This window comes from Bubalus bubalis, chromosome 1 (genome assembly GCF_019923935.1).
Source record: "Bubalus bubalis isolate 160015118507 breed Murrah chromosome 1, NDDB_SH_1, whole genome shotgun sequence".
NCBI lineage: Eukaryota > Metazoa > Chordata > Mammalia > Artiodactyla > Bovidae > Bubalus > Bubalus bubalis.
The window spans coordinates 6,208,864-6,330,759 of NC_059157.1; the positions used below are offsets into that span (position 1 = coordinate 6,208,864).

The 121,896-nt window shown below is 45.4% G+C and overlaps 2 protein-coding genes across 3 annotated transcripts; one reads left to right on the forward strand and one right to left on the reverse strand.

Annotated features, from left to right (window-relative positions):
* Positions 1-27,128: 27,128 nt before the first annotated feature.
* Positions 27,129-120,973, forward strand: LRRC3B (leucine rich repeat containing 3B). 2 transcript variants are annotated; one of them, XM_045162117.1, is made up of 3 exons: positions 27,129-27,330; positions 31,722-31,824; positions 119,707-120,973. In XM_045162117.1, exon 3 carries the CDS (start codon positions 119,870-119,872, stop codon positions 120,647-120,649), a length of 780 nt encoding a protein of 259 aa, XP_045018052.1. In that variant the 5' UTR covers positions 27,129-27,330; positions 31,722-31,824; positions 119,707-119,869; the 3' UTR covers positions 120,650-120,973. The 2 variants fall into 2 exon arrangements, with proteins under 2 accessions (XP_045018052.1, XP_044803843.2); XM_044947908.2 differs by lacking the exon at positions 31,722-31,824.
* On the reverse strand, positions 28,112-29,432 carry LOC123466164 (MAPK-interacting and spindle-stabilizing protein-like). Its single transcript, XM_045166588.1, has 2 exons — positions 29,211-29,432; positions 28,112-28,612 (listed from the first exon to the last, which is right to left on the reverse strand). Exons 1-2 carry the CDS (start codon positions 29,430-29,432, stop codon positions 28,112-28,114), a joined length of 723 nt encoding a protein of 240 aa, XP_045022523.1.
* Positions 120,974-121,896: the final 923 nt, after the last annotated feature.

The following is a 121,896-nucleotide window of genomic DNA, read 5'->3' on the forward strand; positions in this document are numbered from 1 at the left end:
GCTTCATTGCCCCTCGGCATGTGGGACCTTCCTGAATCAGGAATCGAACTTGTGTCTACTGAACCGACAGGTGGATTCTTTACCACTGAGCTACCTAGGAAGCGCTGTGTTGAGTTTTGAATGATGAGGAGGTAACCATACAAAGAAAGAGGGAAGAACTTTATTTGGCCAGAAGAAAAGCAAAGATAAAACACAGAGGAAGTGACAACCTTCTCCTCTTCCAGGGACACGGTCATAGGGCTGGGATGGGAGGTGTGGTAAGGCAGGTGTGTTACAGTGAAGGCAAGATGGAGGGAAGTTGTGCAGGCCAGAGAAAAGGGTTTAAGTTTATTATAAGAGCAATGAAGGAGGAGATAGCACAATTTCTACTTTGACCAACACAGAAAAGCATGTGAGCTGGGCACTAAGGGCAAAAGCAGAAGCAGAAATGGTCCACAGGAAGCCTTTGCAGTGTTCCATGGGAGCGATGTGTCCTGGGCTGGATGGTGTACATGGAGACAAATGAATGGATATGAACTTTCTTTTAAAGTAGAGTGGACAGGACTCTAGACTGCTTACCCCTCACCAACCCATCAGTAACTCAGGTCTTACCCAACTCCTCACCCCCCTACATGTTTCACTGCAACAGACAAATCTCTCTTCCTCCAGCCACATCCAACCCCCACATGGCTCTAAAATAGACCTTATTCATCATTACTGCCTCTCAAGGCATCTCCCATTCTTCAGGGGCCAGTCAAATCTGATCTTCTCTCCAAAGACCTCCCAAATCCTCTGTTAGAATTTTCCTTTTTAAATACTCCCTTTGCACTTTATTCATAGCCATCCTGACTATCACTTTAAAGTGGAGGTACTAATATGACATTTTGTTAGCCTTGGAGGTACTACTCAGCTTTCACTGAGATTTCCCTTGATACTGCTTTGGGTGCCGTCGGCCCTCAAAGAGTGTTACGTTGCATTGAATTAAAGTGAATGACACGAAGAGTCCAAGTCCAGTGTTTGAGGGTGGGGAAACTCCCTAGCAATGCGGATGCCCTGATGAGGGCCATGATGATGATGATGATGATGCTATTGACAACTGTAATGATGACCTTGATCAGGACAACCATTCGCTGAGCACCTGCAATATGGACACTTTGCAAGGTGGACACTTGGCAAAGCACTTCAGACATTTCCTTCTCATCACAATCCTATGACACAAGATGTATTCTCATTCCCGTTTTCTAGATGAGGAAGCTGAGGGCTAGACAGTTTAGGTAAGTTACCCAAGTTCATACGCCTTCAATCGCAGAAATCCCTGCTCTAGAAAGATTCCTGTGACACAGAAGGTGAAATGTAGGGAGATGGGAACCGAGGCAGGAAAACCAGGTGGGAGACTCTCATGAGAGTCCTGGCAAGAGGCGGTGGGTGTGCACGTGAGCTGTTCCCACAGTGAAGAGAGAGTGACTCCGAGGCCCAGTGCTGATGATTAATTCCATACAGCGCGTGAGAGAAGAGTTGGAGATCCTCTCAAGGCTTCTGTTGAGGCAGTTGAGCAGCTGTTGGTGGCAATAACAGACTCCATGGAGAAAGCAAGACTTTGCAAAGAAAAATAGTTGGACATTCTCTGGTGTGATGTGTTGACACTGACATCTGTGAGGCGTCGGTTCTGCTCTGACAGTTATTTTGAAACTTGAGTTGTTTCCAGTGTTATCAATACATTAAGAAACAGTTTGAGCATAGCAGGAATTTTGTGTCTGTGCATGTGTGATTTCATCCACAAGAAGTGTTAGGTGAATGCTTAAAACGGCGCCTGGCTGGACCAAGCCGTGCAGGAGTATCAGAACTCTCTTTCTCTCTCACACACACGCACACACTTCACACACGTAACAGCCGCCTCAGGTCGCATGTGTTACGAGCCTCCCCCATCACATCTAGTGCTGCACATTTCTTTCTTCTTTTTTCTCTGTTAAGCCTTTGACTACATGGAGGCTACTCTCCAACACTTAGAATTTTCACCAATGCAGTGATAATTATTAATAATCATACAATTTGGTGTAACTGCAAGTTCAGAAGTATTTCCCAAGTTATCAGTGACACATCTGATATTCATTAAAATTTCACTAGTAAATGTATTTATTGGTTTTTAAATCTTTTGAAAATGCATATATATGAAATTAATTAATTAATTATAATATAATTAAATACAATAAACTCATTCAGGACATGATTTTATCCAACCATATTATAAAGTGTTTGATATAAATAGAAGAAAGTACCAGGACTAATGTTTTGTATCTACAATTTGTACCTAGTTAACTGGAAATTGCAACATAATACTGTTTCATGCCCTATTAATGCAATAAATATCTGACTGGGATAGAGTCAGCTTCTCTGAATGTTCACAGGAAAATTATATCCAGCAAGTCTGTCGTTTATGTATTTATGTATGCGTTTATGTATGGGTGAAACCATGATGAGCGATAATGTTTTGCGTGCTATGTTAGTCGCTCAGTCGTGCCCGACTCTTTACGACCCCATGGACTGTAGCCCACCAGGCTCCTCTGGCCATGGAATTCTCCAGGCAGGAATACTGGAGTGGGTAGCCATTCCCTTCTCCCGGGGGCTTTGTTTCCTACACCTTTCTGAATGACCTCACAGAAACCCTCTTTCTACCACTTTACAATAACTCACAAAATATTATGATTCCAAAGCACATTTCTACAGGCAAACTTCAGGTTTTGTTCAAGGTAAAGTGCTATATTTATTGTAGTATTGTGAACTTCTTAACCATTTAGAATGTGTAAATCACTTCCCCGGTGGCTCAGTGGTAAAGAATCTACCTGCCAACACAACATGGGAGACATGGGTTTGATCCCTGGCTTGGGAAGATCCTCTGGAGAAGGAAATGGCACCCCACTCTAGTGTTCTTGCCTGGGAAATCCCGTGGACAGAGGAGCCTGGTGGGCTATAGTCCATGGTCACAAAGAGATGCAACTGAACAACTGAGCATCTTAATTCAAGGAAGAATTGTGCCCTGAGGACTGGACTTTACAGGCAGGCCAACAAAAGGCTGTCAACTATTTTTGGCTGTTTCTCTTGGGGTATTTCTCTTCCCAAGCCACCAACTGTCTTTTCAGAAACTGACCTGACTCTCCTACTTTCCAATACCATAGACTACTTCAGTGAAAGTTCCAGCCCCATCATTTTCTGCTATTTGGGGGAAATTAGTTAACCACTCGCTGCTTCCGAATTGTCATCTATACATTGAGGATAGATGGTCAATAATCTGTATAAAGTTCTTAGAACGTGTCTGCTGCATGTTTTAAGTGTTCAGAAACTGTTATTTTAAATGCCTATTTAACTTTCCAACATACTTTCCCCAGAGAATATTTAGTAAAAGCTGAAAGGGGAGAAGTAAGAGTGACATCTTTTCCAATTAGAAGCAACTAGTTTTTTTTCTATCTTTCTTAGATCTTTGAAGTTAAATTGTGCCTCCCGTCCTAATTGGCATTAAATGGCCCTTCAATCACTCCTTTACCCATAAGAATGCTTTCAGAAATACTTTAGTCCAGAAGAAAGACAAGAGTGGTGACCCATATGGATGGACGTGCCAGGTCAAGCTGCAGAGTTAGCCACTGGTCCTACCAGGACTCCAAAGCCCATCTGGGTTTCTTCAGCCTTATTGACGGTTCTCATCCAGGAGCAATTTTGCCGTCTAGGGGACATTCGGCCATGTGAGGGGATGGTGGTGGGGCAGGGATGCCACTAACCTCTAGTAGGCAGAGGGAAGGGATGCTGGGAAACATCCTACAATGCCCAGAACATTATCTGTCCCTCCAGTTATCCGTCCTCCAGTTTTCCATCCCAAATGTAAACAGGGCTAAGGCTGAGAACCCTGGGCAAGATCATGTTGCCTCAGAGATACTTTCATTTTGTTTAAAGAAAATAAGTGAGAAGAACATACATGCATGTGATGAGACAGACTCGGACCTGGGACCCTCTGCTTCAGTGCTAGTACCCTGGACAAACATCTCCTGCAGCAACAAAGTATTGATGCAAAGAAACTAGAAGGGATTAAAAATAACTGCATGCACGTGCAGCTGGGCCGAATTATGGACAAGAAGATACAAAAAGACTGAAGACCCAAATGCTGCTTGTCTAGAGCCAGGAGCAAAAGAAGGGGATGGGAGGCAAAAGTAGAATACTATCCATGTCCCCTGCACTCAACACCACCAAAGGGATGAGCAGACCACCTAAGCCACCGCTCCAGCCCAACCCCTGGACATACCCTTACCCTCCTGCCATGTGAGGAACCAGCTCCCCGCCTCAGGGGAGCAGGCAAGGAAACCTGTTCCTTGTTCTCATTCCTCTGTGTGTAGCAGGGGCCCCAATAAAGCTTTGCCTGAATTTCTTGTCTGGCCTCTGATCAATTTCTAGTGATCGAGCAAGGCCAAGGGCCCTTGTTGGTAGCCATAATATTTCTAAAGAACTTGCTGAAATGGTTTCAATTGATTATTATTCAAAGCTGCTGATGAAATGGGACTCTTTTTAAAAAAATCTTTAAGTTAGATGATTTAACATCTATTTTTATAACCTCTTCCACTGCTGTCTGAGACTTGTTAATATGGCTTTTCTGGAAGATGCGTGGAGCATTTCAAGGAGAGAAGGAGATGTTATTCAACATTGCAAATACCATGTGGACATTGCCCTACATCAGCAGAATACCCTGAGAAGAAACTCAAGGGACCCAGCATGATTCTTAGGGCACTGTGGATAATGCTGTGGCCAGCAGGCATGCTTAGAGGAAGGGCTCTGGGGAATTCCTTTAAAAGCTCTGATTCATGTCCCTCTGGGACTCAGGCAGACAAGAAGCAAATGCTGCTGCTGCCTCATCCCAGTCCCCTCACAGGATGGCACATCCAGCTTCTGTGATCAGTGACTGCTGGGGTCACGGCTGACCCCACGGAGGTTATGTGCCATCCTGTTGAGCAGAGGCCCAAGACAGACTGGTTACCAACCAGGGTCCTTGGTCTTCTCCAATCACTAGAAACTGATTAGAGGCAAGACAAGAAATGCAGACAAGGCTTTGCTGGGGTCTCTGCTGCAGCAGGAGGAAGGAGAACAAGTAACAGGCGCCCTTGCTCACTCCCTGAGGGGGAAGGTTTGGGAGGGTTCCTGTATGAGGCGTGGATAAGGGTGGGTGAGGGGTGGCTTAGGTGCCTGCCCACCCCTTTGATGTTATTTGAGTACAGGGGGCGTGCCCAGTACTCTGCCTTTGCTCCTGGCTCTTCACAACTGACAGTTGTGGTTTTGTCTTTTTGTATCTTATTTTTCATAATCTGGCCCAACTGCAGCACGCTGGCAGTTACTTTTAGTCCCTTAGGGTTTCTTAGTATTTTGTTGCTGGAGGCGATGTCTGTCCAGTTGCAGGCTCTGCACCAACGGGTCCCGGGTCCCAGGTCCCAGCCTGGCTCCGACTGACAGAGGGATGAGAGGATGGCGCCCTTGCCTAAAGGAACACCACCCCGGGTACTCCAGAGATCTTCCCCTGAGATCTGCTGGAGGCCAGACTCCAGCTCCGATTCCTGCCCCGTCTCCTGAGAGCAGCCCCCAATATACCACGTTCCCAAAAGGACCCGCTGGGGCTCTGGGTCAATAGTACCTGGCCCCAAAACACGTGGGGTCAGCAAATCCAAGGGATGAGGGGTGCACCAGGGTGTCCTTCTTGGCAATACACTCGCCTCCCTCCCTGAGGCTCCTCGGCCCTGGCCGGAAGCAGGTGTGGGGGCCGGAAGCAGGTGTGGGGGCCGGAAACTGGTGTAGGCCGCCATCTGTAGCTCAGGCAGGTGTGGCAGGAGAAGATGCCAGGCTCTACCTAGGCAAAGCCCTGTTGGAAGGCTCTCTCCCAACTCTAACTTTTCCCTGAGAGAGCCATTTGTCTCTTTGGCCCGAAACTAGGCCCAAGGTAATCGGAGCTTTGCCAGACACCCAGGTCCTATACAAGGTAATGGGGAGGAATTTTTCTTACTTTTCCCATTCAGTTTACTCATTTAGGATTATCCACACAAAATAGCCCATGAGACTGCATCCCTTAACAATACTAGTAGTCATATCTTACGTGAATAGATCTAACTGAATGTTATTCTTTTCTTCCATGATTTCTGAAGTTCTAGAGAAATAGAATAGAGAAATTGAGAAACAGCTTTGACCTATTTATACTACTCTGTTCACAAAGACAGGTTATGGTCACCATACACAGCCATCAGGTCCAAAGGAAATTTATGCTTTTTTTCCTCTTTATCCTTACCAACATCCTCTGGATCATTGAAAAAGTAAGATAGTTCCAGAAAAACATCTATTTCTGCTTTATTGACTATGCCAAAGCCTTTGACTGTGTGGATCACAACAAACTGTGGAAAATTCTGAAAGAGATGGGAATACCAGCCCACCTGACCTGCCTCTTGAGAAACCTATATGCAGGTCGGGAAGCAACAGTTAGAACTGGACATGGAACAACAGACTGGTTCCAAATAGGAAAAGGAGTATGTCAAGGCTATATATTGTCACCTTGCTTATTTAACTTATATATAGAGTACATCATGAGAAACGCTGGGCTGGAAGAAGCACAAGCTGGAATCAAGACTGCTGAGAGAAATATCAATAACCTCAGATATGCAGATGACACCACCCTTATGGCAGAAAGTGAAGAGGAACTAAAGAGCCTCTTGATGAAAGTGAAAGAGGAGAGTGAAAAAGTTGGCCTAAAGCTCAACATTCAGAAAACGAAGATCAAGGCATCTGGTCCCGTCACTTCATGGCAAATAGATGGGGAAACAGTGGAAACAGTGTCAGACTTTATTTTTTGGGGGTTCCAGAATCACTGGAGATGGTGATTGCAGCCATGAAATTAAAAGACACTTACTCCTTGGAAGGAAAGTTATGACCAACCTAGATAGCATATTGAAAAGCAGAGACATTACTTTGTCAATAAAGACCCATCTAGTCAGGGCTATGGTTTTTCCAGTAGTCATGTATGAATGTGAGAGTTGGTCTGTAAAGAAAGCTGAGCACCAAAGAATTGATGCTTTTGAACTGTGGTGTTGGGGAAGACTCTTGAGAGTCCCATGGACTGCAAGAAGATCCAACCAGTCCATCCTAAAAGAGGTCAGTCCTGGGTGTTCATTGGAAGGACTGATGTTGAAGCTGAAACTCCCAATACTTTGGCAACCTGATGTGAAGAGCTGACTCATTGGAAAAGACCCTGATGCTGGAAAAGATTGAGGACAGGAGGAGAAGGGGACGACAGAGGATGAGATGGTTGGATGGCATCACCGACTCAATGGACATAAGTTTGGGTAGGCTGTGGGAGTTGGTGATGGACAGGGAGGCCTGGCGTGCTGCGGTTCATGGGGTCGCAAAAAGTTGGACGCAACTGAGTGACTGAACTGAACTGATCCTTACCACACTCACATTTCCGGATGGATTTTTTTCTAAGTAAACAGACGCCACACATGTATTTATCTATTTCTCACCAGTCAGTGGGCCAGGCACTGTTCTATGTACTGAAGATACAGAGATGTGTAAAACAGACAAAACCCTGCCCTCTCGGAGCCCAGTTTCCAGTGGGGAGACAGGAGACACAGTGCACTGATAAATATATATTTTACTATGGTATAGATGTCGATAAAGGAAAAGGAGAAACATTTAGCAAAATAGCATCTCGCCTGAACAAAGGGGATGCTAATTTAGATAAGACTGTGACGCTGTTTCTCATCAGACAACAAGTTAGCTGAAACCTGGATGAAGTGAGAGAGGGAGGCTTATGGGTTTTGGGGGAAGAGCTTTGAGGCCAGGAATGACTGGTGCCAAACCCTTGAGATGCCAATAAGATTGGCAGATCTAAGGAGGATCAGTGGTGCTGACCGCAGCACAGTCAGCCAGATGGAGAATGGGGTTGACAGGGAAGCCACTGTGTTTTACCAGGGATGATAAAGAGTACGAGCAAGTCAGTTCTTTTTAAAAATTATTTCTATTTTATTATTTTTATTGACGTATAGTTGATTTACAATGTTGTCTTATTACTGCTGCACTGCAACGTGATTCAGTTATACATACACATATATTCTTTTTTATATTCTTTTCCATTATAGTTTATCATAGGATATTGCACACAGTTCTCCGTGTGGACCTTGTTTATCCATCCTATATCCATCCTTTATCTAACATCTGCTGACCCCAACCTCCCACTCCAATCAATTCTTCATAATCCCTTCTAGTAGAGAACATTCAGCTTCCTCTGTTCCCATTACTAAAGGCTAGCAGTGCCTCACTTGTCATGACTATCAAAAACATGCCCACTCATTTCCAAAGGCACACTGGGATGTGGGATTAGTCCCAGTGGAGACTAAGCTTTCCAGCAAGGAAGTGACATGATCAGTTTCACACAATTAAGGTCACTGTGCATAGGACAGAGATTGAACTCCTGGAGAGTTGAAGAAGAGAAAACTTTAGGAGGTTATTGCAATAGTCCAGGTGGAAGACAATGATGGCCAGGCTAGGAGGTATCAGTGGAGCTGGTGAGAAGCAGCCTGTTTGGCAGCAGAAGGGGAAAGTGGAGCTAAGAGGATATGCTGATGTTGGGAGTGAAATGAGGGAGAGAGAAATGCTATGGAAAGCATCAGGGTGGGCTGTTGCTATGACCATTCTTGTTTTGCTCATCATGTTAAAATTAATGCAGATGGCTGTTTTATCCTCTTCTGAATGCTGTGTGTGTGTGTGTGTGTGTGTGTGTGTGTGTCTGCAAGCCTTTACACTTGAATGTCACTTCTATCCCTGGGTTCCTAACCTCAACCATACCAGGTTGGAGAGGTGTTCTGTGAAGTGTAGGATGTTTGACAACATTCCCGGCCTTTACACACTGAATGCAAGAAGGCAATATGTGCATGGAGTACCTTCCTTCCAGCTTGACAACCAAAAATGTCTTCAGACACTGTGGAATTTTTCTTAGCAAAACGGCCACCAGTAGAGAATCACTGCTCTAAGCAAGAATCTCACTGAGGCTGTGACCTGGTTCTGCCTCTAATGGGGTGACTTTGGGCAAGTCACCCAGCCTCTTAGGGCTCTGTGTGTTCATCATAAGTGTGAGTTAGATGCTAGCCCAGGTTGGAAACCATATACTTTGGTGAACCAACTCTGTCTTTCTGAAAAATTAACTTCCACTGAATTTCAGATGCACAGTGTCTCAAAAATATCTTAGTAAAAGCATAACAGGTTTTCTTCTGGGAGCGAACAAAATGCCCCCACCAATTATAGCACTGATTTTCTCAATGTAGGCCAATATTTGAGCAGGAAAAATTTGCTAATAGACATTCCCAGCTTCTGAAAAATCATCTGCAATTTCCTTGTTTTGCAAAGGACAATTGAGGACTTGTAACCTCAGCTGTCCATATGTGGTTTCTTGCGATTCTTACTGGGTAATTTGGTCTAACAAAGTTTAGCTTTCAGCTGACAATATTGAATTATGGCAGGTGCTGTTGGGGGTTCTTTTGTTACATCACATCTATTTTTTTGCCCAATTAGAGCTCTAGGTAATAATTGTGTATTTTTCCTTATCCACCCTGAAATTTGTGGCTGAGAGGTGTTCATCATCAAAAGGATGGTACTCATTTGAGTAAATTGAGACTGAGATGGGCTTGTGTCTCCCTCTAAGCAGTAAGGAGTTGGAACCACAGACTGGATCTCTTCCTCAAAGGTCTGGGCCTTGTTCAGCATACCTGCAGGCTCTGCTCTTTTGCCAGATGTTGAGGAAGCAGGTCAGCACACAGATTCACCATGGGTTCTGAAGGTGTATTTGCAAAACTGTGGCTCCAACAGGAAGTCAAATCACATTATTATATATTTGTGTATGTGTTGTAAGATGGCTGAAGGCTACTCTCGTGTGTGTGTGTGTGTATTCTCTATTTGGATGACCTATATGCAGGGTTTCTACTTTTTGAAATCTATGGATGCCTTTTATTAAATGAAAAAGAGAAATCAATTTTCTATATTTAATCCCTGCATTTGAGCTTCTCCCAGCTTGGCCACTGCCAGAAACTTTTAAGGAAAGCAGCATCAGCTGAATGTGTCTGCCCTTTTTGGCTTTTCCTGAATTCTAGATGGCCAGGGATTTCCTTCCTGGCTGTAGTCAGTGGTCAAGGCTTGATGCTAAATGGTGGATTGATTTTTGGCATTGATTACTTTTAATTAAGCAGCATATGTACAGAGTGGTCCCAAGAGGACTGAATCTGGTGACTTTGATGGGGGTAACCTTGAGATGACTTTCATTATTCCAACAACTAAGCTCTTCAGAGATGGCAGTGATGTGGTCCAACATGGGGAAGACCCAATATTATTTGAGCATCTGGAACCCTGAAGAGCTCTATCAATCAGGGTTCTACCTGGAAAACTGGTCGCATAAGAAAACAGAATACATTATAGCCCAAGGCAGGTCATCAGCATACCTGAGAAGCCACTAGGTCTGCTTGTTGGAGGTTCTAAAATTTTTGTTGGCTAGAGGAATTGCAAAGAAATGATTACTTCCTTTATTCTTTCATTCAACAAATACTTGAACATTCACGGAGCTTAATACTAGGCAAAGACAAAGTTCAGCAGGACACAGGGCCTTCTGTTAAGAAGTTTGTGAAGTTGTACGGATCAGACTGTCATGGATAGTTCTAAATGGATGACATACACATGACAAAATAAAATGCACCCTGTGACAGTGGGAAAGCAAAAATGTAGAATAACAGAAAAAAGTGCAATTGATTATGATTATGAAAGCTGTATTTAGTATCTTAATTTAGATTCTTCAACCACGAGTAACAGAACACAGTTTGCAATTAAGAATGACTTATACTGGTGCTGGTCATCTTGTTAAGATGCAGATTCTGATTCAGCATTTCTGGGGTATTGCCCAAGATTCTGCTGTTTTAACACGTTCTGGATTTTGTTGATATGGTTAGTCCACTTGCCACCCTTTGAGCTGAAAGAACTTTCAAAACAAGATTTTCTATTATCTCCTATAACAAAAGTTTACAGGTAGTTAGGTAATGATAGGGCTGATTTAAAAGCTCAAACCACATCAGGATGGACCCAGGTGCTTTCCAACCTGTTCTCAGCCTTCTGGCTTTGTCCTCAGGCTTCTCCCTCAAGGTCTCAAAATGGCTGCTGGGATTCCAGGCATCACACACAGGCATGAAAAAGTGCATGAGAAGTAGAAGACAAATGTATCCCTCTTTTTATTCTTTCCATACAAAGAAAGTCTTTTACTAAAACAATTCTTGGCAACAAGCATCCACTTAGTTTCCATTGACTGAAATAATGTCTGATGTCATCCTTCACTGCAAAGCCTTCTGGGAAAGCAAGTATTCAGTCTCTACAATGAGATATAGGCTCTGTTAGAAGAATGGTGGGAAGGAGAATGATCATTCTGTTGGACAGCCAACCACATTCGTCAGTGGGGTTAGAGTTCTTTTGGCTAAGGAAGTCTTGCATGGCTAGGAACACCCTGCTGAGTTGGCGCAGGGCAGGGAAATTGTTAAGTGTCACTTAGATGATGCCAGAGCCATCTTCCTCTCTAGGTGCGCACCTCACCGCCTTCCATTGTCTGGACTCAGAGCCCGAACGTTTCTTACCTAGAGGATTTAATAGGGTCCTAAATGATCTCACCACCCCATCCCTCCATTTACACCTCTCATCTGCTCTGCATAGAGAGTCAGAGACTTCTAGCATGCAAATGTGACTGTGATATACCTTGTTCAAAAAATTGTAAAGGTTCCTCATATCATTCATGACAGATATTAATATTAAAATGTTAACTCCATAGTATCGTACAGTCTTCAAATCTCATTATAATTTCCTCTCTACCACTTATCCTGTCTCCCCTCCCAACACTCCCCATTAAAAATCCATGTCTTCAGGGAGTTCCCTGGTGTCCTAATGGTTAGGATTCTGGGCTTTTACTGCCATGGCCCAGGCTCAATCCCTGGTCAGGGAACTGAGATCCCAGGGGACAGAGATCCCACAAGGCTGTACAGGGCGGCCAAAAAAAAGTCAACACCTTTGATGTTACAGAGAATACTAATTTTGCTAGAACCAACTCTGGGTATAAAATCATCTACTTAAGAATTTCTTTCAATATCTCTGCAGATCATGAAAAGTGATTACTGGGATTCCTCTGATTTGGAACATCGACATTTTTCTGATCTACTCCGTATGCTAGATGCTTAATTATCAAGGTCATCTTCAAATATGCCAGAAGGCTTTAAGGTCAGGACTCCAGGGCCTTTTCACTCCCTGAGGGAGTCGAAGTCATTTGGAGTGCATGGAGTATGCATGTGTGCTCAGGTGTGTCTTTGGACTGTAGCCCGCCAGGCTCCTCTGACCATGGAATTCTCCAGGCAAGAATACTGGAGTGGGTTGCCATTTCCTCCTCCAGGGAGGATCTTTCTGACTCAGGGATCGAACCCACATCTCCTGCATTGCAGGCAGATTCTTTACCTGCTGAGCCATCCTAAAAGTCTTGGAGCCAACGTTCTTACTTCTTTAACACTCCCCTTAATATGTTCTCCATTTCATGAGTAAGTGCTGCCCAAGACTGGAGGACTTTCCCACTTACTGACTTTTCACTAGGCATGTTTTTTCATTATTAATGTCTCTGCCCATCCTCTGATCACTCTTTTATTCCATCAGGTGTGGGTCATAGACTGCTTCCTCCCCATCCTGTCCCTCACTGCCCTCCCCACTGCGCCAAACCCAGCACGGAGCTGGTCACGTCTTAGGTGCCTAGCAAACACCCTTTCCATTTTCTTTTTCTTTTTTTCCCAAGCTCAAAATTTAATTTAAAAACATACAATGGGAGTTTCTCTGTTTTCCTCTACATGTACATTTTACTGAATTGTGTGTGTGTGTGTGTGTGTGTGTGTGTGATTTTATACTGTTAAAATAAAAAACAAATACACACCATGGTCATACTTTATCAACAATGAACTAATGTACTTACTAGACAGAACAAGGGAGATCAGTCCTGAGTGTTCATTGGAAGGACTGATGTTGAAGCTGAAACTCCAATATTTTGGCCACCTGATACAAAGAGCTGACTCATTTGAAAAGATCCTGATGCTGGGAAAGATTGAAGGTGGGAGGAGAAGGGGACGATACAGGATGAGACAGTTGGATGGAATCACCAACACAATGGACATGAGATTGGGTAAACTCTGGGAGTTGGTGATAGACCGGGAGGCCTGGAGTGCTGCAGTCCATGGGGTTGCAAAGAGTCAGACATGACTGAGGGACTGAACTGAACTGACTGAACTGAGACAGAACAAAGTTTACATAAAGAAAATAATACTGTAATTCAATAGTCATAAAACTTTTGTTTAGTAAGCTAATTTCCTAATAAAAGAAGCAGAGAGCTTTTATTTGCCTTTTTACTAATTCCTGCCTTGTTGCATGGACACCTCTTATCTGTTTGATGCCAGGGACTTAAACATCTGACACATGGCTCCAGCCTTGAGATGATCACATGTGTGCTCTCCATGACCATGCTAGTTTGTTGATCACCACCTTGAAAGAGTTTCCATGGAGCACTGACAGTGGGGGAGCGGAAATAGCCCTTGGGTCTTCCTGTGAGTTAGGAAAGACAATCTGGGGAGGGTGTTGGTGACAGAAACCTACAAGCAAGGAGACCCTGGCTTCAGAGATGGAGATGCCAGGCAGGACCTCACTGAGGGCCACCAGTGGGTAAGGAATTTGACGGAACCCTGAGCAGCTAAGCGTGACCGAACCAGAAGAAGGGGGTGTGGCAGAGGGCGAGACTAATGACACAGGCAGGAGAAATGATAATGAACTTGGAGGCTGTACAGGGAAGTCAAGATTTTTAATCCTGAACCACTGAAGAATTCTGAGCACGTATGTCTCACATTTGCAGGTTCAAGGGTCATTTCCAGCTGCTGTGCCGAGAAGAGAGGAATCAGAGAGTGAGCCTTTCAGCAGGAAGTCCAGGGTTCAGGTGAGAAATGACCGTGTTCTGAAATCAAGCCAGCAGTGGAGGGGGCCTGTTAGTGTGGTGGGGACTGTTAGAGAGCCACAGGGAGGTACACTTGGTTCAATCAGGTGATTCACATGCAAGAGAAGAATATGCCTTTCAGGGTCTTTCATTTTGAAAAGATCTCCCTCGCTGGAATTGCTGCCCGGCTTCTCGTGTACAAAGGTGTGTGCCAGGCACACCCCGCAGCCCACAGCTTAACTCAGGCTTGATTGCCAAACTCTCTAGCAAATGCTTCTCCACGTTTGACTCTTAAGGAATCGAATACCATCGCTCACAGAAGCAGAACATTGGCCACGTGTGAATATTGCACTCTTCCTCCTGGGTATGATCTCTATTTTTATTGAACAACTGTCAGTAGACCATGCAGCATTGCCAACAACACGCTGAAAATAGAATGAAGGCAATTACCTCAGCAAAGATTAACGCAGAAAGTAAAATTGCACTTATGTAACGCTCATCTTCCAGGCACGGAGACCAGCCCGCCTCTGGTTTCCCTGTCTCGGCATCAGCATCGTAATCCAACGGCACCACCCCGGACCACACCGGAAGAACCAACTGTCTCCGCCCTTCCCTCTTCCTGTGTTCGCTAAGCCTTTTCTCAGAGCGGCCCGCGGAACACGGTGCTGCGCTCAGGGATGTTCCCCTCAAGACGCCGCCAACAGATGAGAGAGAATATTAGCTAAGAAGGCAATGGCACCCCACTCCAGTACTCTTGCCTGGAAAATCCCATGGATGGAGGAGCCTGGTAGGCTGCAGTCCATGGGGTCGCTAAGAGGCCGACACGACTGAGCGACTTCACTTTCAGCTTCTAACACCATTTCCGCACTCTTCTGCTGCTTGGCAATTACTTGTCAGTGAACTTCAGGAAAATACTTGTGTTTTGGAGAATGTCAGGTCTGAGAGGAACTTTGCAGATGACTTAGGCCAATCCTCTCAAGGTACAGAGGAAAACACTGAAGCCTGGGGGATTATATGACATGACTGTGACTTCCTTTGTGGCTTAAATTTAGAAGAGAGGCCTGAAACCGGAGCTGCACTCCAACAAGGGCATTTCCCCTATGCCCTTGGCTTCTTGCAAAGAAACAGGGATGGTAGGAAAAGCCTCCTTGTCAAATCCCCAACACCCCCCAGTGGGTGGAGGAGACTTGAATACAAAAGAAGAAAATCAACCCCATAATTCGATACAGCACTGATTCCAGACCAACTAGCGGAAATATTGTGTGGCTCCCATAAAGCTACAGAAGGAAGAAAACGAAGCCTGCATCAGCAACTTGGGACCCAGGTGTAGGTCTGACAGAACGATACCATTTTCATAAAAGCCAAATATGACAAAAATAGCTTTTATGGGATGCAAGAGAAACAAGGGCAACTAATTCCTAAGGATGGCTACTTGGGTATCAATTGTCAATGTCACCCTGCTTTTCCCCCCTGAATCTCTGACATTGCAGACTGAGCTGGCTCATTGCATCTATTGAATTGCAGTCATATTATAAAAATATTAACCTTGACTTCCCTGGAGGTCCAGCAGCTAAGACTCTGTGCTCTCAATGCAGGGGGCCTGGGTTTGATCTCGGGTCAGGGAACTAGATCTCACATGCTGCAACTAAAAATCTTACGCACTGCAACTCAGACCTGGCACAGGCAAATAAATAAATAAAATACTAAAGAAATATTAACCTCACAGTTGGAACTCTGACCACATCTTGTCAGGCCAACTCTTATATCAGAAAATCAGCAAGCGGACATGAAGGATAATGGAAATCTTGGGAAGAAATGGGGTACCTGAGACACAATGGTGATTCTGTCCTATGCACCCAGGTCTGTATTTAATTTTGCTCAGAGAGAGGCTGTTTGCAAATACATTGATGTCATATACTCTATCTCAATTAACTCCTACAGCCACCTGATGAGATGACCATTAGAATAGTGTTGCTTCTTATAAGTAGAAAAGGCTTCCCTTGCGGCTCAGCTGGTAAAGAGTCCGCCTGCAATGAGGGAGACCTGTGTTCAATCTCTGGGTTTGGCAAATCCCCTGGAGAAGGGAAAGGCTACCCACTCCAGTATTCTGGCTGTGGATTGGGTAGTCCAGAATTCCATGGACTGGGTAGTCCATGGGGTCACAAAGAGTTGGACACAAGTGAGCGACTTTCACTTCATTTCATAAGTAGAAAAACTGAGTCAGAAGGGTTTTGAACCTTCCCAGGTTTGGACCTTCTCAGGTTCGTGTGTATGCATGCTCAATTGCTCAGTTGTGTCCAACTCTCTGTGGCCTGATGGGCTGTTGCCCTCCAGGCTCCTCTGTTCATGGGATTCTCCAGTTAGGAATACTGGAATGGGTTGCCATTTCCTCCTCCACGGGATCTTCCCAATCCAGGGATCAAACCCACATCTCCTGTGTCACCTCTGTTGGCATGCAAATTTTTTACCACTGAGCCAACTGGGAAGCCCTCTTCTCAAATTTAGACCCACTTTAAAATTATTTTGCAATAGTTTCATCTTTATACAAGAGTTGCCAGTTTAGTACAGAGTATTCTCATAGACCTTTTACCAGCTTCCCCTAATCTTAGCATTTAGCATCACCAGGTAGTCCTAACTTTGACAGGTTTCTTGAGATGTGATTCATATACCATATAATTTACCTCTTTAAAGTGTACTTTCAATAGCATATTAGCACATATGGGCAACCAGGGCATCCCTGGTGGCTCAGACAGTAAAGAATCCGCCTGCAATGCAGGAGACCTGGGTTCGATCACTGGGTTGGGAAGATCCCCTGAAGGAGGGCATGGCAACCCACTCCAGTATTCTTGCCTGGAGAATCCCCATGGACAGAGAACACTAGTGGGCTATATAGTCCATGGGGTCACAAAGAGTAGGACATGACTGAGCGACTAAGCACAGCACACACATGTTCAACCAACACTCTAGTTTACTAGGACATTTTCAGGACCTCAAATAGAAACCTCATACTCTTTACCCATCACTTTCTCTTCCCTCCTCCATCCTAAAGAATCTGCCTGCAATTCAGGAGACCTGGGTTCAATCCCTGGGTTGGGAAGATCCCCTAGAGAAAGGAAAAGCTGCCCACTCCAGTATTCTGGCCTAGAGAATTCCATGGACCATATAGCCCGTGGGGTCACAAAGAGTTGGACACAACTGAGCAGCTTTCACTTTTCCCCATCCTAACCTTCACCTCACCTGCCTCTTGAGAAATTTGTATGCAGGTCAGGAAGCAACAGTTAGAACTGGACATGGAACAACAGACTGGTTCCAAATAGGAAAAGGAGTACGTCAAGGCTGTATATTGTCACCCTGCTTATTTAACTTATATGCAGAGTCCATCATGAGAAACACTGGGCTGGAAGAAGCACAAGCTGGAATCAAGATTTCTGGGAGAAATATCAATAACCTCAGATATGCAGATGACACCACCCTTATGGAAGAAAGTGAAGAGGAACTCAAAAGCCTCTTGATGAAAGTGAAAGTGGAGAGTGAAAAAGTTGGCTTAAAGCTCAACATTCAGAAAACAAAGATCATGGCATCCGGTCCCATCACTTCATGGGAAATAGATGGGGGAACAGTGGAAACAGTGTCAGACTTTATTTTTTGGGGTTCCAAAATCACAGCAGATGGTGATTGCAGCCATGAAATTAAAAGACACTTACTCCTTGGAAGGAAAGTTATGACCAACCTAGATAGCATATTGAAAAGCAAAGACATTACTTTGCCAACAAAGGTCTGTCTAGTCAAGGCTATGGTTTTTCCAGTGGTCATGTATGGATGTGAGAGTTGGGACTGTGAAGAAAGCTGAGTGCCGAAGAATTGATGCTTTTGAACTGTGGTGTTGGAGAAGACTCTTGAGAGTCCCATGGACTGCAAGGAGATCCAACCAGTCCATTCTGAAGGAGATCAGCCCTGGGATTTCTTTGGAAGGAATGATGCTGAAGCTGAAACTCCGGTCCTTTGGCCACCTCATGCGAAGAGTTAACTCATTGGAAAAGACTCTGATGCTGGGAGGGATTGTGGGCAGGAGGAAGAGGGGACAACAGAGGATGAGATGGATGGCATCACTGACTCAATAGACGTGAGTTTGAGTGAACTCCGGGAGTTGGTGATGGACAGGGAGGCCTGGCGTGCTGCGATTCATGGGGTCACAAAGAGTCAGACACAACTGAGGGACTGAACTGTTCAGTTCTGTTCAGTTCACTTCAGTCTCTCAGTCATGTCCGACTCTTTGTGACCCCATGAATCCCAGCACGCCGTTCAGTTCAGTCACTCAGTTGTGTCCGACTCTTTACAACCCCATGAATCGCAGCACGCCAGGCCTCCCTGTCCATCACCATCTCCTAGAGTTCACTCAGACTCACATCCATCGAGCCAGTGATGCCATCCAGCCATCTCATCCTCTACTGTCCCCTCTTCCTCCTGCCCCCAATCCCTCCCAGCATCAGAGTCTTTTCCAATGAGTCAGCTCTTCGCATGAGGGGGCCAAAGTACTGGAGTTCAGCTTTAGCATCAGTCCTTCCAATGAACACCCAGGACTGATCTCCTTTAGAATGGACTGGTTGGATCTCCTTGCAGTCCAAGGGCCTCTCAAGAGTCTTCTCCAACACCACAGTCCTAACCTTAAGAAACCACTAATCTATTTTATGTCTCCATAGCTCTCCTGGACATTGCATATGAATGTGATCATATAATATGCCATCTTCTGCGACTGGACCTTTCACTTACCATACGTTTTTCAAGGTCCATGCGTGTTGTAGCATGTACCACTGCTTCATCTCTTTTAATGGCCAAACAATATTTCATTGCATGGATACAATATATTTGCTATATTTTTCACTTGATGTATATTTGGGTTGCTTCCACCTTTTGGCTTTTATGAATCATGTGGCCCTATTCTAGACAGAATCTAAATGTCCACTATGTTGCTAGCAAAGCTGATGGGAGCACGTGATTTTAGATCCGTAAGGACCTAGAGGGTATCCTCATACATCACTCTTGAATTAAACTGATTTATCCATCCAGTTGTTAGTTAAAGACCTTCCCTTGGGGGCAAGACCTCACACATGGCAGGAGGCAGGATAAATATGCATGGCCTGTGGACTTGCTGTCACCAAAAGAGGGGCGGTAAAGGGTAATGCCCAGTTTCTCCTTTAAATTCATCAGTCAGGTAATCTGACCCTCTCCTTTAGGGACTTATTGTCCCAGAAGCAGTCTTGACATAGAGATGAGAGTTCAGTTTCTCTGGAAAGTTTTATTAGAGGTCTGGGAAAGTGAAACAAAGAAGCCAGTAAAAGCTTCCCTTTTGAGTGAGTTAGTGTTGTCGGTAATTGGGGCACAGTGATGTTGAGGGCCTCTGGGAGACAGTGTGGAACATGCCTTAGCATCATATCAGCAGAGTAGTCATGTAGACTTTCTACCCATCACCCGGCATGAGTCACTGGGGGAGGGGCAGTTGGTCCCCAGCGCTCCCAGGCTGCCCCCCATGGACCAGGCACGGAGTAGCAGGTGCTTGCAGTTGGGAGATGTGGGGTTGAGGATGCAGATGCCACCGGAAGGTGGTGGAGGGCCAGCAGTGACCAGGGACTGAGAATCTTCTGACAGCCCCTCATGGAAAAGCAGGGGGAGGAGGGAGAGGGCTTCCGTCCCGATGATGCTATTTCCACGGAGATGCTGATTAATGACTATGGGAGGCAGGATCGCAGACCTGCGTTAACTGGTCTGTAGAATGAGGACTCATTCTGTGCTCACTACCCCCTTGATAATTAGGGCTGAAGTCATATATGAAGCAATATTTCAATCCAATATTCCTACCCTCTTTCAGTCTACTGCAGATGTTTCTGCCTATAGATAAATAGGTTGGTACATGATTGTGGGATGGTAAAGAGAGCATACATTTCAGAGACTGATGCTCCTGGGTTCAGATCTTGACCCCAACACATATCATCTGTGTGTAAACTGAGTGAACAATTTAATCTCTGAGCATGAAAGAAGTTGCGAAGTTGCCCCCCACCCCCACGCCAAAGCGGGGTAACAAATTACATCAGACGTCTGATGATACTTAGCCCCATGGCTGGTTTATAAAGTAAGTTCAATACATGGTCATTTTTCTTATTTCTTCCTGGGAGCCAGGAAGAAATACAACAAAGAAATACATTGTCACTCAACAAATATTTATTAAACCCCTATGTATGTGCAGAATTCTATTTTCATCACTGCAGAAAATGGCAAAGAATCCAAACCTCTGCCCTCATGAAGCCACCATTCTAATAAATCACAGACACTCGGATCCCGTTTCTACATGTCAGGTCCTATCTTTATTGCCTACAAAAATAGGGTTCAATTTACGTTACTCACTGGGCTTTTAACTTCTCAAAACAGAAGCTTCATATCAAAGTATCCCCAACTGTTCTCTCTCCAACTTTAATCAAGTGTATTTTGGGAAGCATTTCTCAGATCTCTCTTTGATGCTGCATTGGTTGGAATCCTTTTTGGTCCCAAGTGACAGAAACCAAATTTGAGCTCGTTGAAGCCAAGAGGCACATTTATTGAAGAGAGGATGAACAAAAAGCTGTGGCTGGACCTCCAAACCGCTGGAACCAGGAACTCAATTGTTCTTCCTCTCAAATCTGTCCCTGGGGGGCAGCTTTATGTGGAAGTGTGGCTTTCTCCACGTGGCAGACAGTATCCCTACCCGTGGCTTCTACAGTTCACTAACTCTCTCCTAGCAATCTTCCTGTCCAACATTCTGATAATTCCAGCTTGGAACAGGGGTTCCCTCCTGGGTCATTGAGCTTTGTAGTCACATGACATTTCCTATGGTAATTGCATGGCTGGGGGACTACGAGGGTGTATCACTCACACGTGGAATCTTATTGTAAAGTGCGATACAAATGAACTGATTTACAAAACAGAAACAGATTTACAGATGTTGAAATGTATGGTTACCTAAGGGAAAAGGGGAAAGATGGGGGCGGGAGGGATAAATCAGAGCTTGGGATAATCAAACACACACTACTATAGATAAGATACTGAATGCATAAACAGTAAGGGCCTACTGTATAGCACAGTGAACTCTGCCCAACCTTCTGGGATAATATATATATGAGAAAAGAATCTGAAGAATAGATACATGTATAACTGAATCACTTCGTTGCACACCTGATACCCAACACTAGTTGGGTTTGTTGTAGTTAATCATAAATCACTAATTGTAGTTGATTGTAAATCAGCTACACTCCAAGACAACTTTTTTAAAAAGAGGGCACTCCTAGAACTCCATAGGTGCCCACACTACCTGCCAAGACATCGAATCCCCAGAAGGCTGGTTCTCACATCACAGTCACCTTCCTGGCAGGAAGTACGTATAAACAGCAACTCTGAAAGCTGGAGAAATGAACAAACAACAGAGCTAGAAGAAGCCACAACTTATTCAGTCCACACAAGATGTCTATCAATAGGAGTGAACCAACAATGCATTACCACCTGTACATTTATCTAGTATGTTCAAAAGAAACACATTAAAAAGGGATTACTCACTATTTATGTGTCAGGGAAGTAGTAATAATGTCTTTATTGCACATATTAGTGTTCTTGAGTGCTTCCAAAGTGTTGTGGAACTTGAAAACATTTTCCGGTTTCAGAGAATTAATTAGCTCCCCTGTGGAGCAACTCACGAACAGTACTGCCATGCTGGAGATAGACTGATTGAGTCAGAAAGGGGAGCAATACTGAATTATTCATCTTTGCAATAAGTGTACATCAAGCATCCACCCCATGTGTGGCTCTGGGCTGAGGGCTGTGAGCACATAAATGGATTGAAATAAAGTCCTTGCTCTCAAGGAGCTTGCAGCCTAGTTGGTGGGTGGGGCGAGTTGGGGGAGGGTAGTGAACTTGTCAACAGCTGGCTCTAATCAAAACAAAGGGCCCAGGTAAAAAGGATAAACATTGAGACGCTGGAGGAGGCTATGAAATAGTGTGTAAGAGGTCTGGGAAGAAAGTTAAATCGCAGAGGCTGATGAAAACCGTGATTAGGAATTTGGTCTTTTACTAAATGGAGCCATTATTAATGATTATGTATATATACTTACATATATATTTGTTGTTTTTCAGTCACCAAGTCATGTCTGACTCTTTGCAACCCCATGGACTGCAGCACGCCAGGCTTCCCTATCCTTCACTATCTCCCAGAGTTTGCTCAAACTCATGTCCATTGAGTTGATGATGCCATCCAAGCATCTCACCCTCTGTCATCCCCTTCTCCTCCTGCCTTCAATCTTTCCCAGCATCAGGGTCTTTTCCAGCGAGTCAGCTCTTCACATCAGGGGGCCGAAGTATCGGAGCTTTAGCTACAGCCTCAGTCCTTCCAATAAATAGTCAGGATTGATTTCCTTTAGGATTGACTGGTTTGATCTCCTTGCTGTCTAAGCGACTCTCAAGAGAGAGTGTGTGTGTGTATATTTAATTACTTTGAATTCATTTAAATGGATAATCTTAAAATTATTGTTGTTTTTTTGCTGCTAAACAATAAACTCATTTTTCCCACCCATCAACCCCTTCCTTTGGCAACCACCAATCTCTTCTCTGTATCTATGAGTCTTTTGTTTGGTGGATTCCACAAACATTGAGCTCATACAGTGTTTGTCTTTCTCTGACTTATTTCACTTAGCATAATACTCTCAAGATACTCCATGTGGTCACAAGTGGCAGGATTTTTCTTTTTCATGGCTGAGTACCATTCCATTACACGTATATACTCTACATTTACTTTATCCTTCTATCTGTTGATAAACACCGGTCGTTTCCCTATCTTGGCTACTGCAAATAATGTTGCAATGAACATGGGGGTATAAATATCTTTCCAAGACAATGATTTTTGTTTCCTTCAAATAAACACCCAGAAGTGGGACTTCTGGGTCATATGGGAGTTCTCTTTTGAATTTTTTTGAGGAACCTCCATTCTGTTTTCCATAGTGGCTGCACCACTTTACATTCCTAGCTAGTCCTCCAATTCTTAATGAAAAATCTCCATACATGGAAGGAAAATTGATCCACCTGCCTGAATTATTCAAATGATTATCTTTTTAAATAGTTTGGTGAGTTTCAGATCAAAATGTATACTATTGTGTGAAGACTGGATTGTTTGTAGAATGGGCAATACTTAGTTTAGATTTTCCACATTCACAGAAGATCTGATTTCTGTTGACGTTCCTTTTTTTGTGAATCAGATTGCCATGAAATGAGGAAATCTGTGAGAAGCTGTGGAGAGAGACACATGGAGAGGTGAATGCGGAAGGACAGTGGGGACCCCACCCTCAGCTCCTGGTGACCCCTGAGAGCCTGTAGACCGCCAGGCAGTGGGGTGAGCCATCTGGGAGGCAGAGAAGGTGTCCCTGAGTTCACACAGCACAGGCCAGAGCTCAGCCTTCCTCCCTGAGCCTCGTCCAGATTTCAGATTCAGCACAAGGAAGGATTGTTATTTTAAGCCAAGAAGTTCTAGGGTGGTTTGTTATCAAGAGCGGTTAACCGGCACACCTTCCACAAAGAATTCATGACAGTAACATCTTTTCGCCTTGATCCCATTCATTCCTTAGACGCCAGAGTTTTTGACACCCCAACTCTTCAGATTTCAGAAATTCAACTCAAGGGCTCAGAGAAATGCATTTCTCTTTCTGGTGAGAGTTTCAAAGGGAGACAATTCAAAAATCAAAGACTTTCCTTTACATGCAAAATTACTGAAATATATTCCTTTTAAAACAATTGACCCCTATTTTTTTAAAAAAGTTGCACTAAGGACACCAGTAAGTATTGTGGCCTTTACATTTCTGTAACATTTGTAATATGCTCAGACAAGTTTTACAAAAGCTTCACCTCCAACCCACAGGGACTACCGCTGTACACGTGAAGGTCACAGACACTCATGGCCCTTCAATGCCAGGCTTTGTTTCCTAATTCACTAATCAAAACTTACAAATATAACTTCTCTCTCCTCTTCTTTTATTTATGTGTTGGCTCTTAAGACAAGGCGGGAACAGCAACCAGTCAGCTCTTCATATTAAGCAGCATATTTTGCTGAGCTGGACTTGACTCCTGGTTGCTACAAAACAAGTCCAAGTTTATATGGAAGGTGACAAACTCCATGCCCTGTCATTCATCCTTTTTATAGCCTGGGTGACACCAGCAGCCAGCAAGTCCTGTTGATTATGTGAATCGACTAGAGCACAAAGCGTCCTAGTCTAGAGGTTTCCTGTGTCAATAGTTAGAAATTGTTTGTTTTAATTAAGAGAAAACTAATTCCACTGCTTTTGGTTACTACATAAATTTTTAAAAAGAAACCCATAATCCAAGTATTAAGAGGGATAAACAATGCTTATCGTTTCAGCTGCATATTTATTGTCTAGAGTGCATATTACTCTACACAGGAGTCTAAATGCATATATATGCAACAAAACATGTATTCAGCTCATCTTTAACAGTTAATAATGGCCAAAAGGAAAACATATTGAGATTTTACCATGCCTTAGGCATTGCACTGTTTTTCATAAATACTATTTAATTTAAAGCACAAAAACACTATGAGGTAAATAACAATCCGATCACGCAACCAAGGTATTAGAGAGGAACAGCACAGCTGGCAAGTAAAAATGTCTGACTCCAAACCGAGATCTGTCCGTTTCAGATTTTAATTTTCACTATTTTCTCATCTTCTGCATCTGATTTTTTCAACTAAAATTGTATTATAACCATCATTCTCGACCATATTCACCTATCCACTTACAACAACTGTTCAATGTCTGACTAATATTGAAGTAGTTATTCAAACTATTTCACCATTTCTTTCTTGTGAGATATGAGTTTGGTTTTGATATTGTACTAGGAAAAGCAACACAGCAATAAACATCCTTGTAGATAAATCTTGTCGTACATCCTCAATTATTTCCTGAGGATGAATTTCTAGAAATAGAGTCATGAGGACAATGACATGCGAATACTTTATGTTTTCAGTAGTAATGCCCAATTTCTCTTCAGAAAAAAACTATACCAAATTACACACCTGCCATCCATATTTACCTGTGACTTTATCTAAAAAACAAAACAAAATAAATAAATAAAACTTCAAACTACAACCTTTCCAATCACAGTATCATCTTAGAAAATATCATTTTATTTTTTTTTTCCCTCAATCTCCTACACATTTATGGACCCTTTTCATAGTGCAGCCCTGATCTGGGGAATCTGTCCTATAGTTGATAGGAAGTGAGGGCAGAAAATAAAGGATTATTTAATATATCCCTAAGCCACAAAGCACAAACTCTCTTGGCGATGAAATACTGCTCAGTTTGAAGATGCATCCAGAACAAGAGAGCCACACTGGAAATGAGGAAATCTTGGCAGGCTTCCAACAGACTTGACACGGGTCATGAAATGATAAAAATTGTCTGGTCCTTCTCACCTGGAATGGGTTTGCTCTAGGTGTTAGCGCTGGGAATGTACCTCTCACCCTATGCAGCTGTGCAACAGCTTGGTTTTCTTTGCCTTTGGAAATTCTGCAGACAGAGGTGGGGTGATCAGTGAGAGAAGATTATTTAGAAACAAGACTGAAGTACACAGTTGTACATTTCTAGCTCAGAGAGGTGTGAGTTTAACTGTGTCTTCTGTCCCATCCAAACTCTTACAGATTTCATCACTGAGTCCTTGTGATTCTAGATTAAATCACTGAGATTTAGCTGCTTGAAGGAGAAATCGACCTTCCACTGGTTAAGCTTTCCTTGAGAACCCTACCGGTTAGATACAACACATTGCTGGATGTTGCAGTGGAGAAAGAAAAATTAACAATACTCACAGGTGAATGAAGCCATAGAAATCTATAAGCAAATCTATAAATATGCAAATCCTGCAAGTGACTGGCAAATGCAACGGTGACAGCAAAGAGAAGGGAAGATTAATTCTGCCTGGGGTGAGAGTGAGGATGGGCTATAAAAGAAGGTGCTATCTGTAGACCCTGGGGAGGCCAGGTCCTCTGGCCCAATTTTTTATTTTTTCCTTTTGGTATAGATCTGATAAATAATTTACATCATGAAGCAATACCGTTATGAAAATCAGTAAGTAATTCGCTTTAATCTTACACACACTTTCTTAAGGGACTTACAGACTCCATTTCGGCTGCAGATACATGCACGGTCCTCCCCGGGAGAGGAAGGAAAAAATTAATTTTCTAACACCTTCTGCTTTGGGAAACTGATTGGACTGGCTGCGGGGGAAGGGCTCTGAGCCCAAAACTTTGGGCTTCCGGAACTGCAGGGGGCCTTTCTAGGGTATTATCCAGGAGTCTGAGAGGGGGCGGGGGTGGTATCCACTTAATCATCCTCCGGCAAAATAGCCGAGCGCGATGCTCTGCACCCAGTGGACCATCATCTGTCAAAAGGATTTCAAGCATCCTCCTTTCTTCCCATTTAGAGGTTTATCCACCCATATCCCCACGTTGTGTTGCTCCGGCCAGCTAAATTCGGTTCTGATCTCGAGAGTTAGAAAAAACAGAGGAGAAAGGATCGGGCCGTAGCAAGCTGAGAGTGGAGCTATGCCAGGAGGTGTGAGAGAGGGGGGCGAGGGCGGCGCGCCGAGCGAGCGCTCGCGCCCCAGCTCAGCGGCTCCTGCGGCGATCGCTCAGCCCCCGCCCCCTCGCTCCCTCGCGGACCCCCGCCCGGGAGGCGGGAGGGCAGCGCCCGCGCCGCCGAGGCTGGGCTCTGGCTGTCGCGCTCGTCCCCTGCTGCTCTTGCCGTCCCCAGCCGCCGCCTCCTCCTCCTACTCCCTCCTCCCCGGCCCGGCTTTGGAGGCGATTCCCCTCTAGCGACCGAGCCGATCGCTTCTGGGCGGGCGGCGCTTTGTCTGCTCCCTCCAGCGAGGCTCCGGGCCCGGCGCCGGGTCTGCAGCGACCGCCGCTGCAGCGGGAGCCCGGCGGCGCCTTCTCGCGCCCCCGGGGGCCGCGCCCTCTCCCCGCCGAGGCGCCGGGGGACGGCGGCCCAGCCACTCACCGCCCGCGTCCCGCGCACCAACGCCGCCGCCGCCGCCGCCGCCGCCGCCGCCGCCGCGGAAGAACCGGCCCAGCCGGCCCGCCAGGTTCGAGGCAGGCAGCCCGGCGGGCAGTCGGGCGGGGACGGCGGCTGCTGCGGGTCTGGCAGCGCGCACGCCGCCCCGCAGACGCACCCAACGCCTCCTCCGTGCGCTGCGAGGATGGAGCAGCCGCCCCGGCCGCGGACTGGCGCAAGGTAAGGTGCAGCCGCCTGTTGCTTTTCGCCCAGCGCCGCGTTGGCCCCTCTGCCCGGGTACCTAGGCCGTCCCTCCCCGGAACCCGTAGAGAAGAACCATCATCATCCCATTTCTGAGCCGTGTCCAGCCCCCAGGCTCCCTGGCGCAGATCCTTGGAGAGACCCCCTTCTTGGCGAGTGGCGGGAGAGGTGGGTGGGGGGGTGTCGACCCTCTTTGCTCGCTTGCCGCTGGCTGCAGTGCCACAGTCTGCAAACTTTTGTGCCCCCTCGCTGCGCGGCGCTCAGCCAGTGCGTGCAAGTTGCACGTCTAGTTATCGCTTGCGCCCTTCCCCCCATCTCCCCCCACCCCACCCCCCTCCCCGCCTCGCCGGAGGCATCTGTCTATTTCTCTGTGTGTTCTTGCCAGTCGACTTTTCGCTCCCTGCAGAGGGGCGAGGGTCTGGGACCCAGCGGTGCTCATCCTGCCTGTAGGGGTTGAGTAGGAGCCAAGAGGGTTAATAGAATTGGTGGGACGTGGCGGGGAGGCTGCCCCCTCCCCTCGCCCCGGGGCTCGTCCGGCGCGGCGGGAGTCGGTCGGTTCTCCCGTGTGCCACCCCCAACTCGGTCATGAAACCCTCGGAGTGGTTTGCGGCTGTGCGCCGTGGGAAGGCAAGTACAGATCCGGGTGGGTGAAGTAAGTGGTTTGGGGGGGCAAAGGTGGTCGGCGGGGTGTTGTGGGGGGCGGTGGGAGGGAGCTGAAGGTGGAGACGGATCGGGTTGAGGGGAGACCCAAAAGCTCGGCTCAAGTGGGCGAGGGGCCGGCTCCCCAGCCGTCTTCTGGGAATCTGAGTGTGGAGGGCACCGACTGGGTGTGTAAATACGGCTGGGGGAGGGGGCGGGTACCCGGGGAAGCGTCTGGGGGCCGACCCCAGCCGCCGAATGCTGGGCCCGGGGTGGGGGGCGTGGGAAGGCCGGCTTCTGGATGCCTGGACTGGGGCGATCTCCGTCTCCGGGTGGAACAGACCGTGTCGGTTGGCGTCTTGGGCGGTGACTGAGTGGTCGGGGGACGCTTTCCCAGCTCCAGGAGGACCCCGCGTCCCCTCTCACCCAGCACCCGCGGCTGCACCTTTCCCTTCCGCAGCCTGGCGGGCCGGCCCACGCCCACCCTCCAGCCCGGCGCCCGGGAGTTCGGGGTGTTTCCGCAGCCGCGGGGTGGGAAGGGGATTCCGGGACTCCGGGGGGAGGCTTGTGTGCTGCTTGGGGAGTGTCCCCGGAGCCTGGGCTTGGAGACCCGGATCCCAGTCTGTGGGAGGACAGCGCAGTGGCCGCGGCTGCAGCGCCAGCCCCCTCCCCCGTCTCCCGCACCACCCCCCTAGGCGGAGCGAGCGACCCGGGGAGCCCCGAGACCCCCGGGCAGCTCCGGAGCGCTGCTCCCGGAGGGGATGCGGCGAAAGGCGGGGCGCGGGGCGAGGGGGTGCGGGCCTCAGGAGAGGGGAGGCCTGGCTCCCAGACCCGGGGACCCGGGCAGAGGGAACTCGGTCCACCTCTCTGCCCCCAGGTAGACCCTCTGGGCTGTTTCAGACGTCTTGGCAGATGCGGGAAGGAGAGCCCCTCTCCTCCTTGGCACCCCAGCAATCTGGTGGGGAAGGCCATTGGGGGGGGTCCCTAGAGTGCTGTGAAGAAGAAAGGGGAGCCCCCCTCACCCCGCGGCCCCGCGGAGGCCGGCGGGGAACTCGCTAGGCTGTCAAAGGCCTGGCAGCTCCTGGTTTAACCCTTCCTCTCTGAGGAGTGCACGCCCCTCTCAAAGTGGCGCTTTTGGCTGAGACTCCGGTCCGGGTCGCTTCCTCCTGGCTGCAGAGAAGAGGGGTTTGAACGTTGCCTGGGTCTAGAGCGCCCGAAACCCTCGGGTCGTCCCTGCGCAGCTCTCCCACGTGCAGGCTCGGAGGGGGACCCCCGTCTCGTCCCTGCGGTTCCCCTGCAGACATCTCTGGATCCGAGCTGGGAGAAAGCAGAGCTCCGCGCAGACCCCTCTTTTGGGCCCCAGGCTTTGCAGACCCTTCTGGAAGAGACATCGACTGGCCCGGACTCAGGGAGGAGTCCTGAGTTGGGTCATTCCCCTCCATCCAGATTCCCCTGCGGCCGCGCCCTCCCTGCCTCCCGAAGGCAAGCTCCAGAGCCCCAGGCAGCTGTCGTGGGGCGGCGGGGGGTGGGGGGGGGTGCCCTGGGACGAGGCTGGGGTGCAGCTTCTGAGCGCCAAGGCCACACCCCACAGGCCCGCTTTGGTCTCTTCAGAATTCCCCAGCTCTCCAGGTAGGATCCTAGAATTAAGTCCCTCGCTCAAGCTCACCATTGAGCTTTTGACTCCCAGGGCCTGCTTCTCTCTGGATGCTTATGGCCTGGTTTGTGTTCTGCTCACTTGCTTTGCTTGTAGAAAGAGATGGAACGTGTCCTTGGGCAACTCTTTTGAAATTGTTCCTTTGGTTGCTGTGGGTCTTGTGGCGGGCAGGCTTTTTCTAGGTGCAGGAGAGTGGGGCTACCCTCCCTAGGTGCCGGGTCCGTGGAGCCCTCAGACTTCAGTAGTTGCGGCGCCGGAAGCAGTTGTTCCCTGGCGTGTGGAATGCTCCCAGACCAGGGGGAGGACCTGTGTCCCCCATGTTGGCAGCCAGATTCTCAACCCCTGGACTGCCAGGAAAGTCCCCTTGGCAACTGCTGACGGAGGACTTAAAATTCGCACCAAGGTGTTTGTGCAGGTTGCTGGGGAGCTCTTCTGAGGGGCTAGGTAGCAGGGACAGTGGTCCACACCGGCCTTTACCCTGTGCCAGGCTCTGATGGTTTCCTGGGCACAACCCTGCTCACAACCCTGCAGGAGAGTTATTTTGAAAACTAAGCGGTGGAGAAGGTAGTCGGTTTGCTCTTTGTCACCCAGCCAGTAAGTGGCGGGATGGGTTAGTCTTGGGTGGAGGACGGTTGGTGTGTCCCTGCTTTGAACCCCACTTGCTCCCAAAGACCCTTTGGCCACAGGACGTGGGTGAGGCCCTAGTTTTCTACTGCAGCCCAGGGCTGTGTTGGCAGCTCCATGCTGGCCTGTGAGGCTCCTGGGGATGTGACACCGATCGGTCCCTTGGGGCGCACCTCGGCAGGGTGGGATCCTGGCACTGGAAGCAGATTTAGGGAATTGGCCACCGGCACTGGACTTCTTTTCTGATTCTTTCGGAGAGTGTGCGTGGTAAGTCGCTCAGTCGTGTCTGCCTCTTTGCGACCCCATAGACTGTAGCCCGCCGGGCTCCTCTGCCCATGGCATTCTCCAGGCAAGAATACTGGAGTGGGTGGCCATGCCCTCCTCCATGGATCTTCCAGACCCAGGGATCGAACCCATGTCTCTTATGTCTCCTGCATTGACAGGCAGGTTCTTTACCACAGCACCACCTGGGAAGCCCCTTTGTAAAAGTGAGGAGATATGGAAGGGGGGATATGAGTGTGAGCAGGGTCTGCTCTAGAGACAGAAATTGTAGGCACTGGATTCTGCAAGAGTCTATTTCTCATGACTGAATCACAGAATACCAGAGCGAGGGCCTTCTCAGATCTGCCCCTCCCGGCCCAGAGGTGGAAGGATGTTCCCTGATGAAGGTCATTTTTGTGTGTTTCTAGCGCCGCTAGTACTGGACCACTGTCTTCTGACCCTTGGTTGAAATAGCCCATGTTGATGCACGCATGCATTGGGTTCACTGCGGTTGTTTCTCAGCATCTTAAAATTAACTTGTGAAAAATTGATTAGGGAAAAACTTTATTAAAAAAGTAGAGCTCTTTGCTAATTTGGCATCAATGCGTCCATCTGCACAACCAGAAAAAAGCTGCTCTTGTAGAGTGGTTAAACCACCGCAAGTGTATGTCTTTCGCCAAAAATTGCAGTAGGCCATTTCTAAGTCTTCTGGTAAAAGACTAACTGTGCAGCCTTTTCAATAATTCTAAAGAAAATTAAAGGCATTCTCAGCCATTTTAGCCAGGTCCTTCTGTCCAGTGGAGTGGATCTGTCTTCCCCCACCCGCAGATATTCGTGAAAATAAGAGAAAATGTCGGACTTCAGAGGGAAAGATCCTTTTGCATTCTATGATACGATTTGGTATTATTTCTCCTGGATTTCTGATCATTGGTTTCTGATTTCTGATCCTAAACTTTAGGCTGCTGTCAACTTGAGGCAAAAACCACATCTTTCTGGCGGACATACTTGGGGCTCAGAAGTAGACATACTTGGGGCTCAGAAAAGGGAAATTATTCTTTGCCACGTCTCACTCACTGAGCCCCTTTAACAAAGGGGACTTTCTCTAGCAGTTTGGGCATTCCTTATGCCCCTCAGTGTTCTTGCAGGACAGAATTCTGATTCCTAAGAACATCCCCTGTCTTCTCCCCTGCAGCTCCAGTATCAAGATGCTCTTCCCCTGGAGCTGAATCAACAAAAAGTAAACAGAGAGGAAATTGGGAAAGCCTGTTTCTCAGACTCACACTGAGGCGGGGGAGGTAAGAGTTGCAGGCAGATGGTGGAGATTTGGTGCCTTTTATGTCCCCTGGAACAAGCTTTTCACCCCTGTTGCTGTGACAAGCCAGGATGGAGGCCCTTAGGCAGCAAGGACACCCACGTGGGGGTGAGGCAGGGGTGGGGGAGGTAGAAAGAGGCTTGGGTGACAGAGGGCTTTGGTGGGCCCTGCCCGATGCTGTCCTTCCTGCCTCCCCTTCTGCCCACCTCCTCAGTCTGCCCTTAGGGCAGGGCTGACTGATCTGAATCCCAGAGTCCTCGGTTATCTCAAGGGAAGCATTCACTTTCTAGAGAGTTCATTAGAAACGCATATTGTTTTTACTATAAGGAGGGAAAAGTAGGTCCCGATGCCCCAGTCCGCAGGGAGTGCCCTGAACCTCAAATCATCCCAGAAGGGTGATCTTCTGAAGGAGGGGCCGCTGCTTTAGCTGGATTCCCTCAGTGTTGGAGCAGTGGCTTTGAAATCAGGCGCGACAGCCTCCCAGAGAAGGGGTCTCTCTCAGGAACCACAGGAGGAAGACACTGCTCGCCCCTAGGCGGACATCCTGGTTTCCAGTTCCTAGCTTTTCAGGCGTGCCAGGGGAGTTCCTTGTCTCCTTGTCCCGTGTATGTGGTCCGTATCCCCTCTGCTGACTCACACACTCACTGCCCGAGGCCCACAGAGCGCTTCTACAGGGACAATTCATTGGGGGTATATTTATCTTAAACCATATAAACACAAGTTTGTTGACAGAATAACTATTATTATTGAGCAACATGCTCTGGGAAGAGGTTATGAAACACATGAAACCTTTTTATTTGGAACACAATGAATAACTATTGTTATACAATACATAGTAAGAATTAAAATTCTCAGTTTTGGTGAGATAGTTAAAAATAAGAGAATCAAGAACCACAGCATCTGAATTTGACCTGTTTTTATTAACAAGAGAATCCGAATAATAAGGATCTGTGGAATTTGAAGGTGATGACAGGAGGAAAATAAGGAAAAGAAAATATAGCCAAGTAGAACCTGAGAAGCTATTTCTTCATTGGCTTTATTTTAAATAAAAATATAATATCTTAATCTAGATTTAAATAATCCACAGGATTTATCTTCAGGTTGTAGCTATGACGAGCTTTATTCTACAAGTGGTTGGGAACCATAATGGTAGCTCTTAGATCTGACATACTGGTATATACCTATCTGTGCTTTGTAAAAACTTGGTGAATTAATGCATCACAACATGACATGAAATGGCCATTTGAGGTAAGAATGAAGTCTGCAACCTTCTCAAGACCTGACAAGTTTGGACCATATTTTCCCAAAGTGAGTAAGTTAAGGGTAAGGACTGTATAATATTTAAATTTAAAAAAAAAAAAATGAATTAAGTATTGAAAAGGGTTTTCCAGGTGTTGCCAGTGGTAAAGAACCCACCTGACAATGCAGGAGACTTAAGAGATGCAGGTTCGATCCCTGGGTTGGGAAGATCCCCTGGAGGAGGGCATGGCAACCCACTCAGTGTTCTTGCTTGGAGACTCCCATGGACAGAAGAGCCTGGTGGGCTACAGTCCATAGGGTTGCACAGAGTTGGACATGACTGAAGTGACTTAGCATGCATGCATGCATGTACAGAAAAAGAACCACTCTGAAAAGACTTTTTTCTTTTGGAGGATAAATTAACAGCTATTATAAAATTTATGGTTTCAATTTCTCCTAAACTCTCTGAGCTGCTTTTTATGTTAATACTTGTCCAGGGACAGGTTTTGAAAAAAGGATTTGAGACAGTGTTTGAAAAAGGATTTGTGCCTTTTAGTAGAAGTAAAATGGAGACAAATATAAAAAATAAAAATATATAATATTGTGAATCACTCTTAAGCATGGAGTGACAAAATTTAGATCGATTCCTTCTTTCTTTCTTTTTTCCTGCCTTCTTTTCCTCTTCTTCTTTTCTTTAGATCATTGATAGACTTTTCAATCTGCATATAAGTCAGTCCCTTGCTGGGGGAGATGGCTGTTTCAGGACACAAATTTCCCCTGGTGGGAGGAGGGAGAAGGCACAGGGCCCTTGTATATTTGTCCAGAGCTAAAGCACAAAGGTCCTTAAGTCACACTGACTTCTCGAGTCTGCCCTCGGTCCTGATCGAGAAAAGCAGTGCTTGTATAGGCCTGCATACAGAGGGCTCACCCGGGTAGCAGTGACTAAGCAGGATCCTTTCTGTGGCTACACTGGGAATTTATGCTCTGCGAGGAATCCTGGCCCCAGCTTGCTGACCTTCCCTAGACATCTGGTCATGAGGGATTATCAAGCAGGAATGCTTGCCATCCTTTCTACAGAGTACATTTAAGCTTGGGTTGTCAGAGTAATAGCATCTCCTGCCGTGGACTGTTTCGGAGTCATTTATTTGGGTGGGCAGTCAGTTTTTTAGTTGCTTCTCAAAAGCACTTCCTATCAACAGAATGAATACCCTGCCCCAGTGAAAGATAGTATGAGACCCTTGGTGCGCAAAGCACCTGCTACGAAACCTATGGAAAAGGGAAGGCTGAGAGCCCACCAGGTCAGGAGGCCCAGGAGAGAGGTCCGGGAGAAGCAGTGGAGGCAGGGGTAGGAGAAAACGGGTGGGGGTGGAGCAAGCGTCAGCGGAAATGGACCACCCAAAGGAAGAGGGCCCAGTGATCAGCAGCAGAAGATGAACAGATACTTGGTTTAAGCCAAACCCAACAGATAAAGAAAGGCATAAAAGTAAGAGAAGATGAAGAAAGCTAATGGGAATGCTCAAGGCCTGCAGAAGAGCTGTGCAAGCTGTCAGGGTGCACCTGCGTAATTCCTCAAGGTCTGGATCAACTCAGTGGCAGGCTGAGACCTCACCCAGAGGGCAGGATTTCTTTCCCACATCCTCTGTCCTTGGCGAAGGTGGCTTCTGCAACACCAGGCCAAAGCCTCTTAATCTATGCCATGGTGCCCCTTGGTGGTCTGACAAGTTTAGGGACCCTGGAACGATGCGTTTCAATGTACACATTGCAATGCGTAAGATTATAACACAAATCTTATTGAGACCATTTTACATTCTACATAAACCACTGTGAACTACCCGAGTCAGTGTAACCAGATCGGACATAGACCAATAACTGGGTGAGCGTGATGCTGCCTTGGGTAACTGCAGGCCTGAACCATGATAGGAAAACATCCCATTTGTATGTTTGGGTGACAGCGTCGCTGGTACCCGTACTCCGTCTAAAGTTTGTGGCCTGCATTTATAATAGAATGAAATGCTACATTGTAGCTCGTTGTTGGGAAGCACATTCATGACTGTTGTCATATTCAAGTTCATGGATTCTTGGAATTCTGTTGATAGACGCCTTGGAGAGGTCTGTGGCTAGAGTGACCACAGACGATCAGGTACTTTCGAGAATGAAAGGGAGCCTAGTTGTTGCTGTACAAAGTGGGTGTGAATTGGGATGGGCCTGGGCAAATGGTAACAGAAGGTCCCTCCTCTGCTATCCACCACTTCCCTGGTGGCTCAGATGGTAAAGCGTCTGCCTGTAATGTGGGGGACCCGGGTTTGATCCCTGGGTCGGGAAGATCCCCTGGAGAAGGAAATGGCAACCTACTCCAGTATTCTTGCCTGGAAAATCACATGGACAGAGGAGCCTGGTGGGCTACAGTCCGTGGGGCCGCAAAGAGTTGGACACAACTGAGCGGCTTCACTTTCTTTTCTTTCTTTCAGCTGCCATCACCTCCCCGGGGTCTCTCTCCCCAGATCAGTTTTCCCTTCTCTGGCCCAAGGGATTGTCATTATCTGCCCTGTTCCCAGGGGTCATGGTGGTGGCTACTGATGGGCTTTGGAAAGTGGAGAACAACTCTAGCTGAAAGAAGCCACGAGGCAGGTCGCAGCCAGGCTGGAGGAAGCCTTTGTAAGGACTGGACAATGGGCTTCCTTGGAATAGCTGCAGCCTCTGGGTCCTGGCTGGGTGAATGCTGGCCTGCATTTCAGTTCCCGATTGCTGCCTTGGCCAGATGTCCTGAAGCCTTGGCCAATTTCACCTGAAGCGAGGCTGAATTATTAGACTACGGTGCAATTCAGCAGAAAGTTTCACCTTCTCCAACAATCTTTTCTTTTTTTCCCCAAAGCAGAGCTGGCACAATGGCTTTGCAAGGTTCACTTCCTGTCCCTGCCCATCCTACTTACCAGGAAATGGCCTCAGTGCAGGCAGGTGGAGGGAGGCCCCGTGGGAAGAGCCCAGGACCTGGAGAGTCCTTAGACTGGATCATAAGACCTCGAGTGAGGTAGGTGGACCGAGGTCACAGCGTGTTCCCTGAGCAGATGGCTCGTGTTGTCCTGTGCTGGGGGAAGTGGCAGCAGGTCCCTGCTTCTGGAGATTGCCTTGTGTCTATCTGTTCCAGCTGGTGAAGTGGAACCAGCTCGGTAGGAAAGAAAGACTCTTCTAAGAAAGCCTTTGATTCTGCAGGGGGTACGCAGCATCTCAGAAACATTGCTTTATGTGCACCTAGAGTATTCAACTGGGAGCCAGGCAGCCTGGTTCTTGGTCCAGCTTTGGACCTTACCAGCTCGGGGTCTTTGGGCTGGCTAAGACGATTGCCTTCTGCTCTCCTTCCTCGGTGAGAGGGTGTTTGGAAGCCAGCTGGTTTCTAAAGCCCCTTTCAGCACTGTGGTCTGCGGTGGCATTGTTTCGTTTATACTCCGCAGACCAGGCTCCCTCTATAAGATGGTTCAGGCTCACTGCTTTGCGCTGCCTTCCTTAGATAGCACAGATCCAGCAGTGATAGCTAGAGACTCCCCACCACCCCGAGGGGCTGCGACTCGAGTGAGGGGATGGAGGAGAAGAAGCCGGCAGGCACAGGCATGGTGTCGGGAAGGAGCGGGACGGTTGATAGCTTTTCTAGCAAGAGTCATCACTCAGGAGAGACAGAGGAGGAGCTCCTGAAGTGTGGACGGTGTGCTCATCTGCGTCTAACCCTTCATAACCGTGGAGTCATGTCCCTCCCTGCTGAAAATGGCTCAGGCGCTCCTGGTTGCCTCTAGAAGAAGTGGATCCTTATGATGCTTTAGTGGGTCCTTCCTCACCTGCCTGTGTCTTCAGTGGGCATTTTCCACTTCTGTACCCTGAGGCATTCAAGCTGGAGTGCTCGTACTATTTAGTACCAGCTAGTAAGTGTGTTAGGCTTCACACCTCTTCTCTCAAGCTCTGCACTGGGTGGGTCATACGGCAGCTTGCCGTCAGCTGTGGTCAGCCATCTACACCTCAGAAATTGACTGACGTTCTAAAGCAGGGCAGTCTGCCCGGAGAGTCTACTGTTAAAAATGACTAGCTCACACCACAGCCCCTGCCCCCACCCGAAGACTTCAGTTCCTGCCACGAAAACGCCTCCATCTGCTGTTACCAACTCCTGACAGCTCATCTGTCTTTCCTTCTCTCTTGCTTTCCCTTCTTCTTTCCCTCCCTTCCTTCTGTCTAAGGGTCCATCCAATCCACCTTCTCATCCAGACGTCACCAGACTCCATTCTTTTGCCTCTTCTGCCGCTTAATGGTTGGGTCAGAGAATCTGGGAGGCTGTCCTAACTTTTAACACACCTCAGTTTTCTCTACATCAAATGGGTATAACTGGTCGTCGTGGGGCTAAAGTGAGTTAGGATGTATAAGGCACTTTGAATAGTCTCTGATGCATGGTAAGTCTTTCATTTTAGTATTGATCACCACATTGGGGATTGCTTACTCTGTACCCAGAACTGAATAGTGCATGTATGGTCCAATAAAACAAGCACAAGAAAATGTCGAAGAGACTTAAACAAAGCCTGGTTAGCTCTTCCAGGCATATCAGAATGGACTTTACGGAGCCAGGGTCATTTGAAGCGAATCCAAAAAAGACATGATAAAAGCCCGTGTAACCGGCAAGACAGGTGGCGGCCTCTCAGGAGAAGGAGGGTCCCGTGACCAGAGGCGCCGAAGAGAAGAGCAGCACAGTGTGTGAGGCTTTGTGTGGCTGAGCATGAGCCAGTGGGAGGAGTGGGGCTTTGGTCACATCTGGGTTATGGGCGGAGTGCCCCGCAGCCTCCTCTTAGCCCTGCCGTCCTCTTGCCCGCAGCAGCACAGGTCTAAGCTTTGGATTTTCCCCAAAAAGTCAGACATCTTGATTCACTAATTCAATTAAAAAAAATAAGCAAAATAAGCAAAGCAAAGCATATCCAGAGGCTGTATCCAATCTCCTGTAAGAGATGGGGACTCCAGATCCCCAAACTGTGTCCCCTAAGGTTGCAGTCGAACACGGGACCCCATTTTGAATGTGGTTCGGACAGTCGCATCCCTGGTGGCTCAGCTGGTAAAGACTCTGCCGTCAGCGTAGGAGACCCAGGTTCAATTCCTGGGTCAGGATGATCCCCTGGAAAGGGAATGGCGCTTCACTCCAGTATTCATGCCTGAAAACTTCCATGACAGAGGAGCCTGGAGGGCTCCAATCCATGGGGTCACAAGGAGTCTGACACAACTGAGTGGCTAACACGGACAGTCTTCTGTGGCCACAGGCGAGAGACCCTCAAGGTCTCGGAGCTCTGCCACGTGGCTCTGCTGTTTCTTGTCCTACCGGCCTTGGGGTGAGGAACCTTTTGGACTACAGAGATAAAAGCCCTTGCAAAGTGCCAGACACGGGTTAGAATTGGGCCCTGCATGCTGTGGGCAGAGCCCCGCCCTCAGTGCCCCCCAAGCCTGATCCCATCTCATTCATCCAGAGCTTCCTGGGTATCCTCACCTGCCTTTTTAATTTTAATGATCGATGGGGGAAGAGAAATGTAGGGGTGTGTTTTCTCCTTCATTCTGTTAAAAACTTCGCGAGGAGCTTGACATGCCATTTGGAAAGGCTGGATGTCACAGATCCAGCTGAGAGCTATTCATTGCTTCTGCTTGGATTCAAGACTGTGGGGAAGAGAGGGCACGCAGCCTCCACGCCCTGTGTGGTGACTGTTCCTTCGAGGTGCAGTCAGCCCTGTGAGGTGTTAGTTGGGGTCATGTCAGGATCTGCACTTACATTTGTGCAGTTTCCTCTCTTTGGAGTCCTTTCCATTCCAGGTTGGCTTTGACCATGCAGGCTTTTACGGAAATGATCATACCTTAAGAAGAGAGTAGAATTATTTCTAGCTGAGGGAGCTTGGTGGATGTTGGCTTCTGTACAGTAGAGAGGTGGACAGGCCCCCAGCCTACTTCATCAGGCCTGGTGAAAAGCACTCTCTCACTGCAGCTTTGTGAAAACTGGCTTTCCTGGTGGTCCCAGATGGTAAAGAATCTGCCTGCAATGCAGAAGCCCCGGGTTCTATCCCTGGGTCAGGAAGATCCCCTGGAGGAGGGCACGGCAGCCCACTCCAGTATTCTTCCCTGGAGAATTCCATGGACAGAGGAGTCTGGTGGGCTACACTCCATGGAGTTGCAAACAGTCTGACACGACTGAGCAACTAACACTTTCTTTTCAGGCTGATTATGTGCCTTGAATCCTGTTGTTACTCTGATTTTGTGTTATCTATATTCATTTCGTGGCATTTCCCAATTGAACTTGATCAGGAGACACTTCAGAGTTGCAGGCGGGCCTTGAAGTCAGGACAGCTGTCTTTGAAAATTGCATCAGGGCTAGATTCTGGCCCCACTGCAGAACACTGCCGCCTCTGCTCCAGGAGCTGACCTGAGCCTTGGTCTGCCTCAGTCTCCAAGCTCTAAGCCACCTGGGCCCTCAGGACTGAGGTGTCTGATGCTACTTTGGCCCTCACCCCCTGTCGGTGCCTTTCCTTACCAAACTCTGCAGGAGCCAAACTGCAGAGAAGCCAAGGGCTTACTCTTCTGAGGTGAATATGAAACACTTGCATGCGTGCGTGCATGCCAAGTCGCTTCAGTGTGTCTGACTCTTTGCAATCCCATGGACTGTAACCTGCCAGGCTCCTCTGTCCATGGGATTTTCCAGGTAGGAATATTGGAGTGGGTTGCCATTTCTTCCTCCAGGGGATCTTCCCCACCCAGGGGTCAAACCCACATCTCTTCCATCTCCTGCGTTGGCAAGCAGGTTCTTTACCACTAGTGCCACCTGGGAAGCCCTATGAAACACTTCAGTTCACTTCAGTCGCTCAGTCGTGTCCAACTCTTTGCGACCCCATGAATCGCAGCACGCCAGGCCTCCCTGTCCATCACCAACTCCCGGAGTTCACTCAGACTCACGTCCATCGAGTTAGTGATGCCATCCAGCCATCTCATCCTCTGTTGTCCCCTTCTCCTCCTGCCCCCAATCCCTCCCAGCATCAGAGTCTTTTCCAATGAGTCAACTCTTTGCATGAGGTGGCCAAAGTACTGGAGTTTCAGCTTTAGCATCATTCCTTCCAAAGAAATCCCAGGGCTGATCTCCTTCAGAATGGACTGGTTGAATCTCCTTGCAGTCCAAGGCACTCTCAAGAGTCTTCTCCAACACCACAGTTCAAAAGCATCAATTCTTCGGTGCTCAGCCTTCTTCACAGTCCAACTCTCACATCCATACATGACCATAGGAAAAACCATAGCCTTGACTAGACGGACCTATGTTGGCAATGAAACACTTAGGTCTATAGAAATTAACATTATGGGTCAAATAGCATATTTACTGTGAAGGAGGTGTTGGAGCCGCAACCCCTAATGTGATGTTGTTTGGAGATGAGACCTCTGGGCGGTGATTATGGTTGCGAGAGGTCAGGAGGATGGGGCCAGACAGTGAGAGTTCCCTTCCTCTCTTTCCACGGACATACACCCAGGAAGGGCCATGTGAGCATACAGGAAGAACAGGGTCTTCTGTGACCCAAGGAGAGGGCCCTCACCAGACACTGCCCATGCTGGCACCTGATCTTGGACTTCCAGTCGCTAAAACTGGGAGAAACAAAATTCCCGTTGCACCCAGTCTATCGTATTCTGTTATGGCAGCCTGAGATGACTAATACAGGAGGTTGCTGTAGATTAGCCTGGTATCTAGCCACCTTGTGAAACATCTCTTGGAAAAGATGTGCCTTTTTCATGGCATGATATCTCATGCTTACTGCCAGCTTGGCCCTTAGTAGGCACTCAGTAACTTCTTGTCAAATGCAAGAATGAATGAACACTAATGAATGGAGTGGGAAACGTTCAGTTGATAAATGAACATTTGGAAAACAGTTCATTTGAGTGTTGGAAATTTCCTGCAATCGTGGTTTTGGAGATGAAGGAAAAATAATTCTTGTAGAGAAGAAGCTGTGAGTAGTCTGAGTTTTTTCCTCGTTCACCCCATATAAGGTCTCCTGGACCGATTCTCCATAAGAAAATGCTTGAGTTAAGCTGTTGACCTACCAAAGCATCATTACCTTTAGGTTAGTCAAGTAACAAAGAAAAATCATTTCTTTATAAGAAAATCTTAGGACCTCAAAATTGGAAAGGACTTCCAAGGTCCTTTTTTACTTTAAATACCCAGTGGGCAGGTTGTCACAGAAGGATGTGATTTTTTTTCTGAGAACACGGTGGCTCTTGAGGTCTTTCTTGTTCCTCCGAGAGATTCCCTCAGACGCTAGGAGGACTTTGCTCCACGGCTTTTGCCATTTGAGCGTGGAGATGCTATTTCCTCAAGAAGCTCTTCATCTTTATTCATACCTGGGTGCAGATGAGTTCACAGTGTGTGGGTGTGGGGTTTGAAGAGTCTGACGTGCTTAGGTAACAGTTGGCGTGTCAGCTGTATAATGAAGAGTATGTATTGACAATGTTAAATTGTGGGCTGAATCTCGTTTTTGGTGCTTAAAAAAAAAAGAATAAAATTTCTAAAAGCAACAATGTTGTTTTTAGCCAGGGGTGTTTCTAAACGTTGGGACAACAGAGCCGAGAAGTGTGGGCTTCCAGCAGGCATCGCTTCCTTCCGCCCAGCCTGGTTTTACTGTGGAAGCCCCACTCCACTTTCTTTTTAATTGGAAGGTGCTGTACGGCTTCTAAATATACATTCATGTTGTACTCAACCGATGAAGGGAAGTAGCTTCAGAAATAACAGGTAAAATTTTAATGCGCTTTTCATATTGAGGGTGGAAGAGCCAGCTGGTTTCTAAGAACAATTAATGGCGTTTTACTGAATTACTAGGAAGTTACTGTTTGCTCCGCAGGCTCCAAAATCTCTCAGTCATCGTCAGCTTCCAGGGCTTTCTCAGGTGAAGCTGTGCACCATGGCTTCTGTAAACAGCCACGTGCCTTTCTCTACCTTTGCTGTGTGCTGGCAAGAATAGAGACTGAAACACAGAGGGACTTTCTGCTACTCATTTGTGGGCCGAGAAGGCAGTGTGAGGGTGATCCTGATGGGCGCTGGGTAACCCTGTGGATTCTACCAGAAGCAGGTGCCCTGAGTTAAAAACACGTGGGTATTTGGAGTCCTGTAAGGCTTGGGTGAACTCTGGGAGATGGTGATGGACAGGGAGGCCTGGCGTGCTGCGATTCATGGGGTCACAAAGAGTCGGACATGACTGAGCGACTGAACTGAACTGAAGGCTTGGGTAAGGGGGTTTTAACTTTTTTTCCTGGTATGTATTCTTTTGGCAGTCTAGTGAAATCTATGTACACTTACTATTTTTTTTTTTTACATTTTATTTTGTTTAAATAAAATTTAAAATATTAATGTTAAAATTAATACTTTTATTTGTTTAAATAAAATATAAAAAAAGTCAGGATGGGGAACACATGTATACCTGTGGCGGATTCATTTTGATATTTGGCAAATCTAATACAGTTATGTTAAGTTTAAAAATAAAATTATAAAAAAAAAAAAATATAAAAAAAGTCAAAACGTAAAAGGTATGTAGAATTACTAAGAACAAAAAAAATACAGAAACACACTGATTTTCCCAGAACTTACAACCTTATGCATGGTCTATATCACTGCCCAATCTGTCACCATATTTTAAAAATGACTTTAAATAACACGCTTTAGTTAGCTTAACCATCAGATGTGTTTGAATGTGCCTGGTAAAGACTTGTAGCTGACTCACCTATCATATTTCAAAAAACAATGCTAACTTACAAAGAGTTACAAATTCTCATTTTTGCAAAACTCTAACAAATAATTTAAATAGCTGATTTCTTCCCATGTATCCATGAATGACAAGCAAGTGTAGACAGGTAAGACCATAAAGCATGTTCCGTGTCTGGATCGCCAGGTGGAGAAAGCACCTCATCCACAGTGACCAGATTAGAGATTGACCAAGAGTTGCCTCTGTGTTATGAGGTGCTGCTATGCATGTGTGCGTGCTGAGTTGCTTCAGTCGTGTCCGACTCTTTGTAGCCCTGTGGAGTGTTGCTCGCCGGGCTCCTCTGTCCATGGCATTCTCCAGGCGAGATAACTGGAATGTGTCATCCTGCTCTTCTCCAGGGGATCTTTCCGACCCAGGGATCTAACCCGCATCTCATAAGTCTCCTGTACTGGCAAGTGGGTTCACCACTAGCACACCTGGGAAGCCCATGAGGTGCTATAGTCAGGAAGAATTAACTACCATAAAGTTATGATGTGCATAAATCATATTTCAGGATTTCTGAAATAACTGTGTTGTTATGAGAAAAAAAAAAAGCTGTGATTTTTATTGCTGATATCATAGGTCCTGATAATAGTAACGTAGTTTATTGCTTGCCTTGAAATTTGAAGTGAGGTGAAGTGAAAGTCACTCAGTCGTGTCCGACTTTTTGTGACCCATGGACTGTACACTCTGTGGAATTCTCCAGGCCAGAACACTGGAGTGGGTAGCTGTTCCCTTCTCCAGCGGATCTTCCCAACCTAGGGATCGAACCCAGGTCTCCCACACTGCAGGCAGATTCTTTACCAGGTGAGCTATTAGGGAAGCCCTGAAATTTGAAGGACATGCTAAATTTCAGCTGGAAATCAGTGGAGGAAAAAAAAAAATCAGAAAAGACCCTCCACCATTGTGGATCCCTTTTATTCTAGCCACGGCTGTAATATTGAGGAGTGGTGGATGGACCCTGAGTGAGAACCCTCTGCTCAAGGTGTGAGTAAACACCTGGTAACAAACAAAGCAGTTTTCAGGGGGATGAGACCTGTTAGAAGGAATTTTTAAAAGAATGTCATTTTCTGTTTGGTAGTTTATTTAGCAAACATGCCAGAATTTAACCTAAGGAGCGGTTGGCTTTGTAACTGGTCCCTTTGGAGAGAGATGCCATTGATTTTATTTAAAATACTGTTGGGTCTTCTTTGAGATCCAGTAGTATAATATTTTGAATATTCTTATCAGTGCTGGTTCTTGAACTATTTGGGCTGGTTTGAAATAAGCCAAAGGCGTTTGAAAGGACTGCTGCTGGAGGTAGAGGGTGCTCACGGTGTGTAGACACCAGACTGGGAGTTGAAAATCCCAAGGCTTCTTTTCAGAAGGGACTTGTCAGCTACCCTGGAGGCTGCTCCATCATGGGTGGAGGTGGGGTAGAGGCGAGATCCAGAAAAGATTGAGTTTCCAAAATGGTAGCATCTTTGGATTCAGTCTGTGGTCCTCTGGAATGACAACTTTATACATGCATTTCTGTCTATAGAGTAACGTTCCAAGATGGTTTAAAAATATTCAGTGACAACATTCGGGGTCACGGTTTACACAATCTTGACTGCACTGAACTGTCCAATATGAAATAATGCTAGCTACTTACTTAATTTCAGCTTCCCAGTAGCTATACTCCACATCTAAAAAGAAAACGGTGAAATTAGTTTTAATAATTTATTTTACTTAAACCCAATATCTCCAAAATTATCATTTAAACATAAAACCAAATTAAAACGTATTAAATGTTTTTCACACCGAGTCTTTGAAATTTCATGTGTATTTTATACCCCGCAGCCCATTGCATTTTGGACACTGAATGTTCATCAGACTTATTTGACCTACATTTACATTTCATAAAATGTACTGTTGAAAATCGGATTTGTGTATCCAAGTTGTTTCAAATATACCTAAACATCTTCCAATAGCTGAATGAGTGTTAGTTTTTGCGTTTTGAATAAATCACAATTAAAATTCAGCCTTCGGCTTCTCGGTCTTGCCATTTTGAGCGCTGGAAGCTGGTTACCGTATTAGATGGTGCAGGTCCAGATTATATGGAGCACCGTTGGAGAGGGGTCCCCAGACACAGAGCCCACAGGGAAAACTCGGTGGGAAAATTACAGAGAGCTTTGTCCTTCTGATTCTTTGTTCTTTCTGTGAATCCGTTCTATTTGTCTTTTTCTTAATCCAGTATTTTTCCAAAAGCTCCTGATCGTTTTTCTAGGATCTCTCTTGTAACCAAAAGAGACTACTGGTCACCTACATCTGGGGACAACCCGTACCTGTACCCTCGGCTTCCTAGGAGGAATGTTCGGGGTGGGGCAGGTGCCAGGAAGCTCACACCTCTGCCTCAGGGTCTCAAGACTGAGAGTCTAGTTCCTGACTCTCCACCCCGATGCCTATGTCTGTCAAGGTACCTCTGATTCTGATTCTGAGAAATTGGGCAGAGCCCAGGAAACTGCATTTTTATCAAGTCTTCCTCGCTCTCCCTACCTTCGCCCACCAAGTGATTCAGAACAGCTTTGTCTGAGAACTGCTGACCTTAGCATCCTTCCCACCACTGTGTTCTTTATGCTGGTGGTTCGGAGCTGTGCTCTGAGGACCCTCTTCCTCAGGAGCCCTTGTGTCTCCTTAAACTGGAGAGTTGTAGGCCCTGCTCCAAACCAGCTAAATCAGAATATTTGAAAGTGTGGCACTAGGAGTCTGCATTCTGAACAAGCTCCCCAAGTCATCGTTATGCCTACGAAAGCTTGTACAGACCCTCCTGCCTAGTAATACGGAATTCTTCAATTCCAGCTTTTCTCACTCAGCCTTTCCCCTCATGTCTGACCTTTAGAAATACATATCCCATTTTTATTCCACCTCCCCTGTCTTAAGGTTATTTCACGAATATGCGTTTGTTCCAGGCACTGAGGAAAGAAAAATACAAACCATGAGATCCTGTCTTTGACTGTAGAGAGCCTGCAGAACATGGAGTGGAGAGACAGATCTGTGGAAAACTGAGGTCACAGAGGAATGCAGGTGGAATGCTACATAAATGTGCTGGACTCCAGGGAGAAAAGAGTCATGCATATGCACCTGGGCTTTGAGTTGATGAGGATGGCTTCAAAAGGGCTTCAGGACCTGTTAACAACCAGGGCTTTTGGCCTCCTCAATCAATAAAAATTGATCAGAGGCCAGACAAGAAATTCAGGCAAGGCTTTATGGGGACCCCAGCTGCACAGAGGGGATGAAAACAAGTAACAGGGTTCGTTTGCTCACTCCCTGACGAGGGTGAGCAGTTCCTTCTACAGGGTGAGAGCAGGGGTGGATCCAAGGATCGGGCTGGAGGGGTGACTGAGGTGGTTTGACCATCCTTGGGTGGTACTGAGTGCAGGGGGCAATGCACAGTACCCTGCTTTCATTCCTGTCCCCAGCTCTTCACAAGTGGCACTTGGGTTCTTGGTCTCTGTATCTTATTGTCCATAATTTGCCCCAACTGCTCATGCAAGCAATTGTTTTTAATCCCTGATAGTTCCTTTGTATTTTGTTGCTGGAGGAGACGTTTGTCCAGGTGCGAGCACTGCAGCAAAGGGTCCCAGGTCCCGGGTCCCAGCCTGGCTCAGACTCAGAGTTAATTGAGGAAAGCTACCATTGAGGGGTTTTCCATCAGATGGAGGAGGGGGGCACCCTGATGACTTAGTATGAATTAGAAAGTGGGAAGGGGAGCTGGGCCATCACAAATGACACAGCCTAATGCATTCATCTCAGGAATCAGGCCTCATGGAGTCCTGGGAGAAGTTCAGCATGCAGATGTCCACAAGGGCACAGGAGGGAGCAGAGGAAAGCCACTGCGCAGGGCCCAGGGAGGGAGCCAGTGAGACCTCCAGAAAGCACAGTGCCTCCTGGTGATGGACCCGAAGTTGCTCTAGGTCGGCAGGGCTCAGAGGGGGAACCGGGAGGTGAGGGAAGCAAGGGCCACCGGAGCCTAGGAGAATGAACTGGAGCCCCTGCCCGTGGGAGAAGCTGGAGGAGCTGAACATGCACACTCAGAACCGTGGGCCACCTCCATGCTCAGCACGTGGGGAGCCACCGCCTGGGAATAGCCACGGGGCCATCCAGTCTGATACCGTGGCTTCACTTCTGCTGCCAGGGTTCACACGGATTTCTGCCGTGGCCAGTCTTCACTTGCACCCCCAGGCTAGGGAACTCCGGAGAACACGGGCAAATGAAGCAAAGTCAACACAACACAAAACCACTGCAGCTGGCTTAGGACACCTGTGTGGGGGTGGCTCCATGGAGGAAGGGAGTGGGCAGTGGGTGGGATGTCCAGCCTCAGTCAATCTTTGCGACCCCATGGACTGAAGCATGCCAGGCCTCCCTGTCTATCACCAACTCCCAGAGCTTGCTCAAACTCATGTCCATTGAGTCGGTGATGCCATCCAACCATCACACCCTCTGTCATCCCCTTCTCCTCCTGCCTTCAATCTTTCCCAGAATCAGGGTCTTGCATCAGGTGGACAAAGTATTGGAGTTTCAGCTTCAGCATCAGTTCTTCCAATGAATATTCAGGACTGATTTCCTTTAGGATGGATTGCATCGATCTCCTTGCAGTCCAAGGGACTCTCAAGAGTCTTCTCCAACACCACAGTTCAAAAGCACCAGCTTTGTTTATAGTCCAGCTCTCACATCCATACATGACTACTGGAAAAACCATAGCTTTGACTAGATGGACCTTTGTTGGCAAAGTAATGTCTCTGCTTTTTAATATGCTGTTTAGGTTGGTCATAACTTTTCTTCCAAGCAGCAAGTGTCTTTTCATGGCTGCAGTCACCATCTGCAGTGATTTTGGAGCCCCTCCAAAATAAAGTCTCTCACTGTTTCCATTGTTTCCCCATCTATTTGCCATGAAGCAACGGGACCAGATACCATGATCTTACTTTTCAAGGCCCTGCTAAATTCATAAGGACTTTACCTCTGGGTAGCAACGCCTCATACGTTGCAGGAATAGCATGATAAATGAATGTCTTTAAGAAAATAACTCAGGCAGTGGTTCTCAAACTTTTTGGCACCAGAAACCTTTTGGACTCTCAACTCTGATGGAGGATCTCAAAGAGGTTTTGTTTACATGGATTATGTTGTTCATATTTACTGAATACTGTAAATTAGAAATTAAAACCAAGACATTTTAGAAATGGTTACTAATGCATTAAAACTAACAACAATAAACACATTATATATTAGCGTAAAAACAATTTTTTATGAAAAAGAATTTATTTTCCAAAACAAAAATTCAGCGAGGAGAGTGGTTTCATTTTAGGTTTCTGCACACCATGTGAATATCTGCTTCCTCCACTTGCTCCTGGTTCACTGCTGTGAGAGCCCATGGCAGAGAGCCTTGGGAAAACCCCACATTCCACGTGTGACAGATGAAGAGCAGAAAAGATGGATCATGTCTGTAGTGTCCTGTCTGTAGTATTATGGAAACAGTCTCTGTCATATCTACAGTCAGGTCATGTCTGCAGTAGTATGGAGAGTCTCATCCCCCTTCATCCCTGGGAAGGGTCCTGGGGGGCCCATGGACCACACACCCACTGGTGAGCAGGCAGTGTGACCAGGATACTCCGAAGGAGACCTTGTAACAGTGTGTAGGGAGGTGAGGGCCTGCCTCAAGGGGTATCAGTGGGGATGAGAAGAGGGGTACTGGGGAGAGAGGCTAAGGAGACAGATGCCACAGAATGAACCAGCTGATGTGGAGATGAAGGAGGGGAGAGGCCCTGAGGGTGTCCTGGATCAATGGAGATCCACTAGCCGCCAGCCAGGCCTCTAGTTCACAGGGTCATAGAAGACGGGAGAAAGGAAGTGGCAGACCCAGCCCTGTTGTCTGCAGGTCTAAGGCTGCCTTCGGTAGTCTGATCGAGGCTTCCCTGGGGCTCAGTGGTAAAGAATCCACCTACCTATGAGGAGATGTGGTTTCAACCCCTGGGGCAGGAAGGTCCCCCGGAGAAGGGAATGGCAACCCACTCCAGTATTCTTCCCTGGAAAATCTCATTGACAGAGAAGCCTGGCAGGCTACGGTCCATGGGGTCACAAGAGTCAGACATGACTTAACGAGTAAACAACAACAAATATTAATAGTATAATTATACACTAGGGGGAACTCCCCGGGTCTGTAGGTGCCTGAGAAGAACTAAAAAGCCTCTTGATGAAAGTGAAAGAGGAGAGTGAAAAAGTTGGCTTAAAGCTCAATATTCAGAAAACTAAGATCATGGCATCTGGTCCCATCACTTCATGGGAAATAGATGGGGAAACAGTGGAAACAGTGTCAGACTTTATTTTTTTGGGCTCCAAAATCACTGCAGATGGTGACTGCAGCCATGAAATTAAAAGACACTTACTCCTTGGAAGGAAAGTTATGACCAATCTAGATAGCATATTGAAAAGCAGAGACATTACTTTGCCAACAAAGGTCTGTCTAGTCAAGGCTATGGTTTTTCCAGTGGTCATGTATGGATGTGAGAGTTGGACTGTGAAGAAAGCTGAGTGCCGAAGAATTGATGCTTTTGAACTGTGGTATTAGAGAAGACTCTTGAGAGTCCCTTGGACTGCAAGGAAATTCAACCAGTCCATTCTAAAGGAGATCAGTCCTGGGTGTTCATTGGAAGGACTGATGCTGAAGCTGAAACTCCAGTCCTTTGGCCACCTCATGCGAAAAGTTGACTGATTGGAAAAGACTCTGATGCTGGGAGGGATTGGGGGCAGGAGGAGAAGGGGACAACAGAGGATGAGATGGCTGGATGGCATCACCAACTCGGTGGACATGAGTTTGAGTGAACTCCGGGAGTTGATGATGGACAGGGAGGCCTGGCGTGCTGTGATTTATGGCGTTGCAAAGAGTCGGACACGAGTGAGCTACTGAACTGAACTGAACTGAACTGAATTATACACTGGCAGGAATATTAGATGGGCAGAGATCCTGAAAGTGTTCCAGGTTGGTTGTGTGGTTCACGGAAACAAGGTTACAGGGAGAGATGGTTGTTTGGTGAGTAGCAAACACAGTCGGGAAGAGGGGAGGTTTGGAGAATGCCCTTCTCTCTGGGACACCTTGGTGGTGAAAGAGTGTTCAGGAGGCATGCAGGAAGTGGGCACATGGTTTTACATAATGTAAGTATGCATGTGTATACATGTGTTGTATACATGTATATAAATATGGTTTTATGTGTGTATATGGTGTGTGTGTAGGTGGTTTTACATATAAATAGCTAGGTAGGCTTAGCATGACGAATTCCAGAGGGGTGAAATGAACTGACCCAGGCATCTGAATTTGTGGATGAAGGTCCTGATTCACCAGCAACTCCCAGTGTGGCGCTGGACAGCCCACCAAGCATGCCTGGGTCTCAGTCTCCTTGTCTGGGAAGGGTTGAGGGTGAAACGGCAAAAGTCGTGTGATCCAGTCCAGTATTTTCCACAGAAGAGTCATCTTCCGGAGGACACAGCGGCTGCATCAGTGTCAGGTCTGTGCGAGCAGCACTGTCCCAGCCTGTTTTCAGCCTTGTCTGCTGACAAGGCTGCAGAAGAATGGAGAGGCCATCCATCTGGTGTCAAGGGACAGCAGCTGTCTCTCAGGAGCGGCAGGTCTTGTCGTGTTTGAATGTGGCCCCCGGCTTGGCCTGGCAACCTTGGCGTCTTCTTATTTCCTTGGTACTTGAAAGAGCTTTTTGTGCTGTGTCCACACCTGCCCACGAGTGCTCACAGAGCTGTTTGACCCCACTCTGGTCAGTATTTCCCAGTGTACAATGGAAGTTGTAGATGTGTTTTAGATGTGCACAATTGTTTGGTTTTTGTTTTTTTTTTGTATTTATGTATGCTTCGATAGTATAGAAAAATAGAGCAAGAATGGCAAAACTATTTATATTGGTATCATTTCTTAGGATAAGAGTTTAAATAAACAAACTGAATTTTTTTAAAGATAGCATAAATGCTAGTACAGGTAAAACTGGATGTATTAGTAGCAAAATTCTTGATGGTACGATGTGAGTGGCTGATATGTGGGGAACACTAAATTGCCTTAATGAGCCTTTTAACAAATTCAGACAAGGAGACAGTCTTATCAGGGGATCCTTGACTCTGATACTTAAGCTGGAAGTGTTATTCATCATAGGTTTGGTATTTCAGCCTAAAAATTCCTTTTGGGGAGCCTCTTTTTTTTTTTTTTTTGGCCATCCTATGAATCTTGTGGGATCTTAGCTTCCTGACTGGGGGTTGAACTCAGGCACTCAGTAGTAAAAGCATGGCATCCTAACCACTGAACAGCCAGGGAATTCCTCTGGGGACCTGAGTTTTTATATCTACTTTATACTGGTCATGTTAGGTACTTAAAACATTAGACTTTAACCTGGATTTAACTAGAGGAGAAAAATCAAGCAACTTAAAATGAAGGGAAATTTTATAAAACAACTGGCCCTGTAGTATACAAAAATGTCTTGTCATAAAACACCAGCACCCCTCCCCCCAAAAAAACACATGCACCCCCAAAGAAGCATAGCTGGTAGCCATTCTAGAGTAAGAAGACTAAAGAGGAATGACAGCTAAACATAACGTGTGATTCTTGGTTGGACCCTGAATCAAAAATGAGACATTATAAAGAACGTTAGGACACTTGGGGAAATTTGGAAACCAATTGCTTATTAGATAATAATAGAGTTATCAATTTAAAATTTCCTGAGTGTGATAATCATCATATAGGGGACTATTCTTGGTTTTAGGAGATTCATGCTAAAGTATTGAGGGATGAAGCACATTAATAATTAACTCCCAAATAGCTCAAGCCAAAATATATGTACATTCACATATACTCATTTGCGCACATAATGCCCATACACACACACACATGCACAGATATATACACACACAAAACACACAGGGGCACACATAGATATAGACATGCACACATACACGCCCATATATACACACAGATGCAGAAACACAAAAACACACATATGCACACACATGCACATAGACACATACACATACATGCCCAGATGCACACAGATACATATGCATATAGACACTGACATGTACACATGCTTGCCCATACATAGACACACGTGTATACCTACATACACACTCACATACAAGGAGAGGGAAAGCAAACGTGACAGAAAATTGCCAGTTCATCCAGAAGGCCCACGGTAGCAATTCTTATACTCTTTGGTAGATTTAGACTTAAATATTTTTCGAAATACTAAGTTGGAAAAAATATTAGACTTTGTGAAGTAGGGAAATCTCAGCGATAAGCTCAGTCTTTCACGAAGCAGATCAAACAGTAAGTGTTGAGAATTTGGATAACATTTTCCCAGTCTTATTAATGTTACCAAACCAGACTTGCATGCACTCCCCCACACAGTAAAGCTGGTCCACTGACACTGGGCTGTGTGGAAGGAAAGTGCAGTCTTTATTGCAGGGCATGCGCAAGGAGGATGGGCAGCTCACACTCAGAAGCCCTGAACTCCCTGATGACTTTCAGGGGAGGGGTTTTAAAGGCAGTGTAAGAGAGGGACTGCAGGGTGGGCTGTCAGCTCAAGCATGGTTCTCAGACTAGTTGGCTTTAAGGTGAAGTTTCAAGCATCATCAACCTTCTGGTTTCAACTGAGTCTATGGTCTATGTTCTTGTGGTCAGCAGTTTTCATCTGGAGGGAGTCTGCTTCCTGTAAAAATAACTTAGGGACCTGTGTCAGACCTTTTTCTGTATCTTTCAGGGAACTGGGAGTGGTGAATCCCCCATCTGCCATGTGGCAGATTTATAGTCCAAATTGTAGCCAGTTCCCTAGCCCAACTGGTATTCTTGGTTTCTACCTATTTGCATTTCCCAATCATTAACTCTTGAGTCAGCTTTTTACTTGAAAAGACAGGGACACAGTGGCTTATACACAGTTTCAGTGAGGAGTAGTCTTACATTGTGCAGAAATTTTTTGCAGCTGCTCCCCAGCTAAGATTCCTTCCTCCAAGTAACGTTGGTCATAGTCCGTCTCTGGTCAGCAGAGCCAAGGATGGTTCATGGTGACAGCCCAGGTTCTCGTTTGCACAGGCTTTGCTACGACAGCTGATCAAACAATGCTGTTAATACAGAATAGCCTCTAATATAATAAGAATTTTGTGGATTCAGAAGTCCTTCAGTAAACATTCATCGAGGGCCTACAGGCTCTGGGCATCATTCCTAGGGGCTCATGGAAGACTGTGGAATCCTGTTCCTCGTGGAGATTGTGCTCTCGGTGGGGAAACAGAAGTATCTAGGTAAGGAATGAGATGAACTGAGTAATTTTAAAAAATCGCTAAGTCTTGGGAAGAAAAAGAAAATCACGAGGGAACATGACAGAGAGAGATGAGGCACGTGAGAGGATGGTGGTGACCTGAAGGCTTCTCTGAGGAGGTGACCCACTGCTAAGATCACTGGGAAGAATATTCCATTTTACACGTCTCCGTGATGGATTCCTTGATTCCTCATTCTCCCAGCCTTCGAGTCTGCCCCTGAAGTCAAGGTCAAGGATCTTCTGAAACCTGCGAGTCTGCTGGGCTGCATGGGGTCTGTCTCCCCGTTCATCCACACCCAGTGACTGCAGGGTGGGACCAACCCTGGGTGTGCCCATGTCCTCGTTCTTGGGTGGATGAAGGCAGATGTTCTCTGCGCACTTTTCATCTTTATGATGGACTTTTAAGAAAGTTAAATCTAAAAACTACAGAAAGCCCATCATTTGCTCACTCTGACACTCAGTGATCAAAGTGAGTTATCGTCCCCGAATAATGCTGCAGGAAGCCTTCCAACCAGCAATGTTCAGTAACGCCACACTGGCACCCCTCTGAATTACTATCTCCTTTTGCTAATTCACTGTGACAGGTTTCTAAAGCAATTTGAGTTCATGTAAAAGCGGTGACAGGGAGATTATTCAAACTTGCGTAAAGGAGGGTGGGGGACAGAATTGATATCATCTTCCTTGTAGCACCGAGCAGGATCCATTCGGTTTCATTTCCTGGAGGCATTAAATCTGTTTTCTTTTTTTCTTTTTCAGTCATCTTTTCAGTTTCATCTGATAATTATATTCTATCTGCAGTGCTTGAATTTATCCCAGAGCATAGAACCAGTCAGCTGATTCTCCAGCCCAGAGGCCGCCAAAGACAGGAAGTGAAGACGATATTCCTTAGCATTAAAGAAATTCCGACTTTTAAAATCCAGGCCCAAATGATGTCCTTCATGTGAAATCACTCCGGGGATAGGCCAGCAGGTAGAAGGGATTCAAAATGTCCATGTTCCTTTATGTGCCCTGTTTCCACCTGGGTGAACTGAAGCTGGCGCCCCAGATGGCAGAGTGTGGGCTGGGCAGGATGGCATGGCCTGGAGCCCTGGGCCAAGGCACAGCCTCCCTACTCACAACCCTGAACTTGGCTCAAGGCCTGGCTCAGAGTAAACACCCAGCAGACACGAGCCAGTCTCCTCCCCTCGCCCTGTCTCGCTTCCTTATGCCTGGTGGCTCACGCTCCAGCCCACCTCTCACCATCCTCCTGCTCAGCCCGGCCAGTCTGCTGGCTTTCGTTCTGTTTGCAGAAGACGCCGCTGGGAGTGTTCCTGCTTGGAAGCTGCCGAGCCTACATTTGCTGCAGCCCCATGTCCCTCCCTCGGGTCCCCAGTGGCTCCTCCTCACGCTCAGTTCTGAGCTCAAGCATCACCACTCAGAGTAGCTCCCATCCTTGGTCGCTGCAACATGGTACCCTGATGGGTTTTCTTCACATCTTCTCTCCCTCTCCTAAGTCAACTTGATAATTTCTTTGCTGGTTTTGATGCTCTGTCCTGTGCACCCTTGAACTTGGTGGGAACAGCGGCCTTGACTACCTTGATTGCCCAGTGCATGGTTACGTACAGTTCAGTTCAGTTGCTCAGTCGTGTCCAACTCTTTGCGACCCCATGGACTACAGCACGCCAGGCTTCCCTGTCCCTCACCAATTCCTGGAGTTTACTCAAACTCATGTCCATTGAGTCGGTCATGCCATCCAACCACCTCATCCTCTGTCATCCCCTTCTCCTCCCGCCTTCAATCTCAACAAGTGGCTCACTAAATATTAATTGCACAGGAGTTACGGGGGACTCCGCTAGAGATGGAAGAGCCTTGCGGAGCTGGTCTGCAGGTCAGATGGTATGAGGTTTCCTTTCTTGAAATTTTTATTTATTGATTTATTTTTGGCTGTACTGTGTCTGATTCTCTGTGGGTTTTCCTCTGGTTGCAGCAAATGGGGGCTACTCTCTAGTTGTAGTACTCAGGCTTCTCCACTCTGTGGCTTCTCTTGTTGCAGAGAATGGGCTCCAGAGCACGGGCTTCAGTAGTTGGGGTTCCCGGGCTCTAGAGCGCAGCCTCAGTGGTTGTGGCTCACATTGGCTTAGTTGCTCCGTGGCACGTGGGATCTTCCCAGACCAGGGATCAAACCCGTGTCTCCTGCATTGGCAGGCAGATTCTTAACCACTGAGCCACCTGGGAAGCCTGGGTGAAAGATTTCTGAGAAGACTTTAGAAGTTGTAAAACTCCATGCAACTAACGCATCGGTCAGTCTCCCCTCCCGTGGGAGCACTCCTTCCCCGGTGGGGAGCACCCAGACCCAGGCACCCTCTTCGCATTCTTGCAGAACTTTCTGTAAAGATCCCAGCAGTTCTGACATCAGCCTTAACCCCTGATACATTTCATTAGCACTAGTTTCCAATGAAACTCGGAGGAATTTGAAGCAAGAGGAAAAAAATCCTCCGGCTTGGACATTGGTCGTCGGCAGGCCAGCAGGTGTAGCCGGAGTGCAGGGGACCACGCAGGGCCTGCGCCGTTTTGATCGTGGCCAGCACAGCTTCCTGTGCCATGGTTCGCTTCAAGAACCATCCTGTCCCTGGTCTGGGACATGGAGACAAGCACAGAGGGGTCAGCTCGGAGGCGAGTGCAGCCCTTGTTCCCTGCGTTTCTTCAGGACAGCAGAGCAGTGGTCCTCAAGGGCAGTGCTGATCAGGAACCTCTGGGTACCTCCCCCTCGGTTCAGTGTATTTTTTCTTTTTTCCCCCATCTACCTACCTTTGTGGAAAACTTTCAGCCTTTACTATTGATAACCTTTTCAGGCTTCCATTAAGATGTAGTATGCTGACTTTGAAAGAGCTCGATTTAAATTGCGGAGGGAGAAGAGGGGCTTTCAGGAATCTCAATCTATGATTCCTGGCTAGAAAGCTATGTTTTTTATTTTTGGAGGTGTGGCGATCATCCCCAGAGAGGCTGATTGGCCAGATTTCAGACGGCCAGAGCCCTGCGTGGCGGCCCCCTGGCTGTAGACACAGCATGTAGACACAGGAAAGTGTCCTGTGCCCTTTCCCCTCTCCACGCTCAGGTTTCCGGGGAAATTGAAATATCCAGTTTAGGAAAATGAAAATAAATCTTGAATTTGGGGGAAAAAAATTACTTTACCTGTGGCTCTTAAAATGGATGGTTTCCCTCTGTATTGAAATGTGATTTTGGTAAACTGAGTCAGAAAAGGAAATTGCACATTGCATCTGTTTCTCTCCCTTCTCCAGAAAACCGAGTCCTACCCTCTTCCTGGTTTCTTTGTTAAACTCGAAAGAGAAACCCTTATATAAAGGCACCTGCCTACCAATAAAAGAAGTATATAGCACAAAGATTTTGAAGCTTGATGCAAAACTATTTTCATTATATTCTTTTTAATTTTTAATTTGAATGACTTGAAGAATAAACAGTTGCAACACCCAGGTTTTTTTAAGCAAAAATTTCCCTAGCTTTTTTTAGAGATATAAAGCTGTATCTGACATATAACACTGTGTAAGTTTAAGGTATACGATGTAATGATTCAGTATACGTACATATTGTGAAATGATTATCTCAGTAAGATTAGTTAACCCATTTACACACAGTTAAAAAAATTTTTTGAGAACTTTTAAGATCTGCTCTCTTAATGACTTTTAAATAGACAATACAGTATTAACCATCGTCACCAGCTGTACATTGCCTCCCCAAAATATTTTCCTCTTACAACTGGACATGCGTACCCTTTGAATACATTCACCAATTTCCCCATACAATGAGTAGACTTGAAGAACTCACCGTATCTGTTCTTATAAAGTTCTTATGATTGAACTTTGCTTCAACTACAGCATCCTGATTCTAAGCTATCCTACTAAATAACTGAGCACAGGAGAAGTGATTACATTTATTCTCAGTATCCTACTAAGTGAAGACTTAGATATTACAGCTTACAGATTTTCTCTTATGAACATTATACCATTAGACTGTTGGTGTTCATAAGAAGCCAAGAGAATCCAGGGGTACTGCAGGTCATGCCAGTGGAAACACCAAATTTCTAACATGGACTCTGACTTAAATCAGCAAACTATCTGTAACAAATATATTGACTCTACAGACTCTTAAGGGCTTTGCTGGTGGCTCAGTGGTAAAGAATCTGCCTGTAATGGAGGAGACCAGGGTTCGATCCTTGGATCAGGAAGATTCCCTGGAGAAGGGATAGGCTACCCACTCCAGTATTCTTGCCTGGGAAATCCTGTCGGGCTATAATCTGTGGGGTCACAAAAGAGTCAGACACGACTTAGCTATTAAACAACAACAAAATTCTCTTAAATTTTCATTCCTCCCTTAAGCCAACTCATAAAGAAGAACGGGGCACTTGCCTCTTCTGGAGAGTTTTAAGAGTTCTTGAAGGGAGCTTTAAAGAGGAGAGGTGATTCATTCCCCATTATTTCCACCAAAAGAAAAGAAAAAAAAGAGGAGAGGTGAATTAATTAGCATGGGAGACATCACAAATTAATCACAGCTCTGAAATACCACTCATTCAGACCAAGGATTAACGCATACCTCTTTTTTCGATTGAAGTTACTTATGTTTTCAGGGAAGCTTCCCAGGAGGTACAGTAGTAAAGAATCTGCCTGCCAGAGCAGGAGATGCAAGAGACGAGGTTTCGATCCCTGGGTGGGGAAGATCCCCTGAAGGAGGAAATGGCCACCCGCTCCAGTATTCCTGCCTGGAAAATTCCATGGACAGAGGAGCCCGGCAGGCTACAGTCCATGGGGTCACAAAGAGTTGGACAGGACCGAGGGACGGAGCACACGCACATTTTTCAAGGAGAGAAATGGAAATAGAAGGTGGATGCTAAATTCCTAAGGGGCCCAGGGTTTCCTATGACATCTGGGCCCAGGCGGGTTGTCTCAGGTGGGGCCGACCACCAGACAAATATTCTTGAACACCATGCGAGTGATTCTTCTGGGGGTTTTTGTTCTTTTGGAGGATGCAAAGCGTTTAGTGGCTTTTGTGGAAAAACTGAACATTTGAGCTCTAACTTTCAAAGGGAATCCTTTGTTCCTCTGGCCTCTCTGTGCTGCTTCTTCAGGAACATTCATGTCAGAAACATTTCATCTTCAGTTCAGAATCCAACATCCATGAACTGAAGAGAAATTTCCTAGATGACGCTTGCAAGACTGTTTTCCCCACACCCTTGTCTTCATATTCTCCAAATTAAAAATAAATGCAAACCCTATGAGTTTTAATTTTGTGCTGTTTGATCCTCACTCTAATATCACATGCGTGTGGCATGTGTGTAAGTCACTACTGTTGTGTCCGACTCTTCGTGACCCCATGGACTGAAACCACCAGGCTCCTCTGTCCATGGGATTCTGCAGGCAAGAATACTGGAGTGGGAAGCCATGCCCCCCTCCAGGGAATCTTCTGGATCCAGGATGGAACCCTTGTCTCAAGCATCTCCTGCATTGGCAGGCAGGTTCCTCCACCAGTAACGCCACCTGGGAAGCCCCTAAAGTCATACATTTCCATTCACTTTGGAGGAGACTCACTTCAGTTCAGGCCTTGATCACTTTTCACAGGCATCCAAATTTGCACCTACTTCAGCCTCTTCCTCCAGCTCAATTCTTACTTTATAATTCTACCAGATTCATGTCTCAAAAACACCACTTTGAGTTGGACTTATTTGCTTAAAACGGTTGATGACCCTTGGTTGTCTAACTCAGGGATCGGGGAGATCCCCTGGAGGAGGGCATGGCAACCCACTCCAGTATTCTTGGGCTTCCCTGGTGGCTCAGCTGGTACAGAATCCACCTGCAATGTGGGAGACCTGGGTTTGACCCCTAGATTGGGAAGATTCCCTGGAGAGGGGAATGGCAATCCACTGCAATATTCTTGCCACAGGGTTGCAGAGAGTCAGACACGACTGAGCGACTAAGCACAGCACAGCACAGCACAATTGTCTATAAAGTCAGATTCCTGAACCTGGTGTGTGAGGCCCCCCACGGCCCCACCCTGCTCCCCCGGATGTATTTCGGGGTGCATCTCAGCGTTCATGCTGGACCATTATCCACACTGCTTGACTCTGACCCACTCTGCATTTTCTCTCTCCTCTTCCTCTTTTCTTACACCCATCGGTGCCATGTCTGTGGGGTCAGGGGTGCAGGCAGTGGGAGTAGCGGGCAGGGAGAGAGTTTAAAAGTGTTGTGAATGGGCTTAGAGTGGTTCTATTTCTCATCATGACCAACACTAGCATTTCTAAATAATGTCAGTGATAAAATACTCTTTTCTCCCCAAAATATGCATTGCTGTGGCTACCGTTCAACTTTAATAATACACGTGAGCTCCAGATTAGCAGACTCTTTTTTTAAAAAATTTACTTATTTTGGGCTGTGCTGGGTCTTTGTTGTTACCTGCGGGCCACTCTCTAGTTGCGGTGTGTGGGCTTCTCGTTGTGGTGGCTGCTCTCGTTGTGGAGCACGGGCTCGGGAGCACGTGGGCTTCAGTAATTGCAGCTCCTGGGCGCTAAGGTACAGGCCCTGTGGTTGTACAGGCTTAGGTGCTGCCCTGAATGTGAAATCTTCCCAGTGTTGGGATCAAGTGTCCCTGTGTCTCCTGCATTGGCAGGTGGATTCTTCACCACTGGATCGCCAGGGAAGTCCCAGCACATTCTGCTTATTATGTAATAAAGGCTGTATTCTACATGAAAGTTGATTCCAAGGGAGAAGTCCCAGTTATGCAGACTGCTCACATGATTTCAGCCATCCAGTCAACAAGGACACAGTTGTTCTGGGACCCTTCTCCTGCTTCACGCACAGCTCGGGTCTCCAGCACCTCTGATATTCTTGCATTTATTTATTAAATTTTTTGGCCACCTCACATCATGCGGGGATCTGAGTTCTCCGACCAGGGACTGAACCCACAGCCCCTGTAGTGGAAGCATGGAGTCAATCACTGGACCACCAGGGAAGTCCCTGTTCTCGCACTGAAGCTGTAGCTTTGGAATAAACCACAAGAACACAGTGATTGTAAGAAGGAATGGACTTCGAGTTGCGTGAATTCTGTCATTCCCTGAGACCATCTGTGGCTTTTGTTTGTGTTTAACATTTGGCTCCTTCATGTGAGTGATTTCATCTGGTGAGGGCACATTTCATGATTATTGCTGAAAATCACTGTTTCAGATAGAGGAGGGGTATGTTGACAATGAATTACTTTGTGAGTCAAATAGACTAAGAATTTCTGTGCATCAGTTGGGTCTGTCTTACTGAAGAATGGTTTCCAAGGAGGTGTCCAGAGAAGACTCCACACAGATGTCAGAGGGTCTTGTTCTGTCCATCCCCTGTGAGACGTGATCACTCTGTACCCTCTCACACCCCGCTTTAGCATCCTTACCCCGTGAGTTTTCTCCATACACTCATCACCTGCTGATACATCATACGTGAGCATGTGTGTGTGTTCCCTTACTAGTCAGTATTTGTCATTTCTTCTAGTCTTGAGTTCCATGGGATCAATGAATTTGTTTTATCCAAACTGTATCCCAGGCACCTATCAGATAGTCCAGCCTATGGTTGATGCTCAGTAAGTATTTGCTGAGTGAATGAGTAAATGAATGAATGAGAGAATTGTCAGAACAAATCCCACACAGACCTTTTGTTCATTTTCTTCTCTCTGGAGCCCCTCTGAAGTGGGGAGAATGAACAGGCCTTCAAATGAGTTACAAAAGTACCTTTTGCCCATCTTAAAGAATATAGTTTTCTTTTTTTTTCTATAAGTGAAAGTGAAAGTTGCTCAGTTCTGTCAGACTCTCTGTGACCCCATGGATTATACAGTCCATGGGATTCTCCAGGACAGAATACTGGAGTGGGTAGCCTTTCCCTTCTCTGGGGGATCTTCCCCACCCAGGGATTGAACCCAGGTCTCCCGCATTGCAGGAAGATCCTTTACCAGCTGAACCATGAGGGAAGCTCAAGAATACTGGAGTGGGTAGCCTATCCTTTCTCCAGTGGATCTACCTGACCCAGGAATCGAACTAGGATCTCCTGTGTTGCAGGCAGATTCTTTACCAACTGAGCTATCAGGGAAGCCCGTTCTATAAATACTTCAAACAAACTTTAAAATTAATTTTTATAGTTGCTTTACAACATTAAGAACGTGGTTGTCCCGAAGTAGATGGAAAATTGCTCCAGCTGCCCTCCTCATCCATGGAACCTGTGCATCTAACTCAGAAGCTGCTGGTGTAACAAAAATGACCACATACTGAGAATTTACTCTAGTTAGGCCCTTGACTTTGTTTCCTCTCCTCAACGGGTTCTCAGAAAGCCATGGTATAGATGAGAACAGGACACCACCCTTGGGATCCCCTGGACTGGCTGGGTCCCTGGGCCCGGGCGGGAAGAGCGGCCAGCCTGCAGGGCGGAGCCGACCCTTGGTGGCCCCGGCGTCCCTCTCGGTCTCGTCTGCTCGCCCAGCATTGTCGCTGCCACATGTTAGGAGTCACCGCACAGCTGGCCGGTGGGGCCGAAGAGGGAAGCTAAAGGAAGAGCATGGTGGAGCCCGGGAGACTAGCACAAGGCTGCAGAGAAGCTGAGCCGGGTCAGCTCCAGGTCCACAAGAAAATGAGCACTGCCTCGGGGAAGGATGCGCGGGAAGCCTTCAGTCCAGAGTGTGCGCCGTGCTCCGGGAGGACTGGCCGTTTCAAACACCCATGCACTAAGCCCTCCTCTGCCAAGGCGCTCATTACTGTCTGCCTCACTCTTTGAATTACTCACTCTATGAGCCCACTTTTTAAAAGGCAATCCGCAGGTATTTTAGAGATAAGTCACTTTGTTCGTGGGCTCCAAAATCAATGCAGAAGGTGAAATGAAAAGATCCTTCTCCTTGGATGGAAAGCTATGACAAACCTAGACAGCATATTAAAAGCAGAGACATCACTTTGCCAACAAAGGTCCATCCATATAGTCAGAGCTATGGTTTTTTCCAGTAGTCTTGTACTGATGTGAGAGTTGGACCATACAGAAGGCTGAGTGCCAAAGAACTGACGCTTTCGAATTGTGTTGGAGAAGACTCTTGAGAGTCCCTTGGACTGCAAGGAGGTCCAACCAGTCCACCCTAAAGGAAATCAGTTCTGAATAGTCATTGGAAGACGACAGTTGCTGAAGCTGAAGCTCCAATACTTTGGCTACCTGATGCAAGAAGCCAACTCATTGGAAAAGCCCATGATGCCGGGAAAGATTGAAGGCAAGAGGAGAAGGGGACGAGATGGTTAGATAGCATCACTGACTCAATGGACATGAATCTGAGCAAACTCCGGGAGATAGTGGAGGACAGAGGAGCCGGGCGTGCTGCAGTCCATGGGGTCACAAAGAGTCAGACATGAGTTAGTGACTAAACAACAACACTTTTTAAAAAATCATGCTTTTTTATTCAAAAGTTTAAAATTCGATTAACAAAGGAATAACAACACTAGCAAAAGTAAAACAAAGCATCTCCCTAAATTTCATGACCCTACAAAATATTTTCAATTTTTTCTGTGTTCTCCCCTTTCCAGTCCTGGCCCTTATCATGCCCATTTTTATTATGGTGTACACCTGTATCTTTAATGTGCTTCCAGATGGAGTTGTTTCCACTACCACCAGTGCGGGCAGGGCACTGCCAGGGCCAGGAGGAGGTGAGGGGGTGACTGCATCCCCAGTAGGCTCACATTTAGGGAGGAGTCACCCCAAAACCAAAGGCTGAGCTTGTGAGATAAGAGAATGGAGGCGATAGCAGAGAAAATCCCGAGGAAGAGAGAACAAAAAGTGCCTAAAACACTAGATAAAAAGCATAGACCATAGTAGGGGGCAGAGAATAATGAGGGGAAGAGAAAACATTAGTGGGGCTTAATGAAAGGAAAATGAGGTGCGTCTCCCTGACATGTAGCTCAGCTGCCAGCCCCTGTCTGGACAGCTTCTCCAGGAAATCGGGAATGCCTGTCATTTTTCTACAGGCAGACTAACAAGATGGCAAAAGGACTGATGGAAAATATCCTCAGAGATGGGCTTGGATACACATGTGGGTTCAGATGTGGCGGACACTGCTCTGCCATTAATCATGTTTTAGGAGAAGCTGACATGTCATTTCTCACTGATTTCAGAACCTGGGAGGCTGAGAGGGATGGTGAGTAACACAAAACATGTCAGAAAAACTCAGAGAGTAGAAAGCTCACAGTGTCTTTTAAACAACGGTAAGATAACCTGGAGATAGACAGAGGAGCCTGGTGGGCTACAGTCCAAGGGGTCGAAAAGAGTCAGACACGACTTAGTGACCGAACAGCAAGATACCCTAAAACCTAGCAGAGATTCTGAGAGCTCTTGTGTGTGGTGAGTGTTCTAGGCTCTTGAATCCTACCTCCAATTATAGCGCATGGCCAAGTGTTAAATTTTGCTTTCTGCCTGCAACGTGGGAGACCTGGGTTCGATCCCTGAGTCAGAAAGATCCTCTGGAGAAGGGAATGGCAACCCACTCCAGTATTCTTGCCTGGAGAATTCCATGGACAGAGGAGCCTGGTGGGCTGCAGTCCATGGGGTTGCAGGGAATCGGCCGTGAGTAAGCGACTAACGCTTTCACTTTTTTCTTTCATAATGATAACATGCGTGCTCAGTTGCTTAGTTGTGTTTGCGACCCCATGGACTGTAGCTGGCCAGGCTCCTCTGTCCATGGGGTTCTCCAGGCAAGAATACTGGAGTAGGTGGCTATTTCCTCCTCTATGGAATCTTCCTGACTCGGATCAAACCCATGTCTCCTGCATTGCAGGTGGATCTTTATACTTGAGCCACCCGGGAAGTAATGGCAGGCATTTAAACTCACTCGGAACTGTGTCTTCTGGAGCACAGCCTCTCCCACGTGCGTGCCTGTGTCGCCAGGCACAGCCATGCCGAAAGACACCGGATTGAAAACAATGGCTCCTCTAATCCATAGGATTTCGTTTACAGAGTTGAATTACATCACGTGGATATTGGAGGAAAAGTTGTTTGTGTCCTTACTCAGTGGCACCAGATAGATATTTCTTTCCACGTTTAGTTAGCATCCTAAAATGGCCTGCGTGATACTTTTCCTAGATGTGGAAGCAGTCCAGTGCCTGGCTGAATCGTTATCATGCCTTCCTGTTCCTGGTGGTCTATTTCTAATAACCTGTGCAATTATGTAATAGAGTCATGACTGAAAAGCCATCAGAGATTTGGGTGTCTTAGCCAGCCTAGGCCTAGATGGATTCAGACACTGAAATGAATGCTTGAGGCTTTCTAGGCCATTCCATCTATGCCAAGGTGAGCAGACATAGAGGCTGATCTTTCAGTAGCAGGGGCCTGGAGGAGATCCCAAGTCTCTGCAGCAGTGGTTCTCAGACTTTGCTGCAGACTGGAGTCTGCTGCACAGCTTCAATGATTCTCTGAGACCTGGGTTGTCTCCTGCGCACAGCAAACCAGGACTTCTAAGGCTGGGGCTAAGGCATTGGTCTTCCCAGGTGGCGGAGTGGTAAAGAATCCCTGTGCCAATGCAGAAGACTCAAGAGACACGAGTTCGAACCCTGGGTCTGGAATATCCTCTGGGGTAGGATATGCAACCCACTCCAGTGTTCTTGCCTGGAAAATCCCATGGACAAAGGAGCCTAGCAGACTGTAGTCCATGGGGTCACAAAACGAGTTGGACACAACTGAGCATGCCCGCACATATGCAAGGCATCAGTAATTTGAAAAAATCTCCCAGGTGGCTCTGATACATGGCTGTAACATAAGGTAAGGTAGAATCATGCTCATGAGACGTGCAGATTGCTTTCGGAGTCCTTCACAGAAAAGAGAAATAGCAAAGACTTCTTTGGCAGGGAGTACAGAGGATGCTAGGCGGACGGAACTACTTAGACAAAAAAGCAGAAATAAGAAAGCGGGTAGTGGCCCAGTGTGGAGTTCTTTTTGGCTTGAACGAATGTGGCAGCATAAAGGAAAAGCAGAAGAGAAAGCCAGGGAGTGTTAGAATGTGCTAGAAAGAAGGGGCTCGGTTGCCAGGCTTAGAGGAAAACTGGTATTAATTTTCATAAATAGAAGTTTAACCTTAGGAACTAGTGCCATAAAAATAACACAGAGTGTTTCCTGTTAGATGCCCTCCCCTGCCAGTGATTTTTCTTTAACACCTTTAACTCTGCACAAGCGAAGATTTGCAAGGGGTGTTACAGACAGAGTAGCGCTGAGCACCGAGTGGAGTAGAGTGGCAAAGATGGAGGGGAGGGACTGGGGTGAGACAGCTCAGGGACAGACACACGCAGCCTTTGGCCAGTGGCCCTTGTGGCCTCTGCATAGGACGAAGGGGATTTTGTCAGTGGCGTCTCAGAGGATGCGGTCAGAGTCTGCTGTGTGTCAGCTTGGATGCTACAATACTTGCATGGGGTTGGCTGAGAAACACAGTTCAAATCACGCCAGCACATCTCTGAAAGCGCTTTTAGATCTGATCCTCCCTTATATTCTGCCTACAGAAAAGGCAGCTCCTGGTGGTTTGATAATCCTAGGAAGAATGTGTTTGTTCTCACTGTCAATGAACTGAACTGGTAACATATAATTTCACTAAACATACCTGGATTTGGAGAATGTCATTTTTAAAATGAAATATTGAATAACAGGAGAATTTGAAATGTCATGGAATTTGACAATAATGTACTGCATGGCTATAGTTTATAGGGTGCGTTTTATGTTGGTGATCATTGAATGAGGTTTGAAGCAATGCAAAAACTGTGCTGTCCCTATGTGTGTGAGTTTCCCTTGTAGCTCAGTTGGTAAAGAATCTGCCTGCGATACAGGAGACCCCGGTTCGATTCCTGGGTTGGGAAGATCCGCTGGAGAAGGGAAAGGCTACCCACCCCAGTGTTCTTGGACTTCCCTTGTGGCTCAGTTTGTAAAGAATCTGCCTGCAATGTGGGAGACCTGGGTTCAGTCCCTGGATTGGGAAGATCCCCTGGAGAAGGGAAAGGCTACCCACTCCAGTATTCTGGCCTGTAGAATTCCATGGACTATATAGTCCATGGGGTCACAAAAAGTCGGACACAACTGAGTGACTTTCACTGTGTGTGTGTGTGTGTGTGTGTGTGTGTGTGCGTGTGTGCCTGATGTTCACAAAGCACTAGGGTAAATGGGAACTTTCCAAAGTAAAGTTCTGAAATTGCTAGGCAAGGAAAGCAATGAAAGAAGTAAGCCCAAAGTTATAGAACAAATATTATGACCCTATCTTTAAAGTCTGTGGCCAAGGGAAAAAGAAATGTAATTTTCTCTAACACTCTGATGTTCTCTTAAGGACTATGAGAGGCGTAATAATGTCTGTATTTGGGTTACATGCTGCTTTGATTATGTAGACTATTAGTGAAATCCAATCCACAGCCTCCTACGAGATCGAGTGACTAAGGCATTTTGCTGATGAGTAGATCTTACTTGACAGGTTGACCTAGGATTATTAGTGAAGCCAGAAGTACTGCAGAGAAATACACTTCTGCTCTAGTCACTAACTCATCGGCCCATTTACGTCAACAGCACTTAAACCTTTATCTTTTTAATTGTCTTAACTGTCTTTCCTAGCAGTGTCCCCTTTAGAATAACAGATGGAGAGCTGCAGTCTCTGCTTCTCCATTATTAAGCACCCATGTCACCCTCAACTATAACATAGTTTGTTGTGGTGATGGAAAGCTCGGCAGTGCATCACCTGAAGATGAACTATGCCTACTGGAGACCAAATATCCTCACCCCCTGGTCTGTGCCAAGCATGTCACCTAAGTGGTGATATAGCTTGAAATTGACCATAACATTATTGCTGTTTATTATCACCATGATCATGCATGTATTATGCAGAGTACATCATGAGAAATGCACAAGCTGGAATCAAGATTGCCGGGAGAAATACCAATAACCTCATATATGCAGATGACACCACCCTTATGGCAGAAAGCGAAGAAGAACTAAAGAGCCTCTTGATGAAAGTGAAAGAGGAGAGTGAAAAAGTTGGCTTAAAGCTCAACATTCAGAAAACTAACAGCATGGCATCTGGTCCCATCACTTCATCACAAATAGATGGGGAAAGAGTGTCAGACTTTATTTTGGGGGCTCCAAAATCACTGCAGATGGTGATTGCAGCCATGAAATTAAAAGACACTTGCTCCTTGGAAGGAAAGTTATGACCAACCTAGAGAGAATATTAAAAAGCAGAGACATTACTTTGCCAACAAAGGTCCGTCTAGTTAAGGCTATGGTTTTTCCAGTAGTCATGTATGGATGTGACAGTTGGACTCTAAAGAAAGCTGAGCGCCAAAGAATTGATGCTTTTGAACTGTGGTGTTGGAAAAGACTCTTAAGAGTCCTTTGGACTGTAAGGAGATCCAACCAGTCCATCCTAAAAGAAATCAGCCCTGAATATTCATTGGAAGGACTGATCCTGAAGCTGAAGCTCCAATGCTTTGGCCACCTCATTCGAAGAACTGACTCATTGGAAAAGACCCTGATGCTGGGAAAGATTAAAGGTGGGAGGAGAAGGGGATAACAGAGGATGAGATGGTTGGATGGCATCACCGACTCAATGGACATGAGTTTGAGTGAACTCCGGGAGTTGGTGATGGACAGGGAGGCCTGGCATGCTGCAGTCCATGGGGTTGCAAAGAGACACGACTGAGCGACTGAACTGAACTGATCACCACTTTACACCTGGGGAAACCAAGAGTCAGAGATGCTCAGCAACCAGCCAGAGTTTGCATAGCTTATAAATGATAGAGCGGGACTTCAGACTGAGGCGTGTTCACACAGCCTGGTCTCATCTGCCTCTCTGCCCTGCCTCCAATGGCTCTGCCTGCAGGCCTGGCTCCCCTAGTGCCCTGGGAACCACTGCAGACATGGATTTGATAGTCTGCCTGAAGTAGAGCCAGAGACAGGGTGCTGCCCCAGACAAGCTGGCCTGCAGGACAGCTTGTGTATCACAGCCAAGAAAATCCACCAACTGACCCACCCAAATGTGACATGACTCAGTATAACAAAAGTTTACTTCTTAACCACATGATTGTCCAATCTGAGGGCGGTTGAGGTCAGTGGTGGTGAGGTGGGAAGCAGACTTTGCTCCACACAGTCATTCAGGGACCCAGGCTAACTGTGGCTCTGTTATCATCAATACGTACTTTCCAAGTTTGTCATTGTCATCTCCACTGCAGCCCAGCCAGGAGCAGAGCAGGCTTAGAGGTGTGTGCCTAGGAGACTTTGTGGTCCAAGTCTTAGAAGAGGCACGCACGTCTTGCATTCCCGTTTCATTGGCTAGAATTCATAGTGTGACTATGGCTAATTGCAAGGAACGCTGTGGAAAGTAGTCAAGCTGGGTGTCCAAGAAGAAGAGGGGATAGATGTTAGAGAGTATTCATACAGGAAAACAGGGGAAAGGTCCCTAGGCTTAAAATCCAAAGATTGAGGTTTTGGTCTGATGACCCACCGTAGGGCCACTTGACAAGTTTCTCGTCTGAAAATCAGAATCACCACCACCTGCTGATTTCTGCTCTGTGTGTGCACGCATGTACACTCAATCGTGTCTGGCTTTTTGTGACCCCATGGACTGTAGCCCACCAGGATTCTCTGCCTGTGGAATTTTCCAGGCAAGAATACTGGAATGAGCTGCAATTTCCTACTCCAGGGAATCTTGCCAACCCAGGGACTGAACCATGTCTCTGATGCTTCCTGCGCTGGCAGGTGGATTCTTTACCACTGTGGCACCTGGGAAGCCCTTTCGACTCCATAGGATAATTGAAGATCAAAATTAGGATTAAATAAGATATCTGGGCATGCAATTTAGGACTAGCATGGGAGAGTAGGAAAAACTCTATATTAAGACATGGAGTTCAAATTCTTTTCTCTAGTTCTTTGTGGCTGTGCAAACATGTCTCCCTCATGCTTTCTGAGCTGGGAAGCTTTTCTGTTAATTTAGGAGGAAAAGCACTTGCCTTGTCTTCTTTATAGGGATCCAGAGCGTGTACAAATCAGTAACCTAAGTGAAAGTATCTGAAAGCCATGAATGTCAAATTTCTGTTTTGGGTATCACTTGGAACCATTTTATCCGGAGACTTCTTTCTTTTAAACAATTAATTAATTAATTGCTATGTATTGTTGTTATCATTTGGCTCTGCCGGGTCTTTGTTGCTGCGAGGGATTTTCTCTCACAGAAAAGAGATGAAAAAGTGGGGTGGAAAATCCCATGGACGGAGGAGCCTGGTAGGCTGCAATCCAGGGGGTCGCTAAGAGTCGGATAAGACTGAGCGACTTCACTTTCACTTTTCCCTTTCATGCATTGGAGAAGGAAATGGCAACCCACTCCAGTGTTCTTGCCTGGAGAATCCCAGGGACGGGGGAGCCTGGTGGGCTGCCGTCTGTGGGGTCACACAGAATCGGACACGACTGAAGCGACTTAGCAGCAGCAGCGGCAGTGGTTCCCAGGCTCCCGAGCTTGGGCTCAATGGTTGTGCACAGGCTTGGCTGCTCCCTGGCATGTGGGATTTTCCTGGACCAGAGATCAAACCTGTGTCGCCTGCATTGACAGGCAGGTTCTTTACCACTGAGCCACCAGGGAAGTTTTAGAGATTCCTTTCTGAGCCCAAACTCCCTGCTTTGTCCTTTCATCCTGGCTAAATGAAGTAGAGTATTTATGCACAAAATAATATTTTTTTCAAAAAATTGAGATAGATGTCTCAGCACACATCATGAGCGACTATAAACTCCTGAGGGAACAGCCTGAGTCATCTCCATGTTTGAAATTCATACTCACTGAATTACGTTCAAGTTTCTTTCTGTTTTCTTTTTTTTTTCATGTAAACAAGTCAAATGGAAATAGTGGGTTTTTTTTTTTTTTTTGGAATATAGTTGATTTGTAATGTTGTGTAAGTTTCAGATGTACGGCGAAATGATTCCTTTATATATACATGCATATTTGTTCTCTTTCAAATTCTTTTCCCATTTAGTTTATTACAGAATATTGAGTAGAATTCCCTGTGCCATACAGTAGTTCCTTATTAGTTGTCCATTTTATACATAGCAGTGAGAATCTAAGTAACAAAATACTGAGTTGGCCAAAAAGGTTCACTTGGGTTTTTTCCATCTTATGGGATATGAATGAACTTTTTGGCTAGCCCAATCTTAAAAATGATACAAATGAACTTATTTACAAAACAGACCCACAGACTTAGAAAACAAACTTATGCTTACCAAAGGGGAGAGTTGGGGGGAGAAGAGTGTATAGACAGTGAGTTATCAATTTATCAACTGATTTATTTATCAATTGATTTATTTATCGGTTTATCAATTTAGGATTGATAAATTGAAGTTTCAAAGAGACTGACTGGCTAAAGACAAGGGAACCATGTGGCTGGCACAGCAATGGTCAGTGGCTCCAGCCCACAGCATGGAGCTCTCCTCACTATTTGTTCTGTCTTTGAACCAAGGGTTTATCCTAACTGATCACATTCCCACTTTCTGATTTGCAAAGTCACTTCTCTGAATTGTTGGTGTTAGTCACTCAAGCAGACTCACCGTTTCTTTCTTCATTCAGTTCCACAATTAGAGTGATTCATTAGGCTGTCTTCCTTTCTCTCCTATTTTTCCTGTTGTCTCCCGAAACTTCTTAATTCCAGCCAAGACGCTGATTACCTTCCGGGTTGCCTTTGGGGCTGAGTTGTGCAGAAAGGGGATCGTCTGTCTGACCTGGCTCTTCATTCATTTCTGGGCTCAGTCAGCTATGAAGTGACGGGCTTGCTCTGCTAATCTCGATGTGCGATGAGTCACTCTTCCATTTTTCTGGCTCGTTGCAGGTGAGGTTGCATCTGCTTTTTCAAACTTTAATAAGTAACAAGAGACAGTAGAGAAAATCCAGGAGGGACTGGCTTGCTTTTCCTTCTAGAATGGTTGCCAGAGTGTAGCACCAGCTATCCAATTTAGGCTAATCTCCACTTTATCCACCCACTCAACAGCTAGCATGTCCTTCTTTAAATGGCCCCTCCAGGAAAAGAGACACTGTAAGTGACGCCCTTGCAGAGCGGCCCCTCTGCTTCTCAAACCTTCACCTGCACAGGGACCACCTGGGATCTTCTTGCCACAAAGATTCTGACACATTCGATCGGAAGTGAGACCCAGGATTTGGCATTTCAAACAAGCTCCCCAGGGACGCTGCTGATCCAGCAACCATACTTGAGGGGGTGGAGTTGTTGAGGTGGGCCCGTTCTTACTGAGGTCTCATTCTTCACATACATTTTCAGATGATGGGCTTTCTGGAATAAGGAGAAATAGTCAGGATGCACTTGTCAAAATAGATAAGAAATTGTAACCAGGAGGAAAGTGGGATCCCTGATGTCTTTTCAGTTGTGAATTTCCATAAGTTGAACAGCTCCAATTCTATTTGCATTTACATTGACAATAAGCAGGAGGGTGGCAGATCCCATTCCATTTGAGGGATGGCATGGGTGTCACTACCACCATTAATTACCCTTGCTCTATTAGTTAAGAGCAAGGCTGTATCAGGGTCACAGGAAACTGAGGATCTGGGCTGTAATCAGAGGCTAACTTGCTAACGATTTTGCACAGAACATTGGGAGTTTGGGCATATCCAAATATAAATATTGGGAACATGACTTGACAAATATATTTGTGTGTTTTAAAGGGGAGGTAGAATCGGCTAGCTGTACTTACGTTAATAACAGACACATGTATGGTGCCTACTGGGTGCCGAGCACTTTACAAACATCAACTCATTTTATCCTGACAGCAACCTTAGGAAGCAGGTACTATTATTGTCTCTACTTTTATAGATTAATTGAGTTACAGAAAGGTGATGTTCTCCAAAGCAGCAGTGTTCAGGTTTTGAATCTGGGTAGGCTGGCCACTGGGATTCTCTGGTGGGTTAGCTGTAAAGAATCCATCTGCCAACTCAGAAGACACGGGTTTGATCCCTGGGTTGGGAAGCTCCCCTGGAGGAGGGCATGGCAACCCACTCCAGTATTCTTGCCTGAAGAATCCCCATGGACAGAGGAGCTTGGCGGGCTCCAGTCCCTGGGGTCACAGAAGATTCAGACATGACTTAGTGACTGAGCACATGCATGAAGCTGGCTATTACTGGGGTTTTCCTGGACTCGTGTACAGCAAGAACATACTAGTTCAAGGTCAGATTCTGCCATTTGCACTTGCCCTTGATTAAATCTTCTGGTCTCTGTCCTCATGATGCCCCGGGAACCTCTCAAAATTGTTGGGAAATTGAAATAAGATAATGCACGTGAAACTTAATAAATTATATGCCACTGTACAGACAGATTCAAAGATTAGATGGATACATTTGATTGCTATTGTTGTATTTTGAAAAGTACTGTCTAAATAGCCAAATTCTGTTTCTTTCGTGTCTATGTTTATGTTTCTGCTGCTTCCTCAGGAAGAACTCGTTTTGCCCAAAATCCTGAAATGAAAAACAAGAACATCTTTTTGGATTTGTTTTCTTAGGTTTTCTGAAAATAGGATATTTTGTAGAGGCTAAACACCAGTAGATGGCCAATCTGCTGATTTCATCCGTTCTTATTTTGTGATATCGTGCCCTGGAGGTTCTTCTCGGCAGTGTTACCCCATCTGAATTGAAATGATTTTCCAGTGCTTCTTGCATTTTGCTATTCATTTGGTAAAGTGTCTTATGATGAAATCAATTTCGTCTTAGAACTTTGTGCTCGGATGTAAACCATGATTTTTCTTGTTACCTTTCCCCATTGCGGCATAGTTATCTTTCTTTAAAAGCCCTCACTTTTCTCAGAGTTTTAATATTGCAGCTGCACACATTTTTCCTCCTCTGAATTTTAGCAGGAGTTAATGTAAGGTTCCCGCCCCCCATCATTACATTACTACATTCTTCCTCAGGGGACTCGAGATTATGGAATTATGATAAAGGAGGATTATAGGGGTTCAGCTTGTGTTGCTGGGGCCAGGATATCTATGTCTCTGGTTCCTGGATGCAGGTGATGGAAGTGCCTCCTAATTATTTAATTATGAAATTATGATTAGAGATTCATTTCCTTTTCTTTTTGTCAGAAATCCATGGAAGTAAAGCAAGGAAACTTTATTTATTTAAAATTTTCATTTTATGCTGGAGTAGAGTTGATTTCCAGCGTTGTGTTGGTTTCGGGTGTACAGCAAAGTGATTCAGTTGTACATATACATCAGTCATTCATCTTCAAATTCTTTTCCCATGTAGTTTATTACAGAATACCGAGCAGAGTTCTCTGTGCCATATATTACATCCTCGTTGGTTATCTATCTTATATATAGTAGTGTGTGTATGTCAGTCCCAAACTCCCAGTTAATCCCTCCTCTGGAAAGCAAGTCAGTTTTAAACCAGAACTTAATTCTTTTTCATTTAATTTAGCCAGATCAGAATCTGTTTCCTTTTCAGCAATAGATCATGGTAAATCTTTCAGAGTAAATGTTAGAGCTGGATACAGTTATTAGCTCTCTCCTAAGTCAAGTAGCAAACTCAAACCAGACCAAAGATGCAGTGAATTTTATGTATGCAAACAGGTGACATTTTTAAGCTGATTTAATCAAAGGCAAACCACAGATAATGGCATCACCATTTTCTTTTAACTGGCTTCTAAGATAGGGTTCATTTAGGTTTCTGGAGTGGCGGGTATAAGCAACTCTTGTAGTTGCTACGTGTGTGTCTTCCAGAACATTGCTTGCCTTCTCTTGTATTGTTCTAGAGCAAATGTGGATAAGAGAAGGATGGTTGGTGAGGACCAATTAATTCCAAGATATCTGGGTGTGTATTTCTGGTGTCAAAATAGGCAGACAATACAGAGTAGCCGTCTCAGAGGCAGACCTGAGGTCAGAGAATCTGCAGCTCCATGTCTTAGCTGTGTGACCCTGAGTGAGGCACTGTCTTGCCTAAGCACTTCTTTCTTCATCTGTACAACTGGAATGATACTAGTGCTGAGCTTAGGCCTTTGTGCTGTGTGGCATATCACACACAGGCGTCTCTTGAAAGTACATATAATTCTTAAGAAGAGTTAATCTTGGAAAAAATCTAAATAAGAATGAGTGATATATGAATATGTATCACTGTGTTTGAGCAAACTCCGGGAGATGGTGAAGGACAGGGAAGCCTGGCGTGCTGCAGTTCATGGGATTGCAAAGAGTCCGACATGACTGAGTGACTTAACAACAAATATATAACTGAACCACTGTGCTGTACACATGAAAGCAATGCAACGTGGTAAATCAACTAAAATCAAATTTTAAGAAATGCTTCCTACCCCAGGCAGCCTGTTCTCCCACACAAAAAAGTTAATTTTGATATAATTTTATCCTTGACCTACTATTAATCCAAATGAAATCCTAACAGCTCCAATAAATCTTTGTAGACCTTTGAACAATTTCAAAAACACCCTGAAAGGATGATTAAGTATCTTATGGTGGTGGTGGTGGTGGTCATTTAGTTGCCAAGTCATGTCCAACTCTTGTGACCCCATAGACTGTAGCCCACCAGGCTCCTCTGTCCATAGGCTTTTCCAGGCAAGAATATGGAGTGGGCTCCCATTCCTTCTCCAGGGGATCACCCAGCAATTGAACCTGCAGGGAGGTTCTTTACTGACTGAGCTACCAGGAAGCCCAAGTGTCTTATGAGTGTCTTTCAAATTATCCCATAGAAATGCTGACCCCAGAGCTTCGTGCATCTTTTAACTGAAATCCCCTGACTACTACAACACACACACACACACAGACACATGCATTCATTGGCCTTTGCTTGTGGGAACGTCTTGTGCAAAGAACATGGAAAGATGTAAAGTGTCATAGCTTTGAATATGGAGCCAAAAGGGTAATTCCTCTCTGAAGACCACACTTGTTAACCACAGAATAAGTGGAAGTGCCTACACGTCATCCAAAGCAGACGCCTGCTTTCAATTCGTTATTGCATGGTTATTTAAAGTAAACTGAGAAAATACTAATAGATAAAAGGAGGAAGAAATGACACTCAAAATTCCAATCCTCACCCCTAAATACTGTTGTTATAATATTTTGGTGATTTTTATGACTTTAGGTGGTTTTTGTTGTTAGTTATGATCATACTATACTGGTGATTTTATCTCCTCCCTTTTACATGTATACATATATTTTTATGGCTGTGTGATATCACACCAAAAGGGTGTATTGTTGACTATCTGCTCACATTCGTAGAGTAAATATTGATGCTTTCCTTATTCCTGGCTGTCACAGACACTGCGGCCTTGAACCTCTGCTCGTATGATGCAGATGCTGCAGCATTTATGGCAGCAACCCACCCCTGCCCCCGAGCCCTGCATGCGCCAGACCTGTGAAAGTCAGTAGAGTTGGAACTCATGAAGCCAAACCCAGTTCAGTTCAGTTCAGTTCAGTTGCTCAGTTGTGTCCGACTCTTTGCAACCCCATGGACTGCAGCACGCCAGGCTTCCCTGTCCATCACCAACTCCTGGAGCTTACTCAAACTCATGTCCATTGAGTCTATGATGCCATCCAACCATCTCATCCTCTGTCGTCCCCTTCTCCTCCCGCCCTCAATCTTTCCCAGCATCAGGGTCTTTTCTAATGAGTCAGTTCTTTGCATCAGGTGGCCAAAGTATTGGAGCTTCAGCTCCAGCATCAGTCCTTCCAATGAGTATTCAGGACTGATTTCCTTTAGGATGGACTGGTTGGATCTCCTTGCAGTCCAAGGGACTCTCAAGAGTCTTCTCCAACACCACAGTTCAAAAGCATCAGTTCTTCGGTGCTCAGCTTGCTTTATAGTCCAACTATCACATCCATACATGACTACTGGAAAAACCATAGCCTTGACTAGATGGACCTTTGTCAGCAAAGTAATGTCTCTGCACCCCAACACTGAATTAAATTTGAGACAGAGTTTTGGATGGAGAATTGGTTTACCAGGCAAAGAAGGCCACACCAGATTCATGCCCTCAAACCTGTGTCCCCAGTATGGGAGGATTTGATGAGATGTTTTATAGTAATGTTTCAAAGAGGGTGTGATAAGCTCATGGACATTCTTCTGATTGGTTGATGGTGCTTTATTCGGGAGTCAGCATCATCAACCTTCTTGTTCCAACCAGTTTAGAGTCTACATGCTTGTAGGCAGCAAACAGTTAACTTCTCCTACCTGGTAGGGATTTCAGTATGTGCAAAACAGCTCAAAGATGTAGCTATGTGTATCCCTTGATGGGGAGGCAGGATCCTGCCCCAAGGCTGCACTATTGTTTCTTGGTGTGCTCATTCGCGCAGTCGTGTCCGACTCTTTATGACACTATGGACTGTAACCCGCCAGGCTCCTCTGTCCATGGGATTCTGGAGTGGGTTGCCATTTCTTCCTGACCCAGGGATTGAATCTGTGTCTCTCGTGTCTCCTGCATTGGTAGACAGATTCTTTACCACTGCATCACCTTGGAAGACTGCTTATCTCTGTATGCCCTCCCTTTCTCGAGTAGGAACTGTTTGAACCTGCCCTTTGGAGCTCAGGGAGGGTTGTGGAGACTGAATGAAGCCCATTTCCTATAATCGAGACATGGAGGGGGCTCAGAGAAGCCTTCCTTTGTGCCCCGGAGCCCACAGGTCCTGCTCCACATCCCTTGGTTGATGAGCCGCCATCGGGCTCACAGTCACACTGCGTTTCCTGAGGTTCTTAGATTCCTCAGGCTTAGGATCAAAGTCCAGACTTGCTCTCTGACATTTTGCTGGTTCTGAAAGGCTGGAAGGCCAGGAAAGTGCAGAAAGGTTGAGAATGGAGAGGGGATCCCCATCCTGCTGATCACTGTGATCTTGGATGGGGTTACACGTTGCATCTCTGGGACCCCACAGGAACTTCTAGTAATTATCCGAGGATCTGGAGTCTCCTTTGAGAAATGCTATTGTCCTTAACGTATCTCCTGAGAATCCTTATCTGTCCCAGAAAACCAGTCACATTCACCTCGCCATGAAAGAAAGAAACATCTCAGGTCACTTTGTGAAATCCTTCGTTTATCCATCTCTTGAGTTAGATAATTAAGTCCCTTCTTCTAGCTATTAAAGCTAGCCTGTTCTAACTTTTTGGAAACCTCATTATTGTCAGTTTAATTCATTACTCTTAGACTCTCTACCATGCCCAACTCATGCTTGATATTCTGCGATTTGTGGAGTGTAACACGAGAAAAATATTCTTGTTTTCTAGGACTGATAGCCGTCTGATAGGTGTGGCACCAGCTATATCAAATATGGAACTCCATTAGTACTGATTAATAGTTTCTGCCCCTGAGTCCCTTTGAAGGGCCCGCATTGACCCTTTAACTTCTCCCTGGTAGTCCAGCCTGTGCTCTGAAGTTTTCTACCGTCCAGTTCTTCAACTCTGTGGTCACTATGGCATTGTCAGGCTGATTGGCTTCTGTTTGTGTCTAAAGATAAGCAGGCGTGTGTGTGTCTGTTAACACCACGCTTTGCTTTATTCTAATTGTAATTAGAGTCTGTAACTGCAAAGTTCTTGGAGAGAATGTACCTACTTTGGTGGTAGTGCCATCGCTTGATTCCTACCACTCCCGATGCTCTTAATGGATCTGTTAGTGGAAGCCTTAGGTTGATGGTAGGATGATGAAGCCAGCTGGCATCTTCATTACTTTTAGGAAAGCCTGAAACTGGTCATTTCTGTTGTCATTTCCCTCATTTTGGATCCTAAGTAGTTGAAGTCAGATAGAGCAGAAAGGAGGAAAGGTGTGCACCCTTGTTACTCAAGGAGTCTTTCTAAGACTAGAGAGATGGAACCCTTGGGCAGAGGGGAACTGAGTTCTCATGCTGAGTCTGCCTGTCTGTCCCTTTTGTGCCCAGTACATGAGGTACAAGAGGAGGGGGCTGGATTGGATTGGACCGTAGGCCCCCCAGACACAGCGACACCAGTGAACGACCTCTTCCAAGCCATTTCCCCAAGCTTCTCCCTTTTGGCAGGCAGCTTCTGCCTTGATCAGGTCTGTCTCTGGCAAAGGGGCACGTTTAATGGCTAGTCTTTATGAACCACAGGTTGGGTTAGGGTCGGGGCTGTGCTTTGCTTCTGTCCAAATAGTAATCTATGGGTCTCATTTTGCAGTTTGCCTGTTGACAGATTATACTGATTATGTTTTTGCTCCCTGAACACCACTGTTCATTTTACCATTTCTTCTCCTAGTAAACGTCTGCATGTCTCTCCATCTACTTTTATCAAAACTTTGAATTTTATTAATTACTTAAATACTGGAGCCTTTCACAAACTTCCCATTTAAAGTAATCATGCCTAAATTGTGTTGAATGAAAGGACTTGCATATTAATTGCGCCTGGTGTTTCTGTTGATTAGGCAATTCTGTACCAGCGCCAATCAGAGCTGCCTGTGTCTTTCAGCACTGATGAAGTTTTAAATTGACTGCGTTAATTTAAAATGTTAGTCATATTTAACTTTCCCAAGGTTAGGAGCAGGCTTCCCTGGTGGCTCAGATGGTAAAGAATGTGCCTGCAATACAGGAGACCCAGGGTCAGTCATTGGGTCAGGAAGATGCCCTGGAGAAGGGAAGGGCAACCCACTCCAGTATTCTTGCCTGGAGAATCCCATGGACAGAGGCGCCTGGGGGCTACAGTCCCTGGGGTCACAAAGAGTTGGACACGACTGCGTGACTAACCCACACACACAAGGTTAGGCACAACCTTCAGCGTGACTCTTTTCATCCTGACTCTGAAGTGGCAAGATGGAAATGACTATGGCTCTATGGCTTTGTCCTCGCCACACCCTCCCTCTCACTCACAACTGCACCTGTTCAGTGGAAGTCTTACCAATTTCACCTGCTAAATCCTTCCTGGGCTCCACATTATCCTCAAGTTCAGGCCTTTATTATATCTTGCCCCGAATGTCACTGTAGTCATTGACTCGGTCCCCTTGCTGATAGAATTGCCTGCGTAATTCAGCCAGGAGAATCCTCATGCTGAAAACCCATCATCCCACGCCCATCACCCACAGAATGAAGGCCACACTACTTAGCGGGACCGAGAAGTCTTTCTGTGCTTTAGAACGTCTCCATTTTTTCAACTTCATCACTTACCCCTCTTCAGTCTGAATTTAATGCTGGAGAGATGCCAAGTGATGCAGCGTTTTCTGTGTTCCTCACCTCCATGTTTTGGTCCATGACTTTGGCTGGAATATTTTGTTTGCTTTCCATATCCTGACACACCAAACCCCAACCACACTTCAGCAGTTAGCTTAACCAATTGCCTCGTATGTGAATTTTAGGGGAAATGTTTTCCCAGCACTGTTGAGAATTTCAGCTTTGTTATATCATCAAGATCCATTCACAGGTCTGCTCCCCATCACGACTCCACTAGCCCCCAGCACCCCGAGGTCACAGGGAGTCCTGACCTTGTTATCCTCAGACTCTAGTTAGTACCTGTTTCTAGAGTTAGACTCTAGAAACAATTGACAATGTGACGCCAGGCTGCCGGCCTATCACCAGTGAAGCTGAAGTTTTCACAGAAGGAGATAGTTTTGGCTTGGTTCTCTAGGAGCAGACTCTGAGCAGAGGATTCAGTGAGACTGATTGATTAGGAAGTGGTCCTAGGAAAAACTGGGGGGGTGGTGGGAAGGTGAGACAGGGAGGTGAAAGGAACGAGGCTAAGTGAGGCTGTGTTTTCAGGAGAGTCCCGCAGAGGGCAAGTGTGGCTGAATTCTATAGGGGGTTCTGGAAACAGCGAGGGTCCCACCTGCAGTGAGGTGGGGGTGTTGAAACACCCACTGCTCAGCATTGGCTCAGGGCTGCCTCTTCCCAAAATACAAACTCCAAGTCATTCAACTCTCTACATGGACAGGTGAGTGGGTCAGCATTGAGCGTGTGTCAGAACAGCCTAAGGGGCCTATTAAAATATGGATGGCAGAACCCCGCTCCTAGAGTTTCTGATTCAGCAGGTCAGCGTGGGACCCAAGTTTGCATTTCTAACAAGTTCCCACGAGATGTTGCTGCCACTGTCTTAACCCTAACTGTCTGTGGCTACTGGTCTGTGGCTCACACCTTGAGGAGCACTGATTTAAGCAAAAGCATTTACAGCAGCCCAGGGGTCATCCTACGATAAAGGCATGGCCCTGACTAGTGTCCAAGAAGACTTGAGCCCTGCTGCCGGCCCCATTTCTAATCCAAGGCAGGTCGCAGTTTGCAGGACTGACTCAGCTGAGTATCCAACTTCAAACCAAGCTTCACTTTGCTGTGATTGAAAACCATACTAAACTATTTCCTCTTAACATCTTTGGCTGCCTTCTTCTCTTCCTCATTCAGTTAGGCTCAAAGTATTTCCTGGAAGCACCACTGCTTTGTCTTGTTGGCATGTTTCTCTTCCCAGCTGACCCTTTGTGAATTCTGTTATTAGAATCGACCAAAATTTCAAGAAGTTGTTATTAGTCAAGAGTAGAAGTCAGTCCCAATAGTTTAGAAAAGAGAGCTGAGGCAGTAAATCATAAAAGTATGTACAGTGAAAGAGATAAATAACCAGATACCAAAATGGCTAGATGAGCAAGAAAGAACCTAGAGGGGAAAAAAAATGTTGATTTGCCAGACATTCTTTGGAAATAGGGAGAATTTTTTGGCAGCTGTGGGACTTATAGTCAAACCTTAAGGTATGTTTTTATTTTGCTAAGACTTTCCTTCCTTGGTTGATTGAAGGAGTTCACACAACTCCCAGAGGCACGTAATGTTCACAAGAGGAACTTGTGTACTGGAAAGCCTGTCTAACCCGGTGCTTTGAAATACATATGAAAGAGCTAAAAGCTTAGCGTCATAATGAAACCTGGCATCAGGCTGGAAGGCTTGCGAAGTTAATAAATCATTCAGAAATCAGAAACGGGCCTCTCACTGTACATGGTGTCCGGTAATTTACATCATGCTCACAGAGAACTGCTGAGAACCTCCTCTGTGTGAAAACGATTCTGTCATTCCTGGAATGTGGCCACAGCCTCATGGTCCAGAAGGAGGGAGACCCGAGAGGAGTGGGATGGAGCCCCGTGGAGAAAATGGGCGGTGTCCCGAGGGTTCCTGTGGGATGCACCTCTTATGATGTGGCTCCTAAATCTAGTCGTAGCTGTGGATGTTTGAAAGTCTACAGAGAGAAGCCTTCAAGAAAGTGTGTGAGGAAAAGCTGACAACACATACCTTAGTCACGGTGGAGAAGGAAAGGGCAGGAAAACATACAGCCATCTTCATTCACAAAAGTTTATGATAAGAGGGTAAGTTACTCAGCCAAGACAGAAGTACGTGTCAAAGAATACCTTTTGATTCCACCTATAGGAGGTAACGTGGAGAAGGGAATGGCAACCCACTCCAGTATGCTTGCCTGGAGAATCCCATGGACAGAGGAGCCTGGCAGGCTACAGTCCACGGGGTCGCAAAATGTCAGGCATGACTGAAGCGAGTTAGAACACAGCACGCATACAAGATACCTAGAATAGTCAAATTCATCAGGTCAGAAAGTACATTGGTAGATGCTGGGGCCAAGCGTCAGGGGGTGGGGAATGGAGTGGGGAGTTAGTATTTAATGGGGACAGAGTTTCCATTGAGGAAGATGAAAAATTCAGGAGATGGATGATAGAGATATGCAACCATGTGAGTGTCCTTAGCGCCCCTGAACTGTAGAGCTCAGTGTGATGAAAATAGTATGTTTTATATTATGTGACTTTTACCACAATAAAAAACATTAAAAAAAATTTTAAAAGAAGTACAAGTGAAAGAACCTGTCTGATCAGTTCAGCTCAGTAATGAAATAAGTTGTTCATCTTGCATCAGTTAGATTCACTTATTTTACAACTGACCCAGTATTCTCCCCCTGAGGGAAGCAAATGAAGTTCCCTCTGTGGGATCGGAGGGCGGGGGCTGTGAGGACCGACTGGCTTTGTCTCAGGGAGGTTGTTGGGTGATTGTCCCTGGGCTGGGAGGAAGTTAGCCAGGTCTGAGTCTTACCATGAGCCAGGAGTGGAGCTAAGAAAAATGTTCAAGTAGGTATGCATGTATGCATAATGTCATGTACTGCTGGACAGATAATGGACTATTAATCCCATTTAGTCACTCGTGTGTGTGTGTGTGTGTGTGTGTGTGTGTATGTGGGCTCAGTTGTGTCTGACTTTTTTCAACCCCGTAGACTATAGCCCCCCAGGCTCCTCTGTCCATGCAATTTCCTGGGCAAGAATATGGAGTGGGTTGCCATTTCCTTCTCCAGGGGATCTTCCCGACCCAGGGATCAAACCCTTGTCTCCTGCACCGGTAGGTGGATTCTTTACCACTGAGCCCCCTGGGAATCCTCATTTTGTCATAGTAAACCGTATACTTGAATGGCACATGAGGAAGATAACTACTTCCTTTTGGAAACGACATCTCAAACTAACTTAATTTAACACAAAAAGTTTGGTTTGAGGGAGCACAAGACTGTCTTAGGAGCATATGCTCTTTGACTAAAACACACCCAGTTAAAAAAAAAAATACCCCGAAAAGGACTTAGAACAAAAGCGATGGTGGGATTTTAAGGGTTTACTTGAGAAGAAGCACATGAGCACTTACAGGACTCCTTCTGCGAGCTTTTACACCGATTATCTCAACTGACCCTTCTGAATACTTAGCAATACATAATGAAATTTTTTAATCTAAAAATTTAAAATTTTTTTCAACATACACAAAGTTGTAAAGGCAGAATGCAGAGTTTCTGTGTAGCATCACCCAGTTTCCCTGCTTGCTCACATCTGACGTCACTTTCTTTGTCACAGTTTCAACTACGGGTGCGTCGTGTCATCGCATCCCAGACTTTATCTGGGTGCTGCCTGTTTCCCACTCCCGTGCTTTTCTTTTTCAGAGTCCAATCCGGGATCCAGCTTACCTTTCGCCATCTTGCCTTCTCTTCTCTGACCTGGGGCAATATCTCAGTCCTTCCTTGATTTTCATGACCTTGACAGTTTTGAGGATTACAATGAGCTATATCATCGGGTGAAAATTATACAGAGTGAAGTAAGTCAGAGAGAGAAAAGTATCATATATTAGCGCGTATATGTGGAATCTAGAAAAATAATACAGATGAACCTATTTGCAGGGCAGGAATAAAGACACAGACATAGAGAACAGACTTGTGGGCACGTGGGGGGAACTGGAAGGAAGGCGAACTGAGAGAGTAGCACTGATATGTATACACTGCCGTCTGTGGAACAGCTAGTGGGCACGTGCTGTAGAGCACGGAGCTCCGCTCGGTGCTCTGTGACGGCCTAGAGGGGTGGGATGGGCCGTGGGAGGCTCTAGAGAGGGGGGATATCTGTACGTCCATGGCTGATTCACCTTGTTGTACAGCAGAAGCATCACAACATTGTAAAGCAATTACCACCAATTAAAAATTTTTTTTAAATACAAGTACTGTAACATTTTCATCAAAGATAGGAATTTCAGCTGAAAAGAGGCATCATCATGGTGGAGAGGAAATGACAAGGTAGTTGTTCTTGCCTGAAACTGTTTTTGTGGAATATGTTGTCATGGGAGAATGAATGTTTAGTTTTCTGTAATTTCCTATGACACTTTGTGGGAATGGGTCCCCAGGACAGACTGGGAGTGGATATTAGGGACATTTTCCAAGAATCTGAGGTTGTTTTCTTTTAATTGGAGTACAGTTGACTTACAATGTTGTGTTAGTTTCAGGTGTGCAGCAGAGTGGATCAGTTACACATGACGTGAAAGTTGCCCAGTCATGTCTGACTCTTTGCGACCCCATGGACTGTAGCCCGGCAGGCTCCTCTGTCCATGGAATTCTCCAGGCCAGAATACTGGAGTGGGTAGCCTTTCCCTTCTCCAGGGGATCTTCCCAACCCAGGCATCGAACCCAGGTCTCCTGCATTGCGGGTGGATTCTTTCCCGCCTGAGCCACCAGTTATACATATTCATGCATTAGTATCTATTCTTTTTTAGAGCCTTTCCCTTGTACATCATTGCAGAGCACTCGCTGGAGTTCCCTGTGCTGCACAGTAGGTCCTTACTGTTATCTGCTTTGCGCACAGCAGTGTGTACCTGTCAATCCCAGTCTCCCAGTTGTCCTTTCCCCACTTTCCCCTTGGTTAACCATGACTTTGTTTTCTGCATCTGTGTCTCTATCTCTGTTTTAAGTTTGCAGACAAATGCTGGGGCCTTCCTGATGAAGTGGCATGGAGACCTTTTGTTAGGTTTTTTTGTTAGTTTGTTTTTACTACAACAGGGATGAATAATTTTTGCTGAGAATTTGGAAAATACAGAAAAGCAAACAAACCTCCCTAAGCTCTTCTAGTCGGCAGTGAATACTGTTCCTTTCAGTGTGTGATACGCTGCTTCTTTATCAATGCATATAGGCTGCAAACTTTTGCAGGATAACATGCTGAAATGCCTTCCAAAGTCTATTTTTAGACCATGGAGTCTTTAGCAGAAGAGAAAGGGTTCAGTAGTTCCCATCTGGCAGCTGAAGAATCCCAGGGAGCCACGGATTACTTATAAGGGTCTTCAAATCCACATGTTTATCAAATGTTGTCTGTAGACGGAACAACTTGCTATATCACACACACACACACACATTCAACCTTTGGGTAAACATACAAGTTGTGCTCTTCATTGAGATTAATACATGCAAATGCATTCAAAAGCCCTACCGAATTTAGAAGAGCTTGCTGCCATTAGTTACTTTTTTCAGTCAATGAATATTAAATAAGTTCAGCTCTTTAATGGAGGGTCCACAGATGTGCTGATACTCCAGAGGGCTCTCGTGCTTATAAAGGTGAAAACAAAAATGTGATGAGGAGATGAGTGACTGACAGAATGCTTGCTGTTTCTACCACATCACGCTTCAGCCCACGTTGATCACACGTGTCCAGAACACCTCTTTTGCTTCTGATTTTACAGTTTAGCTCCTTTCAGAAAAAGTGAGCAGATCACATTGTTGGGTGGTCCTTCTTCCAACTCTGGATTAACAACCTTCAACTGGTGTAGCTAAATCCAGAAAATGAAAGACTTGATTATCAAAGCAAAAATATTACATCAATATGCTAGTATTTGTGAAGTATGGAGAAGGTGAATTTTACCTTTTTACCGCATGGTGACCCCAAGAGTCCTATTGCTGAACCCCAACCTTTTCTACTTCTTGAAACTTTTTCTTTAAAATTTAGTCTCTTAGTAAAATCTGTCCTATTGGAAGAGAACAAACCAGTAACTTGGAAAATATTTTTAAAAGGTTTCTGATTTGCCATTCTAAAGAAAAAAACTATTTCACACTTCATTACTTTTCTTGCCCCAAAGTTGAATCTTACTTAAAGTCATATGGTTGCTGATGAAAGATGATTTCTTGGCTTTTCCATAAGCAGGATATGTTCAAAGATACCCCTTTCCAGCCAGTTATTTTAGCTTGTTTTAGTTTGCTTTGGTTCAGTCTGTTACTTTGGGGTGGAAACTGGCTCCCAAATGAAAGATCAAACCCTTCTCTTCCATGCCAGGAAATTCCAATTTAAAGCCCATTTTTTGAGCTTGGTAAAGTTCTTCTCTTTCCCTCCTACACACCCTGATTAGCTTTCTCTTTATAAGTGACTTGACTTACTATTCCCAACCCTCTCTGTGCCTGATGGGGCTTGCTAACAGTTTAGTACCTCATTCTGATCATTTCTCTCCATCCCATCTACTTTTATCTGTGTGCTGTTCACTACTTTCATCACAGGAGCAGTGAGGGTGGTTTAGGGAAGGATGGACGTTTCCTATTAGGATGCCCAACTCCAAGGAGAAGACATTCCATCACTTTCCCTTTCAGTGATGAGACCCAGGGAGGCAGTCTCCCAGAATGTGGAGAAACAGGAGTGTTTCCCAAAATAACTAACAAGACTTAGTTTTGATGTCCATCCCCTCCTTCCTGTTTGCTAGAAGCACATGGTGGGCCATAGAAGGCAATGTTCTTTGAGTGATGATTCTGAAGGTGTGAATTCTTGTTCACTCTGCCGCTAGATCCTTGGGCCAATTGTTTTTAGTTTCTCAACTTCTTAACCTATAAGATGGAGCTGAGGCTATTCCTAGGTTGTTAGGGTCATGGAGCATCACATATGCTATGAAAATATCAGAAATTATTACTGCATCAAAGACTTCATGAACAAGCTGAAGGCAAAAGCCATTTATTTCTTTTATTTTTGGAGTGGTTTTTGAATTTTTTATTTTACATTGGACTATAGTTGATTAACAATGCTGTGCTAGTTTCAGGCATGCCACAGAATGGTTCAGTTATACATAAACATGTATAACTGAATTTTCAAATTCTTTTCCCACTTAGGTTATTATACAATATTGAACAGAGTTCTCTGTGTTATACAGTAGGTCCTGGTGGTTATCTACAGTAGTGTGTATATGTCAATCCCAAACTTCCAATTTATCCCTGCCCTCCATGTTTCCCCTTTGGTAACCATAAGACTGTTTTCTAAAGCTGTGAGTCTGTTTCTGTTTGGTAAATAAGGTCATCCATATTTTTTTTTTTTAGATTCACATATAAGCATATCATATGCTTATATCATGTGATATAAGCATCATATCACATGATATTTGTCTTTCTCTGTTCACTTAGCATGATCATCTCCAGGTCCATCCATGTTGCTGCACATGGTATTATCTCATCCCTTTTTATGGGTGAGTAATACTCCAGTGTTCTTGCCTGGAGAATCTCAGGGATGGGGGAGTCTGGTGGGCTGCCGTCTATGGGGTCGCACAGAGTCGGACACTGAAGCGACTTAGCAGCAGCAGCAGCAGCAGCAATACTCGTTGTATACATGAACCACATCTTCTTTACCCAATTCATCGTGGACATGTAGGTTGCTGCCATGTCTTGGCTATTATAAAGAGTGCTGCAGCGAACACTGAGGTGTGTGTAGCCTTTCACACTGTAGTTTTCTCTGGATATACCCCTAGGAATGGGATTGCTGAATCGTATGGTAGCCCTGTTCTTAGTTTTTTATTTGCTTCTTTATTGTAGAAGGAGATCATGAGTCCAGGTATGGATTCCCAGTCCTGCTGGCTAACTCTGCTACCTCGGTCAAGTTACCTCTTTGCGTCTCAGTTTCTCCAAGCATAAAACAGAGATTATCCTAGTAACTGTTTCATTAGGGGAGTGGAGAGCAACAGTCTCCATAAAGAGTTAAGTGTGGTGTTGGGAGAGCAGCGAGCCACCCATGAGGTGAAGTGAGGTGAGGGTGCCGAGTGGGAGGTGGGCGGGCGTCACTCGCTGCTCGGAAGTTCTGCTCGCCCCGGCTCACAGCACTTGGGAGCCCACTTCTAGCCTCAGCATCTGTCGATGTTTCCATGTGAAATAAACCTTAGCAACTACTCCTGAATGGTCCAGACAAAGGTCTGTTGTAGTGCTGAGCCATCTTTTTGTACAAATGTCATGTCAAAAAAAAACAAAAAAAATCAGTGTTCGTAGGTTGCCCTCATTTCTTCCTAGAAATCATAACTTTAAAAAAAAAAAAAAAAAACAGAACATGAAGTGTCTAAAACCGAGCCTATCCCTTCTTTCGTTTCTCGTAGGCTGAGGTTTTCATTTCAAGCAGTGCCTGCAGCCCTGTGTCTTTAGATGTACCCTGTGTGAGACGAAAGACCACCTACGTGGAGGCGGGTATTGGTGGAATTTGTAGGTGGGGAGAGAAACTTGGCCCTGGAGTTGAGCCACAAGGCAATGAAAATGCCCTTCTGTTAAGGTTTTCTCAGCTTCCAGGGGTGGTTTTGAGGGACAGGCTTAGGAAACGGGGCAACCCCATGAGGTGGGTGGATGCCCAGACCTACTCGTGAGTATGTGCCTGTTTTGTACCCACTGCCGGGCTGGATGTAACTCAGCAGAGAAGAACTCAGGGGTCCCAGCGCCCTGGTGATGGGGGAGATGCCTGAAGTAGTGCCCTCTCTCTCCTTCCTGGCTTGTGTCGCTCTGGCTGCTCTTCCTTCTGTGGGGTCGCAGGCCCTGTGAGGTCCCGATCGCCGTCTCCCTGAGAACGTCCCCGTCCCTGCTTCAGTCCTGGGACAACGTCCTTCTCAACCTTCCCAGTGAAGAGTCATCGGCCTGGTCCTACCCATGGTCCCTCCTGACTACTTATTAGAGAGGATACGTGCCAGTACAATCCAAGATGGATTCAGAGTAGTTCATATTGGCTCCAGTGTTGATGTCCCATGACCTGCCTTGAGATCCTTGGAAACACCCTGGGATTTCCCAGTGGAAAGAACAAGAATCCGCCTCTCATTATTCTCTAGATTGGTGTGTGTTTTCTGTGTCCTGTGTGGGATGCCTTCCTTATGGACTGCTTACCCACCTGATTTCAGACGTGAAGTCCGGATGAGATCCGCTAGCTCTAAGTGCGTTTTCTAAATGCAGCCGCTTGACTTGGTGAGTGACACCCTTCTCCACTTTGCTGTTTTGAATTCCTTGTCGGTTGTACACTGCATTAGAAAGCTAGACAGGCTGCAGGAGACACCGTCTCATCTCCTGGCCTAGTGTAGATGGTGTGTGTGTGTGTGTGTGTGTGTGTGGGCACGCGCGCGCTCAGTCACTTCAGTCGTATCCAACTCTTTGTGACCCTATGGACGTAGCCCACCGGGCTCCTCTGTCCATAACAAGTAATAATAAATAACAAACCAAAAGATCTGCTGATGAGAAGGTTTTGAACTAAGTTTATTTACTCCGTGATTTGAGAGAGAGTCATTTAATCCACTTGAATTTTTTAGAGCGAGCATACTCTGCATTTTACAGGAGAAGGTATGTTGAGTTAGACTTTGGATTAATGGTGCAACACCATCAGAAACGTGGCTGCGAGGTTTACCATCTCCCAAGGTTAACAGGAATTTCTCTGAGTCTGTGGGAAAACTATCTCCAATTCAGCAGGTTAATTACTCACATTTGGTCAATATATGTTGTCATGCTGTCACAGGACAAGCGCAAACAAACTAACGGATGAATGAAAACTATTAAGATGAAATTAAACGGACTAAAATAAAATGTAAGCTCTTGACTAATGTAGCCAGATGAACAGAAGAAAAGCAAAATATGGGATTAGGCAAATTACAGCACTTGGCTTCTATTTCTGTTTTCTCATAAGAAAGAATGAAGGATGCTCTTTAAAATTTCCAAATGAATCATATATTTTAAAACAAGCTTTCTCAGAGAATAAAAGCACTCTATCAGTTACCTCAGAAATTATTGCTGTGAAAGTCCAGGTTCACTGTGGAAGCAATGCCATTTTCTTTCTTACCCATAACACCTCCCACAGAGTTTGACATTCAGATGATGTATGTAAATAAATATTTTTAGATAAGTAAGTGGATTTATAAATACATACCAGACCTCACAACCTGCAAGCCCCACGAGTACTTCAAGCTGAGCATTTATAAAAATGAGCTCAAATCTGCCCCTTTCTTATCTGCTCCTTCCATATTTTCTTTCTCACCAAAGAGTCATCAGGTTTGACCTGAGTGTCAGCATGGACTAAGGCCTCTTCATTGGCCCTCCTAACTGTTTCTCCAATAGCATGTGCTTAAATATAATATCGAATGTATTCAAAGTCATTTATATCAGTTGTTTTGTTGATGTTCCATGACTTGACTAGAAATAGCTGGAAATATCCTCAGGTACCTACCATAAGCAGAAAGGACAGGAATCCTTCTCTTTAATGGCGTTTCATGGGTATTTTCCATGCACTGTAGGAGGATGTCTTCTCTCCAGGGCTCTTCTCTGACTTTTATTGCAGATAAGTAGATGTCTGTATCTGTTGGTAGTTACTGTTTGGGTAATTTTTTTTTTTTTTAATAAATGAAGACTTGCAGATATAGTGTGGGAACAAAGCCAGTGATGCTCACTGTCAGGTCTGCAGTGTGATGCTGTGCTCCAGAACTTGCAGCTGAACTACCCACCACCTCCCCGGCACTCCAGAGAGAGACGGCTGGGGGCATGGAAACAATCAATCCTTTACTTTTTTGCTTGCCCAGAATACTCCAAGCCAGGTGAAGAAGTGAGTGCTGCTTCCATATTTGCCAAGCAGAAATAAAACTGGAGGTTTTATTATTTATTTTTATTTTATTATTATTATTATTAATGTGGATAAAAGTGAGGTTAATTGGAATGACTGTGTTTTTCTTACATTGTTGAATAAATACGTATATGTGTTTGTGTGTATATATATATATTTGTACACAAACACATGTACCAAGATTGACAAACTTGTGTCAATGAATAAAAATGTACAAAGCATGCCGAAAAGTTATTTTCATTTTTCTGCATGTAAATTCAAAATATAATTTAAAAGAGTGATGTAAAATGCTTTCACGGTTGTTTCCTAGAGAAGACTTAACTTTTAATCACAGATGTTTCCCACCCTGTTTGTACGGTGAACATGTCACTTCTATTACCATACAACAGCGGTGCCTAGCAGAACCAGATGTGACAACCCTGTGTCGCTTCTCCGTCTGTTTCATTTTGAAATTGCGCACTGCCGTGAACGTGGGGCTGGCCGCCCAGTTTTGGAGGGCGGGGTTCTAGACTTCATGGCAGGCACTGCCCTCGATAGACATGGTTGCCGTTCAGAATCACAGAATAAAGTCAGAGCCCTGTGAGGTGTTAGAGCTGGACTAGGAATGCCACCGGTTTGGGAGTCAGAGAACAGGGCTGCTCACCCTCATTGCATCATTGATTAGTCATAGAGCTGAGTCGTCAGTCTCCCCGCCTGCAACATGGAGACATGGACCACATCCGCTTTACGCACAGGGATGTTGAACAATCCAAGTAACGTGCGGGAAGCACTTTGAAAGCCGCATGGAGCTGTACAAAAATAAAGTATTAGTCATACAAGGAGGCCATGTTTTCCTCCGGGGAAGTGGGAACGTGTGTGGGTTGTTACGGAAAATGTTTACCCACCCGGGCCTTGTGCTGCAGAGACTGCGTTCCCCTTGTCGTCCACACGGGGGCGAAGCTGAGGGAGGCCCTGCCAGGCCAGCGGGCACCTGGCTGTCTTGGAGGTCGCCCTGCCCAGGGCAAGTTCCTCCACCTCCTCTGGAGGGACTGGCAGTCTTGTGTGTGCAGAGGGGTAGCTTGTGTGAGTCAAAGTAGATTGGCCAGTTGGTTGAGGGACCCTGGGAGAACGCTTGGGCCAATGCCATGGATCTTTGATGGCTATTCAGGGTGCTATCAAGACCATAATTCTATAACTTCAAAGAAACACACTGTACACATGAAATACATTCTCGTTGTTAGCCAACACTGAGCTGCCAATTAGCATTTTAAAATTGGTTTAGGTATATATGAAAGCTCCAGAGAGGCCTTCCTGATGAAACTCAGATCATCCTGAGAAGCAGTGGGGTTGCTGGCTGGTGCTGGCAGCTGAGGAATCAGACTTTGCCCCTGGGATCCTGGGGACCCTCGTGCTAATGACAAGGCTGATGCTGGTTCCTGACTCTTCCTTTGGAAGAAGGGTTGGGAAAGCACCACGGTTGGAGGACGTAAAATTATAGATTCCTAGAACCAAAGATCAAAATGACTAGGAGGTCATCTAATACCCAGATTACATTCTGCTGAAGCTCAGCATGAAAGCCTCTGAGAGTTAAGAGGAAAGAAGAACTTTCTGGGAGGAAGGATATTTAATTTCTTAAATTCTAACTATGAGAAGAAAAAATGTATATTTTTCTGATCTCCCATTAGAAACTAAGTAAAAACTAGAATTCTCTTCCATAAATATTCGGGTGGACTTTCTGTTGACAACATGCCTGCTGGCTTATAACAAGTCCAGATAGATTGGATGAGAAGGACTGTAATAAGTATGGGATAGCATAGGATTCTTTGCCTTGGGCAGCTGGAACATGGACAGCCAGAACCTTTCACTGACATATTCATTCAGTTATTCATTCAGGCATCAAAGATCTGAACATGAAGGCACAAAGCCCTCAAGCATGGACATTCTGTGATATTGTAGGTGTTTGTAGGAAAGCGGACAGCAGGTGATGGCCTTCTTGCAACCACAACAGCCAGAGTGATTTTTCTAATGTATAAATGAGATCATCTCGCTTCTCTGCTTACAATCCTCCAGTGGCTTATCATGCTTAAATAAATTCCAGCCCCCACCATGTTCTTTGAGGACCTCCCTAAACGTTTCTCCACCATTCCGCCCTGCCCATGTGTCTTCAGCCACACTGGGCTTCTCACTGTTCCTCAGAGGAGCTCAGGGTGTCTCAGGGTTTTGGCACATGCTGTTCCTTCTGCCTGGAACACTGTTCCCCCCACTAGCTTTATAAATCATTTCTCTGCTCAAAAGATGCCTCCTTGGGTAGGCTTCTGCCAACTAAGCACCATCACACCCCAGGACACTTCTTTTATTCTGCTTTATCATTTTATGGAAGAAAGGTAAAATATGCTTAAATACCCCATTTTTTTTTCATGGAAAGGGATTTTATTTCAAATATAGTAATGTGTACATGTCAGTCGCAAACTCCTAATCCCTCCCTTTCCCCACTCTTCACCACTGGTAACCATGACTTTGTTCTCTAAGTCTGTGCGTCTGTTTCTGTTTTGTAAGCAAGTTCATTTGTATCATTTTTAAAGATTCTTCATATAAGTGATATCATATGATGTTTATTTTTCTCTGTCTGATTTAGAGACAGAGATGCTTATTCACTTAGAATAAGCATCATCTCCAGGTCCATCCATGTTGCTGTAAATGGCATTATTTCATTCTATTTAATGACTGAATAGTATTCCGTCGTATACGTGTCCCACATCTCCCTTACCCACTCCTCTGTCGATGAGCGTTTATGTTTCTTCCACGTCTTGGCTCTTGTAAACAGTGCTGCAGTGAACACTGGGGTCCATGTATCCTTTCAGACCATGTTTTTCTCTGAATTTACACCCAGAAGTGGGATTGCTTGATCATGTGGTAGTTCTATTTTTAGCTTTTCATGAAACCTCCATACTGTCCCCCATAGTGGCTGCAGCAGTTTAGATTCCCACCAACAGTGGAGGAGGGTTCCCTTTTCTCCGCACCCTCCACAGCATTTACTGTTTGTAGATTTTTTTATCATGGCCATTCTGACTGATGTAAAGTGATAACTCATTGTAGTTTTTATTTTAAATGGTCCATTTTTTTTTAATTAAGAAAGGAATGCACAGAGCTTTAGTGTTAACTGAAATTTGTGGGAGAATTTCAGGACATTTCCATAAGAATGTGAATCTCCTGGTTCTTGCCATGTCAAGTTTTTTTCTTCTTATACATATCCAAAGGTATCAATAAATCGTGATTATTGTCCCAGAGTTTCAAGAGTGTTCTCAGTAAAGATATTCACAGAGGGAGAAAAAAATGGCATGCACACACGCTCTTTTTATCAAAGTTTCTGTCTTTAGGAATCCTACTGAATTGTGTTTTGACATATACATCTCCTTAATCTATTTAGGGATTGACTATTTATTTATTTTACAAATGAAGTTCTGATGGTATTTCTTCTGGATGAGGTCTAATGCCACTGGCAGAGACTGTAAATTTCCCGATGAGCTTGAGAACTAGGACTCTACATTTTATCCATTTGCTGGAAGGTTATCCCAGAAATGTCACACATAGGGTACTTCTGTAGTTTCCCAAAGCTTCTCTGTCACCCCAACTCACAAACGTGCAGTTTCTACTCTGCAAGCCAGAGTTGTTGAAGCAATTGAAGTTTTACACCTTCAAAAAGAATCCCACCGAAAGCCCGTGGGCAATATGCAAACATTGTTTGGACTCTGCGTCTGGCAGAGGAAACTACAGCCGGCTTCTCCCTCTTGGTCTCCAAGACTTTTCATTTCATTGTGATCAAAAGAATCAAATGATCCTCCAGCCCACAGAGAGAACCTGTTTTGGCATCTCTTAAAACACAGATTTCCAAATATTTCAGACAGTATCCTAATCCAGAAAGAGGACTTTATCTTTCCTATTTCATTATTAATCATAGAGTTTTCTTTTGGAAACTAAAACCCAAAGGTAACATTAGACAGAGAAGAAAGAGCCTGTTGTTTTGTTCTCTCCAAAATGTGTTTTTGTCACTTACATGCTACACCAGATAATTTAAATACTGTGGTCTGGATCAGTCGTGTCTGACTCTGCGACCCCGTGGACAGCAGCACGCCAGGCCTCCCTGTCCATCACCATCTCCCGGAGCTTGCTCAAACTCACGTCCATCGAGTCAGTGATACCATCCAACCATCTCATCCTCTGTTGCCCCTTCCCCTCCTGCTTAAAAAAAAACATAGCTTTTAAGGGAGTGAGAAAGAAGTAGGCAACGATTGGAGAGTGAGATATTATTATCAAGTTTCTGTTCTCATTGGCATTTACTTGTTCTTTTGTGTTTATGGAAGTTCTTTTTCACAGGTAACCTGAGATGACAGCAAATTGTGTAAACGAACATAATTATAGGTGTTGATTTTATGGTTAAAAAAAGTAATATTGAATATGTAGTTGTAACAGGGAAAGCATTTTGAAAACAAAGGCTGAATTAAACATATTTATGGGAACACACAGGGCTTCCCAGGTGGTGCTAGTGGTAAAGAATCCACCTGCCAATGTGGGAGATGCAAGAGACTCTGGTTTGATCCCCACGTTGGGAAGATCCCCTGGAGGAGGGCATGGCAACCCACTCCAGTATTCTTGCCTGGAGAATCCCATGGGCAGAGGAGCCTGGTGGGCTACAGTCCATAGGGTTGCAAAGAGTCTGACACGACTGAAGTGACTCAGCATGCACTCACACACGATAGGAGCATCGGGGTAGCACGTGAAACCTCCCTTCCTCACAGTCTTATAGGCAAGAATAAAGCTAAGCCTCATTAGTTCTACACAGCAAGAGATGGTATTCCGTAATGTTGATGGACCCAAGATTGTGAATTGGCAGACTTAGGTCAGTCTGTGCCACGGACTGAAGTGAGTTTTTCTGAGCGCTCGGACTTTGTGGCTTGCACCTGTCTGGGTAGCTCTGAGGGTGGGATAGGATGATGCGATGTGTACAGAGCATCTGGTCCAAAGGCAGGGCTGCATAGCTCTCAGCCACCCCAATTACACTCATCCTTCTCATCGCTGGACCATCATGAATGTCAATCACTGCCTGGTGCGAGAGTAAGAACCAGATGGCTGATGAACCTGCTATAAACAAAAGTGTTTCTGAAGTGGGCCAAGGCTCTTGAATTGAAAATGTAAACAAAATGATTCATTTAATAACCCGGCCCATGCAAGGTGTTTACCAGATTGAGCAGGGTTTAACCAGACCCACTTTACACCATAGCGAAGTTACACCATTAACCTGCTGTGAGACTGCAGTGACCAAGTCTCACTCGGGACTTGGCAAGAGCTGGGTTTTGTTTTGTGTTATTTTGCCCTGCTGGGTCTTCACTGCTGTGCATGGGCTTTTTCCGTCGTTGCAGACAGCGGGAGCTAGGCCTTGTTGCATTGCCCAGGCTTCCCATTGCGGTGGCTCCTCTGTGGAGCACCAGCTCAGGGCGGAGGCTTCAGTGGTTGCAACACACAGGCACCCATGCGGGATCTTAGTTCTCTGACCGGGGACTGAACCCGAGTCCCCTGCATTGGCAGGCGGATTCCCAGCCCCTGGACCACCAGGGAAGCCCATTGGCAAGAGTTTTGTAGTCACTCCTCCTTCTTTATCCAACACATGTATCTCATGCTCCTTTTGTTTCTCACGTGCTGCCAGAATTTAGACCCCTCTGGACACTCACTGTGTCTGGTCATCGCCCCCTTTCCTTCGCAGACTCTCTGTCTCCTTCGCTTTCCCCTCCCCAGGTACACACGCGTGTCACCTGAGGAGAGGACGTCTTTGGTTGCTGTCTCATCACCTGGTATACTGCGTGACTACATTTCTTTTTGCTTCTGTTCCTGGTGGAAAGAGCTATTTACTTTCCCCCAGGAAGTCCTGTCGTTGAAATGGGAAAATACGCTTCTTGGCCAAGTGCCTCCAGAAAGACTGTCCCCAGCCTGGAGAAAAGCCAGACGCTGCTTTGGTGGGGCGTTGTTTGCTCCCTGGGCCCCTGCCACACCCCCACTCAGGGTGCTCATACAGGAGCGTCACTGTCCCCCTTGGGTGGGTCCACTCCTTTCCATTGCAGTTGCACGTGGCGTCCACCCACAGAACATCAGCGTCAAAAGATTACTATTTTTCCTCCTCCTATAGCAATTATTTCCTGTTTCCTCTTCCTTTCTGTTTACCCCAAACGATGCAAGATCTCAGGTTACCTAATTGGCACTCTGTGTTTCCCTACACGAGCATTCTGCCGCATGCATTAAAAATGGCAGACTAAAACAATTCCGGCTGCATATATATATATATATATATATATATATATATATATATATCTCAGTTAAACCTGGGCAGGCAATTCTGAGATCTTTTATATTCTAGTCGTGCTGAGTTCCAAGGCGTGCTGAGGAGTCAGCTGCCCCTTTGGAGAATAGGAGGAGGTTCAGAAAGGTCAAGATCTGGGAGAGGGAGATTCATGAGGTTATGAGGCTTCCCTTGACCCATCCATGAAAGGGACAGCAGGTGAGGTCACACCTATGACAGAGGCAAACACTGGCTTTTCACATCAGGTGGCCAAAGTTTTGGAGCTTCAGCATCAGGCCCTCCAATGAATATTCAGGATTGATTTCCTTTAGAATTGACTGGTTAGAGCCCCTTGCAGTCCAAGGGACTCATTGGAAAGATTCCTGGCCGCTTTACCTCCCTGTCCAGCCCAGCGGCCATCAGTTCTTCTGGGCCAAGAGAGGAATCACTCAGGATTCCTTTGGTGCTTCTGCTGCTGTTTAGACACTAAGTCGTGTCCGACTCTTTTGCGACCCCATGGACTGTAGCCCAGACTACAGTCTGTCCATGGGACAGATCAGGCTCCTCTGTCCATGGGATTTTCCAGGCAAGAATACTGGAGTGGGTTGCCATTTCCTTCTCCAGGGGATCTTCCCGACCCAGGGATGGAACCCACATCTCCTGTTTGGCAGGCAGTTTCTTTTCCACTCTTTTTGCTTATTCTACAGAGCTGGGATGCTCACTTTTCCTGAAATACGTGCCAACAGAATTCCTGAGGAATAAACCTCTGTTCTTACCTTCAGGACAGTTTGCCAGATGCGTCTCGGCACTGACTCTTTGGGCTCTCAGTCATGGTGAAGTCTGACGGAGCCTGACCCTCCGGCTACACGGCTTCAACCTCTCAGCGTTTTCTCAGGCTCCTTCTAGCTGGAGCATCTCATCCCATTTCTGCTGGTGAATCAGCCAGTTTAGACAGTTTGCCTGTTATTCAGTAGGATCATGGATGAACAATTCCTTTGGAAAACTCCCTCTTCCCACCCTTTAAAAAATAAAGTTTTGATACATGTATACCTATGGCTGATTCATGAGGTTTAACAGAAAACAACAAATTTCTGTAAAGCAATTATCCTTCAATTAAAAAATAAAAAATAAAGTTCCAGCCCTCTCTGTGAAGCTTTCCATTTTGTGATAGTGGCCAAGGAGCCAAAGGTGAAAGCAGATTGCGTGGAACTGGTCAGTAGAGCTGGTTGCCATGGCATCAAGTCAGAGAGTCAATCTACACGGCATTTAAAGGACCAGCCAAGGTCAGAAATTGGGCCTTGGTGGTGGAAAATCTTGCTGCTGCCTTGGCCTTGAGCATGACATGAGCTGTGTCTCTGTTTACACTTCTGTGTCTCTTTTCTGACAATTTCCAGTCCTTTGCTCCAGCTTTCTTACTGACCTTCTGTAAACATATTTAATAGTTCAGAGTGAACTTGATATTCCTGTGGAATTCAGAACCCAGATTTTGCCCTGTCGGCATCAATCCATCCCCCCCACACACTGGAATATTTGCAGTGGCTCCAGTGTTCTCTCCGGCCTTCTTGACTTTGCTGGGGTTCGTGTGTGTGTGTGTGTGCGCGTGTGTGCCTCCTAAAACGATCTCTCTCCTCAATGTCTGCTTGTCAAAGGGTTTCCCATCTTACTACTGTGTGTCCATGGACAAATGGTTAAACCTCTCTGAACCTTAGTTTCTTTATCTGTAGAAGGAGGATAAGCACTTCAGAATGGTGAAGATGGGCTTGGTAATGCCACAGTAATAAATGATCCCCAGATCTCAGTGGCTTCAAAGTACAAAAGTTGGGGAGCTGCCTAACAGTCCAGTTAGTTAGGACTCCAAGCTTGCACTGCTGAGAGTGTGGGTTCAACCCCTGGTTAATTCTTATTCCTGCTGTGTCCAGTGTGTTAGTGAAGGGATCTGCTTTTTCTGAGTTACTTACAGACCCAGGAAGACAGAGGAGGAGATTAAAAGGGTCCTTAAAACTCACCTAAGTTCTGCTGAGAATGCATCAGCCAAAGTGATCACACGGAGACAGCTAACTTCAAAGGGGGTGGGGAAGTACAGCCCTCCACCTCCACCAAGGAGCACGGAAGATGTTCTGAAGCACCGTAGTGACAACCACCCCTCCGCCAAGGCACCTGGTGATCCGAGGGCCTCGTACAGACGTAGGTGGTGCCACTATACTTCCTCTTTGCAGGGCCAGCTTCAGTGTGGTGGTGAGGGAGACAGAGCACATGCACACACGTGTGCACACACACCCACATATTAAGAGAGAGGGAAGGAGGGAGAGAAAGAAGTGACCTGCAGGGATTCTACACCAGTTCAAATCCTACCTTAGCTAGTTACTAACTCTGTGACCTTGGGCAGATTATTTAACATCTCTGGGTCTTGATTTCTTCACCTGGAAAATGGGGGTGCAACTGGCAATTGTAAACTCCTCCAGAGGTGTTTATGCATTTTAAACATGAGTGATTATAAGATTATCAGATGTAGTAAATGATGCCACAGATGTATTTGCTTATTGCATGAATTAGACAACTGCCTTTTTTCTTCTAATATTAAGATGTGGTAGACTTTATATATATATGTGTGTGTGTATGTGTATGTGTGTAGTGTTTGTTTGTTTGTGAAAGTCACTCAGTCGTGTCGACTCTTTGTGACCCCATGGACTGTATAGTCCATGGAATTCTCCAGGCCAGAATACTGGAATGGGTAGCATTTCCCTTCTCCAGGGGATCTTCCCAACCCAGGGATCTAACCCAAGTCTCCCGCATTGCAGGCGGATTCTTTACCAGCTGAGTCACAAGGGAAGCCCATGTGTGTATATATATATATATTTCTGTGTGTATATTTGTGCTTTTTTGTGTGTATATTCTTCTGGTTTTTTAAAACAGCTACATACTATCCTATTTTTTGCCATATCTTAATTGAAGTTCAATTGCTATAGTAGAATTTAAGGAGACCTTGGTTTCATGAATCCCCATTCACTGAGCTGTTTCCTGCTTTATTCCCCTCAGACATAGGGTCTAAAGGCTGTGTCTGGTGCCATTCAGTGGCAATGATAATTTAGTCCAGTCTCTATGTTAGGACACTTTTATCTGGTGGCAAACATTCTCTTCAGATTGTATTGCCAAAAGTTCCCCCAAGTAGAAAGCATCCTGTTCTTAGATTTAGCCCCAATGGTCACTTGCCCACTAGTGGACTCAGCTGTGGTTTAGGAGTCATCCGAACTCCACCCCTTATCTCACCAGCTGACCACCACTCTGGACCCCTTCGCTGCCCTCCTCCCATAAGCTTGGACCTGATCTGGGTGCCATAATGTTTGCTGAGTGATGGACGTGATCTGGGTGCTGTAACATTTGCTGAGTGATGTGCCTGTGACTTCTTGGTGTTCCCTATTCCTTAGGGTCCCTTCTGCTGCTTTTTTTAAAGTTCAATTTGAAGCCCAGTCTCGTTATCCTAGTCCTGCTCGGCTCACGCACAGCCTTTCTGTCTCTTGCATCTCCCACGTCCTCAGCTTACATGTCTTCTTGGATGTGTTCCATAGCTTCTCTTGTACATACCAATATCATAACCAAGAGTGAATCTTTAGCTCAGGAAAAAAAAAAATGATCAACTGTACATCCCAGGCAGGATGATCACTTGTCAAGCTCTCAGGGGAGAAGACTGGGAATGGGACTCTGCAAACAAGAGGTTTATTAAGAAGTAGTGCACTTGGGATCAGCATTTGTGGATGGGACGGGATGGACTGGAGAGAGGAAGAAGTTACCCTGTGATGCAGAGCCTTGAGATGACCTCAGCCCACCCTGAGGCAGCTCAGAGCTGTCCCAGAATGGTCCAGTGTGGCCAGGACTTTCTCCCTTTCCCTGGTCAGTCATTGCGTGTGGGTTCTTCCTGGGAGGCAAAGTGATTCTGCTTTGGAGACGGTCCCTGAAAAGGGTTCTCCCCGTCAGCTTCCCAGTATCTGGAACAAGCCCTTCCTATTACATAAGCTCTTCCTTGCAGGGCCATGTGGGTGGCACTTCGCAGGGTCGGCTCCAGAGCAGGACAGGACACTGGGAACCAGGGTCCAGTCCCTTCCCATCACATGAGCTCAGAGTGAAGAGGACACGCCCGGCCATTCCAGCTTCCTTCCCTCTCCTGCAGCCTACCTGTGTGAATGACGGTGGGTTAAAAATACTCCTGTGTTTTGTTTTCCTTTCGTTCTTCTTTCGGGTTTTCATACAGTTCTTCCTTGTGTCTGTTGTTGCTGTCCTCGGCATACTCTTTGCAGAATACTTTCTTTTTGTTGCTATGACAGTCGGTGCATCTTCTGTATTATAACTACTCTCAACATGGTCTTCGAATCCCTTTCCCTCTACTTCTAAGGGAATAAGATGAGTCCAAACATGACCTTGTTTTATAAAACTTGGGCTACTCTGTGTGACATCTTTTCCCTTTCCTTTGAAGAAGTTGCTGCCGGAGTGAGCTTCCCCCCCGCCTCTCTGCTTCTGTCCCAACAGCTCATTTGCATCCAGCCCCCTCAATATTGCCTGGCAGCAAGGGGCACAGGAATAGCTCAGAGACTCGGAACCCACAGAAGAGCAGCCGCCGCCTCGCCCCTGTACGCTCGCAAGCTGAGCTGCAAACAAGTGGCAGGATTGATTCATTTGAATTTCATCTCCCTTGATTTCCTCCACCTTCCTTCTGGTGCTGGCGATAATGAGTGGTGAAAATGACCTGGGACCCAGGAGGCGGATGAAAGAGAGAGAGAGAACCCCAGGGGTTGGAAGAATCCAGAGTCTGACTCATCAGACATTAGCCCGAGGCTTCTCCACCTCCTGCAGCAGCAGCAGCAGCAGCAGCAGCAGCGTTGCCTGTGGCCATGGGGCAGAGCCTCCAAACAAGGAGATGTCCCCACAGTGGCCTCTGGGAACGCTGTTTGTGAGCACTTCATTTGTTAACATTATAAACACGCCTCTCTGAAGCTTACTCCTTGGCCATCTCAGAAAAAGGCTCAGGAACCTCACATGTACCTGGGAAGACTTAACATGGAAGTTTTATGATAAATTAAGAGAAAAGAGACCTTTATAAATATGTCCACAGCCAGACACCCAGGCAACTACCCTTCTCAGGTCAGCAGATAACAGATGTGCTCCCCTGTGGAGGATAACAGACATACATTTAATGTATTTTTTTGAAGCATAGTAGATTTACCATGTGTTAACTTCTGCCGTACAGCAGTGATTCAGTCATTCTTTTCCATTATGGTTTATCGTAAGATATTGCACGCAGTTCTCTGTGCTCTATAGTAGGACCGTGTTGTTTATCCATTCTCTATATATAACAGCTAACATGTGCTAACCCCAACCTCCCACTCCATGCCTCCTCCAGCTCCCTTCCCCCTTGGCAACCACCACTCTGTTCTGTGTCCATGATTCTGTTTCTGGGCCACAGATAGGTTCCTTTAGGTCCTATTTTAGAGTCTACCTATAAGTGATATGATATGATATTGTCTTTCTCTGTCTGACTTATTTCACTTAATGTGATCATCTCTAGGTTCATCCATGCTGCTACAAATGGCATTCTTTTATTCTTTTCTTTTTATTTTGTCCTTTTTGATGGCTGATTAGTATTCCACTTTATACACATACCACATATCCTATATCTGTTCTTCTGCCGATGGACATTTAGGTCATTTCCACAGACATATCTTGCAAATAAAGGGCCACAGAGGTAAGAGAGCTTGCTGTTTCTTTGTTGAAATGGAAAGTCCAGCCTCATCGGGGCATATTTGCCTGTACCAAAAGAGAATAATGACCTTTTCCAAACCACCCCCATCATCCCTGCTTAGAGCAGACTTTCAACCCTCTGTCCTAGTTCTGCCTACAGAAAGGCAAGCACGGTCCCAATCCTAGATAGTTGTTAATCAATTGGAACAGACCTCCCTGGATGCCCAAAGAGATAAGAGTCTACAACCTGGATAATAGAAGAGTCAGCTCTTCATGTGGTCAAGGCCTCGGCTTCCCCATCATGAGATGAGTGCCATCTGTTTCCTCCACTGAAGAGAACTCAGTGTTGGAGTCCTGCCAGGACAGCCTTGCCTCTGGAGAGCTCCCTGCAGCTAAGCACCAGGAGACCTTATAGACTCATAGACGCTCCCTCTCCCTAAGGGTCGATGGTGAGCTGAGACAGAGGCTAGGCAAAGAGAGAAATGCTGCACAACTAAAGTGAAAAGTCCACTTGGTACAGATTCAGCCTGTCTCTGCCACTTATAGCGTTGTTTAGTCCCTAAGTCGTGTCTGTGTCTGACTCTTTTGGGACCTCTTGGACTGTAGCCTGCCAGGCTCCTCTGCCTGTGGGATTTTCGAGGCAAGAATATACTGGAGTGGGTTTCCATTTCCTTCTCCAAGGGATCTGCCTGACCCAGGGATCAAACCCAAATCTCCTGCATTGGCAGGTGGATTCTTTACCACCAAGCCACCAGAGAGGCCCCTCTCTGCCTCTAAAAGTGAAGTGAAGTTTCTCAGTCATGTCCGACTCTTTTCGACCTCATGGACTATAGCCTGCCAGGCTCCATCCATGGAATTTTCCAGGCAAGGATACTGGAGTGGGTTCCCAATAAATATTTTACCTTCATGTTTTGACTATGTGTTTCTGGAACTCACAGGCCAGGCCAATGTCACTGGCTTGATGACACAGCATCTGAGAGACCGGGACCCATCTCGGCATGTTAAACATGGTGAGCCCACCTGGCATGCCGGGGCATCAGCCTACTGATCCTGCTGGATGCTGGTGTTCTTGAGCTGGACGCTGCCTTCTTCACTTTCTCAATGTGGAAGGCTACCCGCGTTGATTTGGGTCCTGACTGTGTGAGAAGCAGGTCGCCATTAATGATGCTCTCTCTTCCTTGGTTTCTCGGCTACCATCTAGATGAAAGAGAGGGGGCACGTCTGCACCCTGTCAGGCTCTTTGGTTCTTGAGAAACGTCTGCTTCGTTTTCTGCCATTCAGCCCTTCATGGAGCAAGCAGGTCCTGAGCACCTCCTGGGTCCCTGACCCTGAATCAGCCCGGGGGCTGCTCACGACCACCCTGTCCACCCCACCTACCTGTTACTTTAGGAACTGCTGAGGTGCAAAGAAGTGTGTGGGATGCGGGGTCGTGGCGGGAGCAGCAGGGAGAACGATGTCCTCATGCTTAAGTCAAGTCTCACTACGTCAGGGAGTCGGGAGGCCAGCCCAGACCCAACATTTCCCCCGTTCTCACATCCTGAGACAAAGCAAAATGCCACGGTGGCGTAAAAATGACCCACCTTCTCCTGATCAGTCATTACTGGAGCTGACTGTGTATGGACTTGCTTTAATACATAGGCAACTTGGTCACAGGTGCAAGGGGCAGCAGAGGATGAGATGGTTAAATAGCGTCCTAGACTCAACGAACATGAGTTTGAGCAAACTCTGGGAGATGGTGAAGGACAGAGGGGTCTGGTGTGCTGCAGTCCATGGAGTCACAGAGGCGCACATGACTGAGTGACTGAACAAGAACAACAATTTGGTCACAGCTTCTGAAACTGTCCAATGGGCAATCAAGCCGGTGACTGCTTCTTAATATTCTGATGATTTACATTTTAAAAACTGTGCAAGCCTTCAGAGGAGACAGAAATGGGAATTTGTTATCTTTTTCTGGGAGTGGCGCTCTCCTCTGCCTGACTTTCTTATCTTCACCTGGACCGATTCTTACCTTTCTTACTTACCTTACCTGGCTGGTTTCTTCCCCAAGATAGAGTACATGCTGGGATGGAGAACACACATTTGGTTTTATTTCAATTGGCATTTTACGTCTGAGTGAGGTGTTGAGGAAATCTGACTGCATCCTGCAGACAATTAAGTGAGTTTGGAAAGTTTTATTTGGTTGGTTGTTGACAAAAGCTAAGTCCCTGGATAGCTGTTAATTTTTCCGGGTGATTCCCAGAGGCAAGTCAAGCCAACACAGGGCCCCACAGTTCCCCATGGACGTGCCATGAACTACGTAGTATGGAAACTCAGTTCTGGTTTCCTTTTTTTGTTTTGTTGAGTTTCCTTACGTAAAAGGAAGTTTGGGGGGAAGAAGCCTATGTTTCACTGAGAAGATAAAGGACTCGGGTGGAGAACAGGAAGAGGTGAGAACAGCTCTAGGCTAGACCCAAGCCATTAATCTGAAAGCACAGCCTCGTTCACCCAAGGGCATAATTTCATGAACAGGAGACTGCCTGTCTGAGGATCCTTCGGCTTGAATTAAATTGTCATCAGAAGTATCCAAGCAAGCCTTCTGTGTGACTCTATAATTCTGCAGATACAGTTTTTCCACCTTATCTTCTTCTCTAAGGAAGACTTAAGTCTGGTTTGTTTTTTTTTAATGTATATTAACATATATGTTTATTAGCATACTTAATTAGTGCATATTAGCATGCTAGCATATTTATTTATTTTTTTTTAAATGGGAGTGTAGTGTCACTTACAATGCTGTGTCAGTTTCAGATGCACAGCAAAGTGATTCAGTTATTCATACACATGTATCCATTCTTTTTCAGGTACTTTCCCATGTAGGTTATTACAGCATGTTGAGCAGTGTTCCCTGTGCTATACAGTAGAGGACATAGCTTTTTGAAAAGCATGTATCACAGGATAAAACCAGTGAGGAAAAGTTTGATCTTACCTGATCCCCCATGTGGTCACCGAGAAGATGGAATTTGACAGTGTACGTTAGGGTCCTTAGTGGAATGAAGACTCAGCCTGAAATTGAAGGCAAATCACATGAGGGTTCAGGATAATTTATCCACTGCTTGTTTTCTCCTAGCATGTTGGAGGGGTGGCAATTCTACTTGGTTTTTCACACAGGCATTCTGGAAAGGAAAAATTGTCAGGTTCTAGAAGGAAGGAAAATTTGAATGCAAGTGAAATCAGGGTCCAGATGTCAGCCTCAGGTTATCAGCCTGGATTACTCGGTGACACTTTCTGTGAAGTCACAGGTCTGGGCAGGTGTGCTGGTGGGTGAGTGGCCAAAATGAAATTGGAGAAAGCCTTCCCTGGGGGGTCTACCTTTAGGTGTCTGCAATGGAGAGCAGGTTTCATTTGATGGACACCTTTTGCAGACAAAACAACAGGTGAGCACCTCAGAGAAACTGCGTGCTGGCCGTAGTGCCTGAATTAACAAAATACTGTTTATTTCAGTTCTGTTTCATCACAGTTGCTAAGGCATGACCTTTAAATTCTTCATGGAGATTGGGATTGACATATATACACTCCTGTGTATAAAATAGATAACCAATGAGAACCTGCTGCATGGCACTGGGGGAAAAAAGAAGGCACAGTCTGTTTGCAGGGCATAGATTACGTTAACTTAGAAATGCATTCCAATGTGCATTAGATGCAGACAAATACTGTTTGATTCCACTTATACGAGGTGACTAGAACACTCACATTCAGAGTCAGAAAATATGTTGGTCGATTCCAGGGACTGGGTGGGGCGCTGCTGTTTAATGAGGACAGTTTCAGTTTAGGAAGGTGAGAAATTCAGGAGACAGATAATGGTGAGAATTGCTATGTGAACATACCTACTGCCACTGAACAATGTGAACGCATCTACTGCCACTGAATGGTACGGTTAAATACAGTTAAATTAGTATGTTTTATATTGTGTGACTTTTACCACAATAAAAATATTAAAAAATAAACATGATAGAGTAAAAGATTATGTGATAACATGGGAAACTATTGATACAGTGAAAAATTCAGCCAATGGTATGCATACAGTATGAGTTTCATATCTGTATGTGACACTCTTAATATTTATATTTTTTAAGTTTTTCAAAACTTATTTGGAAAAATTTCAAAGTTTTAAAAAGTTGCAAAAATAAAAGTAGTACAAGGAACACTCAAAAAAAACATTCTCCACTGAATCTCTAGAAACTTGGTTTTCCCTGTAGTTGTCCCTCTGATATTTGTCTCTGCATGATGGCTTCTGAAGCCCTGTCTCCAAGAGTATGTGTCAAGCAGAAATCGCTCAACAAATAGGAATAACTAACATTTACTGACTTAGTGCCACATCCTGTTTCAAGTGCATCACCTAAATGATCTCCTTTAATCCTTACTACAAATAGAAGAGGGTTTCCCAGGTGGCCTGGTGGTAAAAAAAAAAAAAAATCTGCCTGCCAATGCAGGACACCCGGGTTTGACCCCTGGATTGGGAAGATCCCCTGGAGAAGGGCCTGATAACCCACTCCAGTATTCTTGCCTGAAGAATCCTATGGACAGAGGATCCTGGTGGACTACAGTCCTTGGGGTCATAAAGAGTCAGATATGACTGAAGTGACTTAGCACACACCCACAAATAGAAGAAGTATAGCTACTTCTGTGATCTTTGTTTATACAGGAGGAGACTGAGGCAAGGCAAGGTCATAGATGGAGCTGGGACTCAGTGTCAGATACAGTCTGACCCCCGAGGCCCTGGTCCTAGCTACACAGATGGGGCTCTGACCCCACTCTGGGCACTGAGCCATAGGCACCAGGGGTATGGGAGCAACCAGTATTTAAAATGTATTATCCAAATTTGATCTTGGTCTTGAATGAATGTCTTTCATCTATGTATTGGCTTTCCTGAGCTACTTGGGAGTTGCCGTAGCAGTGTGAAACATTATTGATGCTCATGGTCAGTAGATAGAGTTCTACTGATAATGTAACTGCTAATGCCCTTCAGCATTGAGCCATTACAGTCCTCTTGAATGAGTTTTCTATTAAACTTTAAGAAGCATTTTTTTCTAATAGCTGTTGGTATGAATCTGTTAAATGTCAATCGGGCCTTGTGATAATTAACATAAATATATTAACTTTTTAAACTGTTAAATGTTCATGTGTATCAGCTAACTTTTTTGAGATAATAGTGTGCCCAAACCTGGTGGCATTTGCGTACAAGTTCATGAGCACCTGAATGGTCCTCTGGTCTAAGGTGGGCTCACTCATGAGTCCATGAGTCCAAACCCCGCAGATCCGATAGTTGACTCTGATGCTCTGGTTTGGGTTTCCCACATGTCAGTGTGTGGCTGGGTCTAGGCTGGGACAGTGGTGAGATTCACGGAATCACTCACTACCCAGCGTGCTGGCCGTGGTGGCTGGGGAGATTCCAAGAGCAAAGGCAAGGACACGTGCTGACTCTTGAAAAGGCCGAGGCTTAGAACAGGCAAAATACAACTTCTGCTCCATCTGCGATCAAAGCAAATCCTAAGGCCACTTCTTTTTTTTTCCAGGAGTTCAGATTTATTCATTTTAAATAATAAAAATACAACTTTCCAAGAATTTGATGCAATTATAAGAAATTACTCTGAAAATTCAGTTTCCCTAATTTAAAAAGTTCCAATTTAATTACAGCTTCCAGTGGAAATATGCATCAAGTTGTCAGTTTGTGTCAGTAAGTTGCATGAGAAAGAGGATATAATTTTGAGAAGGCAAATGTAATGTACCATTTATAACAACTTTTCTTAAAACCATAGTCTAAATATTCTATTTCTCATATTCACATTTCTTAAAATCTAATCCTGTTGAGATATGAATTAATAAGAGTTGTAACTGTATATGTTTAATAACTATTTGCCACTCCAGTATCCTTACCTGGAGAATCCCATGGACAGAGGAGCCTGGCAGGCTACAGCCAATAGGGTCACACAGTCAGACACGACTAAAGTGACTTACCACACACGCAAGTGATTGAATGTCAAAGTTAGAGGCTTCAGTTCAGTCGCTCAGTTGTGTCCAACTCTTTGCGATCCCATGAATCGCAGCATGCCAGGCCTCCCTGTCCATCACCAACTCCCAGAGTTCACTCAGACTCATGTCCATCGAGTCAGTGATGCCATCCAGCCATCTCATCCTCTGTCGTCCCCTTCTCCTCCTGCCCCCAATCCCTCCCAGCATCAGAGTCTTTTCCAATGAGTCAACTCTTCGCATGAGGTGGCCAAAGTATTGGAGTTTCAGCTTTAGCATCGTTCCTTCCAAAGAAATCCCAGGGCTGATCTCCTTTAGAATGGACTGGTTGGATCTCCTTGCAGTCCAAGGGACTCTCAAGAGTCTTCTCCAACACCACAGTTCAAAAGCATCAGTTCTTTGGCGCTCAGCTTTCTTCACGGTCCAACTCTCACATCCATACATGACCACAGGAAAAACCATAGCCTTGACTAGGTGGACCTTTGTTGTTAGAGGCTTAGATATGGCTAACTCCAAAGCCTTCTGTTTGAGTTAACACTCTCTAAGGTTTTCAGGGGGCTTCCCAGCTGACAGTAGTGGTAAATAACCTGCTGCCGACTCAGGAGACTCAGGTTCCATCCTTGCGTTGGGAAGCTTCCTGGAGAAGGAAATGTCAACCCACTCCCATAGTCTTACCTCTTAAATCTCATGGACAGAGGAGCCAGACAGGCTATGGTCCATGAGGTCACAGAGTCAGACACAGCTGAGCACACATGTGCAAGGTTTCAAAGCCCTTAAGGATCATGTTATTAATGATTTTTCCAAAAATAAAAGTGGTGCCTGAGGCAGGATGAGAAAATCGGAGAGCCTGAAATTGAAACATAGTAATATCCCATTTGTTGCAATTTATTTATGGCCATGTAAGTTTTAATCGAGATATTTCTTTCATTAAACAAAATGATCCTTTGTGCTAGCTATAGATTAGTCATTTTTTCATCTCTACCTGCAATGAATCTTATTAATAGTTGGTGGTGATTATTTCTGTATGGTAGTATTATTTGGCCTGAGAAGGATCAAGTGGCAAATTGAATTCTCATTTGCAAAACATGTCACCTCGTATTCCTTCAGAATATTTGGATGAAGTAACAGGAGAAATAGTAGAGATAATATTAAATGTTCTTTAGTTAGATCTGAATTTACCAATTATCATATTCCATGGATGGTTATGCTATAAAAATTACAGGGCACCAGAGGCCTTTGTCAGGGGGACCAAGTATGTTTGGATAATTCCGAGTTAATAGGTTCCTTTGCTGTAACTTCTCAGAACCTTAAATAGGCTGATGACCATTGTAACTCTCAAAAAGTGTGTTTCTCAGACTTACGAGACTGCAACTCACAGATGGTATTCCACAGAACCCTTGGGAAATCTGAACTTGACTATGATGCCTTTGAAAGTGTGTTCAGAGTCTGTAATATTTTGTCAGTCATCTGCTATGAGAGTGGCACGGTTACACCCATACATGAAACCTGTGAAATCAGTGTTATTCTTATTTATAGCTGAGAAACCTTGGACTCCAAACAGTCACTTTGTTTTCCCAAGCTCCCCCAGCTGGTACCCAAACTGAGGGTTGACCCTGGTTTTATTTAACCTCAGGCTTATGGTGTGCTGTACTCTTATCTAAGACTCAGTTTAAATGACTTTTTAGGGTGACTCAGCTAGTCAGAAGAGACATTATGTCTTGCATACTTTTGTACTTTCTGTAACTCCTAACAGAAAATAGCTTATCAGTCAGTACCTTCAGACCAACCCCTTTTGTTCTTACCTAGTTAATGCTATGATTGTGCTCATGGCAAAGATTGTAATAGTAGAGAAGATTATAAGATAAAGTCAAAATTCTCTACACCTTCTGCTCTAGAACCATACTCTGAAGATAAGACTATTATCTATCTTTTATATAAGGTTTTTATATAAGCATTTTATATAAACATTCTTCCATAATGCTTTAATTATACAAGTGTGTGTGTGTGTGTGTGTGTGTAGATTGATCTCTTTTGTTTTACATCAGTTCAGTTCAGTCGCTCAATCGTGTCTGACTCTTTGCAACCCCATGAACCGCAGCACGCCAGGCCTCCCTGTCCATCACCAACTCCCAGAGTTCACCCAAACCCATGTCCATTGTGTCAATGACACCATCCAACCATCTCATCTGCTGTCATCCCCTTCTCCTCCTGCCCTCAATCTTTCCCAGCATCAGGGTCTTTTCAAATGAGTCAGCTCTCTGCATCAGGTGGCCAAAGTATTGGAGTCTCAGCCTCAACATCAGTCCCTTCAATGAATACCCAGGATGGACTGGTTGGATCTCCTTGCAGTCCAAGGGACTCTCAAGAGTCTTCTCCAACACCATACTTCAAAAGCATCAATTCTTCTGCGCTCAGCTTTCTTTATAGTCCAACTCTCACATCCATACATGACTACTGGAAAAACCATAGCCTTGACTAGACAGACCTTTGTTGGCAAAGTAATGTCTCTGCTTTTTAATATGCTATCTAGGTTGGTCATAACTTTCTTTCCAAGGAGCAAGTATCTTTTAATTTAATTGCTGCAATCACCATCTGCAGTGATTTTGGAGCCCAGAAAAATAAAGACAGCCCCTGTTTCCCCATCTACTTGCCATGAAGTGATGGGACCAGATGCCATGATCTTAGTTTTCTGAATGTTGAGCTTTAAGTCAATTTTTTCACTCTCCTCTTTCACTTTCATCAAGAGGCTCTTTAGTTCTTCTTCACTTTGTGCCATAAGGATGGTGTTATCTGCATATCTGAGGTTATTGAGATTTCTCCCGGCAATCTGATTCCAGCTTGTGCTTCTTCCAGCCCAGCGTTTCTCATGATGTACTCTGCATAGAAGTTAAATAAGCAGGGTGACGATATACAGCTTTGACGTACTCCTTTTCCTATTTGGAACCAGTCTGTTGTTCCATGTCCAGTTCTAACTGTTGCTTCCTGACCTGCATATAGGTTTCTCAAGAGGCAGGTCAGGTGGGCTGGTATTCCCATCTCTTTCAGAATTTTACACAGTTTCTTGTGATCCACACAGTCAAAGGCTTTGGCATAGTCAATAAAGCAGAAATAGATGTTTTTCTGGAACTCTCTTGCTTTTTCCACGATTCAGCAGATGTTGGCAATTTGATCTCTGATTCCTCTGCCTTTTATAAAACCAGCTTGAACATCTGAAAGTTCATGGTTCACGTACTGCTGAAGCCTAACTTGGAGAATTTTGAGCATTACTTTACTAGAGTGCGAGATGAGTGCAATTGTGTCGTAGCTTGAGCATTCTTTGGCATTTCTTTGAGATTGGAGTGAAAACTGGCCTTTTCCAGTCCTGTGGCCACTGCTGAGTTTTCCAAATTTGCTGGCATATTGAATGCAGCACTTTCACAGCATCATCTTTCAGGATTTGAAATAGCTCAACTGGAATTCCATCACCTCCACTAGCTTAGTTCATAGTGATGCTTCCTAAGGCCCACCTCACTTCACATTCCAGGATGTCCGGCTCTAGGTGAGTGTGAGTGATCACACCCTCATGATTATCTGCATTGTGAAGATCTTTTTTGTACAATTCTTCTGTGTATTCTTGCCACCTCTTCTTAATATCTTCTGCTTCTGTTAGGTCCATACCATTTCTGTCCTTTATTGAGCCCATCTTTGCATGAAATATTCCCTGGGTATCTCTAATTTTCTTGAAGAGATCTCTAGTCTTTCCCATTCTATTGTTTTCCTCTATTTCTTTGCATTGATCGCTGAGGGGATCATATATGTACATCTTCACTTAGTATTTATTTGACATCTTTTATTAAAAGTAATTATATATAATGGTATATTAGTTTCAAGTATACAACATTGATTCAGTATTTGTATATATTGCAAAAAATTTTACTACAATAAGTCTAGTTAACTTCCATCATCACTCATAGTTACATTTAGTTGATTTGCAGTATTATATGTTTCAGGTATACATTGTAATACTGCTATACTTTTATAGATTATATTCCATTTAAAGTTGTTCCTTGTGCTGAACATCTCATCCTTGTATCTTGTTTTTTTAATACTTAGTAGTTTGTTACCTCTTAATCCTCTTTCCTTATTTTCCTCTTTTCCCACCCCTCTCCTCACTGTTAACCAGCAGTTGGTCTTCTGTATCTTGCCACTGTTTCTGTTTTATTTGCTTGTTTCTACATATTTTGGATTCCACATATAGGTGAAAATATACAGTATTTGTCTTTCTCTGACTTACTTCACTAAGCATAATATCTTCCAGGTCCATCTATGTTGCTGGAAAAGGCAAGATTTCATTTTTTTTTAAATGGCTGATAGTATTTCATTGTCTATGCATATGCCGCATTTTCTTTATCCATTCTTTATCCAAGTGTTAATGGACATTTAGGCTGTTTCCATATCTTGGCTATTGTGAATAATGTGGCTGTGAACATTGAGGTACGTGTGTCTATTTAAATTAGAGTTTTCATTTCCTTGATTTTAGATCTGAATCTTGTACTTTTCCCACCAAGTCATTGATCTTGATAAGTTTTTTTTGTTTGTTTTTTTTTTTTACTGGTAAGAGTCATCCATCCCAGTCAGAAATGCAACTGAATTCAGCAAGGATAATGCTTTCTAAAAGCAGTTTTCAAGTTGCCTCTGGACCTTGGAACATCTTTGGGAGCCTACATTTACGTAGATTGTGTGTTAGAGTTTGCAAAGCTCTCACTGTTGCAAATACCTTAGGCACTTAGTGGGAAATAATAATAACAGAGAAGCAGAAAGAAACTGAGACGATGGGTTCCTACTCGGCCTTCCTATATAACCTTGCAGCATGATGAATAATAAATACAGATGTCAGGGAAGACATAATCTTATCTATATTCTTTATTTAGTACCCAGAGAGAGAGAGAGTTAAAAAAAAAAAAAAGTGTTGTTTATTTGTTAGTGCTGACTCAAAAAAAAAAAAAAAAAAAAAAAAACCAATCTGAAAGTTTCCAGATAAGTTTTGTTCCAGGACCTTAGTGAGGACTATAGCCTGCGAGAGACAACCTCTTATTAGCTCCAAGGAAGTACTCTGGAGAGGAAACGGAGGGGCCAGGATATACAGTAAGTCCCTTGCAAATGAACGAGTTCCTTTCCAAAAGTATGTTCATAAGTCCATCAAAGTTAGCCTAGATACCTAGCTAACGCAATCAACTATATAGTACTATTCTGTAATGGTCTTATAATCCTTTTTGCACAAATAATATATTAAAAAAATACAAAAAAATAAAGAAACATTTCCAATCTTACAGGACAGGACCTTGTAAAGTACAGTAGTACCAGCTGCATCAGCCTGCTTTTTCACTTGCTCCCTCACATTAGAGGCTTGAAATAAAAATACTACACTAATGTATTCTATACAGGAAAGTACACAAAAGCCCAACCACTTACAGAGGATCCACATATATAATAATGTACACCAGACTTGTGATTGGACGTTAGACTGAGCAACAACTTAGTTGACAGAAAACTTGATCAAATAAAGAAATCAGTATGTAATTTCCTAACCACTGGCCCACCAGAGAATTCTCCTATTATGCCAGCTTTTTAGACGAAGAATTTAAATGCACAGAAAGGTTTGACCAAGGTCACAAATAAGTGACAGTCTGTATTTAAACTTAGATAATCAAGTTACACCATAGCAGAGCTATATTTTTGTCTAAGTTGGGGCTCTTCAGAGAGTTAAAAGCAAAAGTAAACTGGTAATGTCTAGGTTATACAGTCCCCTGGGTTTTTTTTTAGATTTTTATTTTATATTGGGGTTTAGCTGATTAACAATATTGTGGTGGGTCCAGACGAACAGTGAAGGGACTCAGCCATATATACACATGCATCCATTCTCCCCCAAACTCCCCTGGCATCCAGGCTGCCACATGACATTGAGCAGAGTTCCCTGTGCTCTACAGTAGGTCCTTGGTGGTTATCCATCTTAAACACAGCAGTGTATATTTTCCATCCCAAACTCTGTAATTATCCCTTTTCCCAGGAACCGTAAGTTTGTTCTCTGTGAGTCTGTTTCTGTTTGGTAAATAAGTTCATTTGTATCATTTCTTTTCAGATTCCACACATAAGGGATGTCTCCTTCTCTGCCTGACTTAACTTCACTCAGTATGTCAATCTTTAAGTCCATCCATATGCCGCAAGAGGCCATATTTCATTCTTTTCAATGGCTGGGTAATAGTCCATTATAGGGGCTTCCCTGGTAGCTCAGTCAGTGAAGAATCCACCTGCAATGCAGAAGCCCAAGGTTCAATCCTTGGGTCGGGAAGATCCCTTGGAGAAGGAAATGGTAAACCACTCCAGTATCCTTGCCTGGAAAATCCCATGGACAGAGGAGCCTGGTGGGCTGCAGTCCATGGGGTCAAAGAGCTGGACATGACTGAGCAGCTAACATTCCATTTTATGTATGTACCGCATCTTTATCTATTCCTCTGCCGATGGACATTTAGGTTGCTTCCATGCAAGATAGAGTTTTTAATCAGCCACTGAAAGAACTGCCTTCTCACTTAGTAGGCTGCTAAGTACATGTTTTTTCTTTCTTTCTGGAAACAGTATTTGAGGATTGCCACCCGATCCCAGCATTAACTACTGTAGCTCAGAAACTTGTGTGACAGGGGACTTCCCTGACTGTCCAATGGTTCAGGCTGCACTTCCACTGTGGGGGGCACAAGTTCGACCCCTGGTCAGGGGAGTTCTGCATGCCGAGAGGTGCAACCAAAGGGGAAAAAAGGAAACTTGTGTGACAGGGACACGGGAGCAAGGCTCAGGTCTAGGGGTCAAACGGTCCTCTGTGGGGGCGCAGCTCAGACCTGACAGCACAGCCAGAAACCCCGCAGCTTCCTCGTGGCCCCGGATGTATTGGAAGGGAATGAGGGCGTGAGGATGGGCAGAAGTAATGAGTTGAGGGATGCGAAGGGGAACTTAGGAGGCAGAAGAGATGCTGTTTCATTTGGGCTGTCCCCTTGCTGGGTCGTCTTCCTCCTCAAGAGGACAGGCGGAGAGCTGCTGTGCCCCTGTCACTTCACCAAGGTGACCCCAGGGCTCCTTTATGTTCCACTCACTCATTCTGAAGTTAGCAAGGAGGCTTCCCCACATGCCAGCCCCCAACCCCACAGAAGGATGGCTTGTTTGTTAGGGTTTGTGGTTAGACCTGACGGAGTCAGAACAAGAGGGCATTTAGGCACCTCCTTAGCTCTGCCCTCTGCTGGAGAAGCAATGGTGTCTGCAGAATGCCTGGTTTTTACTCTGAGAGACACATCTCCCCACAGCTTCCCTGCCTGGGAATCGCTGTTTATCTAACCAGTACTTGTAGGCGATGCTAAGCTGATAATCCCTTTGGAAAACAGTCAGTCTGCGCGACAGAACGGAGAGACAGTTCTTCTGTCCTCCCTGCTGGAGGTAACCTTGATGCGATGTCTTTGGACGTCTCTACATGCTGCGTCTTCTGTCACTTCAAAGTCCTGGGTGAGGGTGAAGGCTCTGGAGGCTGTTGCAGCAATAGCGATGTAGCCAACCCCAGAGGATTCCATTCCCTTTTTGTGAATCACAGAGAGAAAATGAAATAGTTTTGAGTCCAGCCTCTTTGAGTGCAAGGAATATGCAGGGTTTATACTCCCAAACAGGCATTTCATCCTGTGTATGGGTGGACCATATAGGGCATGAAGGATTTCACCTCAAGACAAATTGCACTCTGATGTTGAGAAGATGCGTTCTAACCGTCTCTTGTCTGTGACCATGAGCATTGGACTGACCATTCTGGAGAAACAAAGCCTAGAGATGTGTGCTGAGAAAAAGTTCTATTCTTCAAGTGGGAATCTACATTTGTGATTTTGCCAGAGGCTACTACTGTTTTGACATGTAAAACCAACAGATGTTTGATGAGCCGACGTTTATGTGCCAAAATAATGAAAATAATTACCGTAGGGAAGAAAAAGCACAGCTAGATTGCTGAATATTTCATTGATTCATTCATACGATGATAGATATTTATGTAGCACTACTCTAGGAGTTGGAAATGGTTCTGGAATAATAACTATAGCTAACAAGTGTTGACCACTTGGTACCTACTATGCATTGTACTAAATGCTTGGCATGGATTATCTGATACAATTTTCATGTCAACATTGTCATCAGATGCTTTTATAATCTCTATATGAGAAGGAGCAGAGAGGGGTGTAGAGAGGTTAATAACTTGCCCACGGGCACAATGATCATAAGGATGAAAGCTGAAATACAAACTCAGGCACTGTTCACCTGGCAATTGTTTGCTATTATTTCTACACGAGGCAGAAACAAGTCCCTGCCCTCACAGGGCTTATAGTCGAAACTGTTGTTGTTATTTAGTCACCAAAGTCGTGTCTGACTCTTTTGCAGCCACTTGGACTGTAGCCCAGGCAAGAGTATTGGAGTGGGTTGCGTTTCCTTCTCCAGGAGATCTTCCTGACCCGGGGATCAAACCTGAGTCTCCTGCCTTGATGGGTGGGTTCTTTACCACTGAGCCACCTGGGAAGCTCATAGTCTAAATTAGAGAATACTTTTCTCCAGATGGACTCGGTCTCTGGAGAGATGTGAGTGTGCTCCAGAGGAGGGTTTGCACCGATTCACAGGATTTAGGTGGGTGGAGGTGGCACATACTCAATTGGTGGAAGTTGCTTGATGACAGGAAACTCTAGTTTCTCTATTCACGCTCATTTGTCCATCTCCTGTCCTCCACCCAGGAACCTGTGCCTGTCCTCTGCCACCCTCCTTCTTCTCTGATGTAGCCTCCAGTACCTTCCTTTTATGTCTTTTCTCCCACATCTAGGCAATGACTACAGTCCCCAAATGCCCCGCAATGAAGGTTTGCAGGAGGGAAAACACGGGAGGGAGGTGAGCCTACACTGCAGATGAAACGAGCTGTTGACGGATGGCTTAGTCAGCCTCGGGGTTCAGCTGCAGCCTCTCTGGCATTTGAGGGACTCGAGATTCCAAAAGCACATTCATTTCATTCTGCTGTTGCTAATCTGATTTTTTTTCCATGATGAACAACCCAGTTCGTTATGTTTTCAGCTCACATTAATCTTCTTTTCTGTGAGTTTGGTAACATTTGGAGTCATTTCCCTCTCTATTTATCCATCTGGGATCTTTAGAAAAGACAAGTTTGCAAAGTCTTTTGTTGCTTACGGCTGTAAGAGGGATGAACCTTTTCCTAGTTCCTTAGATCCTGAGAGAGAATCCTCTGAAGTCAGGCACAGGTTCCCAGGGCAGGGAGCCCCCTCCCTGGGGCTCATGGGATCCTCCATGTGGCACTGAGTCACAGCATAACAGCATCGGAAGCCGCAGCAGTCCCTGGACTTTGTCCCCATGGAGCAGATGGAATCAGGAAAGAGCTGTAGGGGTAGCGAGAAGAATTGAGATTCACCAGTCAGAACAAAGGCTTTGGCTTGATTGCCATCTGTACCACTTAGGAGCTCTGTGATCGTGGACAAGGCCCAGAGTCTGTCTGAGAGCCACTTCCCCAGTCTGCGAGAATGCCTGTCCTCTTTACACGAGCAAGCGGTTTCAAGTGTAAACTTATATTCACATCTCTATTTTGGGGCAAGTTCATAATCTTGCTCATATCACTAAAGCTTTGCAATTTCTTAGGCCTTTTCCCAACAACAGCTCAACAGGAAATATATATATATAGATGGATATATGTAAAAGATATATGTATATATATATAAAGATATATACATATATTTTATATAAGTATATATAAAAGATATATATATATATGTGAAAGGTGAAAGGCACTCAGTCGTGTCTGACTCTTTGCAACCCCATTATTCCCTAGGCCAGAATTCTGGAGTGAGTAGCCTTTCCCTTCTCCAGGGGATATGTACATATATATATTATATATATAATGCTTCCCCGGTAGCTCAGCGTGAAGAATCTGTCTGCCAGTGCAGGAGACACAGGAGACATGGGTTCAATCCCTGGGTCAGGAAGATCCCCTGGAGAAGGAAATGGCAACCCATTCCAGTATTCTTGCCAGAAAAATCCCACAGACAGAGCAGCCTGGTTGGCTATATAGTCCATAGGGTTGCAAAGCGTCAGACATGACTGAGGGACAAAGCAAATAAATATGATTTTATATATATAAATGATTATATATATATATACACACACACACACACAAAATTGGAAAGAAAAGAATAGGGTATTGAGGAAGACTTAGAGGCTAGTAATTCCTTTTTGGGGGGAATGTTACATTTTTGTTTTATTTTTAGAACATTTCTCTAGAATAGATTACTTGAAAGAAAATTACAGTGTCAAAAGATATATATATATATACATATATATATGTAAAATTTAATGTTCTCAATAGATATTGCCAAATTTCTTTCCAAAACATATTCTCAAAATATGTGTTTATGAGGATGCCATATTATTCTGTTCTTATAAGCATACAGATGGTATTTTTAAAAATTATATTGATAGAAGAAAAACATTCATAGCTCATTTTACAGTTGCATTTCTTTGGCTGCTAATTATGTCATTCCCCACCCCCCACCCCCAGCTTCACTGACATAACTTCATACAGCACTGTATAAGCTTAATGATTTGACTTACATATAAGAGGCTAGTATTTCTTAAAACACTTTTTATACTAAAAAAAAAAAAAAGAGCTGTGTGTCATATTCGAAGATCTATTGGAGAGGGACTACACTGTTTAGAAAACAAAGAGAATCCTTTGGAAATTCAGGTAAGGACATCCTTCCGGGTGTGGTGTAGTCCCCAGAGGCCCCAAGGGAGGCAGCTCCTTTGGAGAATCCAGGCTGGAGATCTCTGGAAACAGTGTGCTGGGAAGCTTGGGATGTACCCATTCGTCTCATTCATAATTCAAGTACGGGGTTTCTTTAGGGAAAATACTCCAAATTGGACAGCCGTTCAAAAGCCATGAAAGTCGTTGAAAGTCATCAACTGTAAAATATCAGGGTGATTTCTCGTTGCCGCTCATGTGAAAGGCTCATTCGCATTGATGCCTCTTGCAAGAGGAGGGAGAGGGGTGACTCTGTCTGGTTGCTGTCAACTTTAGGAAGGGCACAGAATGTGGTACAGGCCAGTGGAGAGGAGAGGAATCTGGACTGTTTGCTCAGATTCCGCACCAGGAGCAACAAAGCGACGTCCTTCCGCTCCCCCAGCACCTGGGATTTGAGCAGAGACTCCATTACACAGATAACTCCCAATGGTGCTGATGGAAATTACCTGCATAAACAGCTCACCTGCCCGCATAAAATGCCAGATGCCTGTTTTGTCGCGATGTACCCCCCCTCCCCGTTTGCAAAAGAGCTCATTACGTCTGCTTTCTTCCCTTTAGGTGCCCATGCAAGGACCAGCATGATGAAGAGATGCGTGTGTGAGTAGCAGCCCTTTGGACCACGCCGGAAGGAGACCAAGCGTGTGGACAGGGCTGGACCGTGAGCACACGTGCTTGCTGGAGTAGGTGAGGCTTGGGCCTGTGATTATGCTGACATCCCAGCATGAATCTGGTGGACCTGTGGCTAACTCGCTCCCTCTCCATGTGTCTCCTCCTCCAAAGTTTCGTTCTCATGATACTGTGCTTTCATTCCGCCAGTATGTGTCCCAAGGGCTGTCTCTGTTCTTCCTCTGGGGGTTTAAATGTCACCTGTAGCAATGCGAATCTCAAGGAAATACCTAGAGATCTTCCGCCTGAAACGGTCCTCTTGTACCTGGACTCCAATCAGATCACATCCATCCCCAATGAGATTTTTAAGGACCTCCATCAACTAAGAGTTCTCAACCTGTCCAAAAACGGCATCGAGTTTATCGACGAGCACGCCTTTAAGGGAGTCGCTGAGACTCTGCAGACTCTGGACTTGTCTGACAACCGGATTCAGAGCGTGCACAAAAACGCCTTCAATAACCTGAAGGCCAGAGCCAGAATTGCCAACAACCCCTGGCACTGTGACTGTACGCTCCAGCAAGTCCTGCGGAGCATGGTGTCCAATCACGAGACAGCCCACAATGTGATCTGCAAGACCTCCGTGCTGGATGAACACGCTGGGAGGCCGTTCCTCAACGCTGCCAATGACGCCGACCTTTGTAACCTCCCTAAAAAAACGACTGACTACGCCATGCTGGTCACCATGTTTGGCTGGTTCACCATGGTGATCTCTTACGTGGTGTATTACGTGAGGCAGAATCAGGAGGACGCGCGGAGACACCTCGAATACTTGAAGTCCCTGCCGAGCAGGCAAAAGAAGGCTGACGAACCCGACGACATTAGCACCGTGGTGTAGCGTCCGAGCTGCCTGGCATCGAAAAAGAAATCCGTTTGGGATTGCGGTAGAATAAGCTGGTTTACTTCTCTCATCCATTGTAAACATTTGAAACTTTGTATCGCAGTTTCCTTTGAATTATGCCACTGTCGAACTTTGAACAAACGTGACAACCTAACAACTCATTTTCCTTTAGGCAATCCACCCCTGAATTGTACCCCTGGCGGTATATTCCCGAGTCGGCTACTTCTCTGAACCTCAGTTAGATCCATCTCACTATTTAATAATGAAATTTATTTTTTTAATTTGAAACCAAATAAAAGCCTAACTTTGAATCATGAAAAACAGAGTGACTTATTGGTCCAGAAAACTCTACAGTCATTCCATTGCTTTAGAGAGAAAAACAGACAACCCGTGTGAACCCAAAGAGCGATCCCAATGAGAGATGTGTTATTAAGTTCTCCTGTACACTGGGGAGCCATAGCTGAGTTTTCAGCCAAGTAAAGTATCTGTCAGACTTCAAAAGAGTAAGGCTTAGCAAACCCGGGTGATAAGATGTTGCGTGACATCCTGCAGAGCCTTAAGTTCTGATGCTTCTAAATGTTTGGTACCTAAAAGTCAGTGTGTTTAGCTAAACACACCATGTCTACTCTCTACTAGACACATGGGAAAGAAAAAGACCACACATATTTTGTCCTCAAGATTACCTTGCAGTAAACAGAGGCCTCTGACCAACATAGAAATGCCTATGCCAAAAACGAAGGTCCTGGTAATCATGCAAACATCAGCTTGCAAGCCCGGTGCAAGGCCTTTGCCTACTATTACTATGGCTGTAGGGCTTCCCTGGTGGCTTAGTGGTAAAGAATCCACCTGTAATATAAGAGATGCGGGATCGATCCCTGGGTGGGGAAGATCCCCTGGCGGAGGGCATGGTGACCCACTCCAGTACTCTTGCCTGGAGAATCCCATGGACAGAGGAGCCTGGCGGGCTACAGTCCATGGGGTTGCAAAGAGTTGGACACGACTGAAGCAGATGAGCAGGTATGAACACTATACCTCTAAACCCTCACTCCTAGAGGAGAAAGTGACAGCCACCCCATCTACAGAGGAGGAAGCTGAATGTGAAAGAGGCCCAGTGTCCTGCCAAGGAGAAAGTTTCAGAACTTGAACCAAGTCTCCCTGTCCCCAGAGACTGAGGTCTTCTCATTAGGTTCTGACTGGGTTGGTTGATAGAGGTACAACTTAACGTGTTAAAAAAAAAAAAAAAA

Coding starts and splice junctions, on each gene's coding strand:
- LOC123466164 (XM_045166588.1), bottom strand. CDS start 29,432: ATGGAGGGGAATGACCCAACTCAGGACTCCTCCCTGAGTCCGGGCCAG. Junction 28,613..29,210: donor TGCGCAGGGACGACCCGAGG/GTTTCGGGCGCT, acceptor GTCCTCCCACAG/ACTGGGATCCGGGTCTCCAA.
- LRRC3B (XM_045162117.1), top strand. CDS start 119,870: ATGAATCTGGTGGACCTGTGGCTAACTCGCTCCCTCTCCATGTGTCTC.